The 144,179-nt window shown below is 37.4% G+C and overlaps 1 protein-coding gene and 1 pseudogene across 1 annotated transcript; both read right to left on the bottom strand.

Moving 5' to 3' along the window:
- Nucleotides 1-9,819: 9,819 nt before the first annotated feature.
- On the bottom strand, nucleotides 9,820-11,662 carry LOC150019838 (uncharacterized protein C12orf56 homolog pseudogene; annotated as a pseudogene).
- A 17,005-nt stretch (nucleotides 11,663-28,667) lies between these two features.
- Nucleotides 28,668-73,434, bottom strand: LOC150019839 (caspase-1-like). The gene is made up of 9 exons (XM_090268074.1): nucleotides 73,339-73,434; nucleotides 71,796-72,080; nucleotides 69,249-69,337; nucleotides 61,781-61,954; nucleotides 55,792-56,026; nucleotides 54,582-54,725; nucleotides 53,222-53,325; nucleotides 48,994-49,097; nucleotides 28,668-28,731 (listed from the first exon to the last, which is right to left on the bottom strand). The coding sequence occupies exons 1-8, from the start codon at nucleotides 73,343-73,345 to the stop codon at nucleotides 48,999-49,001; spliced, it is 1,137 nt and encodes a 378-aa protein (XP_090124200.1). The 5' UTR covers nucleotides 73,346-73,434; the 3' UTR covers nucleotides 28,668-28,731; nucleotides 48,994-48,998.
- Between the last annotated feature and the right edge of the window lie 70,745 nt (nucleotides 73,435-144,179).

Here is a 144,179-nt window from a genome sequence, read left to right on the forward strand (position 1 = left end):
TAAAAAAAAATAAAAAGAACCAATAGCAACATCAAAATCAATGACAAAATAACAAAGAATAATAAAAGTGAAAAGAGAAATAGAATATTTTAAGGGAAAAAAATATGAGAAGACCAAAGGAAATAAAAGAGCATAGAGGATGGTGAAATAATAAGAATAAGGGATAAAAACCAGGAATCATCACAAAAAAATAAACTAAAAGGAAAATGGAATTTTAAAATAAAATAAAAGACGGAATAGGCAAAATGGAGTAAGAAAAGAGATGAGGATAATACAAAAGTTGAAAGAAAGAAGAGAAATATTAAGAAAATTTTGAAGAAAAAGAAAAAATAAAAAGCTATGCCAAAGAAACATGAAAATAATGAAAAAGAAAGAAGTGGAATTCATCTCAGCAGTGTTTAGTGCTGGGTTCTCCCTCTGGATATAATCTGATATTGTCTGAAGTTGGTGTAAGCAACGACAGATGTTTTCTACATCTATCTTTAGGTAGCCTGTTTGAAACCACAAGCAATGCACAATTTGTAGTTGTCTCCTTTGGGCTTGGTTGCATACAGGATGGGGCTCACTGTTCTGCAAGTCTGATTTTTTATCAGCACAAGGCCTAGGAGTGGGTCAGCTAACAACAGAAGACACTACAGGATCTGCCTCCATTTGCCCTTGTCTTTGGTCCTGCCCTAAGTCTCAGTCCAGCCATTCACCTTTCTGCTTCTGAGGCGGCTTCTGGTGGAATCAGGAGTGAGTGGCCCCTTGGATCTCCTGTGGGAGGTGTCATTCAGACTTCAGGGAAGATGGTGGTTGTGTTTCCCTCCCCACGCCACACGTCTGAGTCTGCCCTGGATTATTTCCCTGAATTTGGCAGGGCAAAGTCCCTTGTAGAAAAGTGGGTGGGGCCTCCAGAGCCCAGAGTTTGGATCTGCAGGAAACTTGGAGGTTTTATGCTCTCCTTTAAGATGGTAGTGCTAGTCTTGTTCTCGGGAAAGTGTACACAATGGCCATGCCCTAATTCCAGGATCTAACACCACTGAGTCTGCCTATGTTGCTTTCTCCTCAGCATGGAATAAGATGCAAGTCGAGGAAAGTAAGAAAGGAAAGGATGCACAGTGGGGTGATCAGGATTCTGGATCAGGGCGAGTGGTTTCTCACAGTGGGGTAATTGTTTTTCCTCTGGCAGGGGCTTGCTCTTCTCGAGGCAATTTCTGCTGCATTGTGGAGAAATGTCTTAGCATGGGCAACCCAGCAGCTGTTCCCCAATGCTTCTCCTCAAAGACTTCCACTCCAGACTCTCCCTGTGTAACTCTAGTCCATGCTGTCCTCCTCTCACCCAAACCCACGGTGAGCGGTTGAGAACACAAAACCTATGGATTGGCCCCTTAGGACAAAAGAAAGGAAAAAAGAAGAAAAAAAAAGTGGCTATGTCTCCAGCAGGCTTCCTCTCTCTCCAGCAGACAAAACCCCCATGGCCTTTCATTGTTGGATGTTACATGAGTGGGTGACCCTGGCATTGGCACTCTGCTTGTGAGCCTGGACTGGGGACCAGGCTTAACCTCCCTCAGGGAGAAGCTCCTACAGCCATGTTGCAACCTTTTCCCATCACCAGTGAAAAATGGTACTGGCTCCTTTCACATCCCTGCTTTTTCTACTGGTTTTGAGGTGGTTTCTGCCCATCCTTGGTTAAGTGTCTCCTCTTCACGTAGTCTTCAGTTGTTTCTTTCAGGTGGATGTTCCCCTCCTTATTTTTATATTCAGTTTGGTTCTGGAGTGTGCTGCAAGACAAATTCTCCTATGCTGCCACCATCTTGCCCCCTTCTGTAAACCTACTTTTGCTCATGCTTGTATATATGTTGAAGTCTTAGCCCTCATTAACTCAGAATGTGCTCTTATTTGGAAAAAGAGTTCTTGCAAATGTAATTAGTTCAGATGAAGTTATACTGAAGTAGAGTGAACCTCTTACCCACTGTGACTAATGTCCTTATAAAAAGAAGAGACTCAGGAAGAGAAGCGGACAGAGAGAATAACATATGAAAACAGACAAAGAGAGGGAAGATAGCAATATGATGATGAAAGCAGAGATTGGAGTTATGCAACTATAAACCAGGGAATGTCATGGATTGCCAGGAAGCACCAGAAGTTGGCAGAGAGAGCAGAGCCCTGCTCATATCTTGTTTCAGACTTCTAGACCCTAGAACTGTAAAAGAATACATTTCTGTTTTAGGCCTCCAGTTTGCAATATTTTGTTAGAGCAACTCTAGAAAAGGAATGCAGGCATTATTCAGTTTGCAGATCAGTCTCAGGAAGATGAAATATGAATTCTTTGTCAAAGTGACTGAGGAGCAATTTTAGCCTGGTGCATTTATAATGTAATAGAAGGACAGAGACCTTATGGGTTAGAACAGAAGTCAAAAATTGGTTATCCACAGGCTCCATCATGAGCAGAGGTGTGTTTTCTTTGACTCTCACAGCTATTGTATATTTTCTTTTGTTGTCATTTAACAGAATTTAAAATTTTGAGATTTCAAATAAAATTTGGATTACAGCCCTCTCTTGCCTGAATTTTCACATGACAATATTACCTGAAACTGAGTCCATAATGCCACATTCATGCATTTATATGTTCTCCCATCTTTCTTGACCACGTATAACCTGATTACATTATTGTATTTATGTTTCTTGACAAGCTTATAGGGTGTTTACATTTGTTGGCTCTGCTGGGAATATTAAAGGCAAGACTTTGGACTCAGACATTCTTAATACTATCAATACTTTACACTGGTGTAATTATTGACATAATAGGTATCCAACTCAAGTATCAACTTTCTTACCTGTAAACTACCTGCCTTGGAGAAACAGTTGATTTTAATTTAATGCTTGAAAATCAATATCACCTGTTGAACAATGAACATCCAGTAATGTCAATTATTACCTTGATATGATTCTTTAAGTATTTATACTTCTAGTAGAATATCAGAAGTGTACTAAGAGAAAATTTTCATAAGGAAAAACAGTATACTTTTACAAACAGTTTTTAAAAGAGTAAAAAATCACATTCATTTGAAGGGTGGAGGGAGAGTGAAGGGACATGGAGATAATATTGATTTAAAAAGAAAAAGTATAAGACATATATAACACAGGAGAACAATTTTTATCCTAGGTCCTGTTGAGTTCCATTTTTCAGCTGTTTTAGACTTAAATAGGCATGCTGATTTCAAAACTGTAGTTAGTTTTCATTTATCATGTCAAGGTTTTTCTTTACAGCTTATCTTAATGTGACCACTCTAGGCTCAATTGAACCTGGATCGAGGGAAGCACTAGTGCTCTCCTCTTGGCTGGGAGCAAACCTCCCTCAAGTGTGGAGGGGTGGGGGATGACCTTGGAGATGAATGACAGGTTCATAGTTGTCTAAGCTATTCAGATACACATGAGACAGTGTGGTGAGAGGTTGTGTGCCACTCTGTATAGTGAATCATATTGCGAAGTGTAGTCCAAGTTCTTGTCTGTATACAAGGAGTTAGCAGAATTTATTTTTTAATTTACATACGTACTTATTTCTTTTCCTTCAGATCATGTCTGCCTCTGCTATTTCTCATCGTAAGTGCCTAAACAACCCTGATTCATTTTGTTATATCTGTGGCAGTTTCATCATTCCCAGTCAAAGGACAAACATCAGCACATTTGCCAGTCAAGCCTATTTTGCATATTTTAAAGTAAAACTTGGTGATCAAGATAAGTCTTGGGCCCCTCACAAGGTGTGCAAGCAGTGTGTCAAGAGTTTACAGATGTGGACAAAGGGAACATGTGATAAATTGCCATTTGGTATACTTATGGTTTGGCGAGAGCCCAGAGGTCATTCAAGTGACTGTTTCTTTTGTAGAGTGAAAACATCAGGATATAACAAGAAAAATAAATATAAAATAGAGTATCTTAGTCTACCATCAGCTATATGCCCAGTGCCTCATTTGGCTGAAATCCCAGTGCCAGTTTTCATTGAACTACCCTCTTTCAAAAAACAGGAATATGGTGAAGAACTAAGTGACAGCAATGATGAAGGTTTTGAAATTGAAGATGACTCAGTTCATAAGGGATTTGATCAGCATGAGTTGAATGATTTGGCATGAGATTTGGGACTATCCAAAAAGGCTTCAGAACTCCTAACATCAAGACTACATGAGAAAAACTTGCTTGAAAAAAGAGCGAAGGTATCCTACTTTTGATCAAGAGAAAGTGCATTTCTGCAGTACTTTCAAAGTGATGGTGGCTTTGTGTATTGCCATAACATACATGCTTTAATGGAGGAATTGGGAATTCCAATCTAGAATGCAACTGTTTTAGAATGACGACTGTTCATCGATAGCTCAAAGCAGAGCTTGAAGTGTGTCCTACTGCACAATGGCAATTTATTGGTGCAGTCCCAATTGGCCTTTCAGTTTGTTTTTGTGAAGAATATGAAAACATAAAGAGAGTCATTGATCTGTTGCAATATCACAAGCACAATTGGATCATCTGTGTTGACCTTAAAATGGTCTGTTTCCTTCTTGGTCAGCAACGTGAATATACCAAGTATCTCTGTTTTCTGTGTATGTGGGACAGCAGAGCTCATAGAAGCATTGGGTGGAGTTGAATTGGCCTCCAAGATCTGACCTCAAACTTGGTGATCCAAACATTCTACATGAGCCACTTGTTGACAAAAAGAACATTCTATTCCTACCTCTGCACATAAAACTGGGTCTCATGAAGCAATTTTTTAAATCTTTGCCAACTGAAGGAGACTGTTTCAAGTATCTCCTTTTGTCATTTCTTAGCCTGTCGTTTGAAAAGATAAAATACCTTAATATGTATGTTTGGTAGCAGAACTTTATTACTTGTACACAACTTGACTTACAGGAACAATATATAGCCTTTACATGAATAAGATAATTCTAAATAAGCAATATATTCAGGTATTTTTTAAATTTTCCTTTGTATGTACATTTTGTATGATTTTGGGGACAGAGGGAGGGTATTCTCTACCTTAAAAACTTGATGTGATGGAGAAAATCTGGGTCATTTTTGGATTCAGTTGCCAAAAGTTAGTCAAAAACAAGTGTCAGATCTAACTCAACAAAAATTTTGTTCCCCTGTGTAATATGTTTAATAAGCAATATAATGTATGATGTTAATTTGCACTATGAATTTAAGAAACCATCATCACATCTCACAGCTTCTTAATCCACCTGATGTGAATACCGCTATGGTGGGGCATCCACCATATGTGGCCAGTGTCCCACATCAAGCTGCTATGCCTCAGGTTCTTTCTGTTTTCTTCCTGGGGATATTCACCAAAGTACTGAGAGCAAGCTTCAACCAAAGGAGGGCAGTAGTCAGTTGATAAATACCCTTTCTCCACAATTCCCCATCTTCTAAAAAGGTAGATTCTACATAATTTCAGAGGATCCCCAGGAAAACTGAGATCTGGTTGCTGAGAACAGTGATGAACTCATTAATTCCATTTTGGAGGGTGATTTTTCTCCCTTTTATCTCCCTTCTCCACTCCCTCACTACTGCTTCCTGGGAAACTCTTCCAAATAAGTTACCTTTATGAAAGTCCCCAACTCTATCTTTGCTTTCAGGAGCATCTAAATTGAGAAATTTGAAATCATCACTATCATTATCTTTATTGAGTACTTTCTGTATGGAAAGCACTATTAATTCCCTACACATATTATCTCATGTAATTCTTACTACACTAAGAGATTGGTAGTATTAACTCACCTCACAGATAGAAATCTGTAGCTAAGATTAATTACACTCATAATCACACATTTAATAACAAGGATGAGGCAAAGGTGGATCTGAATACATGTCCAAATTAGTCTAATTCCCAAAGTCCAACCTAAACAGAGTACTAGATTCATTTATTTTTAATAACTCATGCATCTCAGGACAACTTTTTTTCAACCTTAGCTTTTAAAGCCTGAAATGATGTGTCAATATGTCTTATCATACTTATTCTCCCAGTGCTCTACACAATATTTATTAACTAACTTTAGGGAAACCAAAGTGTTAAATAATCTCTAAAGTAATTGTCTTCTCTGACTAGTAAACTCTGAGCTTTTTGTTTTTTGAGTTTTATTTTGTCTTAGGGATCTTTATATATTTATCTGTGATTCTTCTACTTTTCCTTGAAGAGGTCATTCAGTGGCAGGTAAACTCTATGTGGCAGCAATATGCAGGCATATTTTGTGTGGATAAGTAGAATCAAAGATAGCGCAGGGTAGAATATAACAAATAATATGCAGTAATCACTGTAAAAACTAAGATGCTCATTTCAGCTATCTAAACTTATTTACTTATGTCTACATATTGCATGGTCTTCCACTCCTTTCATTTTTGGATTTAGTGAACTCTGGGAATTGGTGACCTCAATTCATAAACACTGTCTAGAAAACTGCTTCCTTGAGATTGAAGGACAGAAAAAAAATCACCAATGAGCTGTGGAAGTGGAATCATCTGGGTTCCCTTAAAAAGTAATCTCAGGTATTCTAGTGACTTCAGAGGAGATTGTTGTTGTTGTTGTTTTTCCTTACTAACAACTGAAAAAAAAATCAATAAAATGATGTAGTCATTTTCATATTTTCTTTATCTCTCACTGTATCATTTTATCTATATCATGTATCCTTACCATTTCTACCAACTCTCATCTCATCTCTTTCTCTCTCTTTCTGTCTGTCTTTCTCTCTTCCTCTCTCTCTCACACTCACACACACACACGTATACACTCAAAACCTGCTCCCCCACTTTCCCACAAATGGCCAAGACATTATTCTTCTTCTCCATAAAAGAATGCTAATTCAACACAGTAGGCTTTGAAAACAGAAATAACAAACTCATGCCCAGTAATAAAATACTGGATTAAACATTCATTTCCAAGTAGTTCAGTCATTCAACAGCAAGATAAATGCAGCAATAAGGTAAGATTACAAGAGGCAATGGACACATTCTTTAATTTTCTTCAGGCTGTAAATACCATTGGATTCAGTGATAAACACTGGATGACAAAAGAAAATTGCAAATTTTATGTCCCTTGCACTAAAGTAACAGCACCCACCCAACATGCACCTAGATGAATGACAAATTTCAGTTTGTCCTTAAAATTGAGAATGGCTCCATGTGCCCCATATTTGGAAGTTCATGTTGCAGCAATATTGTAGCATTCACTAGATTCCTATTCCTGACAGTCTAAGTTCATCCTTACTCTCACAGCACTGGAATTAGCCGTAGCTCAGTATAAATGCCCCACCCAGCCCTGATGAATCTCTGAGTCTGCATTTTAACCATACCACCAGGTGGTTTATTTGTCCATTTAAATTTTAGAATACTACTATAAATGCTTGGTCTCACTAACATTCCCTGAAATAGTACAAAATATAAGCACAAGAAAAATTACCAACAACAATCGAAAGGTATGGGAAGGCAGCAGAAAATCTAACACTAAAGTCTTCTCTTGAAAAGATTTCAGAGACATGGAATTTGGATCCAACTAAAATACAACTTACCCATAAAAGTAAATTGAACAAACAGTGAATGAATCTTAAATTAGTAGATCCTCTCCCTTAATCTCTAAGTTCTATTTATCTACTTTCTGATGGACAACTGTATTTCCCATTAAATAATTCAAAAGACAAAGAGTTAATTTGTTTTATATTTTATTCCAGTACAGCAAGAAATAACATAAACTTGAAAGACTGGCAAATATGCTTCTAGTACAGAGGGTGGAACTGTATGTCATTTGGTGAAAAACAAAAAAGAGAGAGAGAGAGAAAGGAGAAGTTTAGCAATCCTGCCTTAAGCCATTTCCTGAAATAACAACACATGCACTATTAGTTTTCTATCACCAAATGTGTCTTTATTAATCCAAGAATGATAAGAAATTACAATCAGAGATTTGTAGTGTTGTGTAGTAACATTAACCCCCAATGACTAGGAATATTCAACAAATGTTGACATAAATGGTAATGGGTGTTCTACTTGACTGATAATTTCTGTGACTGAGTGATTGATGAAGGATACTAGAAGGCAAATGTAACTGATTTAGGGTTGGTAAGATTAAGATGATGATGTACAAAGACCCTGAACTCACCTCTTCTCATGGGCACATCAAATATACACAAATACATAGAGCATTCCTCTTGAAGAAGAACTAAGGACTGATTGAACAACTACTGCACAACAAACAAGAGAGGGACATCATAGAGAAAAGTAGAAGGAATGGAGACCTGGGAACCACAGAATACAACTTCCACATGGTAATTGGTAATAGGGAGGGATATCACTGAAGGACCTACATGCAGACTTGCCTGCCCTGGGGCACAGTAAAAAACACAACAACAGTGGCTTAAAGGCACCTAGACTCAACCAGAAAGAAATCCATTTACTAACTTCAAAGCATCTACCAAACATATGGAAGCTGCTGGAACTCTCCAGCATCTGAGGTGTCATCGAATGTGATTGTTTATATCACCACCCCACCTGAATAACTCAGGTATGAGTTCAGTCCAGGGGCTCTAGCCAGCCTACAAGACTGCTGCAGCACACCTGGGTCCTCTCACACCCTCCATCTCCATCAGTCCCCTTCAGGACAGACTATCATGTGGCTGTGGGACTGCTTGGCCCATGCCTGCTTCAGACACCTCTGTCTATACCTGCTTCATACAACCTTGCCAGGGTCGCTTGGTGCAGTTGTGCACCATGACACCTCAAATTGTGCCTGCTCCATATATAGCTGCTACCCTAGCCAGGGTGGTTTGAACCCATTCTAGTTAAGTCACCTCAGCCAGGACACAAAGATGTAGCATGCCCCAGATCTGCTAAAGTCATTGAAAAATATAATTCTTTATTTTTAGACAGGGGGGGGGGGGGCGAGGGAGAAAAAGAGGAAGAGAGAAACATCAATGTGAGTGAGAAAAAAAATCAGTGGGTTACCTTTCCCATGTGCCCCAACCAGGACAAATCCACAACCCAGGCATGTGCCCTTACCAGAAATCCAACTGGTGACTTTGCGCTTTGCAGGATAATGCCCAACCAGTAGAGCCACACCAGTCAGGGCCAGATCAAAGTCATTTTTTTAAAGTTTATGTTGGATCAAATTAGTTATTGCCATAAAGTATAGTGAAGACTTTCTTTTAATTGTTGGGAGAGCGTAACAGCTTATAGACAATTTCTCTTTCACAGAGACTATGATACTGTTCGCATTAGACCACAGATGCCAGAAACAGAGTGGCAAAATGCATTTAACTTGGTTGAGGAAAGTTCAAGCTACTTTGCCATGATAAATGAGGAACTGCCCTTCCTTATGCTTGTATTCTTCCACTCATTCTTCCATGAATACTTATGTTACTAGAATTTTCACAGGTGGAAAAGGAAGGTATCATCCTATTACTCAAAATTTCTCTAATGATCACTTTGTAATTTATACACTCCACAATTTATTTTTGGATATTTCAGTGGCTTCCTGTTGCTCACCATTAGTTGATCAACAAAACTCATCAGGTTACATTTTATTTATTTGCTGTCCATGGGCTTCTCTCTTCCCTTTATAATTTTAATTTCTTTAGAAACTTTCTGTTTAGAGAAACTCTAGTTTTTAGCTCCATCTATGTATGTCAATGAAGTTAAAGTTTCCTTTTTTGGTGACAGATGTAAAATTTTAAAGATGTATCTTAAGGACGGATTAATGGAACACAAGTAAAATAGCTGTTTATAGGCACAGGGATAATCAGGTATTAAACCAAAAATGTTTCTCATGAATATTAAGTGGACTCTCAATAAACATATTATACTTAATTATTAGCATTTTGTACATTGTTTCCATTCAACCAATTTCAGAACTTCATGAAAAATTTGAGTGGTAGGTTGGGTAATAAGATAATTCAATAGGATCCTTTTTTTCAAGGCTGGCATGTGAATAAAGTACCTGCCTTCTTCTGTAGTCATTCCTAATATACTCAAGCTAAAATTTCCCTTTCCTGCAGGCTGCTCTTGAGAATGAAAAACTGTTAGCACGAGAGAACTGCTTGACTGAGACTTAGCAACTGAAATGAAGTTGAAAACCCCTTCACCACTTGTTTCACAATACTGGCCACCAAAGTATTTAAGGTGGGACGACTGTGTAGAAGAGACATCATCTAGCTAATAGCAAGCTTTGTTGGTCTCAATCAAAGATTTCCCTGCTGAAAGGCAATAAATGTCTCATATAGAAGTGCTATATCTGTATCTATATATTCCAGGACAAACTTCTGTAACTCAGCATCAAAAAAAAAAAAAAAAAAAAAAAAAAGACATCTCAACTCAAGTTGAATCAGCTACAAACTAGATATCAAATACAGGATAAGATTTGGGAATCTGAGGCTTGCTAATTAAAATTATCAAGAGATTAATGGTAGTCAATACTTAGCAGCCAACGTGTTTAGGCAATGACTCATTTTCTGTTTCTCTGAACATCAGTCCCAGACGGTATAATTTCAATGCAAGCCATCAGCTCATCAGCTTTTCGGTTTTTATTTTGAAGTGCATTCTTATCCCTAGACTCTGGTAAGTACTCATGAAGGTTGTTCACCAAGATATAAAAAAAAGGTCACTGAGAAAAGCTTTCAGAATGAAGTTTTTCTGGGCTACTACTTTAAGTTCTGTAATTAAACAAACTATCTTCCTCAAAGTATTGTCTTTAAGAAAAAAGTTCAAACCTATATTAACTAAAGTGCTTAATTTTCCCTTCAGATCTCTATGGCTTTTGACCTCCAATAGTAGGACTGAGCTCACTAACAATTAGGAGATCTTGTAAAAGAGTAGCTTCATAACTATTACATTAACCTTTTAATACAGAAACTTTGATAAAGTCGTGATGAAGTTCTGCCTCCTTTAGACTGCTCTGTAAAGGCCAGGGAGAAATTTCCAAAGCAACACTCATTTCCATTCCCATTGCATTCCAAAGGGGTTTCACTTAGAGTCTTTGTGAACTGGAAGTTCCTCTGGGTTCTTTTGTGTTTGCTGTGCAAGATGGCATACTGACAGCTTTGCCAGTGGTTGATATGGACTGAGAGCTTGTCCCGGAAGGGGTGGTGAGGGTGGAAAGAAACTTTGGCCATGAAGAAAGAGCTTCTTGTGGTTTGAAGGAGGACAGAGAATTGAGTCCTTGGACAGTGCTGCTCTCTTGGTGATACGTGACAGGATTCACTCAGACTTCTAGGCTCGTTGCCTCTCCCAAAGATAGGTCATTATGCTCTTCCTTGACTTTTTTTTTTGTTATTAGCATTAGAATGATGAAATAGAAATCAGAATTTCCTGATACCTTTTGATTTTTCACACTTTTTTTTTCAAAATAGTTAAAGGATACAATAGTATTGGTTGGTTTCTCCATCTTGTGGACTCAAAAATTCTGGGTAATTATCCATTAGTTTAGTAGCCACTGTGCCCCTCAGTGCCACTGTTTACCAAATGGACTTGGGCATGTTCTGGGTCAGGTAGATGAGCCTGTTGCTGAGGTCACATATTTTCAGGCACGTTTCTCCTAATCAGATACCACAGTGCATGGCTCATAGGCATAGACAGTGTCATACACCTCAGGTGCCCGATGCCTCCGCAGGAATGCATGCAGGCAGTGGTTCATGTGCTCAGGGAAGCTGGTAACCATGGGGCAGCTGTAACCCACCAGGCTGGCCAAGCCAGCCAGTAGATGCCTCTGCAAAGCTGCGCTTCCCCATCCCTTCTGGTGGAATCCACGCAAGCTATCAAGTAACTTGCCCTGCCATTGACATCTACCCGGATGTCAGGACCCAGACCCCCAAGTTTGGAGCTCATCTCAAAGTCATTTAAAGATACCTGTACATTCAGTTGATCGAAGAGCTGGCTTCTCTGTAGTCAACAATCTCTTATAAATCAGGATCTGATCTTTCCCACTGGTAATAGTATGTGTGTGTGTGGTTTTGTCACATGGGTATGAATGAATAAATAACTATTTGAAAATATTGCTCTTTTCACTACAGAAGTGTTCTTGCTTTATTTTTTTAGAAAACTGATATCAGGAGAACACAAGGGGAAAAAAAACAGCATTTAAATACAATCATTACCATATGACTAACGGTCGGAACATAACAACCCAACTTACTATGCATTGCATCTTCTACTCTAGTCACTCACATAAAGTTGCCAACAGCAACTATCAATACCATGAAGGCTTTATGAGATCTCCAGAGTCCAGTTAAGAAGTCACAATTCCCCAGGGAAGCTCAAAGCCAAGAACAGCAGGATTGAAACAAGAAAGATAAGCTGTTGCATTTTACCTGTGATAGAGCTTCCTCTTATTTGGCACAGATTAGTTAATAATAGGAAGAGAATACCCCACTTGCAACATCTGTCTCAAAATTAGAGAGAAGAGAATATAAGTATCAAAATGGCCTTTGTGGGCACTACCCAAGGTACTTCTTTCTGTCTCACCTGATTCAGAACACTGACAGGTAACCAATGACCGGATACTTGAGGGCCACTTGGAAGAGAGGCAAATTCAGGTGTCTTTTCACAGCGCAAAAGACCCCGTAGTGCTACAGGTAGAAACCATAGAGAGATAGAAGTTATGAACTCTTGAACAAGAAAACAGCAAACCCTTCTCATTGTGAATTTAAATGCTTAAGTGGAGAGAAAATGCCTCCCCAGAAAACATTAGAGAGGTTTCCAGAAACTCTAGTGGGGCTGATTGTTGAAGGTTTTCCTTTTTTCAAACCCAATCCATAAAAACTGGGAGAAGTAGTTCTTCTTAAATTTTTTCAAGTTCTAGGAAAAAATAATGAGGCATGAAAAGAAACAAATAAACATGGCATAATCAAAAGAACAAATAAATCCTCAGATACCAACCTTAAAGAAATAGAAATATTTAGATTAGTTGACAATTTAAAATAACTATCTTAAAGAAGCCCAATGAGCTAAAAGAAAACATGGATAAAAGCTAAATGAAATCAGAAAAGTGATGCATGAATATAATGTGAAGATCAATGGACAGAATTATTTTTAAAAGATCAAAATTTCTGGAGCTGAAGAATATAATAACTGAATTAAAAAAAATACTGGATTGGTTTAATGGCAGTCTTTATAAAACAGAAGACAAAAATTAGCAAACTCAAAGATAGTTTTTTTTTAATTATTGAGTCACATGAGCAAATTAAAAAAGAATGAAGAAAACCTAAGGCCTTTACAGAAAAAAATCAATCAGTTCAATTCATGCATTATGGGAGTCCTAGGAGGAGAAGAGAAAGACAAACTGTCAAAATTTATTTGAAGAAATAATGGCAAAAAACTTCCCATATCTGAAGAAAGAAGAAAATACAAAAATTTCAGTGAACTCTATCTAGCATAAGTCCAATTAAACCATTACCAAGACACAGTACAATCACATCATCAAAAGTCAAAAGCAGAGAAGCTTGAAAGCAACAACATAAAATTGATTCATTGTGTACAAGGTGGTCCCATAAGATTATCATAGGCTTTCTCAGAAGAAACTTCACAGGCAAGAAAGTAGTGAAGTAATATATTCAAAGGAAGAAAAAGATTTTCAAACAAAACTATTATATCTGCCAAAAGTGTCTTTGAAAAATGAAGGCAAAATAAAAATTTTTCAGACAAATCAAAGGTGAAGGAGTCCATCACAATTAGATATGCTTTACAAGAAATGCTAAACATTTTCTTGTTTGAAATGAAAGCACACTACACAGAAACATGAAAGCATATAAAAATATAAAGCTCTGTGGTAAAGGTAAATGTATCTACAAATATGAAACCCTGTAATTACAAAAATCACTTTTAATTCTGGTAAAATATAAAAGCATAAAAATACTGTAACTGTAACATTATGTTAATATATACAGAATATAGGATGTAATATGCAACATTGATAACATCAAGTGGGGGGAATGTAAGGGAATAAAGTTGTTTTATATAATTAAAGTTAGTTGTTATCAGTTTGAAATAGATTGTTTTAACTATAAGATGTTTAATATAATCCCTTTTGTAACCACAAAGAAAATTTCTATAGAAGATACGCAAAATAAAATGAGTGCTGGGTGGTGTGGTTCAGTTGTTTGGACATTGTCCTGAAAGGTGAGGGGTCACTTGTTCTATTCTTGGTCAGGGCACATGCTTGGATTGCAGGTTTGGTCTTTGATGGGCACATTAGAGAGGCAATCAATCACTGTTTCTCTCTCACAATGATGTTTCTCAACTTCTCTTTTTCCCTTCCTTCCCTTCTCTCTAAAACATAAATAAAGAAAGAAAATAAAATGAAAAAGAAATCAAAGCATGGCTGGTTTGGCTCAGTGGATTGAGCGTCGGCCTGCGAGCTAAGTGTCGCTGGTTCGATCTTCCAGTCAGGGCACATCAGAGAAGGAAAACTCTGATTCCAAAAAACCTCCGCTGCCTTGCGGCATACCTCTTCAGGGGAAAGGCAAAGGAGAAGGGAAACTCTGACTCCAAACCTCCGCTGCCTTGCGGCATACCTCCTCAGGGGAAAGGCTAAGGGAGTAAACCCCGACAGAAAATCCGGAGCCGGAGTCCCTAAGGCGGTTTGACGTTGTAGTCAACACCGGCAACTCCTGCGGCGCACCTGAAGCCAAGCTGTATTGACTCTGTCTTTCCCCTTGGATCCTTCAGCTGTGAAGAGAGGGGGGGTCTGCTGCATGGGCAACAGCTGGCCCTCCATATCACCCTGCCCAGGCTTTGTAGCTTCACTGGAGAGGACACTCCAGCGTCATCGCAAGATGTCGACTTAACATGGGAGGAGACAGTTGCCGGTTATAAGCTCATCCGATTGGCGAAGGAAACGAGCGTCAGGGGTCTCCTCTGACGGTGGGAGAGGTCATCGCACCTCACTGGACAGCTACCGCCCGCCTCAAGCTGGGCAGCCCCCAGCCAATTAGGTGCCGTCTCGCCATGGCTCACCTGCCCCACTGGGTGCGTGGGGATCAGAGAGGCGTCTCTTGAAAAGTGAGCCACAAAACACTCGCACCAGTTAATTCCAAGCAAACAACAAGAAAGAAGCCTCCAGCTCTTCGCCTCGCTAGCTGGAACATCAGGACCATGTGTCCCGGATTTACTGCAGACCTTCCGTGGATCAAAGGTGCCAGGAAAACCGCCGTCATCGACAGGGAACTGGCACGACTAAACATCGACATTGCGGCTCTACAGGAGACCCGGTTGGCTGACAACGGAACTATCAGAGAAACCAACTACACCTTCTACTGGCAAGGGAAGTCTCCGGACCAACCAAGACAGCACGGTGTTGGGTTCGCTGTGAAGAACACGCTTGTTAACTCCATAGAGCCACCCACAGGAGGCACAGAGAGATTACTTACCCTCCGATTGTCAACAACTTTCGGCCCAGTCAGCATTCTTAGCGCGTACGCCCCAACCCTCTGCGCCACCACTGAAGAAAAAGAACAGTTCTACCATGCACTGGACGAAGCGTTATCCAAGATCCCCAGAAGTAACGCTCTTTATCTCCTTGGAGACTTCAACCCAAGAGTAGGAGCCGACCACATGGCCTGGCCCACCTGCCTTGGAAACTTTGGGAGAGGAAAGATCAATGAGAATGGTCAGCGACTGCTTGAGCTTTTGTGTCACCACGGCCTGTGCGTGACAAACACATTCTTCAAGTGCAAAGAGATCCACCAGGTGTCATGGAGGCACCCCTGCTCCCATCACTGGCACCAGCTTGACCTCGTCATCACCAGAAGAATGGATATTGGCAGCACCCTCCTCACCCGCAGCTACCACAGTGCAGACTGCGACACGGACCATGCCCTCGTGGTAAGCAAGGTGCGCATAATGCCGAAGAGGTTGCACCACTCCAAGATGAAGGGTCGCCCATGCATCAACACCAGTTGTGCCAGCAACCCAGTTAAGACCCAGCAATTCATCAACAGGATGGAAGATGCACTCAGCGAGGGAATGGTGGCAGACGACATTATCGAATCCAATTGGCCACGTCTCCGTGACGCCATATACAACTCCGCCATTATTGCTTACGGGAAGAAAGAGCAGAAGAACGCTGACTGGTACGAGGCTCACTGGGAAGAAATGGAACCCGTGATCGAGGCTAAGAGGAAGGCCCTACTGGCTTACAAGGCCACGCCCACTCCCAGTACACTTCAAGCTCTACGGGCTGCCAGGAACAAAGTCCAGAAGACCGCCCGCCACTGTGCCAACACCTATTGGCTAAACCTGTGCAGAACCATCCAGGAAGCCGCTGATATAGGCAACGCACGAGGAATGTATGAGGGTATCAAGAAGGCAACAGGCCCAATCCCCTCCAAGATCGCCCCCCTTAAGTCCAAGACAGGTGAGGTCATCACTGACCAGGAACAGCAAATGCGGCGTTGGACCGAGCACTACCTCGAGCTGTAGGCGACGAGGAACACCGTAACAGACACTGCTCTTAACGCCATCCCAGACCTACCAGTCATGGAGGAGCTAGACACCCCACCTACTGCGGCAGAGCTCGGCAAAGCCATCGACCGCCTCGCTTGCGGGAAAGCACCAGGAAGCGACGGAATCCCTCCAGAAATCCTAAAGAGCGGGAAACCAGTCCTGCTACAGCCGCTCCACCATCTACTCTGTCTCTGCTGGAAGGAGGGTTACGTCGTCGGCAGCCGTCCGTCTAGAAAGACGATGGCGTAGCTTCTTGAGAGACTATCTGCACCGCCGAGAATGGCTGTGCAGTCCGATTCGGGAGTGACAATCCCTGGCACACTTGTTACAGGTGAAGGCAGATGGCTGTTGTTGCTGCTGTTGACGCTGCTTCCGCCTCAATCTTTTCTGGACCGCCTCCTCGTTGCGCGCAGCCTCTGCACGTGACGTACCTTGCCTGACCGCGAGCCTCCAGGCTAGGCGGTCGTCTGCTTGAACTTCCCATGTGTTGAGATTGATGGAGCATTGTGTCATGTCCTTTTTGCAGATGTCTTTGAACCGCAGTTTTGGGCGCCCTGTCATCCTCTTGCCTTCTGCTAGCTCGCCGTAGAGGAGGTCTTTGGGGATACGGCCTGCATCCATTCTTTTGACATGGCCGAGCCACCTGAGGCGTCTCTCGCTAAGAACTGCATGCAAACTGCTCATATTGGCTCGCTTCAGCACCTCGGTGTTGGGGACCTTATCCTGCCAGGCGACATGCAGGACGCGTCGTAGGCACCTCATGTGGAAGCTGTTGAGTTTCCTTTCGTGCCTTGTGTAGGTGGTCCACGTCTCGCTGCCATAGAGGAGAGTGCTGAGTACGCAGGCTTGGTAGATGCGCAGTCTGGTTTTCTCAGTGAGACTGGAATTGTTCCACGCTCGCCGGTTCAGTCTGGCCATAACTGTGGCTGCCCTGGCGATTCTCCGGTTGACCTCCAAGTCGACTGACAGAGAGCTCGAGATGGTGGACCCGAGGTAAGTGAAGTCGTTGACAACCTCCAGGGTGTATCCGTCGATGGTGATGCATGGGGGAGTCCCCGTGCCTTGAGCCATAACGTTCGTCTTCGTCAGGCTGATGGCTAGTCCGAACTCCTTGCATGCGTGGGAAAGGCAAGTGACTAGCTGCTGGAGTCCCTCTTCGGAGTGTGATGTCAAGGCTGCGTCGTCGGCGAAGAGCATCTCACGGATGAGCACCTCTTTGACTTTGGTCTTGGCTCGTAGACGGGCCAGGTTGTAGAGCTTGCCATCGAATCTGGTGTGAATGAAGACACCCTCGCTGCAGTCCTTAAAGGCGTATTGGAGGAGCATGGAGAAGAAGATTCCGAACAGCGTAGGCGCGAGGACGCAGCCCTGCTTTACTCCGCTGCTGACTGGGAAGGCCTCAGAGGTTGCGCCGTTGTAGGACACCGTGCTGTGCATGTTGTCGTGAAAGGACATGACCACAGCAAGCAGATGTGGTGGACAGCCAATCTTCCGTAGCAAGCTGAAGAGACCGCTTCGACTGACCAGATCGAACGCCTTCGTAAGGTCGATAGAGGCGAGGTAGAGTGGTTTATGCTGCTCGTGACACTTCTCCTGCAGCTGGCGTAGGGAGAAGATCATGTCCACTGTTGATCGGCCAGCTCTGAAGCCACATTGGGACTCTGGGTAGACGCGGGAAGCAAGGGTCTGCAGGCGGGCAAGAGCGACCCGGGCGAATACTTTGCCGACGACGCTGAGGAGAGAGATGCCCCGGTAGTTGTTGCAGTCGCTGCGGTCTCCTTTGTTCTTGTACATGGTGATAATGTTGGCATCTCTCATATCCTGGGGCATGTAACCCTCCTTCCAGCAGAGACAGAGTAGATGGTGGAGCGGCTGTAGCAGGACTGATTTCCCGCTCTTTAGGATTTCTGGAGGGATTCCGTCGCTTCCTGGTGCTTTCCTGCAAGCGAGGCGGTCGATGGCTTTGCTGAGCTCTGCCGCAGTAGGTGGGGTGTCTAGCTCCTCCATGACTGGTAGGTCTGGGATGGCGTTAAGAGCAGTGTCTGTTACGGTGTTCTTCGTTGCGTACAGCTCGAGGTAGTGCTCGGTCCACCGCCGCATTTGCTGTTCCTGGTCAGTGATGACCTCACCTGTCTTGGACTTAAGGGGGGCGATCTTGGAGGGGATTGGGCCTGTTGCCTTCTTGATACCCTCATACATTCCTCGTGCGTTGCCTATATCGGCGGCTTCCTGAATGCTTCTGCACAGGTTTAGCCAATAGGTGTTGGCACAGTGGCGGGCGGTCTTCTGGACTTTGTTCCTGGCAGCCCATAGAGCTTGAAGTGTACTGGGAGTGGGCGTGGCCTTGTAAGCCAGTAGGGCCTTCCTCTTTGCCTCGATCACGGGTTCCATTTCTTCCCAGTGAGCCTCGTACCAGTCAGCGTTCTTCCGCTCTTTCTTCCCGTAAGCAATAATGGCGGAGTTGTATATGGCGTCGCGGAGACGTAGCCAATTGGATTCGATAATGTCATCTGCCGCCACTCCCTCGCCGAGTGCATCTTCCATCTTGTTGATGAATTGCTGGGTCTTAACTGGGTTGCTGGCACAACTGGTGTTGATGCGTGGGCGACCCTTCATCTTGGAGTGGTGCAACCTCTTCGGCATTATGCGCACCTTGCTTACCACGAGAGCATGGTCCGTGTCGCAGTCTGCACTGTGGTAGCTGCGGGTGAGGAGGGTGCTGCCAATATCCGTTCTTCTGGTGATGACGAGGTCAAGCTGGTGCCAATGGCGGGAGCGGGGGTGCCTCCATGACACCTGGTGGATCTCTTTGCACTTGAAGAATGTGTTTGTCACGCACAGGCCGTGGTGACACGAAAGCTCAAGCAGTCGCTGACCATTCTCATTGATCTTTCCTCTCCCAAAGTTTCCAAGGCAGGTGGGCCAGGCCATGTGGTCGGCTCCTACTCTTGCGTTGAAGTCTCCAAGGAGATAGAGAGCGTTACTTCTGGGGATCTTGGATAACGCTTCGTCCAGTGCATGGTAGAACTGTTCTTTCTCTTCGATGGTGGCGCAGAGGGTTGGGGCGTACGCGCTAAGAATGCTGACTGGGCCGAAAGTTGTTGACAATCGGAGGGTAAGTAATCTCTCTGTGCCTCCTGTGGGTGGCTCTATGGAGTTAACAAGCGTGTTCTTCACAGCGAACCCAACACCGTGCTGTCTTGGTTGGTCCGGAGACTTCCCTTGCCAGTAGAAGGTGTAGTTGGTTTCTCTGATAGTTCCGTTGTCAGCCAACCGGGTCTCCTGTAGAGCCGCAATGTCGATGTTTAGTCGTGCCAGTTCCCTATCGATGACAGCGGTTTTCCTGGCACCATTGATCCACGGAAGGTCTGCAGTAAGTCCGGGGCACATGGTCCTGATGTTCCAGCTAGCGAGGCGAAGAGCTGGAGGCTTCTTTCTTGTTGTTTGCTTGGAATTAACTGGTGCGGGTGTTTTGTGGCCCACTTTTCGAGAGGCGCCTCTCTGATCCCCACGCACCCAGTGGGGCAGGCGAGTCATGGCGAGACGGCACCTAATTGGCTGGGGGCTGCCCAGCTTGAGGCGGGCGGTAGCTGTCCAGTGAGGTGCGATGACCTCTCCCGCCGTCAGAGGAGACCTCTGGCGCTCGTTTCCTTCGCCAATCGGATGAGCTTATAACCGGTATCTGTCTCCTCCCGTGTTGAGTCGACATCTTGCGATGACGCTGGAGTATCCTCTCCAGTGAAGCTGAAGCTACAGAGCCTGGGCAGGGTGATATGGAAGGTCTGCTGTTGCCCATGCAGCAGACACCCCCTCTCTTCGCAGCTGAAGGGTCCAAGGGAAAGACGAAGTCAATACAGCTTGGCTTCAGGTGCGCCGCAGGAGTTGCCGGTGTTGACTACAATGTCAAACCGCCTTAGGGACTCCGGCTCCGGATTTTCTGTCGGGGTTTACTCCCTTAGCCTTTCCCCTAAAGAGGTATGCCGCAAGGCAGCGGAGGTTTTTTTTTTGGAGTCAGAGTTTTCCTTCTCTGGTTTTAGAGATGTCCTTCCTCTTTCCTCCTTTACAGGAGTAGAGATCAAGGAGGGTTACATCCCCCAGGATATGAGAGACGCCAACATTATCACCATGTACAAGAACAAAGGAGACCGCAGCGACTGCAACAACTACCGGGGCATCTCTCTCCTCGGCGTCGTCGGCAAAGTATTCGCCCAGGTCGCTCTTGCCCGCCTGCAGACCCTTGCTTCCTGCGTCTACCCAGAGTCCCAGTGTGGCTTCAGAGCTGGCCGATCAACAGTGGACATGATCTTCTCCCTACGCCAGCTGCAGGAGAAGTGTCACGAGCAGCATAAACCACTCTACCTCGACTTTATCGACCTCACGAAGGCGTTTGATCTGGTCAGTCGAAGCGGACTCTTCAGCTTGCTACGGAAGATTGGCTGTCCACCACATCTGCTTGCTGTGGTCATGTCCTTTCACGACAACATGCACAGCACGGTGTCCTACAACGGCGCAACCTCTGAGGCCTTCCCAGTCAGCAGCGGAGTAAAGCAGGGCTGCGTCCTCGCGCCTACGCTGTTCGGAATCTTCTTCTCCATGCTCCTCCAATACGCCTTTAAGGACTGCAGCGAGGGTGTCTTCATTCACACCAGATCCGATGGCAAGCTCTACAACCTGGCCCATCTACGAGCCAAGACCAAAGTCAAAGAGGTGCTCATCCGTGAGATGCTCTTCGCCGACGACGCAGCCTTGACATCACACTCCGAAGAGGGACTCCAGCAGCTAGTCACTTGCCTTTCCCACGCATGCAAGGAGTTCGGACTAGCCATCAGCCTGACGAAGACGAACGTTATGGCTCAAGGCACGGGGACTCCCCCATGCATCACCATCGACGGATACACCCTGGAGGTTGTCAACGACTTCACTTACCTCGGGTCCACCATCTCGAGCTCTCTGTCAGTTGACTTGGAGGTCAACCGGAGAATCGCCAGGGCAGCCACAGTTATGGCCAAACTGAACCGGCGAGTGTGGAACAATTCCAGCCTCACTGAGAAAACCAGACTGCGCATCTACCAAGCCTGCGTACTCAGCACTCTCCTCTATGGCAGCGAGACGTGGACCACCTACGCAAGGCACGAAAGGAAACTCAACAGCTTCCACATGAGGTGCCTGCGACGAGTCCTGCATGTCGCCTGGCAGGATAAGGTTCCCAACACCGAGGTGCTGAAGCGAGCCAACATGAGCAGTTTGCATGCAGTTCTTAGTGAGAGACGCCTCAGGTGGCTCGGCCATGTCAAAAGAATGGATGCAGGCCGTATTCCCAAAGACCTCCTCTACGGCGAGCTAGCAGAAGGCCAGAGGATGACAGGGCGCCCAAAACTGCGGTTCAAAGACATCTGCAAAAAGGATATGACACAATGCTCCATCAATCTCAACACATGGGAAGTTCAAGCAGATGACCGCCTAGCCTGGAGGCTCGCGGTCAGGCAAGGTACGTCACGCGCAGAGGCTGCGCGCAACGAGGAGGCGGTCCAGAAAAGATTGAGGCGGAAGCAGCGTCAACAGCAGCAACAACAGCCATCTGCCTTCACCTGTAACAAGTGCGGCAGGGATTGTCACTCCCGAGTCGGACTGCACAGCCATTCTCGGCGGTGCAGATAGACTCTCAAGAAGCTACGCCATCGTCTCTCGAGACAGACGGCTGCCGATGACATATATCAATAAAAACAAAGAAAGACAGCAAGAAAGGAAAAATATCTGTAAGACATACAGCAAAGAATTAACAAAATGGCAATAGTAAGTGCTTCCCTTGTCATTAATTACTTTAAATATAAATACGTTAAGCTTCCAAATGAAAAGATATAGAGTAGCTGAGAAATAAAAAATAACAAGAGGACTTCTGGCCAAGATGGAGGCCTATATTGACACAATCCATCTCCCTCCACAACTAAGAAGAAATACAACTACCACAAAACCAGAAATAACCAGAAGTTTCAGAAAATAAATGGAAGTCCAATGTATAAAGTTATAAGAAGTGGAGCTCATCAGGAAAGGTAGGAGGGGTGAAGCCAGGGCAGAGAGGTCAAGCTGTGCTGGAGGTAGCAGCAGTGGTGACAGCAGCAGGATGGTGGTAAGCACAGACACCCATACTTAAGGGGAGGTGAGAAGCACCTGGGGAGCACCTCAGGCTGCAGACCAGACCCATCAGCTTGCGATTCCAACTGGGGAAGGCAGACCCCCATTGCCTTAGACTGTGAGGCATAAAGAGGGTGGGGATGAAAGAGGAGGTTCCCGGTCTCTCAGCGGAGAGTGAACAGCAGGAACCATCTTGGACCTCCACCCCCACAGAAAACTCCAGAGCGTGGTGAGAAGGGTTGCCCCGTTGTGATGAGTGCACAGGGTTCTGCACCCTATAGTGTAGGACATGTGGCAGTCCTGCCCAGGAAGCAAAGGTAAACACAAAACTGTCAGGATGGCACAGATCATGATAGAGATCCCAGTGACGCAGCTGACCAGACAGCAAATATCTAATCTAACGAAGCAGCAGATAGAAAATCTTTCTGAGGCACAATTTAGAGCTTTGGTTATAAAAATGCTTACAGACACAAGAGCAGATCTTAAACAAAATGGGAAGAAATGAAGGCTAGTCCTGCTGAAATGAACAAAAACACATATGAAACTGTTACAGAACCCCTGGGCTGCTCCACTTGAAAACAAACCCACGGGCTCTTTAGTTAGGGGTCTGATTGCCCGCCGCCAGAATTACAACTCTGAATATTATAGTTGAGTGAAAAGAAAATTGTTTATTTAACAGTTACACATATCCTTTTCTCCCCTCTACCAAACCTAGCCAGTTTTAGGGAGGTCAGAAACACCGTTTCCCTACTTCCTAGGCACAGTTCAGCTTTACCAGTGGCTGCCAATCACTCAATCTGATTGGAGAGGTCCCTTCTGTGCTGTGGTGCCCTTCAGCTCTCAATGCAAAACCGCCAGGATTCTCAGCCTCCTTGCAAACTGTCTTCTTTCTGTAAACTGCATGGATCTCCTCTCCTTCTCCAGAGCACCCCTGCGAACACCCGCCATCAAGGGAGACAGCCGCAGAGCGCACCCTCCCTAAAGTGTTCGCAGCTGCCTATATATCCCTGACTGCGTCCTCTGACGCAGTGGGTGTTGCCAATAGTTCTGACCATTGGCAGAATCCCACGTAGGCACTGTGTGCTTTCCATACCGTCCCCTGGTTCAAGACTCCTCCCATCCACCTGAGGCCTTGGAAGCATCCAAGCAATTTTGCATAATGAAAGACACCGGCCACCAGCCTCAGACGTGTAGAGGCATTCTGAAAGCTGCTTCCATCTCCCCATCCCCCAGCCTCAAACTCCAGGGATTTTTGGACTCCCCTGTTTCTGCAACAAAACTAGTGGTGAGGGAAAGAAAACCAGGAATTAAGTCAACAAATCAGAACATAAGGAAGGAAGGAACAGTCAAACAGTGCATAAAGAGGAAACAAAAAGTGAGGAAAATGAAGAGAAGCTCAGAAACCTATGGGACAGCTATAAGCAGGCCAATAGTCAAATTATAGGGTTGCCAGAAGGTGAAGAAGAAGAACAAGAAATTGAAAAATTATGTGAAAAAATAATGAAGCAGAACTTCCCTAACTTGGGGAAGGAAATAAACTTACAGGTCCAGGAAGCACAGAGAGTTCCAAATAAACTGGACCCAGGGAGAACCACACCAAGACAGATTATAATCAAAATGTCAAAAATTAAGGATAGAGAGAATCTTAAAAACAGTAAGAGAGAAGAGAATTATGTAAAAAGATGTCCCAATAAGACTATCAGTAGATTTCTCAAAAGAAACTCTGCAGGCAAGAAGGGACTGGCAAGAAATATTCAAAGTAATGTAAAGCAAAAACTTACAACCACGATTACTCTATCCAGTGAAGCTGTCATTCAGAATAGAAGGGCAGAGGAAGTGCCTCCAGGACAAAATAAAACTGAAGGAGTTCATCACATCCAAACCACTCACATGAAATGTTAAAGGGACTTGTTTAGGAGAAAGAGAATCAAAGCTATGAACATTAAAATGAAAACGGTATCATAACAACCAACAACATAAACTAGGGAATTGAAACAAAGGCAAACTAAGTAGTCAACGAGAGTGGGAAAAGAATTATAGGTATGGGGAACATTATGGGGGGAGGTCAGTGGTGAGGGAGAAGGGAGGGAGATGGTACAGGAATTAAGAAGCATAGTAGGAGGGAGTGGAGTACACAGGAAGATGTTGATAAGAACTGTATGCACAACCAACGAGCATGAACTAAGAGGAGGGTGGAAAACTGAAGGAAGGGGGTCACTGCGTGGAGGGGAAAAAAGGGAAAAGAAATTTGGACAACTTTAATAGCATAATCAATAAAGCATACAAAAAATAACAACAAAACCTCACATACAAAATATAAGCTTCAACTCTACACTCTAAGAAATTCACTTTCTTTCTTTTCTGTTATTTAATCTTGATTGTATCTTTTTTTACATTCCTATTCAGTCTCCTTATGCCCCCAGACCAGCAATTCACTTTAGATATAAGGACATACACAAGACGAGAGTGAAAAGATAGAAAAGGATATTCCATGTAAATGTAAACCAAAAGAGAGCAGAGGTGGGCATATTTGTGTCAGTCAAGTTAGACTTTAAGTTTTAAAAAATCTCCTAAGAAACAAGTAAAGACATTATGTACAGTCATGTTCAATGATGAACTACATATTCAATGGTGGTATACTATATAGCCTAGATAAGTAGTAGGCTGTACCAACAAGGCTTGAGTAAGTACACTTCATGATGTTCACACAAAGATAAAAATGCCTAATGATGCATTTCTCAGGATGCATCCTTATCATTAATTGGTGTGTGACTATATTGGCAAAAGTGTCATTTCATCAGAAATATATAACAATTATAAATATATGTACACCTAACATCAAAAATATCAAATATGTAAAATAAATACTGACATAATCAAAAGAAACAAAAAGATAATATCACTGTGATAGTAAAAGACTTCAATACCCCACTTTCAGTAATGGATAGAAGAGCTAGAAAAAAGATCAGCAAGGAAACAGAGGTCTTGAACAATGCTATAGACCAATTGAACCTAACACACATACAGGAAACTTCACCTACCAACTGCAATACACATTCTTCTCAATGTCGGGCAGAATATTCTCCAGGATAGATAACATGTTTGGGACAAAAACAAATCTTAACATATTTAAGAAGATTAAATCATGTCAAATATCTTTTCCAACCACAATGAAATGAAAATAAAAATCAATTGCAAAAGAAAAAAATGAAAAATTAAAAAATATGTGAAAACACACTTTTAAACAACAAATGGGTCAAAAAAGAAAACACAAGGAAAATTATAAAATAATGAGACAAAGGGAATGAAAATACAACATACTAAAACTTATCAGATGAAGCATAAGGACTACTGACTTGATAGCTGTGATATCTATGTGGAGCTGTAGCTGCAAATAAGACAGGCATGTTTATTGTCCTCAATAGAACTTAAGAATTAATTTTTAATATATAACTGTAATAAACATTATAGCAGAGAATATGAGGCATGATGCTGTAAGAATATGGACTCTAAAATAGGATGGTGATACAGAGGGTGAAAAAATTGGGATACAGTTGATAAAAGAATCAAAATATTGCCACTGCTTGCATGCTAGAAATGAAGGTGAAAGAAAAGTCCAGGGCGAATCTAAAGCTTTTCTTTGAAATTCTAGGCAGATGATGGTGTTATTTATAGATAGGATAAATTGAGGGAAAATGATGAGTTTAGTTTTGTGCATGTTCAGTTCAAGGTAGTTGAAGATGTCTGGTAGGAAGCTAAAAAGAGATGTTGGGAACTCTAAAATGTGCTCTAGACTTGAGGATTTGATGTAGTATATCAATGAAAACTTAAGCAATGGGAATGGATGAGGCAGTTCAAAGAGCATACATGAGTAAAGCCTAGAATCAATCTCTAAGAAATCTCAATTTTCTTCTCACCATAGATTAACTTCATGAATCAGTGGTTAATACCAAGAGACAAGGCCTCCAAAGGATGCACTTGTTTTGGAAACACCCTTCACTACCAGCAAGGGAGGATTACTGCTGGAGAGCCTTTATATTATGGTCATTTCCAGAATGGGTTTCTGAGGAAAGGTAGAAGTATTTAAATAGTCACTTATCAATTCTAATGACTATTTCCCTAAATATACTGGGCATTCTTCACTGACAATTCCTTTCTTAGGCTGGCTGATAATCTATTACAAAGTATGATTATCTGAAAATAAAGGAGTGTGCTGATGTTTTCAAACTCATCTCTTGAATAGGTAGGTCTTGGTAGCTCCAGAACTGACTACCAATTTATGACAATGATTTCCAACATGAAGCTGTGAAGCTCAGAGATGACTAAGCTGTGGGAAAGAAGTATGAATAAAAGAGGTATCTCCACTGGGAATCCAGTCTTGCAAAGACTTATTGCAGAAGCAAGTAGTGAAATGATCGTCTTGCACAGATATCACTGCTGATTGGCTGCTGTTGTCTAACAGGAATTGCAAAGGTCTTCAACCCCTTGTTGACTCTAAAAGTTTCACTGACAATGGGATATTCTGGAGCCACTGTATTCCTCACATAAATTACATGACTGGACAGGTTTTTACTATCTTGATTTGGATATTTGTAATTCTTGTACATGGAGTTAAAAAATTATTTGTGGTATCTACTGTGTGGATTATAACTCTTATTCCCTGGACTTTCTATCCTTTTCTCAGTATTATGATTATGTGTCTCTAAGAACAAAAATAACAATAAAATGATTACATTTGCATGCAACATTTATTGCTTTTTTACTCAATGGCAAATACTAGGATTAGCCCTTTACAAGCTCTTTTAGCTCTCTCAGGGACTCTGTATGTGTATGGTGCTGTTAATTCCATTTTATGAATGAGGAAACTGAGCCTGAGAAGGGTTAAGTAACTTTCCAAATGTTCATATAGCTTATGACGGACCCATCCTGACCTCAAAACTGTGCTCTTGATCACTGAGCACATTGGGAGACCATGCAGACCATCCTCAAAATGATTTCTTCAGCAAAATATGTTTCTTCAGAAACTATCTGATTACATATGGAAATGGAGCCCTGACCTCAATCTCTGGTACCTCACAGATGAATACAAACTGTCAGTAGCGTATATATCTTAGGTGGAGAAAAACATTGAAAACCTTCACCTACTGTATTTGGTATTAGGCCACAATTATTTTTCCCCCAACTTATTATTGACAAATTCAAAAAGGAAAATAATCATGTTAAGTTTTATTTCTGCTTTATAAAAAGCTCATTAAAATTGCCCAAACCTGAAAAACTCAGTAACGTTTTGGTTTCAGTTCCTGGCACCCAATCCCTTGCCAAAAACTATGCTGAATTTTTTTAGAAATTAACATGAAACAACAAATTAGAAACCCTCTCAAGATTTCTCAAAGGTAATATTTCATTATTTCTTACTTTATTGCACGAGGAAAATACAGCTTAGGCAAAATTAATGGCTGTTTCCCTGCTCTGAAGGGCACAGAGCCATGATGTGTCATAATGCTATGGTTACTCCACAAATCTTCATTCCTCAGTCAGCAAGCCACATCTTGTTATACTCTGCACATTTGGGCTTGATGGGTTGTATTTACTATCTGTACTTTCATGAACATATTTTTAAGGGAGCTTGGTTTCTGGCAATGGAATATTTGTCCATGGATTTTATCTAGTGTTCTCTGAGCAAGGAAGTTTTGTTTATTATATTAGCTATTTGTCATAGAACTGGTGCTGAAAAACTGGTAAAAAGATGAGTGCATTATGAAGAGTCAATACTATTGAAGATTTTGACTGAGGGTATCATTTCTTTCCCATCACAGCAGAATCCAAAGTGAGTTGTATGTGTGTATACTGCATTGTAAGGGAACAGAACAGGAAGCAGAGGGAGGAGAGACATTGTCAATTAATTACAATCATCTATGTTTTTCATGGTTATTTATGGATTATCATTGGTTGGGATGAAGAGGGGGAGAATAAGAAACAAACATGTAACATAGTGAGATATTTATTAAAATTAGATGATTACTGGAGACATTAATCATTTATTATAGAAGAAAACTCTTTTCCTCTTTTAATAACTAACAGCTTCTCCCTGTGAAATGGCTTTGGAAAGTGCTGGTATTCTAGTTCAGATAGCCCAACAGAGATCCCATCTTCACTCTGTGGAGAGAGCAAAACATTGTAAGATATAAGTACCTGGAATGGGGCTCTTAGGAGGGCTGGTGGTAGAGAGTGTAGCCCTCATGGAACCACCCATAGATTGGCATGTGCAAGAGGACAATACTGCACAAAATAAGCAAAGGAGTTGACTAAAAAGCAGAATCTACGTGTAATTTAATGCAAATGTAATTATTTAATGCACACTTAACTTTATACTCAATTTGGTCCCTGACAATTCCACCATCACATTACAATTTATTGGTAGCAGCGAGAATGGCACCATGGTGCAGTCAGCCCCAACCTGGTTCAGCAACCTCGGTATTTGAGTTCTGGCTCGGAAATAACTCAGAGCCAAGGCTCAAACTATAAGAGAAAGTTTATGTAGAAAGTCACAGAGGTAGAAGAAGTGAGCTGTGGGAAAAAAATGGGCTCAGGAAACACGTTACAGAGGCAAAAAGGACCTTGGAACTTAGGAGAGAGGGGGATAAAGGTTGTGCACCTGGGGGAAAGAAAATGGGGAGGGGGAGTGGAAAGGTATCATTGTGCTGGGTGGGGAGAGAAGGTTAGGATCTAAATCTTGAAGGTATTTATCTGGTGGTCTTAGGGGAGAATCCCAATAGAATATTTATCAGCTTTCCAGGTTTGTCCTTTCAGGGTTTTGAAGGGTTGTGATCTCCACTGATTGGTTGGTGCCATAGCAGGAGGTCATTAGCCCATGCAGCTGATCCTAACATCAGCTAAGGCATCACTTATCTAGTTTTGCTGCTTTTCTGAGCCTGGAGCTGAAACACAACTGAAGCCTAGATGTATTTGATGCAGGTCAGAACCTCACTGTTCTGGGGGTTAATGCCTAAGAGTTATTCTCTGACTGACCCCCTTGTTCATTTCTCCTCTAAGGGGATCTAACCTATGTGATTAGCAACATGTCAAGGGAGGAAAGGTAAGGGGAAGGCACAAACCACATAACTAGTAATTTGAAAGGCCAGGAGGTCTAAAGTGCATGACCAGTGATATACTAGGGGAGGAATAGTTACACTGAAGTCTTTGTTTTCCCAGTTTTGCTCATTGCTAGGCACCTGAGGCTTTCTGCCCTGGTGACCTTCTTCACCTGGTCTGTTGTCCCTGCTCTGCTTATGTCTACTTAATTGCTTACCACATTTTGAAAAGTACATTAGTAGAAAGATGAAGTAATAGCAGGCTGATAAGTAGTTTATGTCTTCTCTAGAGAAAAGAGAACATGCACTAGGGCCACATAGGAGTAAGGTCTGAGGTTGAGATAGGAAACTTATTCTAAACTGACAAGACAAATAAAAATAACAGGTACTGGGCTCAAGATACAGGGACTACTAGGACTTTAGGTTGAATCATTGGACCTTACCTTAGTAAAGAGGCAGCCCTATCTTTAATGGAAATTCAGGGTCTTCTTCACAGAGATGCTTAATAAATTTCTAGCAGGCCTAGCATCCTTTCCCAATAATAAGGTCAATCAAGACTCAAACTTTAATTATGACAGTGTCACTTTCATCTGTTACTTTAAACATATCCTCCAGGCCAATCACTTCATCTTCTAATAGGTCATCCAGCAAGGCATTTACTGTATCCTGGCCCACTGAGTATATAACCGGCCTTCTCTTCTGAATCAAGACTTTGTTGGAAACATAAAGAATAAGGAAAATAACCCTATTTCTATTTCAATTCACCAACAAGGAAGCAATAATTTTAGTCTTTTTCAACCAAACTTTTCTCTCCATGGGGTTAAGTAGTCTTAAGAAATGATCTAATGCCTTTGAATCTTGAGGCATTTATTATATATAATTCTTTCTCATTCTATCATTACCTACATATATGGTCATAAGTAACCTAAGAGAGTTGATTTCTTGATTTTTATGTAGCTTCCTGAAAATCAGAGGTCATTGTGCTCTGACACAGTCCAACTTCTTAAATTCGGAAGACGATGGCAGGCTGTTTCCTTTGGAAACAACAGCTGCTGATACCCATCTTGTGCCGATTATCATCCTCAGGTGATTCACAGTTTCAAAATCATATAAGATTAGCAAAATAACAGGACACCAATAGAATCCTAGATTCTCCTGGCTTTTACCTTTTATTTCAAAAGTATAGTGAAAGCCTGGCTGAGCTCCTTCCCTTCCTCCTCCTATTCCATCTCCACATAAACCTTTTAGGTTTAGGTTGCTCATATAAGCCTTCACCATGTCTAATGTGGAAGGCAACAGTTTCCCAAACTATTTCTTCTGCATGGGCCCTCATACTAGAAAGATTCACCAACCATGGCTCCTCACACTTGCCTTGGGTGTGCAGTTGAAATGACAAACAGGTTGGCCCTATCGTTTTTTTGTAGGACATGTAGGTATGTGCAGAGATTCGGAAATAATGATTACACTTACCTATGATGATAATATTATTATTTCATAATAAGTGTTTTATTGTTAGTAAATAATTACTTAGAACAAATAATAAATGACAATAATTATTGTCATTTTCTGAAATGCTTTTAGGTCACTGCACCTTAGCTTACCACAAACTTGTGCTAATAAGACATTTATTTCACCATTCTTTGGGACTGAGAAGAATATAAAACAAATGAAAAAGCATATAGAGTTAAACATATGCAATAAAGAATCATCAGATCACTGAGATTTAAATAGCAAGTCAAACCAGAATATGGAATGTTTTGCCACATAAATCAAGTACTAAGAATTTTTTAATTGTGTTAAAGTACACATAACATAAAACTTACCATCTTAACCATTTTAAGTGTTTATTTCAGTGGCATTAAATACATATACATTGTTGTGCAACCATCACCACCATACATCTCCATACTCCATCTTCAACTGAAACTATATCCATTAACTGTAACGCTCCATTTTACCCTTCTACAACCTTTGGCAACCTTCATTTTATTTTCTGTCTTTAGGAATTTGACTAATTTAGCTAGCTCATATAAGTGGAATCATATAGTATTTTTCTTTTTGTTACTGGCTTATTTCACTCAAAATGGTGCCCTAAAGTTTCATCCACATTGTAGCATGTTTCAAAATTCCTTTTCTTTTTAAGGCTGAATAATATCATTATACACACACACACACACACACACACAGACACATTTACATACATTTTGCTTATCCATTCATTTATTAATGGGCAATTATATTGTTATCTTTTGGCTATTATGAATAATGTTGCTGCAAACATGAGTGAACAAACATCTACCTAAGACTGCTTTAATTTTGTGCATGCATATACCCAGAAGTGGTATTGCCAGATCACACAGTAATTCTACTTTTATTAATTTTTGAGATTAATTACTCTGTTTTTTAAATATGTTTTATTGATTATGCTGTTACAGTTGTCCCAATTTTCCTTCCTTCTGCTCCCTTCCACCCAGTGGCCCCCCTCCCTCTAGCTGTCCCCCTCTTTTAGTCCATGTCCATTGGTTGTGCATATAGTTCTTCTCAACCTTTTCCTTTCTATTCCATTCCCTCCTACTATGCTTCTTAATTCCTGTACCATCTCCCTCCCTCTCCCCTTTCCCCCTCCCTGCTGACCTCCCCTCAGCATGTTTCCCATACCTACAGTTCTTTTTCCACTCTCATTGCCTATTTAGTTTGCCTTTGTTTCAATTCCCTAGCTTCTGTTGTTGGTTCTTGTGATGCAGTTTTCATTTTAATGTTCATAGTTTTGATCCTCCTTCTTCTAAACAAGTCCCTTTAACATCTCATATAATAGTGGTTTGGATCTAATGAACTCCTTCAGTTTTATTTTGTCCTGGAAGTACTTTCTCTGCCCTTCTATTCTGAACGACAGCTTCGCTGGATAAAGTATTCGTGGTTGTAGGTTTTGGATTGTCATTACTTTGAATATTTCTTGCCAGTCCCTTCTTGCCTGCAGGGTCTCCCTTGAGAAGTCAGCTGATAGTCTAATTGGGACCCCTTTGTACATGATTTTTTTATTTTCTCTTGCTGCTTTTAAGATTCTCTGTTTATCTTTAATTTTTGACAATTTGATTATAATGTGTCTTGGAGTGGTTCTCCCTGGGTACAGTTTTTCTGGAACTCTCTGTGCTTCCTGGACCTGTAAATCTATTTCCTTCCCTAAGTTTGGGAAGTTGTGCTTCATTATTTTTTCACATAATTTTTCAATTTCTTGTTCTTCTTCACTCTCTGGCAAAGCTATATTCCAAATGTTCGATCTCTTATAGCTGTTCCAGAGGTTTCTGATCCTCTTCTCACTTTCTTTTCTTTTTGTTTACTCTTTCTGCACTGGTTGACTGTTTGTTCCTTCTCTATGTTCCAGTTTGTTGATTTTATCTCTGAATTTATTTCCTCACCACTTGTATGTGTTTTTGTTATTTTCAGTATGAGTGACTTTCTTTCCTTCCCTGTCCTGTTCCAAATCTTTTGTTAATTCTGTAAGCCACCTTATAGCTCTGAACTGAGCCTCTGAAAGGTTTCTTATTTGTTCATCTGTCAAGTTCCTCATCTGCTGCCTGGTGAGCTGCATCACTGGGATTTCAATCATTGTCTGCTTCATTTTGACAGATTTGTGTTTTGCTTTGCTTCCTGGGCAGGCTGTGGGGGGTGGAGCCCCGTGTATTCGTCACTACCTGGGATCAGCAGCGAACCCCACCTTTTTCATCGCGCTGCGGCACTTTGTGTGAGGGCGGAGGTCCAAGATAGATTCCTGCTATTATTCTCCACGGGGAGACTGGGGTCCATCCTCCCACCCTCTGGGCCTCACCGTCCGATGCAATTGGGGGGGGGAGCTGCCTTTCCCGACGTTTGGTTCACGAGCTGCCAGGGCTCAACTGCAGCTGAGATTGCTCTCCCTACCGCTCTCCCCGCTGCTACAGCAAACAGCACCACCTGACCTTTCTATTCTGGTTCCAATTTCGCCACTCCTACCCATCCAGGCGAGCACTGCTAGTTTATAACTTCATACGTTGGGCTTCCATGTAGTTTTATTTTATGGAATTTCTGGTTATCTTTTGTTTTGGGGTAGTTGTATTCCTTTCTAGTTGTAGAGGAAGACCGAGCATGTCCGTCTAAGCCTCCATCTTGACCAGAAATTACACTGTTTTTAATAGCTGTTACATCATTTAACATTCCCACCAACAGTGCACAATGATTCCAATTTTTCCACAGTATGGGTTTTTGTTAGTTTGCTTGTTTTGATAGTACACATCCTAGTGTGTGTTAGGTGAACTGAAACTTCTTGATTCCTTTTCATTGTACTTCACTCAAGCTCTGGGCCACCTCCAGCCACAGGAATGGTTTGTATCCCTGTGAAGCAGTTTTATTTTTAGAAATAAAAGTGGATTTTCTTTTAATATAAGACTCGTTCTCTTTAGATGGCCCAGTTTTAAGGTATGATATGTGGCAAAGACTGAGGATGCAGATTCTGGAGTCAGAAGAGTTAAATCAGTATTTCAATTAGTAATATTAGGCAAGGAACTTAACTATGCTTTGGTTTCTCCATGGTCAAATGGGTTTAAGGATTATTCCTACATTGTATTGTTATTATACTAAATGAATATTTAACAAGTCATTAAAATAGTACCTAGCATAGAGAAGACACAATTAATATTATTGTGTATGTCCATGCAATAACCCTCATTTATCACATCAGTTAATTCCACATAAATATTCAACATAAATATTTACTGAGCACCAATTCTATGTGCCAAACACTATTATAGATGTTGGGAATATAGTGATGGCAAAAACAGACAAAAAATTCTCTCCTAACAGAATTTATATTATAATGAAAAAGATACAAATACATATTAAATTCATTCAAAATACCTTCTGTTATAAGTAATACATAGAATAAGAAGAAAATAAAGATGGGGTAATATTGGGTGGGGGCATTGAATCATAGATTGAAGGTCCAGTCAAGGCTGCAACAAGACATTCACTGTTAATTTACAACACAGGTTTAATTAAGTATCCCAGAAGTAAACTCCATATGGCCAACATATTTGTTGAAAACTGGAGTGAAAATCTAGTCACAAAATACAGATATTAATCTTTTATACTTAGTACATGTTTTAGAATTAAAAGAAAAAATTCTCAGATTTAAAGAATCACATTTTTTCACTAATAGCTTACATGTTTAAACTAATTGGGTATGTACTTAGGTTCTGGGCCAGTTGCCACAGTGTAACTGATTATGAGCCAAGGAATGTTCCAACTGACCGAGGTGAGTTGAAGTGGAGAGGGGTGTGCCCAGCTGGTGAGATTAGTCTTCTCTGAAAGGCAAGGGTGCTCAGACCAACTGATTTTGTCCAAGAGAATGAAGATCTGGTTTATCTTATATGTGTCTGTACTATATCTCTCATTTAAAAAAATATTTTCAATTTTGTTATTATTGTTTTAAAACACTGTGCAGATTAAACAAAACCTGCCTTTGAATCACACTTGAACTACAGGTCACATGTTTTTCTTCCATGCTCTTGGAAAATTATTGCATTTATAGTCTTGGGAATAGGACCCTCTGACTTGGCAATCTGTAATATAAAATTTTGTACATTTTAATCTATGGTTTTCTTAATTTTCTTTTTTTTTTTACTTTCCCTTTTTTTTCTCCCAAACCAATCTTGTAACAAGCTCTGTGTCTTGTTGCCATAAGGAATAATCATAGCATGGCAGAAATTAGAAACAGCCCAAAAGTCACTGGAATCTGAAGAAAGAGGACAAGACACACAAACAAAAACTGAAATATTACTGTGGAAAATGCATAGGACATTGTCCTCCAAATAATAAATATTTCCTATCGTGGACTGGGTGAACAGAGATGTTTGAGTTTGCCAGCCAGCCATGATCCCAATGTGGTATCCTGACCACAATCAATGGCCAAATCATCCTAGGAAGCCATACTGTAGACACCAGGATCCCTGATTCTCAGTTTTCTGAAAGTGCAGTAGAGAGTAACTAGATATAAAAGTCCATCGCTGGCCTTAGAAATGAAAATGTCAATGATTACAATGTTTAAATGAAAAGATAGGATTTTTTATTTCTCATCTTTCTGGAGACCACTCATGCATATAAAAATCTGAGAAGACTCCAAGAAGAAGATGAGGCTTCTACAATAGCTAAAAATGGAATTATTCACCACTCTGTTGGATAGAGATTCAGAATATAATTTGAATTCAGATATAATGATCATAAAATACATAAATGATGGACTAAATGATAAACAATGCTTTAATTGTTTCTCTCTCACATCTTTCTCCCCCTCCCATATTCTCTCTCTAAAATCAAATATATCCTCAGGTGAGGGTTTTAAAAAATGTCTCTCTATTTTAAAACAAAACATATGTCTGTTTTATGAAGAAGAATTCCAAGTATTAGAGGTTTAGACGCTTGCCAAGCAAAAGGCCCCCTCACTGAACACTAGGATCTGTGTGAAGTGCTGCTTGCTCTTCATCTAGCACTGTGGTATAAAAATGCAGAACATAATCAGGTAAGGTAGGACTCAGACCCTAGGATTAAGGAGTTAAAAATATTTGAGGGTGATAAGGCATAAGCATAGGAAAAGATTGTGACTATACAGAAGAAGATAAAGTAGAAGTGTTATATCCAAAAAGGGGGAATTAAATGTCCTGGAGCAGATAGGAATATTTCACACAAGTAGTAGGAAATGCTCCTGAAACCTGTAGGGTGAAAATTTTTATGTCAGAACTGGGAGGAGAGAGCAGGTTGATCATTTACTTATAGCTTAATTTTTTCCTGAGTACTGCAACAGGTTGTTTAACCTGCCCAACATCAGTGAGCAAATGACATTTGTACCTTTGCCAATGAGGAAATTGAGTCTTTTAGAAAATAAACCTCTTTCCCAAGATCATAGAGCCAGTGAATATGACTTTAGGCAGATCTGATATATAACTCTGTTGAAAGGCACTGTTTGGGCACCTTCTGTAATTGGGATCGAAAGGATTCTCTAGGACTTTTCATGCACCACATAATCCAGATGTTAATACTTCACTATCTATGAGGAAGTATATTCAGGAGCTGGGTCTGAATGGTTGTGGCATTGAAGTCAGAAAATAGGGAAGGAACACCTGGGATTTGGGGTTGAAGGAAGGGTGCAGAATAGGAAGCAGAGAGTTTGCCTAAACTGGCAGACAGCCAGGAGGGGTGGAGACTTTCAGAGGACAATTCCTAGAGTGGAATTGCTGGGGTATGCCAAAGGTGAAAATTTAGCAATTGACTTGCTCTAAGCCAAAACCCTCAAGAGACAGTAAATCTGAATTATCATGAATCTGATGTGTTACTTGGCTATTGACAGAAACATAAACAAACACACTTTGGAAGAAAGTTTCCTTAGGCCTATTGAAATATCAAGAAAATAATCACATTAAGTAAGCACTAAATATATGAATGGATGCTAAAAATATACCAGAAAGCAACCCTTATGAGTAGATGTCAGAAGAAACAAGAAACAAAAAATTTAGAGGTATAAGGATTCACAGATTTGGGGCTAATCAAAATTTAAAAATACACATGATTTATGTAAGAAATACTTAAATAAACCTGTGAAAAAAAGATGCATAATTATTATGAAGTCATCAAGGGGAACATACAGATGGCCCATAGACATATGAAAAAATGTTCATCATCACTAGCCATCAGAGAGATGCAAATTAAAACCACAATGAGATATCACCTCACACCTGTCAGAATGGCTATTGTGAATAAATGAACAAACAGCAAGTGCTTGAGAGGTTGTGGAGCAAAGGGAACATAAGCATACTGTTGGTGGGAATCCAAACTGGTGCAACCACTGTGGAAAACAGTATGAAATTTCCTCAAAACACTAAAAATGGGACTGCCTTTTTATCCAGTGATTTCACTGTTGGGATTATATCCAAAGAATCCCCAAATACCAATTCAAAAGAACCTATGCACCCCTATGTTCATAGCAGTGTTATTTACAATAGCCAAGTGCTGGAAACAGCCAAAGTCCTCATTAGTAAAAGAGTGGATCAAAAAAACTGTGGTAGATTTACACAAGAGAATACTGTACAGCAGAAAGAAAGAACTCCTACCTTTCATAACAGCGTGGCTGGAACTGAAGAACACTATGTAGAGTGAAATAAGCCAGTTGGCGAAAGACAAATACCATATGATATCACCTGTAACAGGAACCTAATGAACAAAGCAAACAAATGAACAAAATAGAACCAGAGGTATGGAAACAGGAACAGACTGACAGTGACCAGAGGGGAGGGGGGAGGAGATAATGATGGAAAGAAGGGAAATGGTTTAGTCAAGGAACATCTATAAATAACCCATGATAATGGACAACACGGTAGGGATTGACTGTGGGAGCAGGGGGTGGGCAAGGGAGAGCAATGGGGGAGAAATTGGGAGAACTGTAAAAGACCAACGTTAAAAAAGGCAAAAATATAAAGTATATTTTATTGATTATGCTAAAAATATATATACATCGTTGTTCCTATTTTGAAGATGAGAAAAAAAGAGTGCAGGGAGCTTTTTGTCAAAAATCACCCATGCCGGTCTAATTCAGGTCATGCATCAAGTGTTAAGAGAAAGATTTCTTTGTGACTCTCTTCTCATAAATTAATTGTAAATAAATAAAATTATAAGATTCCAGCTTGGTTCATATGGTTTCACAGAGCATGCAGAATGTAGCTCCATAATGCGTAGTGAGTTCTTTGGTTATGGTTCATTTATAAGCAACAGAAACCCCTTTAGCTTGGTTAATTAGAAAATGATTTATTACTAAATAAATCACATACTAGGCAGTTACTAACAGGGCCCACCTCTTGGTTTGTGTGCCCTTGTTTAATACCTTTTACTTGAGTGCAGGCTGAACCTAGTATTTCAATTCTAATAAATAGGATTGAGCAATACGACGCAATTTTTTTTTCAAAATTAAGTAACAAAAAGACTGCTTTCCATCTTGCTCACATTTTTTCCTCATTTGCTCACTATTATGTAAGTTATATTATAGGTAGTCCTGTGAATAAGCTCACATATTAAGAAAGAGAGCAAAGCTTCTGACCAAACACCAGTGATGAACTGAGTCCTTCCCACAAGTAGAATTCAGGTCACTGTGAGTATAGCAGCAGATCTGACCCTCTATTGAAACTTCAGATGAGACCACAGCCCTGGGTAACATCTTGATTGTCACATATTTCTTGGATTTCTGTCACACATAAATGGTGAGATTATCACTTGTTGTTTAAAACCACTGAATTTTAGGGAAACTTGTTACATAGCAATCGATACTAATACATGGTGTAGCGGAATGCAGACAAAAATTCACTTTTAGAAGCTTAAGAGCAAGCTTAGGTGGAGCTTGTAGGGACAGTTGCTACTCTCAGAATCACATGGCCTCTGAAATAATTAGGAAAGCTACTGCCAAAGACTTCTGAGTCAGGAGGTTAGCTTTTCACCCATAGATATTCTTTCATGTCTATTTTCTGCATACAACTCACAGGAAATAATCAATGGTGAATAAAATCATTCACGTATCCTTTCTTAATGATTGTGTCATTTCCTCTTTTTTCACCACCCATATACCCTTATATTGTCTGTTTTTCTTTCTTTCTTTTTTTTAAAATAATTTGTTTATTTTTAAAGAGAGGGGAAGGGAGGAAGAAAGAGGGAGAGAAACATCACTGTGTGGTTGCCTCTCACTCGCGCCCCCAACTGGGGACCTGACGTGCAACCAAGTCATGTGCCCTGACTGGGAATCGAACCAGCGGCACTTGGCTCGCAGGCCGACGCTCAATCCACTGAGCCACAGCAGCCAGGGCTTATTGTCTGTTTTTCTATCTCTTATGACTATCTGTCTTAAAAATGCATACACACAAACATCCACAATCACCTTTAATTTTATTCTATTAGCGTCTAAAGATACTTTTTTTAATTCCAAACAGAATGCTGACTTAAAGTCATATATAGCAGTAAAATATAGAAACAAATTCTCCAAATTGAATATACTCACAAGAACAAAAGAGAGTACAGCACAAAGGGATGGTCTCAAGGGCTATCTCCCTCAAGACCCAGGGACCAGGTCATTACAAAACACTATCTAAAGATAAACTTGCAAGTTATTTTATACTCCCTACACTAAGAAAACACACAACATTTTTCCATAATCTGGCCTGCATAAAGATAACTTTCAGGTTATCCTTAAAAACTGGAGCTATTTTAGGTAGTCAGTGCTGGGAATGTGGTGTGGTTGTTAGATTGGGAATGCCCAGTAAATGTTTCATGCCATGTCTACTCTCTGAAATACCACGAGATTAAAACAATAAGAACACAACTAACAGAAGTTTAAAATTTGGAGGAGGAAATAAATGAATTCTATGCTTACATGTATTAAAAGAACTCCAGAGTCACCGATTTTGGGCCATATGAAAACTATAATGGGATTAGCAGAAAAGTAGTTATTCAATTCCTTCTCTGAGGAAAACATCAGAGAAGGAAAACTCTGACTCCAAAAAACCTCCGCTGCCTTGCGGCATACCTCTTCAGGGGAAAGGCTAAGGGAGTAAACCCCGACAGAAAATCCGGAGCCGGAGTCCCTAAGGCGGTTTGACGTTGTAGTCAACACCGGCAACTCCTGCGGCGCACCTGAAGCCAAGCTGTATTGACTCCGTCTTTCCCTTGGACCCTTCAGCTGCGAAGAGAGGGGGGGTCTGCTGCATGGGCAACAGCAGACCCTCCATATCACCCTGCCCAGGCTCTGTAGCTTCAGCTTCACTGGAGAGGACACTTCAGTGTCATCGTAAGATGTCGATTCAACACGGGAGGAGACAGATACCGTGTCACTCCCGAGTCGGACTGCACAGCCATTCTCGGCGGTGCAGATAGACTCTTAAGAAGCTACACCATCGTCTCTCGAGACGGACGGCTGCCGACGACGACGACGACGACGACGACGAGTTATTCAATTAAATTTATTCAGCAATTTCTCCCCTCCTTTATTCTCCAGACTACAAAATAGGGAATCACTTATTTTTCTCTCTTGTATTGAAATACAAAGTGATTTTAGAAATCATATTGGATGAGAAAATTTCCTTCAGGAAGTATATAGACAAGGACTAGATTGCTGAGATTTCCTGTAGAAGAGAGAGAAATGAGAGTCAATAGCTGTGGCAGAAATTGCTCAAAGATAATATTCTGTAATGAGTAGTTTGAATATTGTCATGTCTCAAATATGTCTTTATTGTCCCAATATTATATGTCTCTATTAGTCCCAAAAATAATGTAAGGAGATGTTTGTGGTGGTTTCCAAACACAAGCTTGCACTTATAAAATCTGAACTTGAAAGACCTATATATCTTGAAAAAAACAGTGAAATCTATTTTGCTGCATCGATCAAATCTATGTTAAAATAACTAATGGAATAGATATGAGGGAAAATAATTTGGATGGGATACTAATTGCTGTAATAATTGAAACTGATTTGATTTATTTATTATTTTATATACTATTTTAGGTGTACTATGTGATTATTTGACATATGTATACATTATTACCAAAATCAAGCTAATTAACATATTTATCACCTCACATAGTTGCATTTATTTTGTTTGTGCTGAGAACATCTAGTCTCTTAGTACATTTCAAATATGCAATACACTATTATTGACTGTGGTCACCATGCTGTACATTAACTCTCCAGAACTTTTTCATCTTATAACTGGAACTACTTTTCTACTCTCTTTTAGATTCTCATAAAAGTGAGATCATGCAGTACTTGTCTTTATGTGCCTGCCTTATTTCACTTAGCACAAGTCCTCTAGTTTCACCAAAGCTTTTGCAAATGGTAAATTTTTCTTTCATTAAGGCAGAATAATATTCCATTGTATACGTGTACCATAATTTCCTTATTCATTTCTACCATTAACAAACACGTAGGTAGTTTCTGTATCTTGGCTATTTTGAATTATGCCACAATAAACATGGGAAGGCAGATACCTGTTTGAGATAGTGATTTCATTTTGGATATATACCCAGAAATGAGATTGCTGGATCATATGGTAGTTCTATTTTTAGTTTTTTTGAGAAATCTTCATACTATTTTATAGAATGTGTATACTAATTTACATTCCAATCAACAGTGTACAGGTTTTCCTTTCCTCCGCACCTTCACCAAAATTTTTTATTTTTAAAACAATGACTTTTAGACATTTTGGGAAAGACCACACAAAACTGTGATCTCTGAGAAAAGGACCCTAAAAGAAGGACACAAACAAGGTAGGTACTTTGATTGTGCCAGCTTGTTTCCTGAAGACAGTTTCCAGGCTGCAGTGCAGAAAAGGAGTATCCAAGCAGAGGATGGTCAATCAAGCAGGACTAAATTAAAGGTCTGGAAGGTCAGGGAGCTTTGGTTTTCAGAATACTTGAGAAGAGGAATTTGCACACATAGATAGAAAGAGCTCTGAAGATCTGTAGAAATGTTGCCTCAAGTCTTTGGCTGACTACTGATTTGAACCTGTGAGAGAAGAAATTACCCAAGCCACTTAATAGCCACTGAATGGCACTACGTGGGAGAATTTACTGGAATTCATACGGGCTGGAAATAGCTCATGTTCCAAAAGCCAGAATGAAAAGGTGATAAAATATATGCAGCAATGTATAAAGTGCCAGAAAGGTATTGCCTTAAGAAAGTGATCAAGTTAAGGTTAGAGTAAAACTCCTCTGGACCCACTCAAAAATATCGTCAAAACAGCCTTTGACTATATTCACTAATGCCAAAAAAATTTGCTGCATTCTGAAATAACGTTCAACTTTACTTAAAGGAGTACCATAAAATCTGATATTCAACAGTCGCACCAATAATGCAAAGAAGCAGAAAATTTTGATTCACAATTAGGAGAAAAACCAATCAATAAAAACAGAACCAGAAAGAGCATAGATGATAAAAATAACAGGAAAGATAATTAGAGAGTATTATAACTATGTCCATGTGTTCAGATAGGTTGAGGCAAATACTATCATGAAAAAAATATAAAAATATACTTCTAGAACTATCCAAAATAAAGCACAGAGAAAAAAAGACTGGAAAGATTATCAGAGCATAAATACAATATCAAAGAGCCTGATATGTGTAATTGAAGCCCTAGTAAAAGAGGACACAGTGGGCAAAACAATAATGAGAAAAAAACATTCCAAATAAAATAAATATTTAAAAAAATCAAGACACTTTATAAAAACATTTGATAAAAGCCGTTGCTAAAGAAAAAAATCTTGAGACAGAAAAAATAGGTATAGCATACACAGAGCTACCAGAATGGCAACATACTACTCAGCAGAAACTATGCAAGCCAGAAAATTATGGAGGATGTCTTTGATGTACTGAAAACAAAACAAAGCAAAACAAAACCTGTTTATCTAGGTTTCTCAACTAAGAAAATTTTTCCTTTAGAAATGAAGACATATTTTTTAAAAAACTCAGAATTTGTTGTCAGCAGACTCCTACTACAAGAAATATGAAAAGAAATATTTCAGACTGAAGAACATTATATGAGATAAAACTTTGGATCTACACCTTAGAATAAAGAGAATCAAAATGATAAATATATGGGAAATATAAACAAACTTTCCCCACATTTTAATCACTTTAAAAGAGAATTGTTACATGAAGTGAATTAGTGATGTATTGTGATGTTTATAGTATACACAGAAGTAAAACATAACAATAGCACAAATTATAAGAGGAAACAAATATTTGAAGGCAGAGAGTAATGGGGTTAAGATGCATAATATAATCTCTGCAGCAGCTACTAATAATAAGCAAATGAAGAAAATAATCTAATAGTGGAACTAAAATGGAATCATAGAAAATGTCAACAAATTTAGAAGAAGACAGAAAAAGAGAGCAAAGGGGACAAAGGACAAAGAGAAAAAAGTAGAATATAGATTTAAACTAAATTATATCCATATTTAATTTAAAATAATCTAAATACCACAACCAAAATACAGGTTGTTATATTAGACTTAAAAAAAGAAAATAACAAGTTTATGTTGTCTAAAAGAAACCCACTATAAGTACAGACACACAAATACACTAATAGTAAAAGAATAAAAAAAGATATTATGCAAAAACTAATCAAGAGAAAGATGGAGAGGCTACATGTGAGGTCAAGTATATTTTAGAACAAGGAATGTTACTAGGAATGAAGAGGAACTTTTACTAACGACAAAGGATTCAAATCATCAAGAGGACCAAACACTCTTAAATGAGTGCACATCTAATAAGAGCTTCAAAATACAGGGCAAAACTCACTAGAACAAAAAAGAGGAACAAACAAATCCCAAGACATAGTTGAAGATTTCAACAGTCTTCTTTCAATAATTGATAGAACACGAATTTGGAAAATCAGTAAGTATGTAGAAGACTTGAAGAACTCTCTCAACTAATTTGACTTAATTTTTATAAGAAGAATTATATTTTATTATTTTATTATTTTTAATTGCCAATTCTTTTTATTTTTTTATTGAATTTATTGGAGTGATATTGGCTCTTAAATTATATAGGTTTCAGGTGGACAATTCTATGATTAATCATCTATATATTGTATTGTGTATTCAAGTCTCCTTCCATCACCATTTATCTCCCCAAAACCTCTTCTACATCCCAAACTCCCTTAACCTCTGGCAATTACCATAATGTTGTCTGTGTCTATGACTCTTTTTTCTTTTTGCTCAATCCCTTCACCTTTTTCCCCCAGCTCCACAAGCCGCGTAATGCTCTCCAGGTCCCTCCATGATGTTGCAAGGGTAAGATTGCTTTTTTTTTTTTTTTTTTTTTTTTTTTAACAGCTGCAAAGAATTCTATTGTGTAAATGCACCATAGCTTTTTTATCTACTCATCGACTGATGGACACTTTGGCTGCTTCCAAATCTTGGCTATTGTGAATAACTCTGCATTAAAAATATAAGGGTGCATATATTCTTTTGAATTAGTGTTTTGGGTTTCTTTGGATATAGTCTCAAAAGTGGAATCACTGGGTCATAAGGCAGTTTAATTTTTAATTTTTGAGGAAACTCCATACTGCTTTCCATAGTGGCTTCAGCAATCTGCATTTCCACCAACAATGCGCAAGGATTCCCTTTTCTCCACAATCTGGCCAACACTTGCTTGTTTGTTGTGAAACTTATTTTATAATAAAAATTTGAAGTGTGTTGTTACAGTTAAACAAACAAAATATCTGTTGCTCAATATAATAAACTTGTTTATTCATATGAAAATGTGAATTTCTTAGTGTATATTTATGTCAAGTATTTGGAAGTGTTTGACCATAGAAAAGTCAGTGTGTTAGCTAAAATACTTGAAACAATGACTCTTCCAAAATTCTATGCATGAAATTTAATAGCCTGTGAGCTGCATTTGTCTGACCGTGATACAATGAAAGCACTGTCAACATAAATAAAGGCTTTTTGCTAATGTGCTTCATGCTGCGAGCGGATCAATCCTAGTCACAGATATTTCCACACTTAGTCAACTGAACAAGTGGTTTCACTATAGTTAATTCTTTCTTGTAATTAGAGTCATCCCTAGTGATGGATACCCTATGTATGTGTTTTCTTGGGTTAGTATGTAGAAATTAATACTTATTTAAAGTTGGTATATTATCATATTTAAACCCTTTTTCCTAGCATTATAAAAAATACCTTTGACTTATTTACCTTTGTTAATTTTTAATTAATTTTATTGTGGTATATTTGCACACAAAAAAAAAATGTGCCCATTTTAGATGTAAGCTCAGTATGCTTTGCTAAATGTATGTACTACCAAAGTCTACTTACAGAGTATTTGCATTATTTTAACAAGTCAAACTGGAGTCAGTTACAATAACCTCTAGCTCAAGAAAACCAGTGATCTGATTCTGTCACCAAGGATCCGTTTTTCTGTTCTTTTTTCCATACGAATAGAATCATATGGTATGCACTGTTTACACAAGTATCCCTTTGATCAATTAAATGTCTTAAAGAGTTCTATTTTGATATATGTAAAACTATTTTATATATTTTTATTTCTGAGGAACATTATGTTAAATGAATATATAACAATCTGTTTATCCATTTATGTGGTGGATATTTGGGTAACTTGTGGGTTTTTGCTACAATACTATCTTAGTATGACTTCAACTTACATTTTTCTTCTAATCAAAGTTGTTGAACATCATTTTATGTACCTCCTTATAGTGTCCAAATTATTTCCCCTTCTTTTTTACTGAGTAGTTTGTTTTCTTACTGAGTTATAAGTATTCTTTAAACATTCTTGATATAAGAACTTTGTTGGATATATGTATTTTCTTCTAGCTAATGCTTATTTTGAAATTTTCTAAATGATAGCTTGGAAACAAAAGTTTTTATTATTACAAAGCTAAATTTATCCTTTCTTCTTATGTTCTCTGTGACTTTGGGGTTCTGTGAGATAGGTTTGAATCGTGTTTCTTTTTCTGTCTTTGACTTTATCACTCCTACATCTAAAGTATGTTTATTTTAGACAGCATAGAATTATTATTTTTTTATTTGGTCTAATAGTCTGTGTCTTTTATTTAGAGTACGTAGGTAAATTATAACTAATTACATTTAAACTATTGTACAGACTTACATTATACTCAGTATAGATCAGTTTGAGCCTGACACCTTGCTGGTTGTTTTCTATATATCATCTGTTTCTTTCTCTGCTTTCTTTGGCTTAGCTTAGTATTCCTCTTTAGTATTTATTTGATTTGCTATTAGTTATACAACGGTTTCTTAGAGATTGTTATAGATTTTACAATATATACCTTTAATTTATTATATGTTACCTTCAAGTGCTATTCTTACTTACATATAAGTAGCTTTTGATAATATACTTCCAATTTCCCCAACCCATGTGTTATCGCTATTATGTATTTAAATTCTTAGTTTTATAAATCTTGCAATACATTACATTTTTACTTTAAACAATTATCTTTAAAAAATTTTTTTTAAAGAACAAAAAGCTTTTTTAAAAATACAGGGCTTCTCATTCTGCAGATGTACATCTCCTCCTGGTGCCATTTTTCTTGCACCTGAAGAATTTCCTTTGTCTGCATTTTCATTTCATTTACTTATTCACTGGAGCTGTGGTTTATTATAATAATTCTTTTAGTTTGATTGGATTTGTACATTTATTTCCCCTTTATTTTTTAATGATATTTTCTGGAAATAGTAGTCTAAGCTATCATTTTATTTTCCTTTTAGCATTTAAAAAATCGATGTTTCATTATATTTTGTGTTGTAATTTTTCTGACAATAAGTTTACAGTCATTATTTTTATTTTTGTTCACCTATATTTAAGTTGTCTTTTTCTTCGAGCTTAAAATTTTTCAATGGATTTTGGAATTTGATTCATTTAATTTTTTAGGTTCTGTGAGTTCATAATTTTTGATAATTTTGAAAAAATGTTAGGCATTATTTCTTTGAATATTTCTTGCCTCTCCTTCTAGGGATCCAATTACATGGATATTTGTTAGATAATTTTTATTATCCCATATATTGAGGCTCTATGTCTGATTTTTTTTCTCTCTATGCTATAGTTTGACTTGTTTATATTGCTAAGACTTCAAGTTATGTTTATTTTCCTACATTTTAATATGCAGTTAACTACAACCAATAAATTTTCACTTCATTTATTACCTTTTTTAAGCACTTCAGATTCAGTTTGGATTTTTTCAAGATATTTCATTTTCTCTCTTTATGGTTATGACTTTCTTAATATCATTAAACTCACTTTTAATATTCTTTTGTATTAATTTTGATCTATTTATTGCTTTATATTACAGTTGTCCTATTTTTCCCCCACTGCTCCCCACCACCCTGCCCACCCCTTCTCCCACAGTCAATCCCCACCCCTTTGTTCATGTCCATGGGTCATTTATACCAGTTCACCCTTCCCCTTCTTACCCCCATTCTTCCCCTCCCCTTTACCCCCTCCCCCTGGTAACTGTTAGTCTGCTCCTTGTTTACATGCCTCTGGTTCAATATTGCTCATTTGCTTGTGCTGCCCATTAGTTTCCTACATTAGGTGATACCATATGGTATTTGTCTTTCATTGCCAGGCTTATTTCACTAGCATAGTTCTCTCTAGTTCCATGCATTCATTGCAAATGGTAGGAGTTCCTTCTTCCTTTCTGCTCCATAGTATTCCATTGTGTAAATGTACCACAGGTTTTTGATCCACTAATCTACAGATGGGCACTTAGGTTGTTTCCAGCACTTGGCTACTGTAAATAGTGCTGCTATGAACATGAGGGTGCATAGGCTCTTTGAATTGGTGTTTCAGGATTCTTCGGGTATAATCCTAGCAGTGGAATCACTGGTTCAAAAGGCAGTTGCATTTTTAGTTTTTTGAGGTAATTCCATACTGTTTTCCATAGTGGCTGCACCAGTCTGCATTCCCACCAACAGTGCAGTAGGGTTCCCATTTCTCCACATCCTCGCCAGCATTTGTTGTTTGTTGATTTGTTGATAATGGCCATTTTGACTGGTGCAAAGTGGTATCTCATTGTGGTTTTTATTTGTATCTCTCTAATGGCTAGTGATGTTGAGCATTCCTTCATATGCCTATGGACCCTCTATATGTCCTCTTTGGGGAAGTGTTTGTTAAGGTCCTTTGCTCACTTTTAAATTAAGTTGTCTGTCTTCTTGGTGTTGAGTCATATAAGTTCTTTATATATTTTGGAGATGAATCCCTTGTCTGAGGTAAATATATTTTTCCATATGGCAAATATGCTTTCCCATGTGATTGGTTCCCTTTTCATATTATGATGTTTTCTTTTGCTCAGCAGAAACGCTTTAGTTTGATGTAGTCCCATTTGTTTATTCTTTTATTTATTTCCCTTGCCCTTAGAAGATATATCCATGAAATTTTCCTGTGTTTTCCTCTAGGACTTTTATGGTGTCACAGCTTACATTTAAGTCTTGTATGCATCTTGAGCTTATTCTAGTGTGTGGTATAAATTGGTGTTCTAGTTTCTTTTTTTTTTTTTTTTTTTTTGCATGTCCCTGCCCAGTTCTCCCAGTGCCATTTGTTGAAGAGGCTATTTCACTCCATTTTATGTTCCTTTCCCCTTTGTCAAAATATTTTTGATATATATTAGAATGCAAGATTAAAACAGCAAAAACTATATATTGTGAACTTTATTTGTGTATAACCTATCATCACTCTGTTCCCTGCTTTAGTCCATTTTCTGATTTGCTAAGATTAACTGTGCGTACTTACTCATTTTAATTGCCTGGAAAGAGGTAAAAGTATCTGGTCATAGTTTGTCTTTCAAGTGTAGGCATCTGGGCTTTAATACCTGGTTCTTCAAACGATCGTTGAACCTGAAAATAAAATGAAAGTTTTGTGTCCTACCCCTTGGGCAGAAGAACAGAACCCATTACACCATTCACCAATATGAGGATGGATGTAATTGAGGGTATCTGTAGACATGTCAAAGATCTATAACAATCCTAAAAAGGAGTCAAACCCTTGATTATGCTGTCAACTCCTCATTCACACCCATAACTTGATACCCTAAGTCAGAGCTGAAAATTTACCTTCTAATAAACTTCCACTAAATCCAAGACCCAAAACCCAAGACCCAAGACCTAGTTAGAATTTTTATATCTATTCCATGTTTTGATCTCATTATCTTCATATATAGTTTTATTTTGTGAATATTCTCTGATATTAAATTTACTTTATATCTGAATCTAATAATCTATTCCAGTTTACTGTTGATTAGTGTTAACATAGTACAGTTTCCCATCATTGCACTTTTAACCTGTTTGTCTCATTATTTATCAAATGTGTTTGATGTAGGGAGCATATATTTGTCTTGCTTTTTTATGCAGTCTTATTATGTCTAACATTTATTTGGTGTGTTTAGACCATTTATATTTAATATAATTATTAACGGCTAGGTTTAAATTTTGCTAGTTTTAAAAATATGTATTATCTATTTATTTTTATTTATTTTTATTTTTCTATGGTCTTTTTGGTTGAGTATTGTTATGATTTTGTTTTATGTCCTTTACTAGAATATTAGCTATAATTTCTGATTTTGTTCTTATTCATGGTTTATAATATATGACTTTAACTTGTCATAATCTCTCAACAAATATTATTTTTGTTTAAACCATCAAATTTTCTCTTAAAGAGTGTTTTTAAAGGAAAACGTATGTATATTTGTCTGTGTAGATACCATTTCTAGTGTTTTTATTTCTTTTTGTAAATCTGTATTTCCATGTAGTATCACTTTTATTTTGCTGATTGACTTCCATTGACATTGCTTGTAGTGTCCATCTGCTGGTAATAGAATATTTCAGCTTCAGTATGGCTGAAAAAGCCTTCACTTTGCCTTTGTTTATAAAAATAATTTTATGTTTTCTGAACTTACAATTTTAGGATGAGTTTCTTTTGCCTTTCACTACTGTTTTCTAGCATGACTTATTTCTAATAATCTATTGCATCATTTACTTTGTTTCTCTGTGTGTTGCTTGTCTCTTTTATTCTCTTTTAGAATTATTGTTACCAATGGCTTAGAGAATTTAGACTAATATGAGCCCGCTGTATTGATTCTACTTTTTTACTATATCAGGTTTGTTATTTTTCTTAAATCTATAGATTTATAGATTTTATTACATTTGGAGAAAATTTGGCTGTTTTTTTTCTTCAAATGTTATTTTGTTCCTCCCCACTTAGGACACAACTTAAATGTGTTTTAGGATTTTTAAATTGATCTCACATTTCATTGATGCTTTGTTTATTTTTTATTGTATTTTTTGGTGTTTGCTGTGCTTCACCTTGTATTATTTCAAGTTGATTATTTGTTTCTTTTACAATATCTAATCTGCTATTTACCCTATTCAGTGTATTTTTAGCTTACATATTTTGTTTTTTCTATCTCAAGATACAATTTAGATATTTTATTATGTCTCTACTTGTGGGACATATGAAATATTATTTATTGTCCTTTTCTGTTAATCCTAATAACTGTCAGTTATGATTCAGTTTTGATTATTCTGTTGATAAAGGGTTTTACTTTTCTCAATTCTTTGCATACCTGGTAATTTTTATTTGATGTCATATATTTTGAATTTTATATTTTCAAGTGGAGAATATTTTTGTATATATGTTTGTGCTTTGTTCTTGGGTTCATTATATTACTTGGGAGCAGTTTGATCCTTCTGGCTATTGGTTTTAGATCTGTTGGGAAGGACCTGAGAATTACTTATTTCAGGGTTCTTTAATACCTACAACTTAGGTAAGACCTTTCTGAGTAGACCACATGCAAAATATGATATTTTTCCGATCTGGCTGGTGGCAATAGATGCTATCTCTGGCTTTGTATAAGCACCATAATATTTTTCCCTCTAATCTCTTAGGGTAGTTTTTTCCCCCTTGACTCTCTAGTTTCCTCGCATACATACACACATGCTGAACATACTCTTCTAAATACTTCATAGGGACCTTGGAAGATCTCCAGAGTTCTCTCCTTCCATAGGTCTCTCTTCTTTGGTAGTCTGTTCTGTGAATCACCTTGTTCTCCCTGAACTATCAGCTCTGTCTCTTCAACTGTGTGAGTCTACCAGGTTCTGTCTTGTTTCTGCCTCCTTGTGCGGTGCCATGGAAACTCAATCAAAATAGTAACAACATAATTTTAGGTCTTGCTGTTGCTTGTTTACCATTTCTCGGAAATCAGTGTTCTTCATTGCCTGATTTCCGGTGTATTTAAAACTTGCTGCATATATTTTGTTTTGGTGTCTTGTTTGTTGTTTGTTTGTTTTAGACAGGAGTCTAAATCTAGTCTCTGTTAGGTTATCTTTGCTAAAAACAGGAGTCTCTGACCCTTAGATTTTAACTACAAATTTTCATGTCAGGGTTTATGCCCTGGAGACCTTAACCGTAAAGACTTTTTCCTTCATTCCTCATCAAGAACTGATCTTTCAGTCCTCTGAGATTCCTATCCCAAATTATTTTTTAAATTTATTTTAAAACTATAATTCACAGAGAATATTATATTAGTTTCAGGTGTACAAGACAGTGATTAGATATTTGCATAACTAATGAAGTGATCACCACAAATATACTACCCTTTTCGCACCATATATACTTTTTACAATATTATCGACTATATTCCCTATGCTGTCTAGCATCCTCATGACTAATTTTGTAACTGGCAGTTTTGTACTTCTTAATCCTCTTCACCTTTTTGATCCATACCCCCATCAGGCAGCAGTTTGTTTTATGAGTTTGTTTCTGTTTTGTTTGATTTATTTTATTTATTCTATATATAAGTAAAATCATGTGGTATGTGTCTTTCTCTCTCTCTGACTTATTTTATGTAGAATCATTCATGTTGTTACAAATGAGAAGGTTTCATTCTCATTTATGGCTAATAGTCCATTATATATGTACTACATCCTCTTTATCCATTCATCTATCAATGAACACCTAGAATTATTTAAAATAGTCAAGATGTAAATGCACCCAAACCAAAATACTGTCCCTATGACCTTACTTGAGTTGTTTTTTTTTTACTAATTTCTCAATTCATGATATCACTCTTCCAATGATCCATTAATACTTTTAATTTCAGTTCAAAACACACATAAATTGCCCTATTCTACCAAACTTTCACTTTACAGATGACAGTATGTAAATACAACTTTCCCCCTAGTCTCCCTCACAGAACCCTGTTATTTTTTCCCTAGAAATTGGAAATGATGTATTTTGAATACTTTGATTTTACAACTTATATCTCCTCCTAAAATATTAACTATAAAAGCAGGGACTGTATGTCCTTTTTTTTTAATTCTTTAACTGTTTTATCTGCACCAGACAGCCTTACTTCTTACTTATAAAGAAAACCAATAGCTCTGGCCACTGTGCTCAGTTGGTTGGAGTGTCATCCTGAAAGCCAAAAGGTTGTTGGTTCCATACTTAGGTTGCAGGTTCCATACCCCTAGTTGGAGTGTGTATGGGAAGCAACCAACCGATGTCCCTCGCATCAGTGTTTCTCTCTGTCTCTCTCCCCCTTCCTCTCTCTTTAAAACCAATGGGAAAAAATGTATGTGGTTGAGGCTTAAAAAAAGAAAATCAATACATATATATCAAATATATACTTTATACCAAAATTATTCTGTAATATGAATATTTAAGTAACTACTATTCCATACAACATTATTTCCATAGGCCATATTTGTTCTATAATATTCTGTATTTAATAATCCTTTTTCTATCTTCCTTATCTCTCAAGTTTTTAATATTTTGAATACAGAAGTTTAGTATGTATTAACATTTTTGCCTACTAGAGCTTAGTACTTTTGAAATAATTTAAAAGAAAGGTGTGCTCCACTGTGACTAATGTTCTATAATTTGTGTAAGATATCCAGGTGGGTTATCATATACATTTTTACTTCTATGAACAAATAAATAGTTTAACAGATAATATGCTACTTACCATCAAAAATATTTCTGTAAGGTGACAACACCAAGAATGGTTTTTAACATAATTTATGAGTCGTGTGAAGAGAGAACCACTTTGTTTTCTCCAGGAAGCATTATCTGTACATAAAGGAAATCATAACTTTTGAGTTACAGCCTTCATTCTTATAAAAAGGTCATAGATTAAAAATATCTCTGGACAGACTTAAGCATGTAGAAAAATAAAGACTCAGAAGACTATGCTTGACTTTATTATACAAAGGAACATGGTGGATTTATACTAACCCATAGAAGACGTTATGTATGGGTTACAACATCTCAGATGACAGAACAGAGTTCTAGAATCATAGTTCTATGGTTCAAAATTTAAAACTGATATGTTTAAATTGATTCTATAAATCATGTTTTCTAGCAAATATTGTCTCACTTAATCTTAAATTTTTTTCAAGAACTAATAGCCACAAATTAATGGAGCAGTTATTGAACCCAGATCTGTCTGCCACTGAAGATGGTTCAATACTGCACCGTTAATGCCCTCTTCAATAGCAGACCAGCCAGCAGACAACCCTGAGGGTGCTCTCTCTTAGTTAATACTGGTTGGTTCAATTCCCAGATCAGTCATGGACAGAGTCTGCTTTTGCTATGACTGCTGTATTCTGGTATTTCAGTAGCCCATTCCTGGGCACAGAAGTCTACGTGCTTCTGACTTTGAAATGGTCCAAACGTTTAAGTAATATAGCTTCTCTTCTCTATTGTTTTTGTCAGTTGTCTAAAATAACCTATACTTCATAATCAAACTGACTCAAATTCATATCTAAATACTACCAGGCAATTGATATAATTATTGTGAGCTTTAGTTTCCTTATCTGGGTGAATGACATTATAGTATTTAGCTGATAGAGATATGTTAGGAACTATATATATATTTGTAATACAAATAAATAATATAATAATTAACAAATAATAATGTAAGAATAAACTCTGTGTTTTACGTTCTCATGACTGTAACCTGCTTTTGTCCACACACACACATTCAGCATTTCAGAAATTCTATCTCCCTTTGTCCAGGCCTGGCAATTCTCTTCTCACTGCCATACTATCCTCTTTTTCAAATTATATCATCTTAAATATGATTGTTTTTGGAATTGATTCTCTAAAACTCTTTACTACCTCTAGGTTGTAATCTCCCTTTACTAGATGCTACTAATTATTTGATTATCCTTAACAGTACTTTATACCCAGATTTCTTATATTCCTATATAAATGCTTTCCAGAAACCTTGTAGCCTGTGTTCTTTTCTGGAATATTGAGGCAAATTATAAAGGCAGACAGGCATCCTTTCCACACAACCTTGCCTACAAATGAAAGACACATACGTGGGGTTGAGGAGCAGAAAGCAACAAAATCTTTCTCCACATGGGTCTTGTGGACACCATCATCCTTCAGGTCCTCTGGAGACTGTGCAGAGCTGTTGTCTGAGGCCACTGGCGAGTCACTGACCCACACCTCTCCACTGTTTGCTGAGGGGATACCATCCTGTTATGTTATTTACAGTGAAACCCATTTTAGCAAACCTTTGACAACTAAATAAATAGGATGTTCTTAATGAAGGTGTTCCAATTAATCGCACACACACACAGCATAGGCCTAACACAACATTATCTCTACTCACACCTAATAGGCTATCAATAAATAGCAACTACCATCTGGAACTAGAATGTGCCTATTGATCAGGGAAAGTAATGGTACTATAAACTACTATTGACTATTCCTAAGTAAAGTAATCAGTTTTTGGTTTAATGATAGTAAAATTACATTGCAAAATCAAGAAAGGAAATATCTGCTCAATTCAACAATAGACACAAGATTCTAAAACAAATTTCCCCCTCACTTTCCCATTGTTGCTTTTCTCTTCTAAGCCATTCCACAAGTAATATAATTATATTAAAGTTTGAGGTAAAATATCTATGGGAGAAAGCAATGTCATAATTTGTTTTTGTTAGTTGAAGTGTAACTTACGTACAGTAAAATTCACTTTTTAATTGTACAGTTTAACTGTTTTTGATAACTATATAGTCAGGTAACTGCCACTGCAATCAATAGTAGCCCCTCCATCCCTTGCCCCTGACAATCACCAACCTGATTCCATCCCTATGCTTTGCCTTTTTCTTATGTTGTGTAGAGTATTTAGGGTCTAGAGTCTTTCACTTACTTAGCATTGTATTATATTTTAATCTTTCACTATTAAGTAAAATATTCCTCAGCTCAGAGATCCTGAAATTTTTATTAGCAAATGTTGAAATTAAACTCATTTTATATTACAATTTAAAAATTCCATATAAAAATAAGTTAGAGTTAGCATTAATATCATCATCACTTGCTATAGTTCACTGACAGTGGATTACACTTATATTTATTTGTGTAGCAGTTTCTCAATTGTCATCGCTAGGTATTTTCTCCAAAGATGTGTATTTGGTATAATTGCCCAAAAGTGAAGCACAAGATTGTTTTCATTAGATATAAAACACCCAGTGAAACCTTGCATGAGACATGCTTTCCTGACTTGTAGACCCCATCAGAACTCACCACCTCTGCAGGCCTGGATGATGATGACCTTGGGTTTATCCTTAAGATGGCAGCAGTTTCGATTGTTGAAAATCTGAAATATAGAGTCATAAGGCAGCACATCTGATTTTTCATTATTATGCAGGGTCCCACAGATTCTATCCAGGATGCCATGAGACATGAACACCAAGAATGTGCTGTCTGAGGTCTTGTGCTCTGGGTGGGCAGCAAATTCCTCCAGCTCTGATTCCATCTCCTGAAAGAGAGAAAACCATTAAACATCAGATCATAATACCCCTTTCTACCATGATGCTTTGGGGAAAAGAAAGAATATGTGACAACTGCCTGGCACTTTATAGTGACTGATATATAGAAGATGCTCAGAGTGGCCATTATTATTATTTTGCTGTTGTTGTTGTTAATGTCACAGTTACTAGAATAATTCTGGCAAATATTTCACAATATACATAATATAGTAATTATCATTTTGAACATTCATAGGTACAATTGAGTGACATAAAATATATTCACAGTGTTCTATAAACATCACAGTTATTTTACAGAAAACTTTTCATTATCCTCAACAATACCTCTGTACCTATCAAACAATAAGCCCAGATTGTCCCATCTCTTAACCCTGAGTATACCTTATTTTGTTATCTTTTTCTATGAATATGAATATTCTAAGTACAGATAAGTGGACTTATATAATGGTTGTTGCTCTTCTGTGTCTGACTTATTTCAATAAATATACTTCTTTTAAGGCCCATTCATATATCAAAATTTTATTCATTTTTATGGCTGAATAATATTCTATTTTAAGTATAGACTGCATTTTATTTATTCATTAATTTGTTGATGGACACTTGGATTGTTTCTGCCTTTTAGCTACTGTGATTAATGCTTTTGTGAACAACTATATTCAAATACCTGTTCAAATCCCTGCATTCAGTTATTTTGGGTATATAACTAGGAATATATATTGATGAGTTGTATAGTAGGATAACATTTTGAGAAACTGCCAAACTGTGTTCCACACTGGCTGCACTATTCCACATTTCTACCAATAACACACAGGTTACCAATTTTACCACATCCTTGTCAATGCCTATAATTGTGTGTGTGTCTATGTTTCTAATGGCCCATCTAATGGGTGTGCAGTGCTATCTCATTGTTTCTTTGACTTGAACTTCCATAATAGATGGACATTTGTATATCTCTTTTAGAAAAATGACTATTCAAATCTTTTGCCAATTTTTGAATTGAGTTGTTTGTATTTTTGTTGTTGTCATTGAGTTAAAAAAATTATTGTAGTTTCTCCATTACCATTTAGCCCCCTTATATCCTCCTCCCTGGCTCAGTCACTCCACCATAGTTTAAGTTCATACACTCTTTCTCTTTCTGCTGAATCCTTCCAGCCCCTAACCTCTACCTCCTCCCTTAGCTGACATGATGCTCTCCATCTATGAATCAGTCCTTATTTTGCTTATTAATTAAGTTTGTTCATTAAATTCCACATATGAGTGAAATCATATTGTATTTTTCTTTCTCTGACTAGCTTATTTCACTTAATATTACATGTTCCAGGTCCATCCATACTATTGCAAAGGGTAAAATTTTCTTCTTCTTCTTCTTCTTCTTTTTACGGCTGAGTAGTATTACATTGTGCAAATGTCTCATAGTTGTTTTATCCACTCTTCTAATGACAGACACTTGGGCTGCTTCCATATCTTGGCAATCATAAATAATGCTGCAATGAACATACGGGTGCTTATGTTCCTTCAAATTAGTGTTTTGGGTTCCTTCTGATATATTCCCAGAAGTGGGGTTGCTGAATCAAAAGGCAGATCCTTTTTAATTTTTTGAGGTATCTCCATATTGCTTTCCACAGTGGCTGCACCAATCTGCATTCTTACCAATGGTGCAAAAGGGTTCTCCTTTCTCTACATCCTCACCAGCACTTGTTTGTTGATAGCCATTCTGACAGGTGTGAGATGATACCCCATTGTGGTTTTAATTTGCATTTCTCTGATAATTATAGGCGAATATCCCTGATAAACATAGACACTAAAATCCTCAACAAAATATTAGCAAACTGAATACAGCAATGCATCAAAAAGATCATACAACATGATCGAGTGGGATTTATTCCAGGAATGCAAGTTTGGTACAACATTCACAAATCAATAAATGTGATTCACCACATAAAAAAAATGAAGGATAAAAACCACATGTTCATATCAATAGATGCAGAAAAAACATTTGATAAAATCCTGTACTGATTTATGATAAAAACTCTCAGCAATGTGGGAATAGAGGGAAAATACCTCAACATAATAAAGGTCATATATGGCAAACCCACTGCCAGCATCATATTCATCATATTCAATGGGCAAAAATTACAAATGTTGTTGAATTTTAGAAGAGTTTTATCTATTATGAATGTTAGTCCCTTATTAGATATAAGATATGTAACCATTTTGTCCCATTGAATATGTTATCTTTCACTTTCCTGATTGTATGCTTTATGGCAAAAAAGTTCTTAATTTTCAAAAGTCTACTTTAGCTACTTTTTCCTTTTATTACATGCTTTTATGTGTGTTTGACCTTCCATGAAGTTGTTTCCAAATCTGATGTTATGAAGATTTTATCCAAGGTTTTCTACTAAGAGTTTTACCATTTAGCTCTTTGACCCATTTTGAATTAATTTTATATATGATGTAAAGTTCCAATTTTATCCTTTTGTTTGTGTATATCCTATTTTCCCAACACCCTTGTTGACTTATTATCCCCTTTTCAATAGTCTCTGCACCCTTGTTGAAAATCAATTAACCATACATATGAGGGTTTATTTCTGGATGCTCTATTATATTCCATTGACCTATATGTCTGTCCTTATGCCAGTATGATATTGTATTAGTTACTGTAACTTTGTAGTACACGTCAAAGTTGAAAAGAATGAGTCCTACAACTTTATCCTTTTTCAAAATAGCTTTGGTTATTTGGTTATCCTTTAAATTCTGTATGATTTGAGGACTGGCTTTTCTATTTCTAAAAAAAAAAAAGAACTGTTGGAATTTGGTGAACATTTTATTGCATCCTTAGATCATGTTGGGTAGTATCAACATCTTAACAATATTGTTATGAAAATAGGTTATATTTTTACTTATTTAGATCTTCCTTAATTTCTTTCATAAACTGTTTTATAGTTTTCAGTGTACAAGGCTCTCACCTCCTTTGTTAGATTTATTCTTAAGTATATATTTTAGGTGTTACTGTAAATAAAATGGCTTTTATAATTTTCTTTTCAGGTATTGATTGCTGGTGTAGAGAAACAACTAATTTGTGTGTGTGTTGATCTTCTACCCTGCAAATTTGATGAATTTGGTTATTAGTCCAGTAGATTTCTTGTGAATTCTTTGGGATTTTCTATATATAGAATATGTCATCTGTGAATGGAGATAATTTTACCTCTTCATTTACAATTTGTATTTTCTATGTTTAATAGCTTTGTCTAGAATGTCTATCATGATGTTAAATAGCAGCAATGGAAACAGTTACCTTTGTATTTTTCTGATCTCAGTGGGAAATATTTCAGCCTCTCATCATGGAGTTTTTCATAAATACCCTTTATCATGCTGAGAAAATTTCTCTATTCCTAGTTTTCTGAAAGTTTTTATCATGAAAGAATGTTGGATTTTGTCATACATAATTTTATGTACCAGTTGAGATTATGTGTTTTCTCCCCTTCATTTTATTAATATGATTTATTACACTAATTGTTTTTTTATGTTGAAAGACTCTTACATTATTGCAAAAACTCCTACCTGCAAGGGTAAATACCCTTTTAATATTCCATTCAATATTATTTTGCTGAGAATTTTACATCTATATTCATCAGGGATATTACCATGTAATTTTTTTCTTGTGATGTCTTTATCTAGTTTTATATCAGAGTAGTTCTGACCTTGTAGAATGTTAGGAACTGTTCATTTCTCTTCATTATTTTTAAATGATTTTGAGAAGGGCTGGTGTTAATTCTTTAAATGTTTGCTGGTATTCACAAATGAAGACATCTGGTCCAGGATTTTTATTTGTTACAAGGTCTTGCTTTTTTTTTTTATTAATAATTTAATCTTCTTAGTGGTATAGGTTATTTTTGAATTTCTGTATCTTCATGATTTAGTCTTATTAGATTGTATGTTTCTAAGAATTTCTACATCATCTAAGTTATTCACTTGTTTATGTTAACAACAATTTATAGTACAGTACTCTTATAATCTGTCTTTATTTCCATAAGTACAGGAGTAGTCTCCTCTTTCATTTCTGATTTTATTTATTTGAATCTTTTTTTCTTTGTCAGTTTAGCTAAAGGTTTGTCAATTTTGTTGAATTTTTTTAAGAACCAAATTTTAGTTTAATTGATTTTTCACACTTGTTTTTCTATTCCACTTAGTTACACTTTTCAACTCCAGAATTTCTTTTTGATTTCTTTTCATAATTTTCATCTCCTTATTGATATTCTTACATTGTTCATATATCTTATTCCTGTGTTTGACAATGTCTTTCTTTAGCCTTTGTAGCATCTTTAAGATAGTTATTTAAAGTTTTTATTAATAAGTCTGCCATCTGGGCTTTCTCATAAATGATATTTTTTCCTTATAGTGTATTCTTTTGAATGGTCTGTGGTTTCCTGCTTCCTCATGTGCATTGTGATTTTTTGTTAAAAACTGGATATTTTAATTTTATATAATTTTGAACTCAGCTTCTCTTACCCCAGGATTTGCAGCTTTGTTGTTGTTGTTGTTATTTTAGTGCATCTCTGTGCCAGATATTAGTGTGAGGTGAAAGCTCGGTTTTCCTAGGTCCTTTCTGAATACCTGAGTATAGTTTTCTAAATTCTCCCATATTCACAGTTGTTTATGAATGTCAATAACAAACAAACAGGTACAGCTCCTTTAAATATTCTGGAATCCAGTTTAGTTTGTGGGGATTGAAGCAATGGCATCCAATTCTGTGTCCACCACACAGTAGCCTAAAGCAGCAATACCATCAGAACACAGACCCTAATATTCGGAGGAGAATGTCCTTATTGTTGATGCTGGATGAATTGGGCGACACCATAAATGTAGGTTGTAGTCCCCACAGCTGCCTGCCACAGGACTGGAGAATGAGCAATGGGTATTCACCACTGTTCTCACAGCTAAAACTGATTGAAATTAGTGTCCACTTAGTCAAGATCTTCCCTGGAAGTTGTAAGTGTTCAAATAAACTCCAGAATCCCATAGTAGTTACTTCAGATTGTTTCTGTCAGTACATTTGTTCTGCAGGTGAAGAGCGTGATGGAGTTCTGGCACTTTGTAGTCCTCTACCTTCTCTGATGTCACTCTGTTCTGTTGCTTATTTTTACTTTCAAACCCTGAACCCATATATTGCTCTTATCTTTTTTATTTGGTGGCTCTTTGGATCATAGACCAGGCTGAGCTTTCTTGTCAATAAACTTCAAATTGTGTTTGGCCAATAGGAGGCACTAGCAGAAGATCTGAGGTAATTGGAGAGCCGTAGAAGAGAGGAGTTGGGACACTCTACCCCTCCACATGCCTCATACCCCAGTGTTACCACTGTTCTGTCACTGGCTGTGTCCTCTATGACTACAGTGCCTTCTGGGTGATGGATTTCCTCCTCCAGCTATCACCACATCACCACACTCTGGAACGAAGTGTGGTTGTGTGTGTGTCCTACACAAAGTCAAGTGAGCAGTTTTTGGTTTAAAAATAATAAAAATAACCACACTAATAATCACAGCATTGTGGCTGAAAGATATGAGTACACATATACCACTCAAAGGGAGCACAGATAATTATAGATACCACCTTTAACTTTTTTATTTTGAAATTTAATAAAGCAAGTTCCAGAGAATTTAAATAAATGGCCCCATATCACAAAGCTAGCTATTAAAGGTATATGAGCATATGGGTTTATATGTACTACACAGGAAAGTGACTCTTACTCTGGCTGTGAGATTCTCTTTCACATGCACACTGTAGCCCAGGTCCTCGAGCAGCTTCTTCATTCCAATGATGTCATGGTTGGACCCACTACGCCTTGGGAGGTAGTGAAACTCAGCGTTACAGATGATGAGGGCCAGACGAGTGCGGCCCTCCTTCTCTTTTATTGGATAAATCTGCATAACAAAGACAAGTTAAATACATCATAATTTTTCCTCATTTCCACAGCATAGTCAGTTACTCTCTCAAGAATATGACAACCATTGTTTGTCTTCTAACTTTTGCTAATACTTTACTCTCTACTAATTGATAGAAGATAGAATTTCTGAAGAAAGCAGTGGGAAATGGATAATGGACTCTAACTTGGGTGTGATTAAAAGAGTGAAATCCGAAAGTGGTGAACAAGAGCAGATGTGGGCATTTTATGGAATGGTTTTATGGAGTGCACTAGAATATTGTCTCTCTTTCCTTCTTGCCTTTTTTACATTTAACCAAAATATCTAATATTTAAAATCCATTTCAAATATTTTGAATATTAAAAACATTCTCCGCCTACTTGTCTATGGTGACCATAATTATTTTTTTATATTTTTATTTCTTTTTCTTTCTTTTATTTTTTGGTTTTTCAATTACAGTTGTCCCATTTTTCCCCCATGGCTCCCCCCACCCAGCCCATCCCTTCTCCCACAATCATATCCCTCCCCATTGTCCATGTCCATGAGTCATTTATACAAGTTCCTTGATTAGACCCTTCCCCTTTCTCTCCCTCCGCCCTCCCCCCTACTGACTACTATTCTACTCTTTGTCCTATTTAGTTCGTTTGTTTGTATTGCTCTTTAGTTTCCTGTATTAGGTGATATCATATGGTATTTTACTTTCCTTGCCTGGCTTATTTCACTAAGCATAATTCTCTCTAGTTCCATCCATGTTGTCGCAAATGACAAGAGTTCCTTCTTTCTTTCTGCTACATAGTATTCCATTGTGTAAATATACCACAGTTTTTTGAGCCACTCATCTACAGATGGGCACTTATGCTGTTTCCAGCATTTAGCTATTGTAAACAGGGCTGCTATGAACATAAGGGTGCATAAGTTTTTTTGAATTAGGGTTTTAGGATTTTTTGGGTATAATCCTAGCAGTGGAATCGCTGGTTCAAAAGGCAGTTGCATTTTTAGTTTTTTGAGGTATTTCCATACTGTTTTCCATAGTGGCTGCACCAGTCTGCATTCCCACCAACAGTGCAGTAGGGTTCCTGTTTCTCCACATCCTCGCCAGCACTTGCTGTTTGTTGATTTGTTGATGATGGCCATTCTGAAAGGTGTAAAGTGGTATCTCATTGTGGTTTTTATTTGCATATCTCTGATGGCCAATGATGTTGAGCATTTTTTCATGTGCCTATGGACCTTCTGTATGTCCTCTTTGGAGAAGTGTTTTTTCAGGTCCTTTGCCCATTTTTTAATTGGGTTTTTTGTTTTCTTGATGTTGAGTCATATAAGCTCTTTATATATTTTGGAGATCAGTCCCCTGTCTGTGATATCATTGGCAAATATGTTTTCCCATATGGTTGGTTTCCTTTTCATCTTGCTGATGTTTTCTTTGGCTGAGCAGAAACTCTTTAGTTTGATGTAGTCCCATTTGTTAATTTTTTCCTTTATTTCTCTTGCTTTAGGAGATGTATCCATGAAGATATTGTTACGTGGGATATCTGAAAGTTTCCTGCCTATGTTTTCTTCTAGGACTTTTATGGTCTCACAGCTTACATTTAAGTCTTTAATCCATCTTGAGTTTATTCTTGTGTGTGGTATAAGTTGGTGGTCTAGTTTCATTTTTTTGAAGGTCCCTGTCCAGTTCTCCCAGCACCATTTGTTAAAGAGGCTCTTCTCACTCCATTTTATGTTCCTTCCTCCTTTATCAAATATTAGTTGACCATAGAGGCCTGGGTTTATTTCTGGGATTTCTATTCTGTTCCACTGATCTATGTGTCTGTTCTTATGCCAGTACCAGATTGTTTTGATCACAGTGGCTTTGTAGTATTGTTTGATGTCTGGTATCGTGATTCCTCCTGCTGTGTTCTTCTGTTTCAAGATTGCTTTTGCTATTCGGGGTGTTTTTTGGTTCTATATGAATTTTTGGAGGATTTGTTCTAGGTCAGTGAAATATGTCATTGGTACTTTAATAGGGATTGCATTGAATCTGTAAATTGCTTTGGGTAGTATGGCCATTTTGATGATGTTGATTCTTCCCATCCAAGAACATGGTATTTGCTTCCATTTATTTATATCTTCCTTAATTTCTTTCTTCATTGTTGTGTAATTTTCAGTGTACAGGTCTTTTATCTCTTTGGTTAAGTTTATTCCTACGTATTTTATTTTGTTGTTGCTATAGTAAATGGTATTTTCTTTTTTGCCTTTGTCTCTAATATTTTATTGTTAGTGTACAGAAATGCCTTAGATTTCTGTATGTTTATTTTATACCCTGCTATTTTGCCAAATTCACTTATTATATCGAGTAGTCTTTTAGTGGAGTTTATAGGGTTTTCTAGGTATACTATCATGTCATTTGCAAATAGCGATAGTTTTACTTCTTCTTTCCCGATTTGGATGCCTTTTATTTCTTTGTCTTGTCTGATTGCTGTGACTAGGACTTCCAACACTATGTTGAATAGAAGTGGAGAGAGTAAATAGCCTTGTCTCATTCCTGATTTCAGGGGGAATGCTCTCAGTTTTTGTCCATTGAGTATGATGTTGGCTTCAGGCTTCTCATATATAGCCTTAATTATGTTAAGGTATGCTCCCTCTATTCCCATTTTGCTGAGTGTTTTCATCATAAATGGGTGTTGTACTTTATCAAATGTTTTTTCTGCATCTATAGATATGATCATGTGATTTTTGTCTTTCATTTTGTTTAGATGATGTATTATATTTACGGATTTGTGAATATTAAACCATCCTTGCATCCCTGGGATGAATCCCACTTGATCATGGTGTATGATCTTTTTGATGTATTGCTGGATCCTGTTTGCCAATATTTTGTTGAGGATTTTAGCATCTATGTTCATCAGTGATATTGGCCTGTAGTTTTCTTTCTTTGTTGTGTCTTGACCTGGTTTGGGGATTAGGGTAATACTGGCTTCATAGAAAGAGTTTGGAATTTTTCCCTCTTCTTGGATTTTTTGGAATAGTTTGGGGAGGGTAGAAGTTAGTTCTTCCCTAAATGTTTTGTAAAATTCGCCTGTGAAGCCATCTAGTCCAGGGCTTTTGTGTGCAGGGAGATTTTTGATTACTGTTTCAATTTCTTCTTTGTTATTGGTCTGTTGAGACTTTCTACTTCTTCTTGATTCAGCTTTGGAAGGTTATATGTTTCTAGAAATTTGTCCATTTCTTCTAGGTTTTCAAATTTCTTTCCATACAGTTGTTTGTAGTAATTTCTTACAATTGTTTGTATTTCTGAGGTATCAGTCGTGATTTCTCCTCTTTCATTTCTGATTTTGTTTATTTGGGTCTTATCTCTTTTTTTCTTGATGAGTCTGGCTAGAGGCTTTTTGATTTTCTTTATTTTTTCAAAGAACCAGCTCCTAGTTTTGCTGATTTTTTGGATTGTTTGTTTAGTCTCTATGTCGTTTAATTCTGCTCTGATCTTGATGATTTCCTTTCTTCTTTTTGCCCTAGGCTTTGTTTGTTGTTTTTCTAGTTCTTGTAGCATTGTGGTTAGATTTTTTATTTGAGATTCTTCTATCCTTTTCAGATATGCCTGTATTGCTATGAACTTCCCTCTTAGGACTGCTTTTGCTGTGTCCCATAGGTTTTGGGCTGTTGTGTGTTCATTACCATTAGTTTCTAGAAATTTCTTGATTTCCTCTTTGATGTCATTGTTAGCCCATTCATTATTTAATAGCGTGTTATTCATTCTCCATGAGTTTGGATGTCTTTGATTTTTTTTCTCTGAGGTTGATTTTTAGTTTCAAGGCATTGTGGTCTGAAAACATGCTTGATATGATTTCAATTTTCTTGAATTTGTTGAGGCTTGTTTTGTGTCCTATTATGTGGTCTATCTTTGAAAATATCCCATGTGCCTTTGAAAAAATGTATATTTTGCTTCTTTGGCGTGAAAAGTTCTATATATATCAGTTAAGTCCATGTGGTTTAGTGTGTTGTTCAATGCCTGTATATCCTTGGTGTTTCTTTGCTTCAATGATCTGTCTATTGTTGATAATGGAGTGCTGAAATCCCCTACTATGAGTGTGTGGTTGTTAATATCCTTTTTGTGGTCTTCTAGTATTTTCTTTACGTATTTGGGTGCTCCTATGTTGGGTGCATATATGTTTATCAGTGTTATATCTTCTTGATGGATTGTTCATTTAAGTATTATGAAATGTCATTCTTTGTCTCTTTTTATTGCCCTTGCTTTGAAATCCGTTTTGTCTGATATGAGGACTGCTACCCCAGCTTTTTTTTCGGGTCCGTTTGCTTGGAATATTTTTTTATATCCCTTTACTTTCAGTCTATGTAAATCTTTTGTTTTGAGGTGTGTTTCTTGTAGACAGCAAATATGTGGGTTCTGTTCTCTTATCCATTACGTTACCCTGTGTCTTTTAATGGGAGCATTTAATCGATTTACATTTAAGGTTATTATTGACGTGTAGTTATTCATTTCTTTTTGTACCTCTGTTCCTCTACTCTTTTTTTGTTTTTTCTCTTCCTTTTTCTTGGAATATTCCCTTTAGCATCTCTTGCAATGCTGGTTTGGTGGAGATGTATTCTTTTAGTCTTCCTTTGTCTGAGAAACTCCTTATTTCACCTTCTATTTTGAATGAGAGCCTTGCTGGATAGAGTATTCTTGGTCGTAGGCCTCTGTTTTTCATTGCTTGAAATGTTTTTGACCATTCTCTTCTGGCTTGTAGTGTTTCTGTTGAGAAATCTGTTGATAGCCTTATTGGAGCTCCCTTGTAAGTTATTTGCTGTTTTTCTCTTGCTGCTTTTAGGATTCTCTCTTTGTCTTGGAATGTTGCCATTTTAACTATGATGTGCCTTGGAGTGGGTTTTGGGGGTTCCTCTTTATTGGAACTCTCTGTGCTTCCTGGACTTGCATAACTTTTTCTCTCATCAGGTTGGGAAAATTTTCTGTCACTATTTCTCCTCTCAGTTTACCTATTCCTTGTTCTTCTGATCCCTCTTTAATTCCAATTACTCTTATATTGTTCTTCCTTATGCTATCCTGTAACTCCCTTACCTCTTCTTCATACTTTTTTAATCTTTTTTTATTTTGCTCTCTCATCTGAGAATTTTTTCCTACGTTATCTTCTAACTCACTAATCCGATCCTCTGCTTCGTTTAGTCTGTTTTTGCCTGATTCTACTGTGTTTTTCAGTTCAGAGATTGCATTCTTCATTTCTTCCTAGTTCTTGTTGATAGTTTCTATGTCTTTTTTTTATGCTGGTGTAGTTCTCTGCAAGTTCCCTGTAATTTTCTTGGAGCTGTTGGTAACTTCCTTGGAGGCTGTCATAGTTGTTTTTAAGGTTGTTGAGTATATTGAGCTTCTTCACCACCATTGTTTTGAATTCCATGTCTGACATTTGGGCTATGTCTATTCCATCTACCTCTCTTTCTGGGGATTCCTCTTTCCTTTTCATTGAGAGGTTGTTTCTGCATCTTACCATGTTGGATTCTTCTTGTTTGTTTTTGTTACTTGGATTGTCTGCTTTGCCTTCCCACCTTTGTGGTATGAGATTCTTTATGGTAGATCTAAGGGTTTCAGTGGTGCAGTCTCTTTGATCTTCTGAGCCTGATGTTCTTGGTGTACCTTTTATGTCGTTTGTTTATGCTGTCTGGTTATATTTCAGATGCTTTTTGTTAGGATCTTCCTTCTGGCTAGTTGATTGAGAGTCACTCTATCCACTTTATCTTTAATTCTTTTGTGGAGATGTCAGTTCAGCCTTCGTGTGTTGTTTGTTTTTCTGTATCCACAGCTGGTCTAATGAAGTGGGTCAGAGGTTCCTGTTCCTTGCAGCAGTGGGCCCTCACACTGCGCGTTCCTTCAGTGCCTGTTGGAGCTAGCCAAGGTGTCCTTGCAGGCACGCCTGTGAGACGGTAAGGCAGCCTGAGAGCTTGCCTCAGGCCTGCCGTGCAGCGATCTGGGAGTTGGTCTCTCGCCTCTTAGGGCGGGGCCCCGAACACTTGTGCTCAGTAGAAGTGAGTGCTGGTGAGTCACTGCTGCCTGCAGTTCCGGTGCCGCAGACGCCCACCATTCCTGCACCCGCCTGGGCAGGCACAAGCAGAGCCTGAGCAAATGCTTTGCACTCTGGCCTGGCACTCGGGCCTGGCACCCACTGGAGCTGGCCAGGGGCGACTGCGCACAGTCTTCTGTGTATCCAGTAGGCCCTCCCTGCACCCGTTGGGGCACTGATCTTATGTCTGTTGGGGTGTGTCCGAGGGGCACCTGGACTCATGGCCTTGCGTACCTGGGCCAGTGAATGAGGACACTTCCCTATCTGCGCCCGCAACCCAAGGGGAGGGCTGGGGAGTGGGTGAGTGCACTCCTACACCTGCGCTCCTCAAGAATGTCCTATCACCCCCAAACTTTCCCCACCTCTCCGCAGTTCACAAGAGAAAAATATAAAGGAAAAATTACAATTTCACTTGCTCAGCAGCACGCTGTCTCCCGTCTTCCAGCGCCAATGCCGCCTGGTCGAGTTCCGTCTCTGCCAGCGGGCAGAGATCCGCTTTCCTCCTGACTCCCCCCTGGGGAAGCCTGTGGTCACCAAAAAGCCTTTGTGTCCTTTCAGCCGCAGCTCAGGCAGCCACCTCAGTCAGGAATCCCGTTTCATTCCTTTTTCTTCCACTATCCTCACTAAACAGGTTGTTCCCAGATGTTTTTCTCTAATTCAGCAGTGCCAAGGCTCAACTCCTGCCAGTGTCCAGCTGCTCACTGAGATGTTCTGTCTGCAATTAGTCCAAACTACAGACAGGTGTCAGGAGCCTGAGAGTGCAGCCTCCCCTCACTCCTCCACCATCTTCCCTCTCTGTTGATAATAATTAAACCTACATGTCTGTATAAGGGGTATGTCAGTTTAATAATACATTGTAGCATTATTAACTCATTATTACCTATCTAATTCTCTTAATAACATGAAATTACCTATCTATAATTATTTATTAGTTTATTTTGTAAAACATTTTATTTATTTATTTTTAGAGAAAGGGGAAGGGAGGAAAAAAGAGAGGGAGAGGAACATCAATATGTGGTTGTCTCTCATGTGCCCCCAGCTGGGGACCCGGCCCACAACCCAGGCATATGCCCTGACTGGGAATCAAACTGGCAACCTTTCAGTTCATATGTCAGCACTCAGTCCACTGAGCCACACCAGCCAGGGCATTATTAATTATTTTAGTGGCTTAAGACATCACTTGAAAAAATTATGTAAGGAACATTTCCACTTCATTTTACCCTTATTCCATGCATTGATTATCTTACCATTCTAGTGTCCTTTTGGCATAGTTCCAGGAATTTTTCACGAGGACAAAGCTTGAGTTGGTCTATGGATTCTTCGGATGTTGCAGGAGCTTCTGTACAAGTTTTAAAACATGTGATATAATAATGATTGTTATAGAGGTTCTGTAAGAGTTTTAAACACATGGTATAATTAGAATTGTGGTATCTGGTAAATGGCTTTATTATTGGGCCCTATACCCTATATCACCATAGAAACAATTAGAGAAAGGCACTTATTCTATTAAAAGATGGAAGAAAATTTTGCAAGAAGATATCTTAGCTTGTAAGTGTCATAATTTTGTCCAACATTTTGTAAACAGAGGTGAATTATGGCCAGGCAACAGAGATAGCTTTTTTGTGAGGAAACTTATTTAATTATGAGTTCTACCCAAGATGCAGAAATGTATGCATGTGACTACTTAGTAAAGACTAGACGGAAAGAAGGTCTAATAAAGTCCTCCTAAATGATTTTCTCTCATGTTCCTGCTTCTTAATAAATGACACTACTATTTACTCATTTGCCCAAGCTGTACACCTAGAGGTTTTATTGATTCCACTATCTCCCTCACCCTCTACCCATTTCATCCCCTGATCCCTTCCATCAGCATATTCTGTTAAGTCTACATCAAAATGTATCATATACATAAGTCCTCACCTCCACACTGATATGTTCACATTCCCAGCACCAATATTCTCTCATATGGATCACTAAAACAGCCTGAATTTTACTTTTGCACATCTACTCTTATCTTACTCCATTCCATTTCCCTAATAATGACCAGAATGGTCTTTAAAAAAGGCACATAGGACTTTTTCTCTTTCTTCAATTCCGAAGTTTATCCATTGTACTTTCTGCCTTAGTTCAATGTGCTCAAGAGAAAAAATTCTGCAAAAATACCAACATAAATATCCTCAAGAATACAACTTAAATCATAATCATATACATCATCAAACAAGTTACAATCTCTTCTCTGAGGAGACACTTAAAATGTTAACAATTCCTCCATCCTTGAATTAACTTTGCCTTCTGGGAAATTATACTGCACTGAATGAAACACTCCAGTGGCTTTTCATCACAGTTAAAATAATGTCCATGTGACTTGAACATGCCATTTGAAAATCTATATGATCAGGTCACTGCTCAAACTTAACTTTGTTCTATTCTTGCTTACAATATCTAGTTTTTCAGTGTTTCTCAAACAACTCATTCCTATTGCTTCTTGAGACCTTTGCACTTACCATCCTCCCTATTTGTGTTTTCTTTTCCCCTAGACTTACATAAAACTGGCTTTTGTCATTCACAGCAGTAGCATAACTTTAACTGACTACCTAATGTGGGTAGCATTCCAGCCATCTTCTAGTCTAACCTATCCCATTGTCATCTTTTGTTTTTCTTTGTAGCTTTTATCAATCTCTACAAACATGTTAATTATTTTTTATTTCTAATTACTATCTCCTCCTCACTCAAGTCAAATCTATGTGAGTCTCATTTTAAAGTTATAAATACCCAAGGTGAAAAAGAATAACTGGCAATAGTTACTCAAAGTTTTTGTTGACAAATATATGAATAAATTAATGAATTGGTGAGTTTTAAAAATTCAGGTTAAATTTTGACCTAAGTTGTTTTATAAACTGAGTGTGGATCCTAGTACAAGGCCTTTTAAAAAAGAATGAGTGTGTTCTATTAGGAGGAACACAATGTAACATGGAGAGCCATGCAAAATGAGATAGAAGCTGGATTAGAGAGCCAGAATAAGTGCCAAATTAGGAATTGTGGACTTTGGCCTTAGTAATATGGGATGGTAACATTTTTCAAGTTATGGAAAGTCATTTTATTAAGTGCTCTATTTTGTACCTTATTACTTTCACTATTGCCATTAGTATTTAGTATCTTTTCTGAAGAAACAGATTTGGATTTGGCACAGTGAAGACTATGAGAAATGTTTCTAGGATATCCAGCTGTAAAAAAAATTAAGAAAAACAATGACCCTTTGCTTTTGTAGAAGAGATGACATGTTGGTTCTATCATTATTGGAAAAATTTAGTTATTTATTGTATTTTAGGTAGAGGAGACGCATGTGGTCAGAGAAATATTAAAAACATATATAAATCAAGTAAGTAAAGAGTAGGGGCTGGGAAACTGCTTTTAATTTTTCTTCAAGAGCCTTCATGAACTATAAGAGCCTACTGTCAATGACCAAAATAAAGGTTTTTGTCTTTTATTTACTTAGGAAGATTAGAATGAAGTTTTCCAAGCTATTTTATAGAATTAAATTACTTTCCTATAATAGAAAAATACTTTAAGAGTAAGATATGGTCTGGACATAAAGCAGAGAACTGGGAAAATTTTGCAGGGACTAAGGAAGAACAGAGGGAGCAGGTCAGCCTCATCTGAAGAAAATGAATGGGAGCCTACAGTTGAGGACATATGAGGTTAAAAGCTAATGAATTATTTATTATTTAGCAAGTCAGTAAGAAAGCAGATACTGAATGCCAAGCTACAAGGGCAAATTGAGACACCCTTTACACAAAATTGAGGAATCTCATCTGAAGAAAATCCCAACTTGGAAGCAAGAGTGGAATCTCTTTTGCAGATATAGCCTATAAATAATTGGCTGGCATGGGGCCCTTTGGGAACCACGAAGTCAATCAAGTCACGGGCCTTAGCTATAGTTGTAACACTTCCCTTTTTTATTTTTTCGCTCTCCTCTTGGTTTAGCACCTTTTCACTTAGGACATCATCCAGCAACTTATTAAGTGTATCTTCAGATACTGAATTAATGAATATTTTTCTTTTTTCAGTTAGTCTCTTATCTGTTGGGAACACAAAAAGGTTGAGACTTATAAACAAGTTAAGAAACATCACTGTTACCTCAGTAACTGAGATACTCTTTTTTCTGTATTTCTTCTTTATAGGTTAAATGTTCCAAAAATGGATTATTTACTGTATCCAAGATCACTTCCATTTTTTTATAAGCCCATGGGTGCCCACTCCCAGAATTTTAACCCAGCAATGTCAGAGTAAAGCTGAGCTTATCCAAGTTGTTCTCATTGTTTTGCTTTGGTGAGTTACAGGTAGGACTCAAGGAGCTATTACTCTGATGATTATGTTTGTGGAAAACAGAATCAATAATGGTCACATTCATGTCATCTTTATTCTCTTACTTAGGAACAATAGCCCATGGTGATCTTGCCATGCAGATTCTGAACTTCAATCATATTTGGATATTTGGGCATTCAGGGAAAATACACTCATGCACAGACACAAAACCTCAGAAAATAAGGCCATACTTTCATGCTGCTTACTTTTCCCTCTGAAACACCAAAAAACTTAGCTAGCTTATGGTTCATACCTCAAAACATGAAAGAATATTGATGAAACAAAAACATCTTCCTTTCTTTTCCAACTAAATATTGCTCACACAAACTAGACAAAACCTAGTAAAAAAAAAAATTAAATCTATTTTATCCCCAAGATATATCCTCTAAAGATACTGAGATAAAGTTATATGGCAGAACAGCTGCAGGAGCTTCAAGAAGACCAGCTCACCCTCCACCCATCCCCAGATTTATGGCTAAAAATAGACAGATACCGGCTCAATCAACATAAGGACTAATTTCACTTTAGGTTGACCCTTAGTTTCAATACACATTCATTGTAATACATTATCATGCTATACAACACACCCAGCTAGAAATGGAAAGAAATGGAAATGGGAAGAAGATATAAAGACAAAAATAGTCAATGAAGCTCCTCCAAGAAATCACCCATTTCCCTGGGAAGGTCCTGAATATTCCTTTCTTTAATTGAATACTCTACCCCTTAATTAATGAACATAATAAAAGTAGAAAATTCTACTAAATAGGGGCTTCTCTGCCCACGAAGTAGCCCATTCTCTGTCTCACTGCTTCACTGATAAACTCACTTTCACTTTAAACTCTGTGCTGTCTTATATTTGAATTCTACCCTGCAGGAAGCCAAAAACCCAGAGTGGGGTCATGGACCCTCAGTTCCCTAGACTCCCAGGACACCTGCATTAATACAACCTAATAAAACAAAACAAAACATTACCAGCCATGATATTCGTGGCTCTCTTCTCAGGAATCAGGAAAAAAGCAAAGAAAAACAAATACTCAGAACAATCAGGATTTTCTTGTTGGGCAGGCCCTGTTCACATCTTGAGACATAACTATTGCATTGTGCATATGAATGGCTATATACATAGGCATGCCTTTTTTTTTTTTTTAAATGAGACCCTGATATCATCTCTCAGGATACCTTCTTACGAAAGAATGAGGAAGAATTCTGTAGGTTGCCTTTTTATTTTGGAGATCCCTTTGCAATACTGAAGTTTTTTAGTTAGACCTACTCTCACTTGATTATTTTTGCTTTTGTTGCATTTGCTTTTGGTGTTGTTGGAGCAGGTCATCTCAAGATATTCTTCAATGTCATATTGATAATTTTGAATTAAAATCACTTGAAAAGCAGGAGTCAGAGGAACGCTCTAGCTAGTTTGTCTCTCTAAATGCAGGAAATGACTCTGCATGTGATGGATGCCCTCCCTGTGCCTGAGGGCTGAGACAACCTTATTAAAGGATTATTAAATCCAGAGTCAAAAAAGGCTGTATAAACAAACCCAGTAAGGCCTTTACTATTTACTACTTAAACCCAATCCTTTTGCAGATTCCCTTCTCATGAGCACTAACTTTCTTTGTCCTATCAATTTCTCACAAATTTACTATTTTTTTGTCTAAAAAGTGTCTAATTTTATCATTTCTTTGAACCTCATTTTATGATCTGAACATCATATTGTGATTCTCCTATGCACATGTATTTAATTTTTTTTAAAATTTATGTTAGTCTAGTTTTGTGTCAATTTTATTAATCTATCCATACGAATTAAAGAAGGGCAGAAGGGGGGCATTCTCTTCCTCAGCTACATATTGTCATATCTAAAGAATCATTGCCAAAATCAAAGTCAAAGAGTTTGTTCCCTGTGTTTTCTTCTAGGAGTTTTAGTTTCAGATCTTGCATGTAAATACTAATCCATTTTGAGTTAATTTTTTGCCCGTGGTGTAAGAGAAATTCAATTTTATTCTTTTGCATGTGAATATCTAGTTTTCCCTACACCATTTATTATTTATTTTTGCTGAACCATTTGTATTTTTATTGAATTCTTCTGATTTAAAAAAAAAAAATTCTGCCCAGTTACAATTAAATGGGAAACCACAATTACAACTCACAAATTGTGGCATGAAAAATACCACAAAGCTCATCAGGAATGACACCAAATCCTTTCCATTTTATTCACAAGTGTTAAATATGAGCACTGTCATTTTTTTTTTTTCCATGGAAGGGGTAAGGACATTTATTCCGGCAATAATTTACAATTCCAGCACTTAGTGAATTGCACATCAGCCTTGGCTAGCTCAGTTTTCCCATGTGTTGAAAGAGAAAACATACTTTCCTGCTCAGACAGTGAAAATTCCTATACAGAGGAGTGAGTGCTTTATGTACCTTCAACCCTTCCCCTACCCTGAAACAAGCTCTTAAGCTTTTCTGGAGCTGCTTTTGGTCAGGTTAACCTCTATCACAATGACCTTTCCCTACACCACTTATGGTAGAGACTATCCCCTCATATGGAGTATTCTTGACTTCCCTTTCAAATATTAGTTGATCATACATGTCTATGTTCTTGTTTCTGTTTTGCTGATCTATGTCTGTTTTTATGCCAGTCTCATACAGTTTTTATTATATCTTTGAAATAAAGTTTGAAATTAGGAAGAGTGAGCCTTCCAGCTTTGATCTTTCTCAAGATTACTTTGGTTATTTGAGATTTTTTTATTAATTAACCCCTTTAGTTTAAGGGGTTAATATCCAAAATATATAAGAAACTCATACTATTCAATAGCAAAACACAAATAATATAATTTAAAAATAGACAGAAGACCTGAATAGACAGTTTTTCCAAAGATGACATATAAAGGCCCCACAGGTACATGAAAAGGTCCTTGATAACACAAATCATCAGAGAAATGCAAATCAAAACCCCAGTGAGATATCAACTCACAGCTGTTAGAATGACTATTATTAAAATGATAAGAGATACCATGTAGAGAAGAACCAACATGTAGAGAAAATAAAACCCTTGCACGCTATTAATGGGAATGTAAATTGGTACAGCCACTCTGGAAAACAGCATGGAAGTTTCTCAAAAAAATAAAAAATAGAACTACCACGTGACTTAGCAATCCCATTCTTGGGTATACATTAGAAGGAAATGAAGGCACTAACTCAAAAAATTTCTGAACCACCAATTTATTGCAGCATTATTTCTAATAGCCTCACATGGAAACAACCTACATGTCCATCAATAGTTAAACCGATAAAAAATATTATATATATATATATATATATATATATATATATACACACACACACACAGAGAAGAGAAAGAAATTATGCTATTTGAGATAATATGAATAAATCTTGAAGGCATTATGCTAAGTAAAATAAGTCAGACAGAGAAAACAAATACTATATGATCTCAGTTATATGTAAAATCTAAAAATTCTAAACTCATAGAAATAGAGTAAATTGTTAGTTGCCAGGCCTTAGGAGGTGGGGAAATAAGGAAATGTTGGGCAAAGGGCATAAACTTTCAGTTATAAGATAAGTAAATTCTAGGGAGTTAATGTACAGCATAGTGACTATAGTTACAGTACTGTATTGGAGACTTGAAAGTTGCTGAGAATAGATCTCAAGTGTTCTTACCAAAAAAATGAAAAAACAGAGAGCAGTAACTGTGAAGTGATGGATGCATCCTAACTCTCGTCTTTTCCACTTTCCAGCTCCATGACCATGAGCAAATAAGTTAACCTTTCTGAGCCTCATTTTGTAAACTATAAATAGGAGTATTTTATGTACCATCAATTCATGGAGTTTTTGTTAAGAGCTAATGAGGTACTTTATAGCTAACAATATTTAACGTATTAAAAAGAAACATGAATTCTGGTTAAATATGTCCCCAGTTTTCTATGGAGGATATTTATTGAAGTATTTGGATCTTTTTATATTAAGAAAAGTATATGTTATTTAACTGTTGTTCAGTGTTTTATCTGGCAACACTATTAACATTTTGGGCCAGATAATATTTTGCGGAAGGGGACTCTCCTGTGCATTGTAGGATGTTCAGTAGCATTGCTTGCTTCTACACACTGGGTTTCAGAAACACTGCCACCATTGGTGATGACCAAAAATGTCTCCAGACATTGCAAAATGCTGTACCCCTCTCTCAACCTCACTTTCCAATGAGTCTCTTTAGATTTTGAGCAAAATGTCTGCTCTCTGGCTTACAAGTTGTGTTACCTTGGGTTTATCCTTAATTGCTTTAATTATTCAATGGGGATAATAATATTATGCTTGTTTGGGCTAAATGACAACATTTATTTAATATACATTTATATAGTGCTATATACATGCACATTTCAATTACTTATTAATTTAATATGCATGATTATTATATGAAATGGATGATTTTACATCCATTTTATAGATGAGAAAACTGAGGTGCAGAGAGATTAAATAGTTTGTCCAAGTCCACATAGTAAGTAAGTGGCTGAGCCAAAGTTCAAACCCAGGTGGTCTGGCAGCAAAATCTGGTTCTTCATTATTCCAAGCTGCCTCAGAAACAGGGTGTGGGTCATATGGCACATGCCTGGCACATAGTAAAAGCTTAATAGATTGCATTGATTGTTAGATTAGTGTTATTATTGTATACAGCTCTGAAAGCAGGTGCCATGTCATAAGTTTCCTTTTGTACTTTTTTACACTGCGTCCTTACAACCACCTTGAGAGCTAAACAGGGCCAGGTGAATAATAGCAACTTTGTCTGATGAATAATAATGAGCCTGCTTACTTGCCAGAGAGATGAGATGAGCCTGAGTGAGAAGCCAATTTTTCTCATCCCTGGGCCAGCTTTCTCTAGTAGCAAAGCAACTTTCATCTTGAGTATTGTGCCAAGACCTAGAAGAATATAAGAAATGTAATATTGAAGGTCTGCTTTCAAAAAGCTTAAGATAATCTGGGGGACAAAAGCATAAGCATAAGAAAAAATATATGAAAATAGAAGAAAGTTGAGAATCCACGAGATGGTAGGACAAACAGGGAGTGCCAGATTAGAACTTTAGAGAAAGAAGGATTTAAAAGTGCTCTGGACTTTAAAGAATGTGAAGATTTTGAGTGTGCAGGTGAAAAGAGAAAGAAACTGCATTTAAGGAGCATATACTAAGTGTCAGGCATTGATGTGGATACTTCATAACAAAAGAATATTGTTCTCTTAATACTCAGTAATAAATGTTAGTTGTATATATCCATTTTACAGGTGATTAAAGCTCTAGATTAAGACTGTTGCAGGAAGCCACATTGTTAACATCTGGTAGAAATCAAATTTAAATTTACTCTTCCAATCCCAAAACCTAAGCTAGTTTAGTTCATGTGCAGGTAGTAGGCAGGAAGAGTAAGGGTGGGGAGGAAAAGGAATTTATTTTTAAAGAAGGAATACTTGTTAAAGAGCAATACACCAAATAAATTGGTTTCTTCACAAAGGATTTAAAACTAATATTTTCTGTTTATTTATTGTCTGTCCCTTTTGCTACAAAATATGTCCCCAGGAAAGTATGATTTTGCCTATCTCCTTCATTTCTATGTCTACACATTGCCTAAAACAATGGTTGCTATTTAGAGGGTAATCTGTATATATCATAAAATACAAATGTTTTAGAGTGAAAGAAGGATAAATATCAACATAGCAAATTTGTGAATAAAATTTTAGAAAAAATCTGATAAAGCAGAAAAATAATTTGAAATTTAAAATTAAACTGTGAAGATATTTGCAGGAGAGATAAATATGAATTTAAAATTTAATCATAAGACTTCTGGCCAAGACTGAGCCCTAGACTGACATGCTCTGTCTCCCTCCACGACTAAGAAGGAATACAACTACTGTAAAACCAAAAATAACCAGAAGTTCCAGAAAATAAATGGAAGTTCAAAGTATGAAGTTATAAGGAAGTGATGCTCATCTGGATGGGTAGGAGGGGTGAAGCCAAGGCGGAGAGGTCAAGATGTGCTGGCAACAACAGCAGTAATGATGGCAGCAGGACAGTGGTAAGCACAGACACCCTTATTTAAGGGGAGGTGAGAAGGGCCTGGGCAACACCCTTGGCTGCAGACCCGACCTGTCAGCTTGCGATTCCAACGCTGGGGAAGGCAGACCCCCATTGCCTTGGACTATGAGGCCCAGAGAGGGTGGGGATGGAGGAGGAGGCTCCCAGTCTCTCAGTGAAGAGTGAATGACAGAAATCCATCTTGGACCCCCACCACCACAGAAAACTTCACAGCGTGGTGAGAAGGGTTACCTGGTTGTGACAAGTGCATGGGGCTCCACCACCTATAGTGTAGGAGGTGTGACAGCCCTGCCCAGGAAGCAAAGGTAAACACAAAACTGTCAGGATGGCACAGATCATGATAGAGATCCCGGTGACACAGCTGACCAGACAGCAAATATCTAATCTAACAGCTCAGCAGATAGGAACCTTTCTGAGGCACTGTTTAGAGCTCTGGTTATAAAAATGCTTACAGACCTGACAGCAGATCTTAAACCAGACATGGAAGGAATGAAGGATAGTCCTGCTGAAATGAATGAAAACACATATGAAACTGGTGGTGAGGGAAAGAAAACCACGGATCAAATCAACAAATCAGAACGTAGGGAAGGAACAAACAGTCAACCAGTGCAGAAAGAGGAAAGAAAAAGTGAGGAAAATGAGAAGTTCAGAAACCAATGAGACAGCTATAAGAGGGCCAACATCCAAATCATAAGGTTGCCAGAAGGTGAAGGAGAAGAACTAGAAGTTGAAAAATTATGTGAAAAGATAATGAAGCAGAACTTCCCTAACTTGGGGAAGGAAATAAACTTACAGGTCCAGGAAGCACAGAGAGTTCCAAATAAACTGGACCCAGGGACAACCACACCAAGAGACATTATAATGAAAATTTCAAAAATTAAGGATAAAGAGAGAATCTTAAAAGCAGCAAGAGAAAAGAAGAGAATTACATACAAAGGGGTCCCAATAAGAATATCAGCTGATTTCTCAAAAGAACTCTGCAGGCAAGAAGGGACTGGCAAGAAGTATTCAAAGGAATGAAAAGCAAAAACCTACAATCACGAGTACTCTATCCAGTGAAGCTGTCATTCAGAATAGAAGGGCAGAGAAAGTGCTTCCAGGACAAAGTAAAATTGAAGGAGTTCATCACATCCAAACCATTGTTATATGAAATGTTAAAAAGACTTGTTTAGGAGAAAGAGGATCAAAACTATGAACATAAAAATGAATTCTGTATCACAACAACCAACAACAGAAGCTAGAAAACTGAAACAAGGCAAACTAAGTAGGCAATAAGAGTGGGAAAAGAATTATAGGTATGGGGAACATTACAGGGAGAGGTAAGCAGGGAGGAAGAAGTGGGGAGAGGGAGGGAGATGGTACAGGAATTAAGCATAGTAGAAGGAAATGGAGTAGACAGGAAGATGTTGAGAAGAACTATATGCACAACCAATGGGCATGGACTAAGGAGCAGGGGACAACTGGAGGGAGAGGCATCACTGGGTGGAGGATAACAAAGTGAAAATAAATTGGGGCAACTGTAGCAGCATAATTAAAAAAGCATATTAAAAAAAAGACAAGAAACAAAAACAAAAAAAACAAAAAATTTAATCATAACACATTCCCCCATTTGTTTTAATTCATTCATACATATTTATAGAGTATCTAACAAATGTCAGGTACTGAATTAGAATCTAGGGATTCAAAACAATAATAATGTATTGTCCTTGTCCTTAAATATTTTTACTGATTACCAACAAATTCAGACATATGAGTCATTCATTCATGTTAACAAAATTATAATCTGTCCAAGGTGGGTAGTAAACACTATTAGAGGAACAGGTTTGGCAATATCTTCTGTGAAAAATAAAAGTCCTGAGCAATTGTTTTCTCATAAATTCCATGGGTGCTAGAACAACTGAATACAATCTTAAATTGTATTAATCTTAATTCACTTAAACGTATTTATTGTGACTCTGCTAAATATTATACACTGTGCTCAGTGAGAATGGATAAGTATAGAATCTTGGCTTCATAACATGTATATTCTCATAGGAAAGAGACAGTTAATAAGTCCACACTAATAATTGGAAGTTATAGTTCATATTATGAAGGAAACACACATGGGTGTGGTGGGGGTATATATGTAACAAGTTACTACAAATCTAGTGGCTTAACACAGCAAAAATGTATTCTTGTAGATTTTGGAGGTCAAAAGTCTACAGTGGATTTTACTGGACTGAAATCAAGTTGTCAGCAGAGCTGTGTTTCTCCTAGAGGTGCTAAGGGGCAATTCTTTCACTTCCCTTTTCCACTTTCTAGTGGCTACCCATGTTTCTAGGCTCATGGCCTTCTGTCACTGTGACCACTTCTTCTTTTATTACATCTACTTCTATGAATACGACTCTCCTGACTTCCACTTTTTGTTATAAAGAAACTTGTAATCACATGGGTCCGCCTGAGTAATACAGGGTGTCCTCCCCATCTCAAGGTTCTACAAAGTCCCTTCTGATAAGTGAAGGGGACCAGATTTTGACATCCCAAAATATTGCTTTTGGGATATTGATTTGAAGCTGGTTATGTTTAAGAAACAAAAACTCAGAAAGAAATTTTGACCCCCCCCATCCCCAAACCTGTCTGCCTAGAGGAATTCAGGTAGGAAAACCTGTCTGAGGTTGCAACTGATCTGAGAGATACAAGCAAATTCTTGCTAGGCTGTAATTTTTTTGACCATGACCTCCACAGGAGGGAAGTTATTCACTTTATCTACTTACTTTAGCATATGTGAATTAAGTGGCAAACAGGCAGGATCCAAGCAAGTTTGTTGACTCCCATCTGTGTCTCATTGTTTTTAGGGGGCCCAGCAAGAATTTATTTAAAACATGATGTCTCTTTCTCATTTACCCATGAACTGCCTACTTTCTCTCTGGAATCCTAGAATCTGCCTCCCTCTATTTAGTCTAGAATGGCATGGAAAGCTCAATTGGCCAATGCATCCTTAGATTGCATGTTCTTATGGCACCCCTGCATGTACATATGTATTAGATTTGTAAGTTTCTCTTGTCAATCTGTTTCATGTTAATTTGATTATTAGTCCAACCAGAAGAAAATTAGAAAGGTAGAAGAAAAATTATTTTTTAAGCCCCCACAGCTGTAACATATTCACAGGTACTAGTATTTAGAATATAGACCTATTTTTATGCTCATTACTATTCCTACCAAAAAAGACATGTTAGGAAATAAGGCAATGGAGGAAGCAGAATTTCAATTGGATGATCAGGAAGTTTTGACTAAGTAGGCAAAACTGTGTATTCTACAAAGTAGGTTCAATTTAAGGGAAAAGATTGCTCCACTAATTTTTGAACATTCCAAATCACTCCCAGAATATTTCTTTCATCTCTGATAGCAATTTTAAAGAATTTTGACAAACTATAAAATATACAATATTTTAAATCTGAGAGTTGAGGGCATAAGGAAACTGCAAAGAGTGATACGGTTTGTTGATTTTGAGCTCACTTTATAGTACATTGTAAGTTAAAAAAAATATGTGATTGTTATGGTTGTTGCCATCAGTTTTTCAGCATAAAAGAAAAGAGTTGTAAATATAAAATAAAGTACATTAAATAAAACTTTGGATCCTCAACTGTGATTTATAAATATCACCATGAGAAAATATCATATGTATATTTTAATTTATGTATAAAAAGCCTAGAAACCATGACGATCATATACAGTGTCCAAATCTAATTTCAAAAATATATTTATCAGTAAAAATGGTAAGGGCTCTTTGGAGAATTCACTGATCTCAGGTGAGGAGCAGGAAATGTACAAAACAAACACAAGATATCTTCTTGGACCAATCAGGAAGGAAGCCTTCATGGGGTCATGCTAAAGAGACACAGGGAGCCAATCTGAAGGACTCTCACTAACAACAGAGCAATATTTGACTCAAAGAAATAATGTCTTCAAGTGATTGTAAAACATAGAATATATTAACTAGAGTGTTCACTAATTTTTTAGGAAGTATGAGAAACAAAAACCTTGATCATTATTTGATGTTCCTAAAGTACCTGTTAATTACTCTGAAATTTGAAAATTATAGGAGAATAAATTAACCCTTTATTTTCTTTTGCCATAGAATTGGAATAAGGGTAACCAAATTAGACCTAGTACATGAGAAGAAGTTCTTACATTATGAAGAATTCAGCTGATTGATGGAATAATAAGGATAGAAAAAACATCATTTCATAAGTGGTAATGAAATATGTCATGGCAGTGACAATCAGTGAATAGCAAAATTATTACAAAAAGGCTGACAAGGATCTTTATAAAGAAAGGATCAAGGCTGTAATCAAATGAACCTATTGATCATTAGGCATCATTAAAGCTGAGATATCCCAAACATTATGTACCTTCTCATATGTTGCAATATGAAGTATTCAGTGCAACTCAAGAAGTCTCGGTGGACTGCAGCAGAGCTCTCACTTCTTGGCAGACCAGAGCGGAGTGGAGTGAAGTGGAGAAGAACGGAGCCACTTTGCTGGAGGGCCACCTCAGGGCCACACTCTTCCTCAGCTGTGCTGTTTCCATAATTAAGCTTAAAACTATTGAGCAGTATCACAATTGAGCTGTTTGCACTGAATGAAGTCTCCTCCCTCACCACACCCTAAACTTGGGATTCCTGTTGGCCTTTAACTGGTGTCCACAAACGTTGGTTGACAATCTGAATTAAATCAAGATTTTAGAATTAAATTCCAGTCTACAGGAAATCTGGGGCACAGATGAACTTGTTAAAAATAACTGCATGCAAGCAGTCAGCCAAATCCAGAATATAGAATATTCTGTAGGATAATTTACCTAATTTCTTTAAAAATTTTCTTGCATTTTGAAAGAGAAAAGGTTGTTCTAGATTTTTAAAAATGTAGCAAGAGATTTAGGTATAAAGAAATACAGAGACATACCTGATTTTAATTTTAATTTAGCAAAGTATAAATATTTCTTTTTTTTCAAAATAAATAATGAGCTATTTTAGAACCAAAAGAAATAAGTAAATATCCAATAACCCATAATGATATAAATGAATGTTTGAATAAATTAATAAATGAGAGGGAAAAAACAAGCTTTCCTTATAGAAAAGCCCAAATGATAGGCATAGGTACTCTTTCCTTAAGAAAGTAGAAAGTATGAAAAAAAGAAACTTTAAAGTGGAGAAATCCAGCATATACCAGCACACTTACGTACATACCTACACACACACACACACACACACACATATCTATAGGTATATATTTGTGTGTTTATATTCATGTTTGCATATATATATACACATTATACATACAATCCATACATATAATGCATACATAACATGTCATTTTAACCAAGTGATGAAGATTAACCTTACCTTGCCCATGTTAACTCATGTTACTACCAAGGGACCCTTGGAATTAGAAAATAAAAAAGGCATTTCATTTTTGTGATTTTTTTCCTAAATATCTGTGACTCCAGTCTAATAATGAAAAAGCATCATACAAACATCAAATAAGGACAGTCTACAAAATAGCTACTTTAAAGTGTCTAAATTATAAAAATCAATTTAATTGTGCTATTGTTTAATGTTTTGTTGTTTTCCATGTCTAATATTCTTTTATAGATTTATATGAAAATATATAATGGAGTTTAGGGTTCTTTCCACTCAGATAAAGGGCTCAGTATCTTTTTTCCTCTAAACTGGATGGTTTGAGGAAGTACAAATATAATTTTTATTTAAAAATTTAGATTAGTAGCTATTATGAGATATTTGGGATTGGACTTATCCCAACTTTAAAGATGATGAAAAATCCATAAATTTTTAGTAAGAATGGAGCAGAATAAACCAGCTGATGACAAATTTTGACTCTAGTTATCATTTTAGAAAGGCATTAGACTAGTTTTAAGGGCCTTGGCTGCAGCTAAACAAAGTCTGAAAATGGGAAAATGGATGGTAATATATTTTAATTTTCTAATGGTAAGTCATTAATATTCTAACTTTGTCCATAGAATCATGATAACTGGTAGTTAACAGCTTCCAAATTTCAGGCATTTTACTGTAATGGGTACTATACTGTGATAGGTATAATATCTTTTACAGATGGTAATCATACCATATGTATTATGGCACTATGCCTTTTATACATGGAAGGTACTATACTTTTTCTGTAACCCTTCAGTGTAAGACAGAGGGGAACATACATAAACTAATAGGAAAATAGAGGAGAAGAGATTACTCACCAGGGAGAACTTCACATTGACTTAATGAAATACTGACCCTGAAAAATTCTGGAAACTTCTGAAAGCAGTATTTCAATAGAGATTCTAAGTGGATATGTAGAGACACAGAATAGACCAGGGAAGTAACCTTACAGAAATGATAAATGGCTTCTGAGTTCTACTGATCTTTTTTCCATGATACTGACCCTTAGCTACTAAACCCAAAAATCAAAATAAAGACAAAAAATATGGAGAAATGTGTGTGTGTGTGTGTGTGTGTGTGTGTGTGTGTAGAGGCTTTTTATTTCCCAGCCCTAGTGAATAACTTTTCTTAGACATCTCTCTCTCACACACACACATAGACACACACATTCTATCTCATATACATATAGCTAACCCTCAAAATGAGGAATTACTAACCTGTGGTATGCTTCTAGAACATTAATTTGGCCGCATGTATCAGTGGTTTAGGAAAACGATTCCATCATGAGAGTAGAGGTCCCTTCTTCAATTTTCTTCCATGAACCTAAAGGAGCAGGGAAAGTACTGATGTCAGGAGGCACAGCAGACTAATTTTCTCTCTGCATAAATGTTCTTTTTTTTTTTTTTTTTTTGTCCCATGCTTCTGGAGTGGTGAGCTGACTGAGTGTCCACTGCTTCTTGGGAGGGAGCTAACCCATTGATTCTCCTTTTGAACAAATATGCTGTGCATTCTCACACTTTCAGTCTCTGTAGACCAGTGGAAAGAAAGATGTATATTTGTTAGGATTTAGCATTGTATTTTAGCTTACTGTAGGTGAAAGCTCTGAATTGTAGATACCCTAATACATGGATGGAAAGAAAGAAAACACCCACACACACTCACACACCCACTCATTAAGTATCTCAGACTTATGCCCTGTTCAGATGGCTCCATTCGTTAGAGTGTTGTCCATACACCAAGGAGGATGTCGGTTCGATCCTGATCAGGGCACTTACCTAGGTTATGGATTCAACCCCCAGTTGGGGCACCTATGGAAGGCAACCTATTGGTATTTCTCCCACATCTCTCTTTCTCACTCTCTCTCTCTCTCTCTCCTTTCTCTCCCTCTCCCTCTCCTCTCTCTCCCTCCCTTCCCTTCTCTCTGAAGTTAATAAACATATCCTCAGATGAGGATTTAAAAAAGAAAAGAGCTTCTAATTTATTTGGTCAAAGATATAAAATTTTATTTCCATTGGTTCTTATACAAAGAGGGATAGTTGTGAGCATCTATGGAGTATCACTTGCTCCTCAAAGTTAGGGTCCTACAAGTTCACTAGACACTGTGTTTTAAAATATAGGTTTTGATGACCATTGGAAGAATTTACAGTAAGCATCTATGTACTGCCATTTAAAAACAAGCTCACAAACATCAGGGTTTTCTGTTTTACAAGTCAGACTCAGCTTTTTAAATACCTCATCCTAGAATAAGACCTTTGTCTCAAATTCCACCCCTTGATTCTGACTTTTTTTTTTTTTTTTTTTTTGGAGGTGGTGGCTAACTCAAAGGGTAGGGAATAATGAAGGGAGTTTGCATTGCTGTGGGCAACCAGCTTGCTTCAACTATCCCCTCTCTGTAGGCATTTTGATTTTATACCCTCTTATGTAGGGGAGTCTCACACATGGCTAAAATTTACTTCCCCTCATTTCCTACCCCCTAATAGCCCATGCAATTAGAAACAGCAAACTTACTAACTTTCGCAGACCGAAATGTTTTTCAGCATACTTTGTATCTATTCATTTTGAAAATCTTTATAGAGTTCCTGACATTTATATGCCTTGAGAGTTTAAATTTGAATAATTCTATAATTATTGTTATTGAGTGTTTATGCCTATGTGCATGTGCATGTGTATGTGTTAATAACACTCTGTTGGTTAGCGACCTAATATTTTTACTTTTTTTTTTCTTTTCAAGTTACCCTAAATATCCTTGAAAATATTCATGGTTTGGAGGAGGAAATTAAACAATAAGGATGTCCCTCAGTTATATTGGTTTCCCCTCCCCAAACAAGGAAGTCCTCCACCTTACAAGGAATCCTGAGTTATTTTCCTGTGGAATAGTGTTAGAGATGGAAATCTTGGAGCTGTATAGATTTGTTGTTGAGATGCCTGTTCAGATGCATGTAGTAGTGTTTTACATGAGTATTCAGGATAAGTAAAGTGAAGCAGGGTGTATTATCCATTCCCAAGATAGAACTTTGTTTTTCCCCAAATGGCCAAAAGTTCACATTTATGTTTCCAATTTAATTATATTTCTTTTGATCTTGTTTTAATCTGTGGGCTAATCTTCTCTTTTTTGCTTTTTTTGCTCTCTCAAAGTTACTCATTACTATATGAAGTCACATATTTATACTAGTGTCCCCACCCAACTTTGGAGTATTTACTCATTTGCTCATTCACTTATTTCACTATTTATTGTTTTTATGTAACTCAAGTATTTTAGAAAAAGTCCCAAATTATACACATCCAGGTGATCTTTTTCGCTTATGATTACTTAAAAACTAATTGCTTAAAAATCAATATAAATCTCAATATCCCCCTAAGATTAAGAAAAAAAAATCACAAACAGAAACTACTTAAAATACCACAGCAGATAACATATGGTTAGACAGAAACAATGGATATGATGAAACAAATACACATCATTATGATTTTGTTGCAAACAATTGGGTAAATGTAGATTTTATTTTTGTTGTATTATAGTATTCTAACATTTTAGAATCTGAATAGGAAAATAATCAATAATAATAATCATACAAGCATTTTCAAACTTTACTAATCATACTAAGTGGAGTAATTTCTGTGGTCTCAATATTCCACAATGTCCAACTCATAAAAGACAGCATTACACATGAATTATGATATATTTTGAGAGGAAACCAATGTGTCTTGCTCTCTGCCTGAGTCTACACTAGGAAGACGATGGGCTCCCCTCCTCAGCTAGGGACATGGCATATGGAAATATTTCTCACTTTGTTCTGCATTCTTCCACACACACTCCCACCTGGGATTTGGGGCTCTCTTCATTTTGGAGTTCAACAGTGAAATTTCTATTTCTATGTGTTGTGACTGATGCTTTATTCAACTCCCAATTTGTTTCTTTTAGCTTGGTTGTGTCTGAGCTGTTTCAGTGCAGAGTTTGGCTTGACTCAGAGTTTGAAAACCTTGACTCTACCACCTGCTTTTTTGTACTTCCCAATGCCAAAAACTTTCATACTACATTAAATTTTATGTATATAATTATATATATAATTACATATATATGTGTATCTGTGTGTTTACATATACACACACACATATATATGCACATCCATTGTATCATTTGAGAAATTTAGGTCTTGGAAAAACCTTGGGCCTTCTCTATTCAACTCCATTTAAATAGTATCAGGTTCACCCACGCCAGTGTGGTTCAGTTGGTTGGAGTATCATTCCATTAATAGAAAATGTTGCAGGTTAGATTCTCAGTCAAAGTACATGCTTAGATTGCAGGTTCAGTTCCAGTTGGGACACATATGAAAGGCAACCAGTTGATGTTTCTATCTCACAACAATGTTTCTCTCCCTCTGCTTCTCCCTCCTTTTCCTTCACTCTAATATAAATGAGCATGTCCTCAAATGATAATTTAAAAAAAGAAAAAAGATTATCAGGTTCTCCAATCACTGGGTTAATATAAGGAGAAGCCAAAGAACCATACTTAAGCTCTCTTCTCTTGGCTTGGCCTTCTTTATTTATCAAGTAGGATCTAGTGGGGGATATAGTTTGGCAGTGGTCAAATTCCTTCAGAAACATCTCTCAGGGTCTCAGGTTTCCTTTCCACAATGGTAGAGTATCTCCTACAATGCACTGCTGAGGCCATCTACATCATGGTAGACTGAGAGAACAAAGAAACTGACAGAGAGACCAAACACAATCAATAGAAATGAGGCCCATAAATTGGGTCAGAACTTATGGGAAGTAAGGGGGTACATAGAGAAAATCTGATGCAGAATATCTGTGTCAAGTTTTACCCTGACCTTTTTTGTCTTGTGGAGTTGTGGCATTCCTCACAACAGCCTCCTCCAGGTATCCTGTTGAGAGGTGAGAGGGCAGTTGAATGCTTGTTACCGCTGCCTTTCCCAAGCTTACATCACCATGTGGGAAGACTTGAAAATGATAGACACCTTTGTTAAAGGAATAATGTCAACCTGTGTGAGCAGACAGGCTTTACTGGAGAGAGACAGAGCTATTGTTAAGGGCCACTTGCCCCTGGTTAAGCTTTTCTCTCCAGAAGCAAGTCTGATTTGAGAACCAGCAAGAGCTTTGCTTCCCTTTGCCATTGTTTTCTCCGTGTCTATCTCTTTGGACAACCTCACAGGAGGAAGGCATGTGAATATCTTTGACTGCATTTAGGCATACTTGTTTCTTGTCTGTTAATGCATGATTGTCTAAAAGTGATAAGGAACATTTAAATACATACTAAAAACTAGGTATTCCCAGTAAGCCATTTTAAATAAATTAGCTGAGTATTCTATATTTATTATTAATATTTTTAGATAAGTACACTGAGAAAAATACCAGGGTGATACTGATGTAGCCCTCTGTTTTGGGCACTTCATATGTCAGGAAACTTAAAACTTCTGAAGTAGAACAATTTATTGCTGAAAAAGTTTAGTTGTAAGAAAGATGGTTTACTCTACATATAAGCAAAGATGTCTTTCAATAATTTCCATGCTTTGTAACATTTTTGGACATTCTAATTCACAAAATAGCATGTATGTGTTATCTACAGAAGTGCTTCAAACACTTCCGGTTACTAGCTTCTCCTTAAGGGTTCTCTGGGTTAAGCCATCCCACAGGCACAGGGTCACATGGCGAGAAAGATGTGATGAAAACAGAAACAATGGCATCTGAGTCCTGGCCCAGTGCTCTTTACATGGTTCTATGGCTTCCCTGAAGGAACTCCCAGCATCCTGCCTCTTATTTATTTATTTATTTTTTAACCTTAGGCATTTATTAGTGTGGTGAAGAAGGCCACGTTTAAAAAGATTTCCTTGTTAAAGCAACATCATTTGCCAAGGGAAAAATTACAGATGGGCTGGTTCATTAGGATCTCACCCTTGTTTGGGACCCTGAGAGCAAGAAAAGTGCTGAAGTCACTGGTCCTTAATATATTGTGACATCAGCTCTTGATCACGATGTTCAAGTTGTGACAATTATATTATTTTCTCATTTCAAACTCAGCCCTGGGATATAAATTAAATTTTAAAGTCATTGAGGAAACAGTTCTCAGATTCCTCCGAACTTGAATTATGAATGGCCACAAATGACTCTTTATGTTATTATTTTTTCAGATTAGGAAAACCTAGAGTACAATTCAGAAAGTGATCAGAAGGTAACAGCCTCCAACAACATATGCTTTTTGTTGTCTAATGAGTTGGAATTGCCCAACATCTGTCATTTATCCCAATAAGTATAGAACAGAAGCAGCTAGGTTGGAGTTCTGCCTCTTTCTAATAAAAGTAGCAAAGTGAAGGCACTCTGTAGTCAGCATACGTGGTCAGCTGCTGGATGAAGTTCATGTATCAGGACTTCAACAAGATAGAATTTTATTTCTCTCTCAATTAACTGTCTGCATAGTCTGAGCTTGAGTGTTCCAGGGCTGATAGTTGGGGTGTTGGGGATCCAGGCTTATACCATTTTGTCATGATTTAAGGTCATAGATTCAGCTTACCTTCATTTCATTCTGAAGGAATAGAACAAAGGAAAAGGGAGAGTGTATTTCATTTGTTTTAAGTGCAGCAACTAGATATACATATGTTGGAGAAAGGAGAGAATTCCACCCTCTATCCTTCTTTAGTTCTTATGGCTGAACTAATAACGAAACAATAAAATTGACACAGGATTAGAGTAACAGGAGAAAAACCATTTTAATACATGTAGATCAGGGAAGCACAGTGTGATACCCAGATTATAAAATGTGGCCCAAAGAAATCACATGAGACACCTTTTATACTTTTTAAACAACCAAATTTTGCTCACAGAGAAAGGAATCTAAACAAGGTTTTGACTTAGGTAGGAAATTAAGGAAGGCATTACTAGGTTTATTTATACAAGTTTCTCAACTCAGGATTTTATGACCTGGGAGGAGGTTGTCTCTCAGCCCTGAAGAGCAGGAAGGGCATCTATCACATATACTTATTGCCCTGTATTTAGAGAAACAGGAGAGTCAGAGAGCTCCTCCTGCTCCTACTGTTTCTGAAGTGATTTTAACTGAAAATAATCAATACACCATTGTGGGATAGCTTAGGGCAGCCTTCCTTGAGCCCAGACACATATATGTTTCACTAATTTGTCTTTGGTCACCACCTAATCATTCAGCCAAAGATAGCTAGCTGTGAACAGCTAGTAGGGAAGACAAAAAACACAAACTTTAGTTGTACTGATATAGGTTCAACTGAAAGTCTCATTACAATACAAAAATGAGATATGGATACTGATTAATAGCCTCTGAAAGTGCCTGACAGATTTATGCCTGGTAACCTGAATTATTAGTACGCTGTTAGGTAACCTTGTTACTCAAAGATATCTCCCTTTGTGTTCCCATTTTGTCAGTTTTGGTCTCCTTCCCATTTGCTGTAGGAGCTGATAACCAAGTCCTGATTTAACTATTATCCTGGTATCCTCTAAGGTCAGCTTGCACAAAAATGATATGGTCAGCTTATCTGTGTCCTTCATACAACACCTTATCTTAGAGCCCGCCCTGCTCACCCAAGTCCCAAGCTATGAGGGAAAACTAGACTAGTTTAAAGGAGGAAAAATCTTATTGTATCTTTCTAGATTTTTGGCTGGCCTAATAATTAAATTGACCTAAAACAATTAACAGGAGAAAAATACACAAAAGTTTAATATGTCAATGAGTCAGGAAAACTGAGCAACTCCCCCAAAAGACTGGAGCTACCACCTTAAATATAACCTTTAAATAAAGACTAAAGAAGATGTTGTGGGTAGGAAGCCAATTATGACAAATTATCAGGAAAATCCCAGTAAACTATGGTAAGGTTGTTATACAGATTTAAGTTATTGTCTTCAGTATTGATAAGAGTTTCAAGAGGTAAGGTTAACCTCTTCCTTGTACAGCTAGGGAGACACCCTTACAAAAGGAGATGTCCCTTGTATAAGTAGATGCCTCTCACAGAAGATAACTTCTCAGTTTTAGAGTTTTCTATGCTTGTAGTTTCATAAAAATAATTAGACTAAAATAATCTTTATGCCAAAGAGATTTATCTGGGGGTTGCAAATTTTATTCCCTTATATTAGAAGTAAACCTAGGGTACAATTCCCAGCTCCTACCAGAGATTCATGACTACTTTCAGTAAGGAACTCCCTTGACAGGGGCAGAAAGTAGCACACAGTAGTAGGCATCGTGAGACTCACAATTAATTTTTTTTCTTGAGTTACAAACATTGTCAGGTTTTGAGAAGGTAAGCTTAGATTAAATTGTTGATTGTGTTCCTTCTTTTAAGTCCCATAGCTAGTGTAGTTGCTTTCTTTTTGGCATCTACACTCAATGTAGAACCTGTGAATTATCAACCATTTGATGTGATATTCTTGCAATTACATCTGAACAAAAAGATTCTTAATACCACTGGCAGTTTGCTGTATTATAATCTTGCCATTACTCCTATACCACCAAAGGCAATCTGTTATCTTTATCATTACTAAAAGGCTTTTCTCATATAATCTTGGGTGTTTAGGAGTTCAGAAAAGACCTCACCAAAATGTGCCAATCTGGCACGTGAATTATTTTGAGCTGAAGGCAATCAAAACCTTGCAGACTCACAGAAAACTTTTACTTCTCCCTTAAAGAATTAAATTAGGGGCCTTGCCTATAATAAAACTCAACAGAAATAATGTTTTATGACCTACTTACAGGGAAGGGCAAACTACTAACTGCTAAACATCTGATCTTATTGTCCTATAATAACCTTTCTCCCCTCTGAAACCCTAAGGCACCTTATATCATCCTTAGTTCAGAATGTTCTATATCCCTCATTTTCCCTTTTTTGTCTCTGAACCTCTCATGAAAGTGGGGTCTCTGACTCTCTCAGGTATGTGGATAGGTTTCTCATGCTTGCATATGTAAATAAATGTGGTTATTTTTCTCTTATTAATCTGTTTCAAATAGATATATTTATTACATCAGCTGAAAGTACTTTCACAAGATTAGGCCTTCTGGATATTTCCAGGATTTGCAAAAGGAAGATATACCAGACAGAATATAGATGTTGAGAAAGAGCCTGTAGAGTCATGTCACCAAAGCAAGGATAACATGGGGCAGCTTACCCCCAGGGTCTTAGAAGTAAGAAGTAGGGTCTGAGAGGAAGGGGTACTGGGTTATTTTGGGCTACTTAATTGTCTGAGAGTTGACAAATATGGAAACCAGAGATTAGGCTCTGTAATGCAGTGGCAACTTTATCCTAACTTCAGAAGAATATATTTAAACTTAGAATTCTAGTCTGCTAGTAAGACATGAGTCTCTGGCACATTGTAGTTGATAAAATTTGGCTGGCTTGGTGCTTTTTCCAAATGATATTGTTAAACAGCCGTCAAGCCACATCTATAGCTCTATCACTTTCATCTCCCCGTTATTTCCATCTCCTCTTGATTTATCTTGTGTTCTAACAAGCTCCTGATTATGTCCTTGCCCATTGACTCAGTAAATAACACTTGATCTGCTAAAACAATAAATTGCCAAAAGTCATAAGTATGGTGGGAGACGTCACTTGCTCCCTTTCCATTGTGGTTTAGGAGTCTTACAAAAATGACCTGTTAGTAGTTCATTTTTCCCCTTTTCATTTTGTGTCTGCTGACCTATTTCTTATACTCTAATGGTGTCAGAACTGTGTGGCTGTGTTTATATTCATATGTGGAATCCTCTTCTTGGTCTCCTTCCATGACTCATTTGATTAGTCCTTAGAAATGCACCACCCAATTTTCATTTCAGAGACTTCTCAGTACATAAGAACCAGTCCTGATTTTCTATAGGAGCTGAGTAAGTCCCCCAAAGTCTTCCTAATGAAGCCAATAGCCCATGGTGCTCTTTCCATGCAAATAAGGCAACTTCAGTCAAATTTTGCCCATTCAAGAAATCAGAGAAGAATTCCAAATGAAGCACAATGCATTAATAAAGACCCAGATTCTTCCGGAACTTGTCATCTTCTTCCAAAAGCCCACTGGGATACTTGGCTTGTCATCCCATCCTTTTTCACTTGTGAAAGGAAGCACAGCCTCTGACTGAAGAAGCAAAGCTTGTCTGACAATTTTCTGCTAGGGAGGGAGATTTGCTTCTTCCTTACCTTTGTTCCTCTCTATTTCCCACCCTCTTTCCACTTTTTAGCAACTGAACAAGAATAATGAAGAGTTTGAAAACATATTATCTTTGTCCAGGATGTCCTCAAATGCCATTCCTTTTATGGTAAAGGCTCATTGTTCATGGCTCAGTCCACAACTTTTGGAAAAGTAAAGGAGAAATTAAAGAAATGTATATTGTCTTTTATTATTTATCAGGGTGTATATATACTATTTTACTTTAGACCTATGTAATAGAAAATTAAATAAATTCCTATCAGCTTTCTAATTATATTCAGCATGTTCCAGGTCTTTCCACAGGCTCAATCTTATGTCAGATAAGGATGAGGAATACATCGATTCCAAGAGACTATCATTGTAAGCTAATTAATTTACCTGACATATGGCAGAAAATGAAGTTGGGAAGTTGCAGAGGGAGAAAAATAATGCTGTGCTTGTTTTCTATACATATAAAAATATAGGTTTGATAAAATATAGTACATCATGGCAAAAACATGGGATGACTTTAGCTGAGGAGGAATGGAGCTAAAAGGAGAGTTGAAGTTAAATTTTAGAAATCTTTTTAGTTATTATGTGAATAACATGTAGTATTAAAGAGAGGACAAGTCTGGGAAATGCAACATCAGAATTCCTTTTTGCTTTGGTGGGTGAAATGTGTTCAACTTTAAGATTAATGATAAAATAAAGACATGAATGTTGCCCTGCATTTTCAAGGGCCATAACTACCTTGCAGACACATAAATGCACCTTTAATGGGTTCAGAACATAAGGATTTATGCTGTAGATATAGGAGCAGAATTGATATGATAGGCCATTAATACTTTCTCCAGAAAAAAATTAGTTAACATGCTTGATTGAAAACTGTGCTGCAGCTTTTTTGTATTGCAAATATAATCATTTTTATCGCATTTAACGTAAATGGAAATGTTGATATGTTTTTCCAAGAAAATAAATGAGTCATGATAAACCTTCTCCTGTGTGAGGATGCATTTGAAGTACATACTCATTATTTGAACAGGATGTTCCTTTAAAAAACTATTGAGATTGCATGTCTCATAGCTGTGTGGTTGGAAATTTAATAGTGTGTCAGGCAACAGGATTTTGTTCCTTTTTGCTTCTCAGTTATACTTTCAGAAGTCAGGAAAGTGAATCCATCCATTGGGTGATAAATGTCTGTCCTTGCTTTATTTACTTAGATATAGTAACCACATTCAATCTCACCCCTGCCCAAGTTGTCCTCTAAAAATCCTTTTGCTGTGTGATTTGATAAATTTAAAAAGTGACATTCTCTGATCCATTTTGTGTTAATTTTTGTGTACAGTGACAAATAGCAGTCTAGTTTCTTGCTTTTGTATGTAGCTTTCCAATTTTCTCAGTACCATTTACCAAAAAGGCTTTTTTTCTCAAATGTATGTTTTTGGCTCCATTGTTAAACATTTGCACATATATATGTGGAGTTTTTTCTGGGCTCTCAATTCTATCCCAGTGGTCTGTGTGTCTGTTTTTCTCTCAGTACCATGCTGTTTGAATTATTAACACTCTGTAGTATAATTTGAAGTCAGGGAGAGTAATACCTCTGTCTTTGTTCTTCTTTTTCTTAGGATTGCCTTAGCAATTTGAGGTCTTCTGTAGTTCATTACATTTCTGATGTTTTTTTCTATTTCTTTAAAAAATAAAATTGGGCCCTGACTGGTGTGGCTCAGTGGATTGAGGACCAGCCTGCAAACCAAAGCATCACTGATTTGATTCCCAGTCAGGGCACATGCCTGGGATGCTAGCTATGTGTCCATTTGGGGGTACACAAGAGGCAACCACATATTGCTGTTTCTCTCCCTCTCTTTCTCCCTCCCTTCCCCTTTCTCTAAAAATAAGTAAATAAAATCTTTTTAAAAAATGCAATTGGTATTTTGATGGGGATTGCATTAAAACTGTATATTTCTTTGAATAACATGACCATTTTAACTATGTTTATTCTTCCAATCCTTGAACACAAAATATGTTTCCATTTCTTTGTGTCTTCTTCAATTTACTTTAGTAATGTCTTATAGTTTTCAGTGTAGAGATCCTTCACATTCTTTGTTAAGTTTATTCTTAGATATTTTATTATTTTTATTGCAATTGCAAATAAAAATAGTTTGCATTTATTTTTCTAAATTTCATTGTCAATAAATAGAAATACAATGAATTAAATATAAGACCTGAAACAATAAAATACATGGAAGAAAACATAGGTACTAAAACACTATGGACCTTGGTCTTAGGATTATATGAATTTGACCCCAAAAACAAGAGAAGTAAAAGCAAAAATAAATAAATAAATAAATATATATATATATATATATATATAATTAAAAGTTTTTCCACAATAAAATAAGCCATCAACAAACCACAAAGTCAACAAACCAATGAAAGAAGAGATTTGCAAATAATATCTTTGATAAAGAGCCAATATCCAATATACACAAAGAACTCATACCATTCAACAACAACAACACAAACAACAAAACAATTCAATTAAAAGAAAGGCAGAGGGCCTGAACAAACTCTTCTCCCAAGCAGCTATACAAATGGCCAAGAGATATTTGAAACAATGCTCAACTTCACTAGCTATTAGAAAAATACAAATAAAAACCACAATAAGATACCACCTCCTACCTGTTAGAAGGACTATTATCAATAGGAGAATAAAGGGGAAAAAATTGGAACTATTGTAACAATATAATCAATAAAATATACTTAAAAAAAAGAAAAGATGCTCGATCTCACTATTTATTAAAGAAATGCAAATTAAAACCATACTGAGATTACGTTTCATACTTGTCATTATGGCTATTATCAATAAATCAACAAACAGCAAATGCTGGTTAGGATGTGGAGAATTGGAAGACTTGTGCACTGTTGGTGGAAATGCAAATTTGTGCATCCACTGTAGAAAACAGCATGCGGTGTCCTCAAAATATTGCAAATAGGAATTGCCTTATGACCCGGTGATTCTACCTCTGGGAATTTATTTGAAGAAACCCAAAACAGTAATTTGAAGGAATATCTGCACCCCTGTGTTTATTGCAGTGTTATTTGAAATAGCTATGATTTGGAAGCAGCCTAAATGCTCATTAGTAGATTAGTAAATAAAAAAGCTGTGGCATATTTACATAGTGGAATACTACTCAGTCATAAAAAAGAAATAAATCTTATCTTTTGAGATAGCAATGACCTAGAGAGTTTTACACTAAATGAAATAAGCCAGTCAGAGAAAGAAAAATAGCATATGATTTAACTTATATGTAGGATCTAATAAACTAAACAAACAAAGTAGAAACACTCGAATCTGTCAGAAGGGAGGGGTTAGGTAGGCTGGTTGAAAAAAGGTAAATGGATTAAAAAAAAAAAAAAAAACTTCATAGACAACATTATGGTCATTACCAGAGGGAAATGGGGGCAGAATGAGAAGGTAAATGGGGGATAAATGGTAATGGAAAGAGATATTGTTGCTAGTGGAAGTAGGCTCTTTTACAGGATCTTGTGAAGAGCATTTCATGAACTCATGCACAGGAGATTGTTGTATGACAAGATTTATTCAGGTGGAAGATTGTCTCGGTGTCCTATCTCCATCCATCCTCTAGGGAAAAAGTCCAAGTATGTCTTCAGCAAGGCCAAAACAAAGACCAGTGTCCAAAGTTTCTGTTTCACATTAAAGCTTAGTTTTTGGAGCCAACAGGCAGCTTCTAAGTGATCTCAGTCCCTATTTGGGTGGCTTTGTACTCTTCCTGGTTGTGCTGCTGTACCCAGGCTCCTGCCTGGAGCTAGCATTTGAAGTCCACATGGCTGCTAGATCCACATGCAGAAAACACACACACACACAAATGGTCCAGCACATGTTCCTTGGGTGAGAGAGAGGGGCAGAGGGAGAGAGAGAGCAAGCTCTTGTTCTCTGGGATTATATTATTTTGGGATTGATAATAACCGGATTTTTTTTCAAAATAACTAATTAACTTCCCAAGTTTTCATGGGCTTCTGATGTGTCCACCCCCTAGCCAACTAACCCTTTTCTCAGGTTAGAATGACAGACCTTTGGGATCAAGTGCCTCCCCTGTGCCATAATGACTTCTATTGTACATGTGTTTACTTCCCCTTGCTTCACCTCAACAATCTGGCATTAGAGGGGTGAAGGGAGGGCTGTTAATCCTTAATGGGGCAATGCTATGGACCCCTGGAGTGTGTGAAGCTGTAGCTTGACAGCTACATAAACAGGATCATGCTCCCCATACCATTAGGCTTGACAAAGTCTGATTGCCTTTCTTTCTTCCTTTATGAATATTTAGCTAACTACCTATGATAAGAGCATGACTTGGGATGGTGAAGACACAATACAATGTATAGATAATATATTATAGAATAGTATACCTTAAACTTTTATCATTTTATTAACCAATTTAACCCCAATAAATTTAATAAAAAAGACAATAATTAACAAGTGTTGGAGATATTGTGGAGAAAGATATACTTCTGGTGTAAATTTAAATTTGTACAGCCACTATGACAATCAGTGTGGCAGTTCTCCCAAATATTAAGAATAGAGCTACCATGATGGCCCAGCAACCCTCCTTTGGGTATCCACCTGAAATTTTTGAAAACATATCTTTGTAAAGATATATGTATCCTCTATGTTCATTGAAACATTATTGGAAACAACCAAAATGTCCTTTGATGGATAATTGGTTAAACAAGATGTGGTACCTATATAAAACAGAAAAATACTTAACCAAAGAAAAGATAAAATACTGCCATTTGCTACAACATGGGTAGATCTTACGAACATCATAAGCAAAATAAGTCAGACAGAACAAATCAAGAATCAGGTGATTTCACTCAATGTGAGATATAAAGCAGAAAGCAAAAAATAAAAAAATAAAAAACTAACAAATAAAACTTTTAGACACAGACAATGGTATGATGGTTACCAGAGGAAAAGGGATGCTAGAGAAGAGAGATGAGACAAAGGGGGTCAAATATATGGTGACAGAAGAGACTTGACTTTGTGTGGTGAGCACATAATATAATATACAAATGATGTATTATAGAATTGTGTACTTGAGATCTATTAATTTTATTAATGAATGTAACCTCAGTAAATGCAATAAAATTTTTAAAAATTACATCCTAATGAAAAATACTGAGAAGTTCAGGGTAGAAAAGCTTACACTAAAAACTTAGAATAGATAAAATATGTTTGTAAATTTCATAATAATGTGAGAGTGTATGTTGTATGTGTGTGTTAGGAACTAATTATGAGTTACAGTGATTATAGTAAGTTATCTTTAGTAAGAATTCAAAAAAGAGAAAAGACAGTTTAGTTAAGTGATTTTTATTGCCTTAAAACAATACAATTTCATGGAAAAATTGGAGACTATAAAAAGGATTTCAATAGAAGAGGAATAGCATCCATATTGCCACTATATGCAGTTATTGTAGTTTCTGTATTGTAACTGACCTGAAAAAAGCACATCATAATAAAATTGTATTTACATATTTGGTTGTATAAGAACTGTTATACTGTCTGTGCATCAGTGTAAAATGTATTTGGACAGAAGTTCAAAAATTGGAAACTTTACCAAAACATTTAAAACTTACCAAAACATGCTCACGTGATGATTAAATGTGCTATAAAAACAACCTCATAGAATTTATTACAAAGAAATACAAAGAGAAATGGTTCTATAATCAGGACACAGTGAAATGTAGATGCCAATCCACAGCTTTGTCATTTCAGTTGTATCTTTATAGCACATAAAAAATGTTTTGGTTTACATCACATAACTATAATATCATCATAACACTTTCCATGTGTATGGCTTCTAAATTTGCACTGTGACTTTGGGAAAAACCTAAAAGATGTACTACAGATCAAGGGGGAGATACTAACTCTACCAAACCAGAAAAGATTTCAAATTAATATAAAAACATGCCAATAGGCAGAGAAATTAATAGGTATATTATCAAACTAATTATAAGGAGGGGAGGAAAGTTATTTTAAGAGAAGCTCAGTGCTAGAAAGAGAAGGGCAATAGTCAAGCACTAACAGGAGAGACTTTGGTTTGAGATAGTTATTTTTAAGTAGTTAGAAAGGAAAAAATTAAAACGGCATTTGCATCTTTTCTTCTTTCCTATTATTATTGTTGTTACCTAGGTAAGTGATGACAGCAGATAGAACAACAAAAATAAAGATTTAGATTTCCCTGTGCATTTCCAGTTGTATATTCTACCAAAAACTTATAAACACATCACAATGTAATTCCAATGTAAGTGAAAAAATATATAGTGAAAAGTAAGTAATAAAGGCAAATGCTAAGATGTTCTCTAAGCCATAATGGGTGACCGTTTCAGAAGGTTATGAAATACGTACACAAATGCCTATCCAGAAAGTATCCACCCATGTAGTATGAAAAATAGAAACATTTATTGGAGAAGATACAAAATACAAGAAATATTGTGCATAGGACGATGATGCCTCAGTTGCCTTCAAAGTAGGTAACTTGGGACGTCACACAGTTCTCTCAACATCTCTGCCACTATTCAAAACACTCTGCAAAGTCATTTGTTGGAATCACCATCAAGTGCCCTTCTTATTTTCCTGAATCTCATTGACTGTCTGAAATCTCTTCCCTATCAAAGGTAATTTTAGTTTGGAGGAAAACCCGAAGTCACAGGGCACCAAAAACCTCCGCAAGATGTGATGCATAAGTAAGTCCATTGTCATGATAAAGGTGCCAATCACCCATTGCCCATAGCTGTGGCTGTTTTAATCTTATTGCATCTCTTAACTGACAAAAAACATTGAGGTAGTATTCTATTAATTGATTGGGCTGGAGGGATATACTCATGATGCACAGCACCTTCCCAATCAAAAGACACAGTTAATATGGTCTTGATCTTGCTGAGACTTTGCCATGCCTTCCACTGGGATGACTGGCCTTTCATTTCTGGATCAGAGCTGTAGACCCATGATTCATCTCCAGTTAAGACCGTCTTGAGGAAATCTGGTTCATTGGTAGCAATTTTAATCAAGTCATTAGCAACTGCAGCACAATGTTCGTTCTGATCTGAGATCAGAAGCTGCAGAGTAAATTATGTCACAACATGTTTTTTGCCAAGATCCTGCATCAAAATCTCAGACATGGTAGCGTTTGGGATCTCCAGATCAGCTTCCAGTTCTTACACTGTCAGTTGCAAATCTTTGTTGATAGCAGCTCGTACATGTTAAACATTCTCAAGTGTTCTGTTTGTTGCAGGTCTTCTAGAATATGGATCACTTTCAACAGATTCTTGACCATCATTGAAGCATTTGTGCCACATTTTTATTTGCACTGCACTCATTGCATCATCCCTGAAAGCTTTCTGAATCATCTGAATAGTTTCCACAGAGGAATGCTCAAGCTTAACACAAAAATCGATGCAGATTCATTGCTGTACTTACTCAGTCATTTTAAATGTGACAGCACACAGTACACATGCTCACTTAATGGTGTCTACTGCTCCTGCTACTAGTACAGTGAGGTCATCATTGTTCATGCATGTGGATTCCAATCCACTCTCCTTGGCTCCCAGGTTGCATCAATGTCATGGAAACCGTTCTTGTTATATTAACAATGGCTAGACATTTTCCAGACAAACCTCATATGTAGAAAGACACTGGGATTAGCTTTTAAACTGATATTTCTCCTCTCCTTTTGAGGACCAAGATGTCAGCATTGACTCCAGCATCCAATCATCACAAATAAAATACAAAGAAAAATGTTCATCAGGACCAAGGCCCTGGCTCAGTAAGCAGCATTGTGTATTATTTAAATATTTACATTGCATGGATAGGAAAATCATCTTGTCTCAAAAGAAGCTGTAAGTAGCTTACTTTTTAAAAAAACAAAATATATGTTTTGTTATTGCTTAATTTTTAAAAACAAGGTATATGTTTTCAAACTCTAATATCCTCCCCACTCTGCCAATACTTTTTTGTTTTGTGTACAACACAGTTCCTTTTCTATCAATTGTGTAAGTATACACAGATAATGTTATAGTATAAGAAGTCATCTAAGGACAGCCTTGAAGATGTTGTCATTTTCATGAACTTTGAGTTCACCCAGCTTCAAATTTGATTTGACCTTACATTCTCTGAGCCTTTTTATTTTATATGTAAGGATAGTTTCTATTGAATACATTAAATCATGTAATTGAACCTACTTAACATGCTGTCTGGACCACAATAGGTATAAAAATCAGTTCCATTTTCCCTACTTTATTCAAATATGGATTTTTAATATTCATATGACTTTTCCTCCAAATCTCAGTCTAACATAGCTCTATGTGGGGAAAAGTCCTGAGCCATAAGAATTCTTGTTCTTCCTTGATTACTATTAACTATGTTTGAAGTTGTTGGGATTCTAATCTTCTGATAAGTAAAATGTTACTATACATCCGGATTTTCTAGGTACTCCTATTTTCCTCTTTTTGTATAATTTTCTATCCTTTCTGTAATATATTTTCTTTGAGGGGCTGTAATATATATCATAGTCTTATCAAGTACTCACTGGATTAAAATATTGCAAGAAAAGTTGGTGCTAGCACATAACTGTACCAATGTATATTTCTTGAATGAGAGGTTGCATTAAAAAATTGGTGACAATTACTTGGTTACTTGGTCAGTAATAATAAGAAATTCTTCTCTATGATCTTTTTTATCTCCTTTAAACAGACTCAATATTTTTGTTTCTACAATAGCATAGCTACTAGAAAAAGGAGATTGCATTCTATTATTTTTAAAAACTTAAGAGGATCAAAGAAATACACTTAGATTTATTGTAAAAAAAAGGTAACAAGATGAATATTTTTAAAATAACATTTTATGAGTGACTAATAACCAGTTAAATATAAAGTAGGAGAAATAATCCCATTCACAATAGCAACAGCCAATATGTAATACCTAGAGAGACTCTCTACATGAATAGTATCTACAACAGGTTATAATATTACTGAAACACAGTAAAGACCTTAAAATTGGGTGGAAACTTGCCATATTACTTATAGGAAATTATAAATACTGTGTGTCAATAGGAACACTGTCTTTAGTAGAAAAAGTATAAATAATCTATATGTCCAAAAAGTAGAATGGATAAATGAATTAAAGTTTCTTTAGATAATTGATAAAATTAGCTTTATAAGTCAACATAGATAAATTTTATTAATATAACATTGAGGAAATAAAAAGCAAATTTTAGAAGGACATATCGTCGTCGGCAGCCGTCCGTCTCGAGAGACGATGGCGTAGCTTCTTGAGAGTCTATCTGCACCGCCGAGAATGGCTGTGCAGTCCGACTTGGGAGTGACAATCCCTGCCACACTTGTTACAGGTGAAGGCAGATGGCCGTTGTTGCTGCTGTTGACGCTGCTTCCGCCTCGATCTTTTCTGGACCGCCTCCTCGTTGCGCGCAGCCTCTGCACGTGACGTACCTTGCCTGACCGCGAGCCTCCAGGCTAGGCGGTTGTCTGCTTGAACTTCCCATGTGTTGAGATTGATGGAGCATTGTGTCATGTCCTTTTTGCAGATGTCTTTGAACCGCAGTTTTGGGCGCCCTGTCATCCTCTTGCCTTCTGCTAGCTCGCCGTAGAGGAGGTCTTTGGGGATACGGCCTGCATCCATTCTTTTGACATGGCTGAGCCACCTGAGGCATCTCTCGCTAAGAACTGCATGCAAACTGCTCATATTGGCTCGCTTCAGCACCTCGGTGTTGGGGACCTTATCCTGCCAGGCGACATGCAGGACGCGTCGCAGCACCTCATGTGGAAGCTGTTGAGTTTCCTTTCGTGCCTTGCGTAGGTGGTCCACGTCTCGCTGCCATAGAGGAGGGTGCTGAGTACGCAGGCTTGGTAGATGCACAGTCTGGTTTTCTCAGTGAGGCTGGAATTGTTCCACGCTCGCCGGTTCAGTTTGGCCATAACTGTGGCTGCCCTGGCGATTCTCTGGTTGACCTCCAAGTCGACTGACAGAGAGCTCGAGATGGTGGACCCGAGGTAAGTGAAGTCGTTGACAACCTCCAGGGTGTATCCGTCGATGGTGATGCATGGGGGAGTCCCCGTGCCTTGAGCCATAACATTCGTCTTCGTCAGGCTGATGGCTAGTCCGAACTCCTTGCATGCGTGGGAAAGGCAAGTGACTAGCTGCTGGAATCCCTCTTCGGAGTGTGATGTCAAAGCTGCGTCGTCGGTGAAGAGCATCTCACGGATGAGCACCTCTTTGACTTTGCTCTTGGCTCGTAGACGGGCCAGGTTGTAGAGCTTGCCATCGGATCTGGTGTGAATGAAGACACCCTCGCTGCAGTCCTTAAAGGCGTATTGGAGGAGCATGGAGAAGAAGATTCCGAACAGCGTAGGCGCGAGGACGCAGCCCTGCTTTACTCCGCTGCTGACTGGGAAGGCCTCAGAGGTTGCGCCGTTGTAGGACACCGTGCTGTGCATGTTGTCGTGAAAGGACATGACCACAGCAAGCAGATGTGGTGGACAGCCAATCTTCCGTAGCAAGCTGAAGAGACCGCTTCGACTGACCAGATCAAACGCCTTCGTAAGGTCGATAAAGGCGAGGTAGAGTGGTTTATGCTGCTCGTGACACTTCTCCTGCAGCTGGCGTAGGGAGAAGATCATGTCCACTGTTGAACGGCCAGCTCTGAAGCCACACTGGGACTCTGGGTAGACGCGGGAAGCAAGGGTCTGCAGGCGGGCAAGAGCGACCCGGGCGAATACTTTGCCGACGACGCTGAGGAGAGAGATGCCCCGGTAGTTGTTGCAGTCGCTGCGGTCTCCTTTGTTCTTGTACATGGTGATAATGTTGGCATCTCTCATATCCTGGGGCATGTAACCCTCCTTCCAGCAGCGACAGAGTAGATGGTGGAGCGGCTGTAGCAGGACTGGTTTCCCGCTCTTTAGGATTTCTGGAGGGATTCCGTCGCTTCCTGGTGCTTTCCTGCAAGCGAGGCGGTCGATGGCTTTGCTGAGCTCTGCCGCAGTAGGTGGGGTGTCTAGCTCCTCCATGACTGGTAGGTCTGGGATGGCGTTAAGAGCAGTGTCTGTTACGGTGTTCTTCATTGCGTACAGCTCGAGGTAGTGCTCGGTCCACCGCCGCATTTGCTGTTCCTGGTCAGTGATGACCTCACCTGTCTTGGACTTAAGGGGGGCAATCTTGGAGGGGATTGGGCCTGTTGCCTTCTTGATACCCTCATACATATGCAATATAACATTTTAATAAAGTTTCAAAACAGGCAATAGTACTTTGTACTATGTATAAAGATATACAAGAAAATAATAAATAGCAAATTAAAGATAGTGGTTACCTTTGCAGAGAAGCAGAGCTAATATGACTATGGAGAGGTACACTAAGCATCCTGCAGATGTTTAACAGCTTTACTGATATATAATTTATGTACCATACAACTTAACCATTTAAAGTGTATACTTCATTTTTTTTACTATATTGACAAAGTTGAGCAACCATCACCATATCATTTGTAGAACATTTTCATTGCCTCAAAAGGGAGCAGTTAACCCATTAGCAGTCATTCTTCATTCCCCTGCAATATTCCTAGACTGAAGAAATCAGTAATTTAATTTTTATTTCAAATGATATTCCTTTTTTTAGATATTAAAAATAAATAAAATCACAATGCGCATTCTTTGTGACATGCTTTCTTTACTTAGCATAATATTTTCTAACATACATGTTGTAGTAGGCTTACTTTTTTTGCCAAATGATATTCCATCATATAACTATTCCACATTTTACTTTTCCATTTATCAGTTGATGGGCACACATTTGGGTCATTTGCACTTTGGGGCCAGAATGAATAATACTGCTATGAACATATTTGTATAAGATCTGTGTAGATGTATGTTTCTATTTGCCTTGGATTCCTGTGGATTTTTAAGCTGATACATGCACATAAGTATTATATTGACACATTTTTAATTGGATAGGCTTATATGTAATGTTTCAAAAAACTAAGTGCAGTAAAAATTTACTACCAAATTAATGTGCAAAATTGTTCCAATTCTAATGATATTTAAGGTAAATTTTGAGGTAATCAAATAAAGTGAATTTATAGTATACCCAAAATAAAAAATAATTTAAAAACATTTTTCAGTTGTGAGAAATTTTAAATTCAACTCTCAAAAGTTTAGGAAACTGCAATAACCAAATATTTTTATACCGCTATAACAATCAATGGTTAGAAAGTTTAGAGTAAATGTATCTGTCACAAGTAGAAATTAAGTGGCAAAAAAACTAACTAAATAAATGGTACTGAAAGTGTTGGTTTAGTATTTTCAAAGTTTAAAGTCAGGTTAACAAAATTATAAAATAAGTAAATTCTAATTGAATTGAATTTTAAATGTAAATATATATTATATGCATATGCATAAAGATATAGTCATATGTTGCTAAATGATGGAAATACATACTAAAAAATGCATCTTGAGGCAATACTGTGGTTGTATGAACATCACAGACCGCACTTTTTATGTTGCCACTGGACCAAGTCTGTGGGTACATTGCCCGTGGTTCATGGGAAGGAAGAGTCTGAGGCAACATGTTTTTGCAAAGAAAAAAGTTTATTTGTCAGGCAGTCAGACAAGGAGACAAGAGACAAAACTCAGATTAGTCTCCTCTAACAAAGACCCAAGGAAATTTAAAGGGATAAGATGAAGAGGAGATTATATATATTCATAAAGATCACTTTAGTGGGACCTGATTGGACAATTTTGGAACTTAGCCACTTAGGGTAGGATATGGGGAAGGACAAGAGTAAGTATGAAGGAATTTCTATTTGGCAAGGTCTGATTGGTTGAAGTCATGGGTTCTTTGTGGTGCTGGTTTTCTTTCTGAGTGAGCAACAGTTTCAGATACCCTCCTCCACTTCAAAAATAAGTTTCCAGAAACGAGGTCTTTGCATATTAGTGCTTTGTGCAATGTGAATTTAGATTCAGTTTGGCTAGATCAGTTTCAGCAGATATTAGCAGGTTATGATTGACATTGCAGAAGGAATGGGGAACAGCCTCCTGTAGTGTCTGCAAGATACTTTTAAAAACTTGTCACCGAGGGGAAAAAAAATCAAAATTAGTGTACTTAGTCTCTGGTTAATGTCTAGTTTCACCCAGATGACATAGCAGCCTACTACCACGTAGGCTATATGGCATTCCTATTGCTCCTGGACTACAAACCTGTATAACATGTTGCTGTACTGAATACTTTAAGCAATTGTAACAATGGTACATATTTGTATAACAGAACATAGAAAAGATACAGTGGAAATATAGTATAAAAGATAAAAAATGGTATATCTCTACAGGGCATTGCCTTGAATGCAGTTTGCATGACTGGAAGTTGCTCTGGGTGAGTCACTGAGTGAGCCCTGAGTGAATGTGAAGGTCTAGGACACTACTGTGAACTACTGTGAACTTTATAAGCATTGAATAATTAGACTACATAAATTTATAAATAAATATTTTCTTTCTTCAATAATAAATTAACCTTAACTTACTGTAATATTTTTACTTTATAAACTTCTTTTTTACTCCTTTGTAATTACACTTGGCTTATAATACAAACACACTGTACAGCTTTACAAAAATATTTTTTCTTTCTGTTCCTATGCTATAAGGAAGGAGAATGAGCTAGAGACAACAAAACACTAAGGCTTCTCACTATGAGGTTTTTTTGTTTGTTTGTTTTGTTTTGTTCATAGAAAACCCAGATATGAAAATGCTACACTATAGCTTTTATGCATTGTTTTGCAAGTAGTTGTAGACAATTTGTTTGACTTAGAAAGACCTACACATTAATCTTCCAAATTTATTTAAGATAAGAAAATGTTTATAAAAATACAATAATGTTCAAGAGAATGAGAAGACAAGCCACAACCTGGCAAAAATATTTGCAAATAATATATTTGTCAAAAGACTGTTATTTAAAACATAAAAACAACTCTTAAAACTCAACAATAAAAAAATAAACACTCCAATTAAAAAATGGGCCAAAAAAAAACCAAAAAAAAAAAAAAATGGGCCAAAGACCTTAATAAATATCTCATTCCATAAGATATACAGATAGAATCAGTGCATATAAAAATATATTTAACATCATATGTCATTAGGGAATTGCAAATTAAACAATGGGCTAGTGCTAAACCTATTAGTATGGCAAAAGTTGAAAACATTGATTACACTTTAGGCTGACAAAGATGAAGAGCAACAGAAACTATCATTCATTGCTGGTGGGAGTGCAAACTGACATAGCCGCTTTAAATGATAGATTGGCAATTTCTTACCAAGCTGACATTATTCTTATAATACAATCCAACAATATTTTTCTTTGCTATTTACCCAAAGGTGTTGAACACATGTCAAAGCATATAAAGTTTCAGTTATGCAAGATGAATAAGTTTCAGAGGGCTAATATAAAACATACTGACTATATTTAGCAATACAAAACAGTATTGCTAATTACACAAATTACTTGAAATTTGTTATGTCCTCACCACACAAACATACACACACTAATTATGTAAGGTGATGGGTATGTTAATTAGTTTATTATGGTGATCATTTCACAGTGTATACATATAACAAGTTGTGCACCTAAAAAGTGTAGAATTTTTGTCAATTATATGAATAAAGCCAAAATGGAAAAGAAAATTCATGTTCACACAGAAACCTGTACACAGATGTTTATATCACCTTTATTAATAATTACTATAATTAAGAACAAAGAGATGGTTTTCAGTAGGTTGTTCAATAATCTGTGGTACATTCCAACAATAGAATATATAGAATGATATTCAATGCTAAAAGTAAATAAGCCATCAAGTCATGAGTAGACATGGAGAAAACCTACATGTATATTATTAAATGAAAGAAACCAATTTCGAAAAGTTACATACATAATGTGTAAATCCAAAATTATGACTTTCTGGAAAAACTAAAAACTATGGAGAGAGTAAAAAGATCCATGGTTTCTTGGAGTTAGGGTGTAGAGAGTGATAAGTACACTGAACACTGAGGATTTCTAGGGCAGCGAAACTGTTGTATATGATCCTATAATGGTAGATACATGTCACTCATTTGTCAAAACACATGGCATGTGCATTATCAAAACTACTTCTGATGTTCATTTCTTGAAAACAGGATAAAATAATTAACTGTTCTATTAATAGTTAAAACCCATTTTACTTATGCGTTCATGTTATTCAAAAGTTTCTGCTATTTTCTTATTTAAGTCTGGGGTAGAAAATCCTTTGAAGGGTCTTTTTAAAACCCAGTGCCTGTTCTAAAATTAAAGAAAAAATGATTTAAAACTTTCTTTTTTCCTTTCTCTATTCAATTCTAAATGAACAGATAGTGATAAATTTTATTTTTGCATAATTTCCTCATACACACTTTCAGAATGAAATAGAGTTTTGGCTAACCAGTTTGTTCCCTTCATACATTGGATTTATATGCTAGTTCACATGCATGAACAATGATGACTTCACTGTACTAGTTAGTGGGGGCAGCAGATGCTATTAAGTGAGCATGTGTACTGTGTGGCTGTTGCATTCCAAATGACTGAGTGAGTAGAGCAATAAATCTGCGTCATATTTTGCATTAAGTTTGAACATCTCTCTGTGGAAACTATTCAGATAACTATGAAGACTGCAATTATGGGCAACTGGGGATTGGTAGCTTTATCACAGCAATCAAGGTACAGAATGAGTCTATCACCACAAACAGTTTCTTCGTGATAACCCTTTAAAATTATACCTGCCCCAACCCACCTCCATTATCCCTAAACCCTGACGAACACTAATCTGTTCTGCATCTCAATACTTATGTCATAAATGGGAACACACAATATGAAATATTTTGGGATTGACTTATTTTTTTCACTCATAGCACTGCCTTTGAGATCCATCCAAGTTCTTGAATGTATCAGTAGTCCATTCTTTTTTATAGCTGAGTAGTATTCCATGATATGGATATATGACTGTGTTTAACAATTTACCTTTTGAGGAATATTTTAGTTGTTTTCATTTTTTGGCTATTGCAAATAAAGCTGCTAGGAACACTCATTTACAAGTTTTTATGTAGACACAGTTTTTGTTTCCTGGAATAAATGCCCACGAATGCAGCTGCTGGGTTTTTTGGTAACTGTATGTTTAATTTTTAATGAGGCTGCTAAATATTTTCCAGACCAGCTGTTCCATTTGTATTCGTACCAGCTATGTATGACAGATTCTTTTCCCCACAACCTTGGCAGTATTTGTATTGTACATATATTTTTATTTTAGCCATTCTTTTAGGTGTATAGTGTCTCTTGGTGATCTTTAATTTATATTTCCCTGATGGCTAGTAACATTGAAATGTGTATAATTTGCATTTGCTTCTTTCTCATCTAAATATGTTCTTTAGAGAAACTATTTTTTATTATTTTGCTCATCATCTAATTATGTTACTGAAACAAAGCCCATGTGCTCATTGTTTGGAGAGGCCAAAATTCAAAATGTCAGGGTTTGGAGTAAAGAAAGGTTTATTGATCTAGAAGGCACCAATAAAAAAGATGGGAGACCTGATAGTGCCTCAAATTCATCTTGCTCATTGGACAAGGCCAGGAGATTTTTAAGTTTGAGGGAACAGTTATGCAGAAGTACTGGTGGGGCAAGTTTTGTTAAGAAGACCTTGGAAATTGGCCATTTATGGTAAAGCGTCACAACACTGAATTTCTCCATGTAAGGGATTCTTGGCTTCTGAAAGAGTTCCAATGTTCAAGTTCAGGTTTTATTCTGGTCCTTTGGTTATGCCAGGGGATAGAGTGGGGAGTGAGACTTTGGTTCCAGGTGCATTTGGAGGTCAAAATTCTCTTCTCTGCACATGCTTCGGCTGCATGACTTGTGGTTTTGGTCTGTTGTCTCTGAAAAGAAACTCACTATCTTGTTAAACAGAATAAGACCATTTTGAGATGGTTCTGTTTGAATTTTTTTTTTTTATTGTAGAATATTTTAGTTTTTTATTTTTTCTAGATATGGGTTCTTTACATGTTTTAAAAAATAATTTCTTAAAGTCTGTAACCTGTTCTTTTATCCTCTTGAACAGTCTTTTGCAGAGTAAATTTTGTTTAAATTTTGATTAAGTTCAATTTATCAATTTTCTCTTATGAATCATGTTTTTGGTTTAAGAAACCTTCACCAAGCCTTACATCTCAAAGATGTCTTTTTATATTGTTGTCTAGATTTTTATTGCTTTATATTTTAGTTAAGCCTTCATTTTAAATAAATTTTCGTACAAGTTGTAAGGTTTGGTAAACATTTATTATTTATTTATCTAAAATTTCCCTATGGATATACAATATTTCAGCACCTTTGGGTTTAAAGATTATCATTTCTTTACAGTGCTTTTTCATCTTTATACATTAAAAATCAGTTGGCTGTATTTGCTTGAGGGGTATTTTTGGGTTCTCTCCTCTATTCCATTGTTCTGTCTATCCTTTTGCCTATACTTCATGAACTCGGTTAAAATAGCTACACAGTAAGTTCCTTCAACTTTTTTCTCCTTTTCTAAACTTGTTTTAGCTACTCTGGTTCTCTTAACTTTTGAAATAAGTTTTATAATACTTTTTTAATATCCAAAACGTTCTTCCTGGAATTTTTATAAGACTGGAATGAAAAATACATATGCAAATTCAGAAAGAATCAACATCTTTAGTGTTTGAATCTTCCAATATGTGAACATGCTATGTCTCTAGATTTTTAGGTCTCTCTCTTTTTTAATCATCACCTGAGGATATGTTTAGTAATTTTAGAGAAAGAGGAAGTGGGAGGGGGAGAGAGATCAATGTGAGAAAGAAGCATCAATCAGTTGCTCCCTGCACATGCCTCAACTAGGGATTGAACCCGCAATCTAGGTATTTGTCCCAACCCTGGATTAAACCTACAACCTTCTGGTATATAGGACAATACTGCAACCAACTGAGCCACACAACCAGGGCTGGATTTTTTAAACTTATTTCTTAGTTTATAGTTAGCGTATGAGTCCTTTACATGTTTTGATAGATTTACCACTAAGTATTTCATTTTATTGAGTAATTGTAAATGGTAAATGGTATTTTATATTTAATTTTGGTTTCCAGATTTTTCATATTTCATTTTTATTTTTTACCTGTTTTAATCATTCTTTATTGTTTATTGAAGAATTTTTGGATTATCATATAATTCTAACATTTATATCACTTTTCTGTTGACATCTCTTAATTATCTTTTGTCATTCAAGTGGAAATGCTCTAGTTCATGCTGGATTGGGTGATTTCTGACTAAAACAAGGACATTTGGGGTACAATGTTCTGAGTACTTATCTTATTTAAATCTTTTATTTTAGCAGGCTTCTTCTGGCACTTGTTTTTATCAGGCTGAGTTCCAGGTTCCCCAAATGGTTTCTGTGACTGAAGGTGAAAGCTGCTTCTCTTTACTGATAACTGGAGATAGGGGTTTAGATTCCCCACTAGATCTCATTGATACAACCTGGCTGGGAAGGGCAAGGGGACCTAGTTACATCAGTGAGGTGGTGCCCATATCACTACTATTCACTGGTGGTGAAATGCCCAGTTTCCCATTAGGTTTCCTCAGATACTGCAGACACATCCTTGAGGGGGAGTGGTATGAGGCCTTCCTTAGAGTCAGATGGGGGAGGAAGTCCGGGCTTCTCACATGGCCTCTATTGACAGTATCTTAGGATGTGGTTCTTTACTACTTAGAAAATATAAAAGTCATGGCTCTTCATTCTGCCTTCCTCAAAACCATACTAAAGAGGGAAATACCTATCATAACTCCACAAGGGTAAAAATCTAGGTTTTTCAGTTGGCCTTTGCTAGAGGGGTTAAAGGCATCTTATATAGTTTTTGTCAGGAGCAGAATAAGTATTTTCTCAGTTTTTTGTTTTGTCGGGTTGGCCCTTTTACTAGTCCTTCGGTTAAAGAAAGCAAGCTTTCCTTGGGGTTTTTTTGGTCTGTGCTTCCTGATGTTTCTGGATTGCCAGCTTTCCCTCTACCCAGTCTCCCACATAAGGTGTAAAAAAAAAGATAATTTTATTATTCCCTTTATGAAAAAGAAAGAAGATGACTACTTCAAAAAACTTGAATATTAAGAGAAATATTATTGTCAAAAATTTATTACCAGGTGAAACAGGATTTTTAGGACAGTGAAAATACTCTTTATAATACTATAATAGTGGGTGCATGTCATTATACATGTGCCAAAACCCATAGACTGTACAACACCAAGAGTGGAAATTACTGACTCTGACAATGACATGTCAATGTGGGTTCATCAATTGTAACAAATATACTACTCTGGTGACTGATGTTGATAATAAGGGAGGCTATACACAGTTGGGGCAGGGTGTGTATGGGAAATTTATGTAACCTCCACTCGATTTAGTTGTGAACCTAAAATTGCTCTAAAAATAAAGTCTATTAACAGTGAAAAAAATTTTAATGTTTATTATGCAATGTGACATTCCATTACATTTAACTACAAAACCTTTATCTTCTCTTCTACTGCTTCCTGGAGTTGTCCTGGATTTGAGATAGTTAGACATTAAGTTAGTTTAATTTGTTTTTAAATAGGATTCCATTTAAGAAAACAGGGTCTCTAATTGATATAGTAATGAACCATCATCTCATGTTTACAGTTATTGGAAGAGTTATCAGCTCAGCCAAACAGAGCCATTTGTATCAATCTTTGTTGTTATATTAAGTAGCTTTGGGGGAATTATTTATAGAAACTGAGTGTATAGCATTTTTATCCTGTGATCTTTGGGTTGTTTTGTTTGTTTTTTAATTTTTTAAATTACAATTTGCATGCACCTCTATGTTCATTGCAGCATTATTTACAATAGCCAAGCTATGGAGCAACACAAGTACACATCAACAGATGAGTCCCATGGTCTTTCTTGAGGACCTTTTTCTTTTCTTGAAGAAAGGCTCGTTTAAAATGTGTTTTAAATGACTCTTAGTTTCATTTAGTACTTGAGCAAATTTTTTTTAATGATACACCAGTAAATCTGGAAATATAAAAAGACATGTTTTATTTACCTTTTTTTCTGTAGATTGTTTACTTCTGGTTTTACAGGTATTAAAATAAATGTTATTAATTGCTTTTAATTACATGAATATATTGGACTGAAATGTAGCAATTGGAAACCACTGTAAAGATGGTATAATAGTTTCCATGTCATGCTACAGTAAAAGAGGAGTCATAATCCCTTGTGTATTAGCTTTTCAATTTTCCTTGAAAACAAAAAAAAAAGTTAGTAATCATAGTCATAATTATCTTTGAATATCCTTTTAATTTTCTATAAATTTAAACATGTGTGGCATAGTATATATCTCTGGAATGATTCTTATGCACCATGTGATTGGCATACAATTAACTGAGGCTGAAATAAGAACTAAAGAAAAGTCAGTATGCTAAACAATTCTGCCTTTAAAGAGAACACTCTGGCCTAACTGTGATGCTGAGATTAATGGGGATTTGCTCCATTCTATCTTGCTACTAAACAGCATATAACCAAAAAAACTAATACATTCGAGTATTAAAGATAATGAATTAGCTTCTTAGAGACTGGTTAAGTTTAAAATCAGCCTGATGGTTACATAGGTATATTCTGGATTTAAGACATAACCCAACACTTACAATTAAAGAAGGAGTTCATTCCTTTCAATGCCTTAAACATTGTCTTATCCTTTTATAAGCTGGAGACAGATATTTTTATAGAAATGAATCACAGAGAGAAGATGGTGCAGGAGTGATGGGAGGCTGCACTTTCTGGATCCCGAGACTCATCTGTAGTTTGGACTAATTGCAGACAGAACATCTCAGTGAGCAGCTGGACACTGGCAGGAGTCGAGCCTTGGCATTGTTGGATTAGAGAAAACCATCTTGGAACAACCTTTTTGGTGAGGATAGTGGAAGAAAAAGGGACAAGATGGGATTTCTGACTGGGTTGGCTCCCTTTGCACTGCTGCATTAGAGAAAACCATCTGAGAACAGCCTGTTTGGGATTTCTGACTGGGTTGGCTCCCCGAGCTGTGACTGGAAGTACAAAAAGACTTTTTAGTGACCACAGGCTTCCCCAGAGAGGAATTGGGAGAAGAGCAGATCTCTGCCCACTGACAGAGCCAGGAGTGGGCCAGGTGGCATCTGGCACTGAAAGACAAGAAACAGCATACTGCTATGCATGTGAGAACATGATTTTCATTTATATTTTTCTCTTAAATACTGTGGAGAGGGGAGGAAAGGTTGGGGGTGAAAGGACATTCTTGAGGAGCACAGGAGCAGAAGTGCAATGGCCAACTCCCCAACACTCCCCTTGGGTCATGTGGTGCACACAGGGAAGTGCCCTCATCCACTGGCCCAGGCGGCAGCCAGGTTGCTGGGTGCGTGTCCGGGTGCCCCTCGGACACACCCCAACAGACATAAGATCAGTGCCCCAATGGGTGCAGGGAGGGTCCGCTGGGCACACAGAAGACCGTGCACAGACACCCCTGGCCGGCCACAGTGGGCACCAGGCTGGAGCACAGCCCATTCGGACTAGCTCTGCTCGTGCCCGCCCTGGTAGGATCAGGAATGGTGGACGGCTGTGGCGCAGGAACAGCGGGCGGCGGCAACTCACAGACACTCACTTCCACCATGCACAAGTGTCCTGGGCCCCACACCAAGGGGTGAGAGACCCACTCCTGGGGCACGGCGCAGTAGACCTGAGGCTAGACGCAGGCCACCGTGCGCGCGCATGTGCGCAAGTGCACAAGCACCCAGGCCAGCTCCAACAGGCGCCAAAGGAATGCGCCGGCCACCGTGGGCATGCAGGAGTAACCCGGGTGCACGACCAACACCGCACGCAGGGGAACACCGCTTCTGCAAGGATCAGGAAACTCTGGCCCACCTCTTTAGACCAGATGTGGATCCAGAAAAAGAAGACGACACACAAAGGCTGAACTAAGTAAAAACTTTCCTTTTGTATTTTTAAAAAATTTTTATTTCTGTTTTAGTTTTTTTATTTGTATTTTATTTTATTTTTTTAATTTCTTAATTCTAATTTTAATTTTAATTTTTACTTTTATTTAATAAAATTATTAAACTATATCTTTAGTTTGTTTAATACCATCTATCCTTATCCTTCCTCTTTAATTTCTGTTTATTTGTTTGTCTGTTTTGTTTAGCCTCCCTTTCACACTAAATATATAGCATATAACTACTATATAAATCTAATAGTATAAAATTCCACTTTCTTACTATAGTCTGCATTCTTCCCTCTTTTTCATTGATTATTATTAACATACAGTGTAAATATTACCTACTGTCTTGCATAGTCCTGACACTACTTCCTACTATTATAAATCTATCATCCTCTCTATCAGAAATCATATTTTTCCTCTTTAAAAACAACTCTTATCTATTCCTCCTATAGTTTAAAAGCCCTAACCTCTCTACATTTATATTAATACTGGCTCAATTGCTGACGATAGTGGGATAGAGGGTGGGGGATATTTTTGAGGATGTGGGTTCCCTGCCTGGGCTGTGTGTTTACATTTTTAACAGCATCTCCACAAAAGAACTCAAAACAAAGTGGACAGAGTGACTCTCAATCAGCTAGCCAGAGGGAAGACCCAAAAAAGAGCATCTGAAATATAACCAGACAGCATAAACAAATGACATAAAAAAATTCCAAGAACATCAGGCTCAGGAGATTAAAGAGACTACACCACTGAAACCCCCAGATCTCCTATAAAGAGTCTCATACCACAAAGGTGGGAAGTCAAAGCAGACAAATCGAAAATACAAAAACAAACAAGAAGAATCCAACATGGTAAGATGCGGAAACAATCTTTCAATGGAAAGAAAGAGGAATCCCCAGAAAGAGAGGTAGATGGAATGGACATAGCCCAAATGCCAGACTTAGAATTCAAAACAATGGTGGTGAAGAAGCTCAATATACTTGACAGCCTCAAAAACAATTATGACAACTTCCAAGGATGTTACAAAAAGCTCCAAGAAAATTACAGGGAACTTACAGAGAACTACACCAGCATAAAGAAGGACATAGAAGCTACTAACAAGAACCAGGAAGAAATGAAGAATACACTCTCTGAACTGAAAAACACAGTAGAATCAATCAAAAGCAGGCTAAATGAAGCAGAGGATCAAATCAGTGAGTTAGAGGACAATGTAGAAAAAAAAATTCCCAGACAATAAAACAAAATGAAAAGAGATCGAAAACGTATGAAGAAGATGTAAGAGAATTACAAGATAGCATGAGCGAAAAAATAATCAGGATCATCAGAATAAAAGAGAAAGAAGAAGAACGAGGAATAGAAAAACTGATAGGAGAAGTAATGACAGAAAATTTTCCAAACCTGATGAGAGAAAAAGTCATGCAAGTTCAAGAAGCACAGAGAGTCCCAATGAAGATGAACCCAAAAAAACCCACTCCAAGGCACATCATAATTAAATGGCAACATTCCAAGACAAAGAGAGAATCCTAGAAGCAGAAAGAGAAAAACAGCAAATAAAATACGAGGGAGCTCCTATAAGGCTATCGACCGATTTCTCAACAGAAACAATACAAGCCAGAAGAGAATGGTCAAAAATATTTCAAGCAACGAAAAACAAAGGCCTAAAACCAAAAAGGAAGGTGAAATAAAAAGTTTTTCAGACAAAGGAAAACTAAAAGAATAGATCTACACCAAATCAGCATTGCAAGAGATGCTAAAGGGAATGTTCTAAGAAAAAGAAGAAAAAAAGAGAAGAGGAACACAGGTACAAAGGGAAACGAATAAATACATGTCAATAATAACCTTAAATGTAAATGGATTAAATGCTCCAATTAAAAGACATAGGGCAACAGAATGGATAAGAAAACTGGACCCACATATTTGCTGTCTACAAGAAACACACCTCAATACAAAAGATTTACACAGATTGAAAGTAAAGGGATATAAAAAAAGTATTCCAAGCAAATGGACATGGAAGAAAAAAGCTGAGGTAGTGGTACTCATATCAGACAAAATGCATTTCAAAACAAGGGCAATAAAAAGAGATAAAGAAGGACATTTCATAATACTTAAAGGAACAATCCATCATGAAGATATAACACTGATAAACATATATGCACTCAACATAGGAGCACCCAAATACATAAAGAAAATACTAGAAGACCACAAGAAGGATATTAACAACAACACACTCATAGTAGGGGACTTTAACACTCCATTATCAACAATGGACAGATCTTTGAAGCAAAGAAACAACAAGGATATACAGGCATTGAACAACACACTAAACCACATGGACTTATTTGATATATAGAGAACTTTTTACCCCAAAGAAGCAAAATATACATTCTTTTCAAATGCGCATGGGACATTTTCAAAGATAGACCACATAATAGGACACAAAATAAGCCTCAACAAATTCAAGAAAATTGAAATCATATCAAGCATCTTTTCAGACCACAATGCCTTGAAACTAAAAATCAACCTCAGAGAAAAAATATCAAAGACATCCATACTCATGCAGAATGAATAACATGCTATTAAATAATGAACGGGTTAACAATGACATCAAAGAGGAAATCAAGAAATTTCTGGAAATTAATGATAATGAACACACACCAGCCCAAAACCTATGAGACACAGCAAAAGCAGTCCTAACAGAAAAGTTCATAGAAATACAGGCATATCTGAAAAGGATAGAAGAATCTCAAATAAAAAATCTAACCCTAAAGCTACAAGAACTAGAACAGCAACAACAAACAGAGCCTAGGGCCAAAAGAAGAAAGGAAATCATCAAGATCAGAGCAGAATTAAATGACATAGAGACCAAACAAAGAATTCAAAAGATCAATGAAACTAGGAGCTGGTTCTTTGAAAAAATAAACAAAATCGACAAGACTTTAGCCCCACTCATCAAGGAAAAAAGAGAGAGACCCAAATAAACTAAATCAGAAACAAAAAAGGAGAAATCACAACTGATACCACAGAAATACAAACGATAGTAAGAAATTACTACAAACAACTATATGGCAAGAAATTTGACAACCTAGAAGAAATGGACAAATTTCTAGAAACGTATAACCTTCCAAAACTGAATCAAAAAGAAGTAGAAAGTCTCAACAGACCAATAACAGAGAAGGAAATTAAAACAGTAATCAAAAATCTCCCTGCACACAAAAGCCCTGGACCGGATGGCTTCACAGGCAAATTTTACAAAACATTTAGGGAAGAACTAACTCCTACCCTCCTCAAACTATTCCAAAAAAAATTCAAGAATAGGGAAAAATCCCAAACTCTTTCTATGAAGCCAGTATTACCCTAATTCCAAAACCAGGTCAAGACACAACAAAGAAAGAGAACTACAGGCCAATATCACTGATGAACATAGATGCTAAAATCCTCAACAAAATACTGGCAAAAAGGATCCAGCAATACATCAAAAAGATCATACACCACGATCAAGTGTGGTTCATCCCATGGATGCAAGGATGGTTTAATATTCGCAAATCAATAAATATAATACATCACCTAAACTAAATAAAAGACAAAAATCACATGATCATATAAATAGATGCAGAAAAGGCATTTGATAAAGTACTATACCCATTTATGATGAAAACACTCAGCAAAATAGAAATAGAGGGAGCATACCTCAAAATAATTAAGGCTATATATGAGAAACCTGAAGCCAACATCATACTCAATGGACAAAAACTAAAAGCATTCCCCCTGAAATCAGGAACAAGACAAGGATGTCCACTCTCTCCACTCCTATTCAACATAATGTTGGAAGTCTTAGCCACAGCAATCAGACAAGAAAAAGAAATAAAAGGCATCCAAATTGGAAAGAAGTAAAACTATCATTTTATGCAGATGACATGATAGTATTCATAGAAAACCCTATAAACTTTGCTAAAAGACTACTCGATATAATAAGTGAATTTGGCGAAATAGCAGGGTACAAAATAAATATACAGAAATCTAAGGCATTTCTGTACATCAACAATAAAATATCAGAGACAGAAACAAAAAATAAAATACCATTTACTATAGCAACAACAAAAATAAAGTACCAGGGAATAAACTTAACCAAAGAGATAAAAGACCTGTACTCTGAAAATTAAGTAACACTGAAGAAAGAAATTAAGGAGGATACAAATAAAGGGAAGCAAATACCATGTTCTTGGATGGGAAGAATCAACATCATGACAATGGCCATACTACCCAAACCAATTTACAGATTCAATGCAATCCCTATTAAAATACCAATGACATATTTCACAGATCTAGAATAAATACTTCAAAAATTCATATGGAACCAAAAAAGACCCTGAATAGCAAAGGCAATCTTGAGACAGAAGAACACAGCAGGAGGAATCACAATACCAGACATCAAACAATACTACAAAGCCACTGTCATCAAAACAGTCTGGTACTGGCATAAGAGCAGACATATAGATCAGTGGAACAGAATAGAGAGCCTAGAAATAAATCCAGGACTATATGGTCAACTAATATTTGATAAAGGAGGAAGGAACATAAAATGGAGTGAGAGGAGCCTCTTTAACAATTGGTGCTGGGAGAACTGGACAGGGACGTGCAAAAAAATGAAACTAGACCACCAACTTACACCATACACCAGAATAAATTCAATATGGAACAAAGACTTGAACGTAAACCATGATACCATAAAAGTCCTAGAGGAAAAAGTGGCAGGAAACTTTCAGATATCTCACATAACAATATCTTCATGGATACATCTCCTAAAGCAAGAGAAATAAAAGAAAAAATTAACAAATGGGACTACATCAAACTAAAGAGTTTCTGCTCAGCAAAAGAAAACATCAGCAAGATGAAAAGGAAACCAATCATATGGGAAAACATACTTGTTAATGATATCTCAGACAGGGGACTGATCTCCAAAATATATAAAGAGCTTATACGACTCAACTTCAAGAAAACAGAGAACCCAATTAAAAAATGGACAGAGGAACTGAACAAACACTTCTCTGAAGAGGACATACAGAAGGTCCATAGACACATGAAAAAATGCTCAACATCACTAGCCATCAGAGAGATGCAAATAAAAACCACTTCACATCGACCAGGATGGCCATCATCAACAAATCAACAAACAACAAGTGATGATGAGGATGTGGAGAAAATGGAAACCTGGTGCACTGTTGGTGGGAATGCAGAGTAGTGCAGCCACTATGGAAAACAGTATGGAATTACCTCAAAAAACCAAAAATGGAACTACCTTTTGAACCAAAAATTCCACTGCTAAGATTATACCCAAAAAATCCTAAAACCTTAATTCAAAAGAACTTATGCACCCCTATGTTCATAGCAGTGCTGTTTACAACAGCTAAGTGCTGGAAACAGCCTAAGTGCCCATCTGTAGATGAGTGGATCAAAAGACTGTGGTACATTTACACAATGGAATACTATGCAGCAGAGAGAAAGAAGAAACCCCTGCCATTTGCAACAGCATGGATGGAACTAGAGAGAATTATACTTAGTGAAATAAGCCAAGCAAAGAAAGAAAAATATATGATATTACCTAATACAGGAAACTAAAGAACAACATAAACAAAGGAATTAAATAAGACAAGGAGCAGAATAACAGTCAATTGGGAGAGGGTGGAGGTTGGAGGGAGAGAAGCGGGATAAGGGAACGGTTTAGTCAGGAAATGTGTATAAATGACTCATGGGCATGGACAACAAAGAGGTATATGACTGTGGGAGGAGGGTTGGGCTGGGCGGGGGGGGGGGAGCAATGTGGAAAAAATGGGACAACTGTAATTGAAAAACCAAACAATAAAATAAAAAAAAAAGTGAATCACTTATTGATCTCTACAATTAAGTATACATACTTATATATATCGTCGGCGTCGGCAGCCGTCCGTCTCGAGAGACGATGGTGTAGCTTCTTAAGAGTCTATCTGCACCGCCGAGAATGGCTGTGCAGTCCAACTCGGGAGTGACACGGTATCTGTCTCCTCCCGTGTTGAATCGACATCTTGCGATGACGCTGGAGTGTCCTCTCCAGTGGAGCTGAAGCTACAGAGCCTGGGCAGGGTGATATGGAGGGTCTGCTATTGCCCATGCAGCAGACCCCCCCTCTCTTCGCAGCTGAAGGGTCCAAGGGAAAGACGGAGTCAATACAGCTTGGCTTCAGGTGCGCCGCAGGAGTTGCCGGTGTTGACTACAACGTCAAACCGCCTTAGGGACTCCGGCTCCGGATTTTCTGTCGGGGTTTACTCCCTTAGCCTTTCCCCTGAAGAGGTATGCTGCAAGGCAGCGGAGGTTTTTTGGAGTCAGAGTTTTCCTTCTCTGATGTGCCCTGACTGGAAGATCGAACCAGCGACACTTAGCTCGCAGGCCGACACTCAATCCACTGAGCCAAACCAGCCAGGGGAGTATGTATATATACATACATACATATATAGTAATTAATTAAGATTTAGTGATATATGTTTTATACAAGTCTAAAACAAATTAATTTTATCTCAGGGAATTACTTCTCAGTGTAAATAAAATTTTCTAGTATAATCTGCTTATCTGGTAAATATTTTCCCTTCACATTCATTTGTCCATCTATAAAAACATATTTTTAAGGCCTTATCCATAAAATCTTCTAGCTAGATTCATGGATTAACAAGAATTTACAAGCACTTATTTTTATACTTTGCCTCAGACACAGTTTTATTATTTCAGCTGTGCATTTTAGCCATGTACATATCAGGATCTTTCTGCTCAGTCAAACCAACACAACTGCAAGAAAATAACATAAATACCATATGGCTGACAGAATAGCACAACATTTTTAAAAGTAGGAGTATGACACATTGGGGAATTTCTTGAAGACTTCCAAGAATATTCTAATGATTTAGGTAATGAATTCCCTGGTCAATTTTATAAACGCTCAATATTAAAAATCTGCTTACTATCATTCACAGAGATCATTTCAGACCAGGGAATCACATGCCTTCCTCTTAATCTTTGAGAAACTAGAGCTTCCCTATACACCCCTAGAATTGTGCATACACAAAGGACCTATTAAAATTGATGATAATGCATTCACTGGTACATTTCACAAAGTGTGAAAGGCACAACTATATAAGTAAAATAAAATTATATATTATCAAAAAGCTGTTTATATATTCCCAAAGGTGTATTGATTCTGTGTTTATATAAGAGTAAAAATAAAATGTAGTTCTTTAAAGTATTAGTTAATATTTCAAGTTTAGAACCATGAAACATCCCAGGAACAGCAGATTACTTTTTTGAAGTCCTTTGTCTTTGTTCAGTTAATCCTACAAATAGTAAATTACTCATAGTACACATTTATCATACACTGTCTGCCCAGAATAACCTAGTTAGAAGAATGTGGACAGAAAAGGTAGGTCAAGAGCAAATTCAAGGGAATATTAGAAAAATAATATGTATTTTCTTGCATGATTTAAAAAATTACTTATTAAATTTATTTTGGCTTAACCAGATCAGATAGTTTTGTTCTCTTCTAAAATGTCTTGAAAGATTGCTTCCTTTAAAAGTCAAACAATTTTTATAGTGATGATATAAGATAATAACTGAGCTTAGGCGTTCTTTTAAAGAAGTTTCTACTTTAGTTGCTGGCATGATCCTTCCAACCAAACAGAAGTTCTATTTTTATCTTTTTTAACAATTATACTTGCATTTCTACATTTCTTCATCTATTATTATAGATTGCCTGTAAGTGTAAAGTCATCTTTATGTCCAAAACTGAAGAGGACTTTTCTCAAAATATTACTCTTGTATAATATAGATTTTAATAATCATTAGTATTTATTTTTACTTAAGCAGTTTACTTAAGGGCTGCATAGATATTATCTTGTTTAATCATTAAACGAATTCTGTAAGACTTTGAGCTTTCATTTTAAAGTTAAAGATATGGAAATTGAGCTGTGAACAACATGACTTAAGTTTATTGAAGTCGAGAGAAACAAGATGGCGGAGGAGTAAGTGGAAGCTACACTAACTTCCTCCCAGAACTAGTCTGGATTTACAACGTAATTTTGGAGAAATCATCTGGAATAACCAACCGAACACCAGCTGGAGAGAAGTCTTATAACCAAGGAGAGACAAAAAAGGCCGCTACATCACAACGTGACCAGTAGGGAGTGTGGAGATGCGGAAGGGCTGGCTGGGCTCACACGGGTGGCAGCTGAAGGGACTGAGAAACAGCTCAGCAGCCGAGGATTCCCCCTGAGAAGGGCAGGGTCTAAACCCCCAGCTGAGCTTCCCAGCCTACAGCAACAGAGTGGAAAGTAAGATAGTATCCACCTGAGAAAAGCGAAAAGCCACAGGGTTTCTTGCTAGCCGGAGAGAAACAGCTGGAGAAAAAGAGCTCTTAAGCGGATCACATACAGAACTATTTTGGCCCCCACTTACCCTGGGCTCAAGCGGAGGAAAGGCAGAGAGGACTAGAGATGCTTGGGGAGAGTTTGGTGTGGTGGCTTTGAGGGGAGAGCTGGGGAAGCGGATGGCTGGGCCCCAGTGCTGACTCATCCCCACACTGCAGTCAGACCATTCCCGGCCAAGTGGCATCAGCCTGAGGGGAAGCAAAGGCCCTGACTACAGGAATTAAGCTGCCACACCCACGGTCCTTAAGCCTGACAGCTAATCAAAGATTGAATAGATTAACAACTAAAGAAGCCAGACAAAGGCAGTAGATCCCTGGAAGTCTGCAACAGGCTGCCTAGGCCCAGACTGGTACAGGATCTGACGCCACCAGAGGCAGATCCAGGAAGTGCAGATCATTCTAAGAAGCACCAACAAACAATAGGAGTCACAAAAATGGGGAGACAGAGAAACAACCCCCCATCGAAAGGAAAGGTAGAGTCCCCAGAAAGAGTGCTAAATGAAATAGAGGGGAACCAACTATCAGATATGGAATTGAAAGCATGTATTATGGAGAAGCTCAATGAGCTCAGCAGAAACTACAAAGAACTCCAGAAAAACTACAGTGAACTCCAGAAGAACTATAAGGAACTTACTGAGAATTATACCAGCATCAAAAAGGACATGAAGAATACGATCTCTGAATTGAAGAACACAGTAGAAGGAATTAAAAACAGGCTAGAGGAAGCAGAAAATCGGATCAGCGAGCTGGAGGACAACGTAGACAAAAACTCACAGACAGTGCAACAAAATGAAAAAAGGCTGAACAAGACTGAAGAGGCTCTAAGACAGCTGCAGGACAACATGAAACGTAATAATATCCGTATCATAGGAATTCCAGAAGGAGAAGAAGAAGAGCAAGGGATAGAAAACCTCTTTGAAAACTAATGACAGAAAACTTCCCTAACATGAAGAGAGAAAGAATCACGCAATTCCAGGAAGCACAGAGGGTCCCAATGAAGATGAACCCCAACAGGCCCACTTCAAGACACATCATAATTAAAATGCCAACATTCAAAGACAAAGAGAGAATCCTAAAAGCAGCAAGAGAGAAACAACTAATAACATACAAGGGAGCTCCAATAAGGCTATCATCAGATTTCTCAGCAGAAACACTACAAGCCAGAAGGGAATGACAAAATATATTCCAAGTAATGAAAAACAAAGGCCTACAACCAAGAATACTCTACCCAGCAAGGCTCTCATTCAAAATGGAAGGTGAAATAAGGAGTTTCCAAGACAAAAGAAGGTTAAAAGAATACATCTCCACCAAATCAGTATTGCAAGAGATGCTAAAGGGTCTGCTTTAAGAAGATGAAGAAACAGAGAGAGACAGAGAAGAACATGAGTACAAAGGGGGAAAATGACAATGAATAAGTACTGAAAGAAAGAAGGAACTTCTACCATTTGCAACAACATAATTGGAACTAGAGAGAATTATGCTTAGCGAAATAAGCCAGGCAACAAAAGAAAATTACCTTATGCTATCACCTGTTACAGGAAACTAATGAACAACACAAACAAATGAGCAAAATTGAACCAGAGGTATGTAAACGAGGAATAAACTAACAGTAACAAAGGGGGAGATGGGAGGGAGAGAAGTGGTAAGAAGGGGAAGGGTCTAGTCAAAGAACATGTATAAATGACCCATGGACATGGACAACTGGGTGGGGACTGAATGTGGGAGAAGGGAAAGACAGGGTGCAGAGAAGCTAGAGGGGGAAAAAAGTGAGACAACTGTAATGGAAAAACAAACAAACAGAAACATTTTTAGTGGGGGGAAAAATAAAAATATAAAGAATAGAAATACAAGTTCAGTGAATATTAGAAGGACAAGGTTTTTCCTTCACACTGTATATATTTTCTCCCTATCTGATCCCTCCAGAATTTGGCATTCTAAAGAAGTAAGTAATGACATAAGTTTCTTTGCATAAAACTAATAAGACCAGTTGTTAATAACGATTTTTTTGACTAAGACTTTCACTGGAATGTCATGCCTAAAGGAGACATGCTTGGGCTTTGGTTGTTACCAAAAATCCCTGAGCAACTGGGACTGACCTTCAAAGGTAATAAAAGTCCACGAGATAAAAGGCCTAGTACCTTGGATGGATGAGCGGTCCACAGCAATCTTTCCAGGGAAGGAACGAAGGTTGTTTTCCTGAAAGATGGCTAGAAGGGACCTTAAGGCACAATGGAAAACCAGGAAGACCTGGAAAAGACAGGTGTTTACAGGCAAGGCTGAATGCCAGGTATGTGGCTCAGCTTCTGTGCCCTGAAGGGCAGACTGAAGGTCACCCTAAATGTTCCTTGCGTAAGTTCCAGCAAAGCAGAACTAAAGATCATAAGTGATCATTTGCTGCTCTTGTTGTGTTTATGCAAATGAACAGGATAAATTAAAAATGGACTTAATGCAGTCCCTTTAATGACAAGGAGGGTAATCTTAAGGAGAAAAACTGTGATTCAAGGAAGATCACAATGCCCAGTGGTAGACTATAAAGTAGTGCAGCTAACCATCTTTAAAGTTTCTTCTCATTTAAAATTTGTTTTCATTTGAAAGTTAAACTATGTCTGTGGCATTATCAAAGATGTTTAATTTACAGGCAAGAAGAATGTCAAATGCCTTGCAACTGGATGTCTTTACGATAAGACAGTCCTACAGATCTATAAACTTGTGTGTGGGTTATGTTACATAAATTAACATGTGTTTTCTGTTTTCAAAGGGCATAAGCCTACGATCTCATTACCTGAGTGATTGTCTGTACGTATAGGCCTCACTTAATCCTGTCTGCATCGCTGCCTCCTGAGACTCAATGGTTTGGCTGAACTAAGTGGCTGGGTTGGTGAAGAACGGGGTGGTCTGTGGGCTTCACTTTAAAACTGGTTTCTCTTTTCTATCCTAATGGCTTGGACAGAAAGAGCCCAGAGGCCTAAGAGGGGGGAAACCTAAAATATTTCCCTTAGTCCAAACTAATTATAATGGGCAAAAGGGTTTTGGACAGGTGAGATGTACCTGGCATACCTTCCTCCAAAGAAGCCCTTCTTTTCCCTAATGTGGGACATTGAAAAATTAATACCTGTCTTTTGTCATCTAGTGGTTATGGATTGAATGATGTCCTTTAAACCTGTTGCCCCCAGAATACAACAAGGATGCCAGCCTGTTAAACCAAGCATGCCGTTGTCCAGAGACAGCCAACCAACCTGGAGTCTGCACGACACTTCCCCTTGTAGGAAAGCCACCCTCCCCTCCACATCCCCACTCTTATTAGGGATTTCTTGACCCAAGGGTAGGTAGGATGACGACCATGTCCAGCTTGAAGCAGCTAGAGGAGCTCAAGACCTTCGTCCATTGTCCTTTATAAGATTGTAAAGGGTCTTAAGTCTGAGAGGGAGGGATTTTTATTTTTTATTGTTAAAATATTTAACTAAATAATTAATTATTTTTAAAAAAAAGAAGAAGAATATATGAAAGGGTGAGCCATGGGCATGGACTTGGGGAGGGGATTGTCGGGGAAGGGGGCTGCTGGGCGGAGGGGAGCAAAGGGGAAAAAATTGGAACTATTGTAACAATATAATCAATAAAATATACTTAAAAAAAAAAAGTTTATTGAAGTCCCAGACTACCAGGTGGCAGAACTAAAATTTGAATTTAGACTGACTCCAGAGTCTATGAGCTTAACTATCCATAAAGACAGCTTCTTTAGAGTTGTATTTTCTTTCAAAGTGTGATTATTGAAGTAAAAGTTAAGATCTTTCCTAACTATGGACAGAAATTCTATTAAGATAATTTCTGGCATTTTACAAAGCTCGGACTAAAATAAGATCATAGAAATTCCTCTGAATGCCTTGGCCTTGAGCCAACCCAAGGCTGAGAATGGGAATGATTCAACCTGTACCTTATAACCCAGATCCAGAAATAGCTTTGAAATTTATAAAGAACCAATGGAGTACTTCTTCAGCAGACAATGGGCATACTGAAATTCCAGTTAGCCATATAGAAATAAAAAATTATTCAATATTTTACATATTTTAAGATATAAACATACTTCTAAAATATAAGTTGTTTCTGCTTATTCACCTGTCATCATTCAGTGACTTGTCTAAAGCTTTTCATAAAGTAAATATATTCTGATTTATTTTTTATGTAAAAGAATGAAAGGCATTTGTCATGTCAGTGTGACCATAGCCAGGATCCTCACCTTCACACACATGTATTTTCATTTGCCTAAGTCACTTTTATGTAAGAGAATTTTTTCTGTGTAAACATTACACAGTTCAGACTGGCCAGGTGTCACCTTTGTTAACTTCATATATATATGTCTGGGCCCCTGCTATTCCAGTGGCACAGATGATATTGGTCCCCATGGCTGTGTCCTCTCCTGCCACCACAGTACAAGATTAAGAGCAGATGATCCTTTGGCCCCTGTTCTCACTCAGTGCCATGAAAATTGTAAGGCGTATCCTGTTGTTCCTGTCCTCACCCACAGGAACAAGATTAAACTGGTATGAACTTCCCCTCCAATGCTCCACTGTCATTTTTTGATCTTGCTGAATCCAGAGTAAACCTAGCTGGAGTTGAATTCCTGTACTGCTGCAGCATTTTTCAGCAGAAAAGCCATACAGTCTCCTATAGTTCAGGGAAATGATATGAAGACTACCTGTTAGGATCACTGGAGAATTATGCACTATAAAAGCACTCTCTGCAACAGTTGAGCAAGATAAATTGAGGTCAACCAACAGGAAACTCTTGTCAGGATACTGGTATTATGGAAATTTATTCAGTTTACTTCCTGAAGATCATTTGACTCCAAACACCATAACAAGCATTATCAGTTATGGTTTCCTGACTTCTGAAGAGAAAGTGAAGAGGCAAGACGTATTTTGTTATTATGATGGTGATTGACTTTGAAATTACTTTTGAAACAAAAATTTCTTTTGATGAAGACATAATCTTACATCAGTGCACAGAAAATGAAGAAATAGCAAGTATCTTTAATGAACTATGATTTAGAAGTCAGAACATATATATAGTTATGGTTAGAGATGAAGAGAGTGCATTGGGACTTCCAGCCAAGATGGAAGTATAGGTAGACACACTCCATCTCCCTCCACAACTAAGAAGAAACACAACTACTTCAAAACTAAAAATGACCAAAACTACGAGAAAATTGAACTACAAGGAAATTCAAAAAACAAAGGTATAAAGAGTTAACACTCATCCAGACAGGCAGGAAGGAAAGAGCCGGGGCAGAGAGGACACGGTGTAGCCATGGTGGCAGCAGCTGTGGCAGTGGCTGTGGCTACCCACTGGAAAGTGCAGTCACACATTATTATAAAAGCCAGGAGGGACACCAGGGGAGCAATCCCAGCTGCAGACCAGACTGTGCAGCTCATGGTTCCAGAGCCAGGGAGAATAAAACCTCATTACTTTTGACTTTGAAACCAGTAGGGGTTGGGGCAGCAGAAGAAACTGCCAGTCTCTCAGCAAAGTCCAGTTGTTTAGAGGGCCCCCACAGTCCTAAAATGTCCGCAGACTCACCCACTCTGGGAACCACAACCAGGGCAACGGCTAGAGAGGTGCCATATGGAAAGTGGGAGAAGTGTCTGAAAAAAAAAATTGAAAACTAATGTGAAAAAATAATGAAGAAAAACTTCCCTAATTTGGCAAAGGAACTAGACATACAAGTCCAGGAAGCACAGAGTCCTAACCAAGCTAGACACAAGGAGTACCACATCAAGACACATCATAATTAAAATGCCAAAGGTCAAAGATAAAGAGAGAATCTTAAAAGCAAAAAGAGAGAAGAATCTCTTCTTTGGAGTTCTCATAAGACTATCAGCTGATTTCTCAAAAGAAACTTAGCAGGCAAGAAGGGACTGGCAAGAAGTATTTAAAGTGATGAGAAGCAAGGACCTACAAACAAGATTACTCTATCCAGAAAAGCTATCATTTAGAATGAAAAGGCAGATAAAGTGCTTCCCAGACAAGGTAACCCTAAAGGAGTTAATCATCACCAAGCAATTATTATATGAAATGTCAAAGGGACTTACTTAAGAAAAACAAGATCAAAATTATGAACAATAAAATGACAACAAACATAACTATCAACAACTGGACCTAAAAAATAAAAACAAAATCCAACTAAGAAAACCAGAATAAGAACATAATTATAGACATGAGGATCATTTGGAAGGTTGTCAGCTGGGATGGGGAAGAGGGAGAAATGGAGAAATGGTGCAGGGATTAAAAAGCATAGCTGGTAGGTACAAAATAGACAGGGAGGTGTTAAAAACAGTATAGGAAAGGGTGAAGCCAAAGAACTTACATGCACAACCCATGGACATGAATTAAGGGGGTGGAATTGTTGGAGGGATGGGGAGGACTGGGTGGAAGGGAGCAAAGGGAATAGAAACTAGGACAACTGTAACAGCATAATCAATAATATATACTTTAAAAAAGGAAAATATACTTGTTCTTAGGAACTATACAATGAAGCATTAAATGTATAATAAAGGCATGATCTATATAACTTCAGATGGTTCTGAAAAAAGTAATCACAGAAGGAGAGGAAGGGAAAGAGAGAATAATTAAACAAGTGTGATGAAAAAAATTTTAAATTGATTATTTTGGATAAAATCTATATGGGAGGTATCTGTTATTATGGCAACTTTCTTTATGTTTGAAGTTATTCCAAATATAAAGTTTAAAAATGCACATAGTCACAAAAAAAGAGAGAGTTAATTGCCTTACAAACTTGACTAAATGCAGAGAAAGAAAGTGCCCATCATTTAGAGGAGAATTTGAGAGACAACTAAAGCTTTTACTAGAAGAGCCCTGTGAGGTGGCAGAGTGTCATGACTTTAAATTGAGCAAAAGTTCAAGGAACAAAGAAAAGCAACAACACTAAGAAATGTATACATCAACCCTAGTTCTAAAATTTTCTCCTCTCTGGAAAAATCAACTTTTATGTGTGTATCATTTGAGCTAAAATGTACAAATTCAAGAGTTATGCTAAAGCTACCTATCACTTTAATGAAAATTTGGAATGGGAATGAGAACTCTTTATTGTTATAGCTTGATGCATTCTGAAAATTGCCTTTACCTAATAGCCTTGTCAACAAAAGTTGTATATATTAATAATGACATCCTTTCTTTGCTTACTGCAGTATGAGAAGACAATAATATATATTCTAATATTGTTGTTTATTGATCCCCAACAGCATTATTACTGTCATTCAGTCTTTACTGAAAGCACACTGTGAATGAAAACTGTTCTGTAGAGTGAATAGGCACAGTTCTGACATTTAAGTGATTTTCAGACATCCAGAACCATTCAAGTGGTGTATGGTAGTCAACAAAGCATCATTGGAAAGAATCCATTGGAACTGGCAAAAGAATAGTCGTTATTGATTTCTCAAGAACACTTTCACTGGATTAAAACAAATATAAAACATATTGTTGGAAAATAAGTGAGAACTTTCATTCATAAATGGTGAATTGACACCATGCATTCGTTTCTGGCCCTGCTAGAAACTCAGATAAATGACAGTGAGTACTTTTTAAAGATATGAAAACTAAAAAACTAAAGAAAATGATATTATACTACAATGTTAAATTTTGTAATATGGAAAGCATATACATGAATAGCAACTGACTCTATAACTGAACAAGCCAGACATGACAGACCATTAGATGCCAATAAAAAACATGATAATTTGTGCTGCAGAGCTATGGAAAGTTTCAAGAATTGGAGATGCAGGTAATCTCTGATTGTAAAGTAATTCTGGGTATGCAGTGGGGCTAAAAGCAAAGGATTCATTAAAAGTTTGTTTTTAGTAGTAGATAGCTTCCCAGATGTTCTTCCTCAGCCTTCCCTTAAGCTCTGCAGAAAAAAAAAAAGAGGTTTATTATTTGAAGATATTTAATATGTTTGTACATATATTTGTGTAAGGTGGCCCATAATCAAAGAAAGAAATAAAGAGGAAAAAAGTCACATTTTTATTTTTATATATAAGACTTTATATTAAGAAATCAGCATTATTATATATGGGTCAGTTACATAATGGTTGATCCTGGCTCCCCTTGTGCAAATTATGCAACAAAAAGCATCATGTGAAAAAATTCAAATCTCAAAAAAAACAATTAGCTCTGAACTATTACTGTCTTAACCTCTGTAAGCCTATTTTCAAATATGTAAACTGGATAATAACAGTAACGACCCGAGCCTGGCAGTTGTCTGGATTACAAGAGGTAATTTATGTAAATAGGTTAGCATAATGATTGGAATATGACAAATAGTCAGTCACTATTATCATTAATATTAGTAGTAGCACATGTAACAGACATTTATGCAGACAGTTCTCAGGACTAAAAAGATTGGTAGTGAGGGCTAGTACTTTTAGAAGTATGTAGCTAAAAACCATAAACTTTAAAATCTGACTCACTTAGCCTCACAACATCCCAGCAGCCTATAGGTATATGCCTATAAATTCTAGCACACTTTCAAAGAGTAATTCTAAGAAGAAAAACACCTCTTAAGGGCCAACATAAAGCAAAGAAGGTGCAATATAAATGAAATTTTAAAACTAGCTTTTGGAGGCACAGGGCTGTCCTACCAAGGATGTGGTTGGGGAGTCTAGAGCAGTGACCCAGTCACATGAGAATCACCCAGTGGAAGAGTTCCAGCAGGGTGTTAATAGGAGTTTCTGAAACAACCTGAAGAGCTCAAGTGGAATCAGCCTATATGATGATGCTCTTATAGCATTGGTTTCTGCAAGATTTGAATAAAGTTTTGGGAAAAGGCCTGAACAGTCCTTCTGTGAAACAGTGAGTAACAAGACCCCATTCAACTGTGTATGAATAGCAAAGGCAGCCATCAAATACTCTTCACTGCTTTGGACAGCCTCCCAGCAATGAAAATCATTCACTTCTTTTCTTTCCTGCTTTATAAACTGAATAACATCATCATTTACCATTGAAGATGCATGGTAAACCCATTAAGGGAACATCTTAACATGAACAAAGTATTAGTCTTAACATTAGAATCATAAGAGTGACCCTTAGGTATTTGCTAATTATTTTATCTTCTGTAGATATTAGCAATGCCTTTTATCTATATTTGTATGTACATATGTTTGCATTGTACTCATTTGTGTCATCTGCATTTATAAACAATTACTTCATGACTGACCTCCTAAATAATTGAACAATCTCACTCCCGGGAGTGCAAATCTACCTTTTCTCACCCTCTCTCACCTGCCACTGAGAAACACATGAGAAAAGAAAACAGATCACTTCAAAGATATGTTTCAGAAATCTAATTGTCAGTCCATTTCTGCTGCTGTAAATTGAGATTTGTCTGGAAATTGTGTCATAATTTTATTCAATCTTCTGTTTCTATATTCTGTTATGTATCTCCATTTCTATCATTCAATGATGTGATTTTGTTACAACTCTGGAACAAACTCGCATATATTTATTATTTTTAAAAATGTTGTTTCTCTCTAGAGAAGGACGAGGAAGCAATAGATCTAAATAATGTTTTGTTCAATAATGTTGGGGAACAAAAATGCTGACCATGCTGAATGAAGAAATAAATTAAAAATATCTTTTAACGTTTTCTTTTGATACAGCCATAAATAAGCCACATCTGATTGTTTTAAATAAGTATTTATCAAGAGTTAAATAAATTGCCAGCCCTAGGGATTCTGCTCAGAGCCAGATACTGTCTACTGTTTTATGTCACAGTCTGGGTGCTGCCAATTAATAGTATATTTAACAGGAATTTTTGGTTACCCACTAAATGACAATATCATTCTGGGAAGCAGAAATAAGTAAGAGCATGCCTGTGTTTAAGGAGCTAATAGTGCTGGCAGACACTTCAAACTGGTAACTGTTATGATGATGCCATACACAAAGTGACTGAAAACAAAGTGGAGGAAGCTTTAATCCAGCTAAGAGGTCAAAGACATTTTCTTGAAGGTGTCAATGCCTGGGATGTATTCAAAAGCTGAATAAGAAATATCAAATGTAAGAGTGGATGGAGTGGCACATGTGAGGGATTGAGTTGACACAGATCATGACTCTTGGTCACAAAACAAGTCCCTTAGCCTGGCTGGTATGTGAGGGTGAAGGTGAGGCTGAAGAGAGAAATGTATGGGCAAAAGTAGGCTGCTTGGTTACTTCTCAATGGGCCCTGCCTGGGCAGCACCCATTGCCATGGTAAAGCTGAGAATCCTACTTGGGACCGAAAACTAAGGAGACCTCCACTTCTCAGAAACATACGCCTCGCCCCTACATTTATTATTATTATTGCGACAATAAATTCAATTATAAATAGTTCATTTGCAGTTTTGAACCCATCCTGCCTTTTTCAAGTTATTTTTGTATATCTGTACTATGTCACTAAATTCCACTTCCTCAGTTTATGTTTCAAAGGTAATGTAATTTCCTCTTTTCTAAGTCTTTGGGGAAAGCCTCATTGAAAATCTTGATATGACACCATGCCAACAATAGTCAGTGGACTCTACAGTCACCTATTCAAAATTCCCAAGGGAATGACAATTTTCTCCCAGGGCTAAGGTGAGTGGTGTCTCCTACTGGCTCCTCCCAGAGTGAGGTGATGCTGGAAATCAAGACTTCTAATTCGAGGTATGTTTACATGCCTCTTGGTCCAGGTGTTTAATGATCCAAGCAGCGAGCTGGACTCACTGGTGCCAACAGTCTCTGACTGCTCAGGCCTCAGGACCTTAAAGACATCCTGTGACTTAAAAAGAATCTTGCTGAGTACTCCATCTTCCCTGATGTTGATAAGAAAATCAAACAAAACTAAGTACAAATGGTGTTTAACCTTAATTGCTTTCTGAACAGTGCATCCATTCCTTAGCCTAAAAAGGATAAGTGATTGGATTTCTGTTTTCCTGTTTTTCTGTCTATGAAAGCTATATAGACTTGTTTGTCAGGAAGCGGTCTCTTCAGTTGACCTTTTGAACTTCCTCTGTTGTAAGTTTCAAGTACATTGTAATCATTCCTGGAATGTGCCTGTGAGCTCATTCCTGGACCCTCCCTATTGATTAGCATATCTTCAAAATCCAGTAAAAGGAAGGTGCTAGCTCTGCTCAGTGTTGATCCTGCCTGAGCCAGCGGCAGCCCTCCGACTGTCTCTCGTTCTATCTGCTGGAATTACTTCCGTGCCCTCGACCACAAAGTACTACAACAATGAGGATAGAGGACTTCTGATTTTTTAGTACATTTTTTGAAGTTTCTTAAAATTACTTATAAATGTGGCCATATAAATTGTCATAACCCCCACCCCAAAAATGGTGTCCATAAAGAAAACCTACAAAATAAAGGTAATCATTGTTCCCTAAAAAATCACCATATTTGCAGATGACTCTCATTATAACCATTAAGTGGGTGCTAAAGTAGTTCCCAAAAATGATATGCACTTTAACAAATTATAAGAGTGAGAGATAATCTGGGAGCTAGTCATGATCCTATTAGTCTGTGCCATCATTTGCAAGCCAGTTCTTCCTGGTTATATAGATATAATCAGGCAATATGCAAGATGCTTATCAGTAGCATCAGATCTTTCTTAGAGCAAGAGAGAACATGGCATCTTCCCAAGCTTAAGTAAAATGCATTTTATGTCACCTGTTGATGAATGAAGTATTTTACTGAAAAGGAAGTAACTCTTAATTTCAAGTTTATTGCTATTGCACCAAATTTATGGTAGTTACCTGCAAGGAGTACAATGTATGGTGGAAAAGATGACTTGCATCTTCTATATGGTTTGAGATATATTTTTTAAATACTCTTTTCTTTTATATTGACTTAATTTTCATGTTATTATATTTATTTGTTTTTAGTCATAGGAAAATGAACCCAGAGGTTTGGAATGAATTCCTAAGAAAAACATTAAATTGTTTAATGTCTATAAAAGAACCAAGTAATGAAGGAGCTCATCAATCAGGGAAGGCCTCTCTGTGCACCTCTGCCTATTGCCATGCACTGAACAGGAAAGATTTGTATTGCAGTTTATTTTTCCCTCCTCCACAGAAGGGGAAAAAATAATTCTATTTAGTAATGTTTGCCTGTAAAGAAGAAAATGTTTCCTTGCATTTATGTTGTAACTGAGAAAACCTTTCTAAGAAGAATGTAATTTATTGTGCTTTGCCTGGGACATATGCAGTGCTAAATTCATACAACACGAAGGGAACACAGAAAGGATATGTTGGTATCAAGGCTACATTGGACCTCATTCATACTAGCATTAAACACAATTTTAGCTTTGTTATAAATCTATGTCACTCATTTTTTTTTGCTCTCCACATTCCCTTTAAGAAAAACTTGGGTTTTGTCCCTAATTTGGATGTATATTCTTTTTTTTTTTTTAACGTTTTTTATTGATTATATTGTTACAACAGTTCCAATTTTCTCCCCTTTGCTCCCCTCCCCCAGCAATTCCCCCCCCCCCCAGGTCCAGCATGTATGTTTTTGAAGGGTTGTACCTGGAACATTCAGATAGGCAATCCTTATTAAAAATAAAGATGTATTTCCTACATTTTTCTAAATTTTAATAAGCTATCATGTCGTTCCTTGTTTAGTGCCTAAAGCTACTTCAGAAACCATGAAAATTTTAAATGAATAAGACCTTAATGATCATCTTGTCCATGACCACATCTCCTTATTTCACATTTGATGAGACCCATGAGGTCCTAAGAACTTGAGTTTCCCAAGGTCACACAACTAGTCATTAAATTAAATTATCATTTTTTAAAAGATTATATTTATTTATTTTTAGAGAGGGGAAGGGAGGGAGAAAGAGGGAGAGAAATATCAATGTATGGTTGCCTCTTACACACCTTCAACTGGGGACCTAGCCCACAGCTCAGGCCTGTGCCATGACTGGGAATCAAACGAGCAACCCTTTGGTTCACAGGCTGGCGCTCAATGCACTGAGCCACACCAGCCAGAGCTAAATTATCATTATTAGCTAGAGTTTAGAAATAAGAATTTCTGCCTCCAATTAATTTATTGCCCTGTTTAGGTTCTGTTTCTCTCTCTGAACAAGTCTGGCAGAACAGGAGCATTGTAATTAGTTGCAATTTTTCATCTGTGATTTAATGTTTATGTGGGTATTAAGTTTATTAAAAGTCGATCTGTTCTTTAGGTTGTGAGTAACTAAAAGAGGTCTTTCACCTTAGAAGAGGGTGTCTCCTACACTTTTCCAGGGAACAAGTATTTCAGTCCACAAGTAGAGTATCAAATATATATTTCTCACCATGACAATGTGTGCTGAGTTCTGGACACCTTTGGATGGGACATGCGAGCTGCCTGAGGGCAGGGACTCTCCCCCACTCAGTTTTCTGTCAGACCTAGGCTTTTTCAGTATACCTGGGAGTAAATGCATTATGTTAAACAGAACAGAATCCATAGCTGAAGTTGGCACTAAAGACTGCAATGGATATGCAGGAAAATGAACTATATATACTATGGAAAATACCTTGCAGGCCAATCTTCATTCTACAGCTGAGAAAACTAATGCATCCCAAAAATCGAGATTTGGCCCAAAATCACAGCAGAGCTATGACTTGGAACAAGTCATAAACACTGACCTTGCTTTGGTCTCTTTTAGAGTCACTATTTGCTGACATGTGCTGTTGATAATCTTTTTCTTACGTTCCTGTTCTTTCAAAAACCTTTTCTCGGAAAAGCATATGCCTCACCTGGAACTGTTGCATTTCCAGGTGGCTGCTATTGTGAGTTTATTCAACCTTTAACTTTAGTGAATCATTAACACAGTTCTTTGGTCTGCCCTTCTTGCCTTGCTAAGGTTGACACAAAGAGAATTTATTCTTCTTTTACTCTACATCTTTCTGAATTTTTCCCATTCTTCAAATTACTTTATTCCATGTAAAATCCATACAATAAAAGTCCCAACAATGACAAAAAAAAATAATGCTTTAACCCATGTCCTCTAGTAAACCAGTATCTTCCTTCCATATATACACAGATCCTGAAGCTATTCCATTATCTCATAAAGGGGCAATATCATGCATGAAGAAGAAAAATCAATTTTGCATTTGCTCCAACAAACACAGATGATAATTCCAAGCAGGGTTATAACACTTACCTCACAGAAATTCCTTCAATTCTTAGTCAGCATAAGTAATATCAACAAGAATATCTAACTATGTAGCAGAAAGGAAGAAGGAACTCCTGCCATTTGCGACAACATGGATGGAACTAGAGAGAATTATGCTTAGTGAAATAAGCCAGGCAAAGAAAGCAAAATACCATATGATATCACCCAGTACAGGAAACTAAAGAGCAACACAAACAAACGAACTAAATAGGCAAAGACTAGAATAGTAGTCAGTAGGGTGGAGGGAGGAGGGAGAGAAGGGGGATAAGTAAGAGAAGGGTCTAGTCAAGGAACGTATATGAATGACTCATGGACATGACAACGGGGAAGGATATAATTGTGGGAGAAGGGATGGGCTGGGAGGGGGGAGCAATGGGAGAAAAATGGGACTACTGTAATTGAATAACCAAAAAATAAAATTAAAAAAATAAAAGAATATCTAATTATACCCTTCATGAATGATTCCAGAATGATGAAGGCAATTATAAGTATCAATACAGAACAACTTTGGAAAAAACAAGGCTCTCTCTTTTTTCCTTCCAAAAAACAGTATTTAACTGTACAAACTCTGTGTCCAGTTTTTTTCCCCCTTTTTCCCTTTCTATTTGTGTATGCCCACTCTCTAAGTGAGCTTCCTGCATTTGGCATCTCCTTTCTCTTACTGAATTATTTTTTAAGTTCTCAATTTATTTTTAATGCTTAAAAGGCAAAATCATTGCATAAGCCAAGATTATGAGGCTATGTTGCTCTAGCCAGCACAAGAATTTCAGTAGTTTAGCACAATAGAAGTATTTTTACCGCTCAAGCTGTGGTCACCATGGGTGCAAAAGACTAAGAGATCTGTCCTCCATGCAATGGCTCAAAAATCCATGAGGCTTTGATTTCCCACTACCTTCATTGTAACATTGGAGGGCTGCGCACCAGCACTTAAATGTTTCACACCACAAAAATCTATGCCACTTCCACTCACAACACGTGGGTTTAATTCATCATATGTCTCTGACTAGGAAATATAACTTTGATACCTAGAAGTGAAAAAAACTGAATATAGATAAGCATGATAAATCTTCTTTAAATGTTTTATTGATTATGCTCTTACAGTTGTCCAAATATCTTTTCCTTTTCTCCCCTCCACCCAGCAACCCCCCTCCCTCCAGTAGTCCTCCCCTCTTGGTCCATGTCCATGGGTTGTGCATATAAGCTCTTCTCAACATCCCCCTGTCCCACTATGCTTCTTAATTCTTGCACCGCTTCCCTCCCTCTCCTCCTTCCCCCTCCCAGCTGACCACCCCCCACATGCTCCCCATAACTATGATTCTGTTCCTGCTCTGGTTGTGTGCTTAGTTTGCCTTTGTTTTCATTCCCTAGATCCTGTTGTTGATAGTTGTGATACTGTTTTCATTTTAAAGCTCATCGTTTTGATCTTCTTTTTCTTAAATAAGTTCGTTTAACATTTCATATAATAATGGCTTGGTGATGATGAACTCTTTCAGCTTTACCTTGTCTGGGAAGCACTTTCTCTGCCCTTCCATTCTGAATGATAGCTTTTCTGGATAGAGTAATCTTGGTCGTAGGTCCTTGCTTTTCATCACTTTTAATATTTTTTGCCACTCCCTTCTTGCCTGCAAAGTTTCTTTTGAGAATGATAGTCTTATAGGTACTCCTTTGTAGGTAATTCTCCTCTTCTCTCTTGCTGCTTTTAAGGTTTTCTCTTTATCCTTAAACTTTGGCACTTTAATTGTGATGTGTCTTGGTGTGGCCCTCCCCGGGTCTAGTTTGTTTGGGATTCTCTGTGCTTCCTGGACCCATATGTCCATTTCCTCCCCCAAATTAGGGAAATTTTTCTTCATTTTTTTTCACATAATTTTTTAATTTCTTGCTCTCCCTTTTTACCTTCTGGCAACTCTATGATCCAGGTGTTGGCAGGTGTAAAACTATCCCAGAGGTTTCTAAGCCTTTTCTCATTTTTTTCAATTCTCAGTTCTTCCTTCAGTACTGGTTGACTGTTTATTTCTCCCTTATGTTCCAATTTATTTATCTGAATCATGGCTTCTTTTCTTTTATCACTTGTTTCCTGTGGATTTTCCTTCATCTCACCCAGGATAGCCTTCATTCTTTCACCTTCCTGTTTATCCTTTGCTATCAATTCTGTGAGCATCTTTGTCACCAATGCCTTAAACTGTGCACCTGTTAGATTTGCTATCTCCTCATCTGTTAGGTTCCTTATCTGCTCACTGCTTAGTTCTGTCACTGGGACCTTGATCTGCCCCCCCTTCTGGATCATACTTCTCTGTCTCCTCATCTTGACAGATTTCTGTGTTTGCCTCTGTGATTTGGGTAGGACTGTTGCACCTTTTACATTATTGGGGGCTGAATCTTAGGTATTTGTTAGTGCTGGCAACTTGTTTCACCGCATTTTTGCCCTGTATGTGGGGGAGGGGTCTGAGAGGGGACAGTGCCCATTGCTGCTGCTTTTTCAGGCACTTCTCCCCCTTCCCGTACTAAGCAAGCTGCTTCCTTTTTGAGACTGGTAGCTTCTTCCTCTGCCCCAACCGGCCTTCACAGTCAGAAGCAATGTGTTTCTATTTTCCCTGGCGCTGGAACCACAGGCTACACAGTCTGCTCTGGGGCTGGGATCACTTCTCGGATTTAAGCTGTATGACTGTTTTTCACCACAGCTATAGTCACAGTTGCTGTACTGCTAGATGCACCACCAGCTGTGCCCTCCAGCCACTGCTGCCTGCCAAGCACTGTTCCTGCAGCCGCTGCTCTGCTTCTCTTTCTCTCTGTCCCAGCTCTGCCCCTCCTACTTTTCTGGCTGATTATTTCTTCTTTATTTCTTTGCTAAACTTCCCTATAGTTTAGATTTTCTGGGTTTTTTTTTTCTTTCTAGTTTTGAAGTGGTTGTAATTTCTTCTTAGTTTTTAGGAGATGCAGCTTGTGTATTTATGCCTCCATCTTGGCCAGAAGTCCAGCATGATAAATCTTGATCACATAATAAAGTAGTGATTGAGAACAGCTAAGTGGAAGCCACAAATATACAGATGGTAACTTTTTTTTTAACTTTACATGGTGTTGTAAAACATATATACCCAATAATATCCACTGACATCTATGAACAATTTCTGACACGTTTTCATGTGGTATGTAATCCTTCCCTCTTAAGTGGAGTATTGTCATTATAAATGTCTAGGAAGAAAATGGTGGAGATTGGGTAATATGATCACCATTAATAAGTGTACAAATGCAAGTGCTGAAAAGTGCAGATTTCAATGGCAAATAATTTACCTCTTTTGCATCATAGTTTTAAATATAATTGATATGTTATTTATTTTATATTCTAAGTCTCAGGAGTTTTAATCAAGTTGGCCAACCTCTTCCATGTTTGCTGACATCACATGTTAATTAAGTCTGAAAAAATACATTTAATACTTTAGAATTTAATGTTAGGTCGCCTATTTAATATTATTTTCAAGCCAAGAAGCAAAGCTAGTAAATTTTGCCACCACAGAGAATCATTTTGTGCAGAATTTGTGGGAGATAAAAATATATGTTTTTAATATAATCCTTATCTGAGACTTGTATAGTGTTGGGTGCATTGTGCTTATAATGATTGCATTAGCATCATCTTTGGAAAATGGGAACATAACTCAAAAATGTCCCTGACTTCCTCTCTGGAGTGCCTATTTATACCTACTTAGATGATATAGTGGACCTAATAATACTGAAGTTTAAAAGTATGTAGAAACTTTCAGACAATTTTACAAAAACAGGTCTGTGGCTCTTATTTTAAAAGTATTTTAAATATAAACACATGTCAATCAAAGAGGCCTACTTTTTCATCAGTAGAATAATTTGCTACTCTATTATACATTTGGAAAGGCCATTAAGTTTATACAAATGGTGTTTTATAAAATAAAAATGATTATATTTTAAAAATATCTATACAGTGCTTGTAAAAGTATAATGACATTTTATTGGGGTTTCTTGCCTAGTAACTGGGAAAGAAATCCTTCTAGATTTAGTTCAGTTGATGAGAATATTTTTGCAATAAAAGTATAAGATATGCCAATTATATTTATTTCCTTAATTAAAACATGTTTAAAAAAATGAAAAAACTTATTCCTTAAACCATTCTTTTTCTTTTCTTTTTTTTTGGTTTGCTGTTTATGTGAGATAAGTTTCTCTATAAAGAACACAAGCCTGAATTGCAATAATCATGAAGGTAATTTTTGTGTTGAGTCTATTTCTGTTTCAAATTCTACTATAATATTGAAAATATGTGTAAATCATAATTATTTTTTATAATGTCACAGGGTACTTTCTACTTCTATATAAGGTATGTGCATGTTCTACGTACTGTTCAAATGTGCTATCTCCACCTAATTTCAATAATGGAAAGAAACAAATTTCTAAATTATGATTTTTTAAACATTAAATTGAAAAACATTATAAAATTGATGATAATCAGACTGAGCCTCAAAAGATGTCATCATCTTATTAACACTTGGAATATTGTCCCCATATTTATCAGTCCACAAACATGAATGTACAAATAGGGCACCAGACCCTGCAAGCTCTTTGACACCAACTTCACAAGATGCTGATGTATATATCAGAATATTGGTCTGTCTATTTACAGTTATATTGGGAAAATCTAGTAGATATTTCTAGTAATTCTTTCTAAAAACATGAATAATATTCAAAAATTAGAGCTTTACCTGGAACATATAATTAAATGGGAAAGCAAAATATACATCATGAAAAAAACCACAAGATATTTTAAGTGTAAATGTTATGGAAACTCAAAGTCAGACAGTGATTTATATAAAGTGGAATTAGAACAAATTATTTGAAGGTGAGTATCTATTTTGGGTTTTGAACAATTTGAAATACAGAAAATATTCATGCTTATGTTGAAAAAATATAAATACTGAGAAGCCAACAAAAAAGCTACCAGTAGTTCTTTTATCCATAGATAACCACAATTTCTATTTTGATAATAAATCATATAAACACACAACATATGCACATATATATTCATATACTTTCTCATTATAAAATAATAGAATAGTATTACATGTATTTTACCTGTAAGCTGATTTTTACTTTATCATATTGTCTACAAAAATAATATACATCTATGTTATGTTGGTCTCAGCTTATTGACAGTGATTCTATTGACTAGGAATGCCTAAGGCACTACCCTGGGCTCATACCACTTGTAGCAAGCCTTATAGTCATTCCCCCAGCTGGAACCAAAGCTGTGCTTGGATGGTCCTTGTGGTTCTTATTATGACTGCAGGATACACCTCAGCCACAGCCATCAGGTAATTTTGAAAAATCAAAATTTGTTACCCACCGGTCTTGGAGGGCACATAGCATTCCCAAGGGCCACACAGCCAGGCTTCTAATAGAGAAAGAGGGAG

Source organism: Furipterus horrens, unplaced genomic scaffold (assembly GCF_987537825.1).
Source record: "Furipterus horrens unplaced genomic scaffold, mFurHor1.1.pri manual_scaffold_2, whole genome shotgun sequence".
Classification (NCBI taxonomy): Eukaryota; Metazoa; Chordata; class Mammalia; order Chiroptera; family Furipteridae; genus Furipterus; species Furipterus horrens.

Coding starts and splice junctions, on each gene's coding strand:
- LOC150019839 (XM_090268074.1), bottom strand. Junction 69,338..71,795: donor AGATGAGATTCCTCAATTTT/GTGTAAAGGGTG, acceptor CTTGTACAGAAG/CTCCTGCAACATCCGAAGAA. Junction 56,027..61,780: donor AAGAGAATCTCACAGCCAGA/GTAAGAGTCACT, acceptor TCTCTCTTTCAG/GAGATGGAATCAGAGCTGGA.